We start from the raw sequence: 121,397 nt of genomic DNA on the forward strand, positions 1-121,397 counted from the left end.
AAAGTTGGCAGAGGGTTCTGCAGACGGGGTTTTCAAGAGCTTGGCTGGTATATTCAAAGATATGAATATATTAGTCTTAACTGAACCTCAGAAGGGATGAAACTGCTGGGAAAATCATCAATAATCTATAATCGATACATTCAGTATGAGCGTCTCTGCTGGCATTAAAAACTCATTTCCTACAGAAGTGTTTAAATGTCAGTTATTAATGAAATCGGGTTCAGTGTACAACTGCCACAGTCCCTCTGATACCGGTGTGTGTGTGTGTTGGGTCTAATTGATATCTGAAACAGTAATGAGCTGTAATTGTAGCTGTAGGGAAACCTGCTGCAGTCAGAGGAGCTGCTGTTTAATGCAGAGCACATCTGAGGCAGGGTGTTTGGCACGAAGCTGTAATTAAACTGTTTTTTCTCACAGCTGAGACGTGAAGCTGCTGCACCGCGGCGGAAAATCAGAAGTTTAAAGTTACTTTGTGATTCAGGCAGCAGCTTCACACCACGCTCTCTGTCAGCTTACATTTTCCAGTTTTCCCGCATGTTTCCAAGAACAGACACATGGAACAATAACGCCCTCCCTCTGAAGTTTCTTGAAGTCTTAGAGATAAATGCTGTGCACTCAGGCTGCAGAAACATCAGCACGTGTGATGTTCATCTGTGGATGAAGTTAGGTTTGTGTTCCTTCTCTGAGTCTCTGATGCAGCAGAAGTTTGATGGTTCTAGTTTGAAAAGAAACATTCTCTCTGCGTCATCCCTCGCTGGGTTAGTCTGAGTGCTGACGATCAGCGCGCTGTTACTGATGCCCTCTCATGGCGTCCTGTCGAGCCTGCAGTCGAGTTGCGGTGCCTTTGAGTTTCAGTCCTTTGGGGTTATGACCTATGATCACTTCTGTGTCTTCATGTCTTTAAAGCTTTCCCATCCGTCCATCTTTCTCTCGCTTAGTTCCTTCATCGTCCCTGATTATCATTTCCTGTTTTATTTTGATAAGTGCATTTGTCTTTCTCACTGAGCTGCATCTCCTGATGATCAGTAAGCTCGTCTTCTTCGTCCACTTCATCATGGTCACTCATGAAATCATTTCATGAAGGGCATCCACTTAAAAAAATATTAATAATAGACTGACATTTTAGAATCTGCCAACTGAAACATACAGAGCTTTCCACTGTGGTGACCTCGTGTGAATAACAGAGCAACTAAACAAGCTTTAATGCAGATTCATGAAAACACTGAAGGACGCTGCCTGACTGCATTTCACATGGATTTGTGGCAGTTAGGGTCTTCATCCTCTTCTCAGTCAATGAAATCCTCATTTCCAGTTTTAAAAAAACAACAACAACAATACATAGGATGGGGGTGGGGTGGAGGGGATATCACATGACCCAGAGAGCCACAACATGAACACTAAAGTGAAACAACAGCATCATGCAATCATGTTTGAAATGAAGGAGTCTGTCCTGTCTTAGATGTGCATGAGTGTCTGTGTGTGTGCGTGTGGGTAAACAGGAAACAGTCATACAGCTGTTGAGTGCTCCTCTTCAGGCGTTTGGTTGGGTTGTTGTGGTAAATAAATTTCTGTGCAGGAGGGAAAAAAAGGTGACTGACCTTTGACCTGCAAATCCCTGGCAGCCAATTAGCTCGAAGTGTTGAGGGCAGCATGTTGATCAGAGCGATGGATTATTTGTGTGTCTCTGTTTAATGATAATCACTGAAATAAAGCAAGTCAGGTCTGTGTGAGCAGTTCTGACCTCTGAGAGGCTCGAGGAGAGTCAAAGCAGACAGATTCTAAGGCAGTGCCTGGTCTGTGTGTTTCCCTGCTTTCTCCAAGGGTTTGTGGAGCTACATTCTGATGGACCGCAGACACAACCTCGGCCCGGTGCAGCCAATCACAAATCATTAAACTCACCGTGTCTGCAGATGTCCTGAGAAGAAACGCACACCTCAGAGCGCTGGGCCTGTAACGGCCCTGACCATGATGTTTACCCCACAGTCGATAATGATGGAGAGTGGCGAGATTTTCACAAACTCATAACGAGAAAAACAAAGACGGGAACACACACACAGACTCCCTGTTAGTTCTGCAGGGAGCCATCAATCAAAGATTCTGAATGACAGCACACACACACTGGCAGCATTGATTTGAGCTGCTCTGGCTTCGTTGTGTTCTGTGATTTAGGAGCAGTGTGAGACCTCCTGCCTCCTGCCTGCACCTCCTCTGACTGCTGATGCTGGAGCTCAGCACAGCTCTAACTCACTCAATGGATCAACCTGCTCTGTGTGTAGGTTTCATGGACATCCATCTCTTCGGAGCGTCTCTAAGAGCCCGTCATGTGACTTCTTGTGTGATGAAGACTGCGCTCTTTGGGCTGCTCATGTCTGTGCTCTTTTTGGTACTCTTCCTGATGTCTGCCACGTCTATTCAGCTCTGCGCAGTTTTAAATGAGCTCCACATGCTGGTTAACTCTTCCTCATCTCACATGCTCTCTGGCCTGAAGTTAGTCTGTGTGCTTCTTCCTGTTAGCAATGGCTGACAGGAAGAAGCGATCCGGTGCTTATAATGTTGTTTAGAGGGTCTGCGAACTGCCGAGCACCTACTCTTCTCTGACTTCACTTGATTTCAGTGGGGCTCACTCAGACTGACAAACGAACATCTGGCTACTGATGTTTCGGAGCTGTTCAGCTGCCATCTTCTGTGAGAGGAAATCCCAAAGTTAAGCAGGCTGGCTGAGAGTAACAGGTGTCAGACAGAAAGCAACTTCTTTAAAAAAGTCTGGAGATACACATGACTCTGCTATGATGTCACAGCACTCCATAAACAGAAAACTGGTTAGCAGCCAGAGTTTATGAAAAATGAGGAGACTCCAGATGTGTCGACTCCTCTGACCTCCTGCAGTGAGAGTGTGGAGCTGCAGTAAAACAGGCCCAGGCACTTTGGCAAACACTGGATCAGGTCCATTAGACTAATGAGTCTAATGGACCTGACGATGCCAGGCAATCCGGCTGGAGACCAGGTCCAGGATCTCTGCTTCCTTCTCTCTAAGGCTGGATCCACTTGAGCTCCTCTCCAAATGAAGCATTTGTTAAGTTGTGTCTGTAGGATGACCAGCTGGCCTTCAGACTATTAGAGCGCTGCTGCCTGAACATTTTGGTCGAATCAGTGCGTTTCAGGATGACATACTTTATTTCACAGCTCAGTGATTTTCGGACAGTTTCTCAAAACTAAGTGAGAATTTCCTTTAACTTCAACCATCTACAGCGCTTTACACGGATCCCTGAAAGCATTAGAGACCACAGTTAAGATGTTATACTGACCGTGTGCTGGTTTCAGATTCAGATCCACACAAGAACAAACACACAAGGATACAGCAGAGCTCTTTCTCATAAATTTTGGAAATGTTTGATATTACACACACACACGCACACGCACACACACACACACACACACACACACACACACACACACACACACACACACACACACACACAGCTTTCATCTCTCTCTCGCTCTCTCTCTCACACACACACACAGTATTTTTTTCTCTCGCGTTAATGATGGGACCGCTGAGATTCACCTGCTGAGCCACAGCTCTCCCTCATACAGGCAACTTTTGTAATAAGTACATGAAGCTCCTCCTCCTCGGACTTCTGCTGCCTGAGGAAAAAACAAAGAGACGTCCTGCGCGCTCCCTGTGGAGCCTAAAACAATTTGCTCCACCTGACGGGGGGGCGCGTGCCCGCCAGGGCTTACACACGGTCCGCGTGTCTCCATCTGATCCGAGAACTGCTCCATGACACGCCCCCTCAGAGAGAGAGAGAGAGGAGTGTGTGCGCCTCCCTTTCTCTCTCTCTGTGTGTGAGAGCGAGCCTCCTCAGCGCAGCTTCGAGTCTGTCCTCGCTGCTCCTCGCGCTGCTCCTCGCGCTCAGCTCTCGACATCAGAGGGACCGTTGGCGGGCAGAGCCTGGACAGAGCATGCGTGGCGGCCGCGTGTGTGCGCGTGGAGCGGGTCCGAGCGGCGAATCAAAGAGGAGAGCGACGCTCTGAGAGTTTTTCCCACTTTTACGCGTTTCTGTACACGCGCGGCACACGTGGACGTCCGTGACCCCGCCGCGTGGCACTGGTGCGTACGGCCCGTTCTTCGGGCTCCCCGGCTACCCCCTTCCCCCGCATGTCCTCCCGCGGCTCGGCCTGACCCCTCTCTGAGCGCGCGCACGGCTCTGGGAGCAGCATGGCGGCGGGAGTGGCCGCGTGGCTGCCGTTCGCACGCGCGGCGGCCATTGGCTGGATGCCGGTGGCCAGCACGCCCATGCCACTGCCGCCCCAGGAGAAGCGGCGCACGAAGGACGGGCTGCTGGTGCTAAACGTGAGCGGCACGAGGTTCCAGACATGGCGGGACACGCTGGAGCGCTACCCGGACACGCTGCTGGGCAGCACAGAGCGAGACTTCTTCTTCCACGAGGAGACCAACGAGTTCTTCTTTGACCGTGACCCGGACATCTTCCGTCACATCCTCAACTTTTACCGAACTGGGAAGCTGCATTACCCCCGTCAGGAGTGCATTGCGGCGTACGACGAGGAGCTGGCGTTCTTTGGCATCGTTCCAGAGATCATCGGGGACTGCTGCTATGAGGACTACAAGGACCGGCGGCGTGAGAACCAGGAGCGCATCCAGGACGATGAGGACATTGAACAGTCCAACGAGCCAGTGCCCGTTGACATGAGCTTCCGGGAGAGCATGTGGCGCGCCTTTGAGAATCCGCACACATCCACCATGGCTCTGGTTTTCTACTATGTCACCGGGTTCTTCATCGCAGTGTCGGTGCTCGCCAATGTGGTGGAGACGGTCCCGTGCGGTACCGCGCCCAACCGTGTCAAGGTGATGTCATGTGGTGAGCGGTACGAGCTGGCCTTCTTCTGCCTGGACACTGCGTGCGTCATGATCTTCACCGTGGAGTACCTGCTCCGCCTGCTGGTCGCTCCCAGTCGCTACAAGTTTGTGAAGAGCGTGATGAGCATCATCGACGTGGTGGCTATCATGCCGTACTACATCGGCCTGGTCATGACCGACAACGAGGACGTGAGTGGTGCCTTCGTCACACTACGCGTCTTCCGGGTGTTTCGGATTTTCAAGTTCTCGCGGCACTCTGCGGGACTTCGCATCCTGGGCTACACGCTGAAGAGCTGCGCCTCGGAACTCGGCTTCCTGCTCTTCTCGCTCACCATGGCCATCATCATCTTCGCCACTGTCATGTTCTACGCCGAGAAGGGCATGTCCGGGAGCAAGTTCACCAGCATCCCCGCAGCCTTCTGGTACACCATCGTCACCATGACGACCCTGGGGTAGGTGATGCTGACCATGTGTGTATGAAGTGGGTGGAGCTTCTTGTCCAAAAATGGGCGGAGCTAAGAGCGTGTTGGTGTTTGGTTTGAAGACATCAGTTTTCAGTGTTTAAGGGCAGCTGTCCGTGGTGCTGAAAAAGAGCTGCCGCTGTCTCAGTAAAAAGGACACTTGAGTCTCTATGATCACATGCCTCTGCTGCCTCCGTTTCAGAAAAAGAAAGAGTGAAGCTCAGCAGTAGGGTGTGAATCTGCAGGGGTGAGAATGCAGCTCGTTGTTAGCTTGAGTATGTAAACAGAAAGGCTTTGCAGGTTTACGTTAGTTTGGGTTAGTTACAGCTCGGTGATGCACACCTCTGTCAGTAATGGGACTGAGTTGTGGTGAGCACTCTGGAGTAGAAATCTTTCTCCTGTTTGTACCTCACAACCCACGTTTTACTGCTCCATCATGTTTTTCATGTTTTTTTCATAGGGGCCAAAAACTGTGTAGATGTGTTAGCGCCACCTGCAGATGATGTTAAAGCAAAGCATGTTTTAGATCAGCATACAGCTGCAGGAATGGTTCGATCTTCCTGAGAAGTAGTGAACACTGAATATTCAAAATATTAAAATCATGACTCGCCTCGCGGTGTGTCAGAAAACATTTGGAGCTTCAAGTTCTCTCTCTCTCTCACACACACACACACACACACACACAGATCTGTGGTTTTGGAGGCATGTTCAGGTGTAACTGTGTTTTTTCAGGGTTATGAAGGTGGTTCATGTCTTACCAGTTACATCACCATAGTAACAGCAGATCATGAGGCTGAATGTTGATTGTTTGAATCAGCTGGAGAACTGAAAGTAGGACCAGATGCTCACTGTAATCACACACACACACACACACACACACACACACACACACACACACACACACACACACACACACACACACACACACACACACACACACACGAGCACTTGCTGCATTAGGATACTGTTTGACGTGTGAACCTCAGGTGAGGTCAGACCTTCTGATTGAGTTGTGTTCTCTGCTGTGAGAAAACTTCACAAGTTTGTGTCTGCGGAACATTTTTTTAGGTAGCTGCTGGTGCTGCAGGTGTGTTTTCCTGCCTTGTTGAACTCCCTGCAGATGCTCTTAAATCCTGCTCCAGGAACCAAACTGTCCAAGGACCTGCAGCACCATACATGATTTGGGTGTGAGTTTGTGATTTTTCTGTCGGCACAGACACAACACGGCACAAACACACATGTATTATTTAGTCACATGACCTGCTGCTGCTCGTGAACATAAGAGTGGGCTCGGTTCTCGCTGCTTCCCATGCCTCAGTGGAAAACGTAAAAGGCTCATTTTCAGTCTCTGAATTAATAAAAAAATTAAAGGGAATTGTGTAAATGTTGGAAACGTTTCTTCATAAAAGCATAAATGTGGAAAAATGTTCCCTCACTCAGTTGTGTAATTTCTTTAAACCGGTGTAATCTGCGTGATTCACGCGGAATTGCTGACGTCCAGCTTTTTTCACAGTGTCTCAGACGGCATCAAACTTATTAATATTTTCAGGAAATTACAGACAGAGTCTGCTGGGATCAAAACCTCGGCACGCCTCATATTTGAACTGGATTCAGTCAGAGGCTACCTCCTCGTCACATATCATCTCTGGCTGTTCAGGATCGTGTCGTTTAGTGATGAGGACACAGCGCAGCTGGAAGAGGATAGCGGCAGAAAGGCCAGGTTACTCAGTGATGTAACAGACTGTTGTGTGATTGCCTTATAGAATAAACTCTGGAATTAAAGTGTTGTCTGTAGAAACAGCAGAGATTAGAGGAGAGGAGTCACCTGGCTGTCACATAATCACTCTGTGTCCTTTCATATTTACTTTCAGACCCTTAGATTCAGTCTTCACATCCTGAAGACTTCATTTCACCTCCAGCTTCTTAAAGTCACGCTGCCACTGAGCTGATGCTCAGCTCCATTCGGAGAGAAATACTTCCTCCTGCATGATGTTTCACGTGTTTTTCTTGCTTTTGTTCCAGATCTACTTTCAGCCACAAATCATCTGTCAGGACTCATCAAGCTGCTATCAACAGAAACAGGAGAGCCTTCTGCAGCTGTTTATGAACCTGAAGAAGTCATTTTGGATAGATATTAAATAATAATTTATGAAGATTAAAACAGAGCTAGTGAAACAAGAGTGATTGTCATGATGCTAGAATTTCAAACACGTTGACCCCATCCTGCAGACGGTGTCTGTCTGTCTGCTCTCCAGGCCTGAGACCGTCTGATTAGCTGCTCTGCTCCAGGTTTCACTCGTTATTTGCTCCAATTGATTCTCCACCCTCTGGACTCTCTGCTCAGTTCAGCTACGTCCCTGTGCTGCTCTGCACAGCAGCACCCCACGCACATCTCCACATGTTCGTAAACAACTCTGTCCCTGATCAAAGTGCCAGCTGTGATCTGATCAGCTGCTATAATTATTTATCTTTATCTAACTAAAGCTGCTAATTGCTACAGTAATGATAACAGGTGGCAAAATGTAACTGCTAGTAGTTAAACAGCTAATGCTAATGTGCTCTGGCCAGGTTACTATTTATAATGAGTGTAAAGTATTCCACTGTTGTTGAAACAGGAGGTTTACTGACCTCTGACCTTCCTCTTAAAGTGTTCAGTGTTATTAATGTTATCTACTTTAGCTGTTGTTGAGGCAGGATCTGTGTGTGTGTGTCAGAAGGAGGCAAAAACAACTATTGTATCTTCATTCAGCAGTAATTTTAGTATTGATTAATGTCTGAGTATATTCTGTATATATCTATATATATCTATATCTATATATATTTATATTTATATATATATTTTTTTATTTTTAATTTTTGACACTACCGTTTTGGTGTGAGGTGAACCCTCGTTTCCTGGATGAAAGTCTTGAGACTTTCTGAGGTCATTGTTAGAGAGAAACCTTCAAAGGAGGTTGAAAGCAGTTTAGCTGTTTGCTGCAGAAAATCAGGATTCAAGATTCAAGGTCTTTATTGTCAATACAACAATATGCACAGTATACAGCGTACTGAAATGCTGTTTCAGCCCAAGTCCCCCATGGTGCATTTATAAGAATATAAAAAATATATTTTTGAGAGATATAAAAGTAGGAAATACAAATAAATAATAACTCGCTAAATTTGGGTAAAATTAGGAGATAAAAAGCTACTACTAACTATCTATGTATTACTAACTATGTACAATAAACAAAGACAGGACAGAGACAATACAAAGTGGATTGTGCAGTAGCTTAAAATCCAAACTTGCAGTAGAAGGAATTTTACCAGCTCTTCTGCAGAACAACCTCCTCTGTTTGAACTGTTTTTTGCAGTCAGCTGTGGATCAGGGATTCGATTCTGACTCCTCACAGTGCAATAAGTTGATCCCAGAGAGGAGACCTGGATGCAGGTGTGACTGATTGCTGACTGTCCGACTGTCGCTTAGACTCTGACCTCCTTCACGGCTGTTTTTACTGCCACACTTCCATCCCGGCTGTCTCTTCTTCTCCGCTCTCTGTGGGATGATAAGGCGTTAATGCTGCTAATTAAATTAATGCATTAGGCGCTCAGAACACACACACTGTGATTATTCTTAATGGGCTCTGTAATGAAGCCACCTAGAGGAGCAGCCAAGCAGAAAAGATGGTTTGTGTAGTCAGAAGAGAGTTCAGTTCATCCCAAAATGCTGCTCCTGTGTAATCTGGAAATGACCGCTTTAATGACACTCTGAGGCTGGGGGGTGATTATTTTGGATGACAGACAATTAGAGCCGAAAAGAAGAGGAAGCTGATGAAGAGGCTTATTAGGTGAAGTGGTGGGATTTGCATTTTAGTGGTGATGAGGCTTTTCCCAAAAACTGCAGGAGCTGCAGTGAAGAGGAAAAAGCTCCTTTGTTATGACTCTCATGAATTCACTTCCTGTTCTGTTGATCATTAGAGTCATTTAAACGACCTTGTTCCCTCTGGAGGGGGTGGGGCCACGGCTTTTTGAGGCACGTTGTTGGAGTTCATGTGTTTGGGTTTTTTTAGTTAGACTGAAGCAAAAAATAAAAACATCTGTGTGCTGTGGGTTTTTTTCGTTACATATGTTTAAACATTTATTCAGCTTCAGGTGCACATCCAGTCATTCTGAAATATGACAGCAACCCCTCAGATCACAAAAGAGCTTTGGCGGTTACTCCCATTCAGCTTTCACTGTTTACTGCTGCTGCCAGATGACAGCTGGACTTTGGGCTTCACTTGGCTTCCTGGTACCCTGTGAGATCCTGGACATGTGTCAGCTGGACACTTTCCAAATACAACTTCAGACTGCAACAAGAAAGATCAGCAGAGTTACTTCATTAACCATCAAATTCACAGCTTTCTTAAAAACATATTCTCGATTTGCATCAAACTCTGTAGATCTGATGTTTTCTGCAGCAGGTAAAGCACTGCGAGCCGCTGTCCGCTAGATCGTAAACAGGAGGTGTTTTTACCAGCAACAGATCTTTTGATCTTCTGGTTTCACAAATTTGTAGTTTTGAGCTCCTGATGATCTGAATGTGTGTGATGCAGCTCGTTGTTTTAAATGGGAACAAACTGTCCACACATGCAGTCTGACACCATCTGTTCTGCTTTCTGTGCTGGTTGTAACGAACGTGTTTCTCACACAAACTGAGTCACATACTGCGATGAGCGGCGATGATGATGAGATCTGATTCACAGCTGTCTTCACGTAACGTTTCACACGGGAATATTTGCATTTTTGGGGGGGTAACGTGACCCAGGTGGTTACAGCGTGGAGGTTACAGTAGAAATATCCAATGAGAGTAAAATCAGCACCAACAGCTGCATGATGGACATGAAGTCACCTATATAAAATCCTTGACTATAAAGCACTGACTCTCAATCTTAAAGTAAATAAAAAGATATACATTAACACACTTTTCCAAAAATCCTGGTTTTGCCTTGGATGCTTGCGTTATTTTAATTTGCACACAAAAAATTAATTATTCCACCAAAACAAACCTACAGGGTAAATCTACAGGGTCCCTCATGTTAACAGCTGCTTGTCAGTTCATTTTGCTGGATAACAGACTGCAGTTGTATCACCTCCTAAACGGTCCCAGCCCGTTCTTCTTTGGAGAACCTCTCAGGTTCCTCCAGATCTGATGATCTGGTTGTCAGGGCTTTGTGCAGCCTGGTCAGTAATGCTCACTTTGGTTTTCTAGAGGTCATTCTTCAACCCAGTTCTGCTGCTGACTGAGGTTTTCTTCAAATGTCCTTCTCGCTGCGTGATTCTTTTCACCTCAATGAGATTCTCTGTTCCAGACACAAACATGAGCAGCGTCTCTGTGTCCACAGAGCTCTTTTTTCATGTCATCTGATCAAAGGACGCTTCAGTCTGTAGGATCTGTCTCCAGGTCATCCTCAGCATACTTCGGTCTGATGTGAAGGTGTCTCTTCTGCAGAAGTGGAGTTGTTCTCTGCAGCTTCTCTGTCCGTTCCTGTGCTGGGTTCTAGTGACCATCTTCTTAGAGACTATGAGTCCCTCACTCATGCCTCTGCAGTTGCTCTGGGCTCTTCAGACTCTCACTGGTTTCCTTTCAGAGTCTTTGAAATCTTTGCTTACTGCCTCTGCCAGGCCTGTTCGCTACTCTTCTCTTTGAATTGCTGGATAATCCTTCTCACTCTTTTCTTCACACTTATCACAGCATCGTGATAACTTTGTATATCCACCTCCTTTTTCTTTTTCCTCAGATCTAAAGTGATTTCTTTGGTTTAAGGCATGATGCTTTCTCAGCAACAGCTCAAACGTTTACTGGAGTTTAATACTGAGTGTAATCTTTAAGCTAACCCTCTGTTTAACTCGTTTTTACGGCTCTGAGCATTACAGAGTGAAACGTTGGTCTGGTTGTGAAAATATTGTTTAGTTATTGTGTGCTGATATGAATCACTTATACTTTCTAAAGAAAACTGGGATGATTAAAAATGCTGTGTGGATCTGGGAAAATTAGGACAAAAAACATTAAAAGTATTAAAAGTATAAATTTTCTTCCTCATCTGAAATCAAGTAACATTTGTGCCTAAACCAGCAAACACCACGTTACTAACCAGAAGCTCTAGACGTGTGCTGCTCTCTGAGATCTGTAAACTCTGTGAAATAAAGTCAGTGTCCTTCTGTTACACTTAAATCTGCTTTTTCAGAGCAGACGGATAACCTCCGTATTCTACACGTGTTCGTGTTCACGATGGGTAGCAGTGATCTGACTGAACACAAGCTCGGCTCTCCCACCAAATTTTTCCTTCCAAAGGTTCGGCTGCAGGATCAGAGGCTATTTCCTCTTCCTCCTCCATCCTTCACTCCCTCAGGAGGGCCGCTCCCTGCTAGCCTCCTCCTCGCCTCACTCTTTGTGACGAGTCAGCCAAAACCAAATGGAAAACAATTTAGCGGAGTCGTGGCTTTGCCTTTTAGACACCAGAAATGAAATAATAGGCCGAGTGTCGAGGCTCATTGATCTGGAGCTGGCTGTGAATATCAATGACGAAGAGATAAATACACTGCTGCCCAGCTGCACACACACACACACACACACACACGCACACACACACACACACACACACACACACACACACACACACACACACACACACACACACACACACGGTCCTTCAGCTGCAGGAGAAAGCTCCTTTTATTTAAAGAAACAGCAGCTTCAGTCAGAGCAGATGAAAGATAAACACACCCCTGAGATCTCTGCTCAGCACACACACTTCTCCCTCCTCTTCCTTATTTTTCTCTCGAAATTGTGGGATTACAGAGCAGCAAACGTCAGCAGAAAGGTGACATGGACTCTACGAATGAATCATGGCGCGGCAGATAGAAATAAGTGGCCGTTTGATGCCCTGTTTGTTGCGTAAAGATGCCGACAAATCATCAGCGACTGCAGCTTCAGATTTATCAGCCCATCTTAAACTAAAACAAGCAAACCGACATCACTGCTGTCTTTTTACTGGAAATTTAACTGAATCCAACCAGCCAATAATATCCATGCAGATTGATCAGTGATCAGCTGCTGATAATCACTAATTAATTGGAGATCTGTTGGAGCCCTGATCTGGTGGCCCCAAGGTACTAAAAACATCGAGAGAAAACAGAATACTCTTTGGATTCAGGAGACAGATGCTCTTCTGCCGCAGTCATGTGACAGGCTCTGTCACCTCACAGGTCACGTGTCCAGCAGGCACACACAGGTGAGCTGTGATCCTCTGGAGGACAGGAGATGAGATCAGAGAGCAAAGGTGTTGAGAGGAAACTTGACTCTGATCCAGCAGGAGGAGGAAAGTTTTCTTAAAGCTCAAACGTAGCTTCAGAATCAGTGTGTGCTGACACCGAGGCTAAACCCTGTGATTTAAGGGCGTCTGAGATGTATGTCACCTCGTTCATGTCTGAAAGAAAAAAACAGTGCAGAACTTCAGCAGCCTCACTCAGAGACCTTTCTGAACATCACACAATTCTATCATGTCCTGAAATGTGACACCTGAGCAGGGACAGAAGCAGAGTCTGACTGTGGTTGTACAGGGTGGGCCATTTATATGGATACACCGTAATAAAATGGGAATGGTTGGTGATATTAAAGTCCTGTTTGTGGCACATTAGTATATGTGAGGGGGCAAACTCCTCAAGATGGGTGGTGACCATGGTGGCCATTTAGAAGTCGGCCATCTTGGATACAACTTTTGTTTTTTCAATAGGAAGAGGGTCATGTGACACATCAAACTTATTGGTAATGTCACAAGAAAAACAATGGTGTGCCTGGTTTCAACGTAACTTTATTCTTTCATGAGTTATTTCCAAGTTTCTCTTTGTTCACAGCCATTGACATGTCGAAGAGGTTAACACATGAGGAGCGGATCGAAATTGTGTTGATATCTAGTGAACGCAGTAACCGGGTCATTGTAGCAGATACACCCTACGAGACCACCCATTGCCCATGCTACAGTTAGCAAACTGCTTGCTAACTTTCGCCAGACTGGTTCAGTGTTGGATTTGCCAAAATGTGGACGCAAGAAAACTGTCACTAATGAAGAAACATCAGTGGCTGTTCTAGCTTCATTCAGCAAGAGCCCACAGCATAGCACTCGCCGCATGTCACTGAGACTGGCATTAGTCGAACATCCCTTTGGCGGATATTAGCTACTCACAAATGGCACCCTTACAAACTCCAGCTACTGCAGCATCTCAATGAGGATGACCCAGATCGGCGCACAGAATTTGCAGAATGGGCAAAACAAAAATTGGAGCAGGACCCTCAGTTCACGCAGAAGATTTTGTTCAGTGATGAGGCAAACTTTTATGTGAATGGTGAAGTTAACAAACAAAACCACTGCTATTGGACTGACACTAACCCACATTGGATGGATCCCTCCAAGACTGTTGGAACAACAAAAGTGATGGGTTGGTGTGGTATATGGGGTACAACGATAGTGGGTCCATTCTTCATCAATGGAAACCTCAAGGTCACTGGATATTTGAAATTGCTACATGATGATGTGTTTCCCTCTTTATGCACTGAAGCTGGCACGTTCCCTGAGTTTTTCCAGCAAGATGGTGCACCACCACATTATGGGTGCCAGTTTCCTGGAAAGTGGATTGGTCGTCGTGGGCCAGTTGAATGGCCCCCAAGGTCTCCCGATCTGACCCCCTTAGACTTTTATCTTTGGGGTCATCTGAAGGCAATTGTCTATGGTGTGAAGATACGAGATGTGCAGCACCTGAAACTACAGATACCGGATGCCTGTGCTGGCATTTCTCCTGCGGTGTTGCTATCAGTGTGTGAAGAGTGGGAGAAGAGGGTTGCATTGACAATCCAACACAATGGGCAGCACAGTGAACACATTCTATAAGTGGTTAGAAACTTGTAAATAACTCATGAAAGAATAAAATTACGTTGAAACCAGGCACACCATTGTTTTTCTTGTGACATTACCAATAAGTTTGATGTGTCACATGACCCTCTTCCTATTGAAAAAACAAAAGTTGTATCCAAGATGGCCGACTTCTAAATGGCCACCATGGTCACCACCCATCTTGAGGAGTTTGCCCCCTCACATATACTTATGTGCCACAAACAGGACTTTAATATCACCAACCATTCCCATGTTATTACGGTGTATCCATATAAATGGCCCACCCTGTAGTTTAATGTGTCACACTGAGCCTGTGTGAGGGATTTCTAGTCTTATCTATTAATTATGCGTGAGCCATGATGATTTTTCTCTCTTGATTTTGGCTTTAAGATGTTTTTGATTCAACACAGAGTGAGAAGCGCAGTCAGCGCTGAACAGCAGATCAGTTTATCCTTGAACCACTGCCGCTTGCGTGGTCCACTCCGTGTGCGGAAACCACATGTAACTCTGCTTTTCAGAGACATTTTTAAAGTTTGTCGTCCCCGGCAGGAAGCCAGCGCGAGCCATGGTGCTGTGAAGTGAGACTATTGTGAGTCTGGCTGACACTCTGGGTTTGTTCGTGGGATTTGTGGAAGAAACGCCGACTGAGCCGTTAAGAATCCGTCAGCAGCAGAACAAACATAGAGACTTTCTGCTCTGAAGGCTTTACATTAAACTTTCACAGTGCTCCCCTCCACTCTCTCTGTCCGGCTCAGAGCTCACTCTCCTCTGTGTCAACACACCTCTGCCTGGACGCGCTCAGTCTGTTCTCTCACTGTCTCAGGGCCATTAGTCAGAGGTCCTGCAGTTTGTGGTCATCACACAAATGTGCATAACAGAGGTGGGACCAAGTCATTGTTTTGTAAGTCTCAAGTCTTTATCCTCAAGTCTCAAGTCAAGTCTCAAGTAATGTCAGGCAAGTCAGAGTCGAGTCTCAAGTCACTGGTGTAAAAGTCCAAGTAAAGTCACAAGTCTGAAACTTTGAATTTCAAGTCCTTTCGAGTCTTTAAAAAAAACAAAACGAAAAAAATAATGTTGCAGTTATATGCTAAATGTAAATATTAGACCATGTAATTTTAAAATCTGTGTTTTTCTCAACACATGACAAAATAGTGAACTTAGAAAATATACACAAATTGTGAAATTGCACCTCTTTAAAATGCAGCTCAATTAAACTTAGCTCCAAGAATAATTTTCACCGACAGTTCTGAGATAAGCTGCATGTTATTCTTGGATGCGGTTGTAGGACCAGCTTTAAAATCGCATGACAAAAATATCATACACATTAAAAAAAACTGTATCACCAACGTAGCCTGGACAACATTTGCTAGTTAGATGAAGTCAGCTATCTCATCGTAGCATATTTATATGCATATTTATAATTATACGCTTCTTGGAGTGAGTGCACACACTCATGAAGTTTAGTAACTTCAGGTCACTGCAACAAGCCCAGGTACAGTTTACCGACGGATGGGTACAGGACCTTGAAATGCACCGTGTAGAACGAAAGACCATCGTACGTATCATAAGTTTACCAGTCTCACAAATTGTCGTCATAAATACACATTCCTTAACCGTTTATTAATAGGACCTTTGAGCTCAACGGTAATTAATTAGTAGTGGAAATAATTTCTGGTACCCATCACAGAAATGTAGCAGTGACAATAATATTGTATGCTGTAATCGTACTGTGCAATTAGTGATACAAAAAAACTGTTTTATCCTGTGAATAAAAGTATGTTTTTGTCAATGTACCATAATAACAGAAGCGAAACGCAATATTGTGTCAGGACAATTCACTATTTATGCACAATAAATAAAGGAGCATAGCGCGACAATTTCTGTTCAGCACCAGACTTGCTTGTAACCTATATCACTTATTATGTTATGAAAATGACGTATTAACTACTAAAAAACACTGACCTTCGTGTAAATGCTTGGAGCAGACTAACCTGTGAGCTGGAGTGTTCTGGGACGTTATATTTGATCTTTGAATGGCTGCAATCCAGGCCACCCGTCGCCGTTTGTTACTTCGGAAACATGGCTCGAACAATTTCTCTTCAACGACGTAATCCGATAACAACCGATCTCTACCCGTCGACTTCCCGTGGCTGTCATGCGACCGGCTATTGCAGTTAATAATACAACAGCTTCTTGACATTTTTGTGTTTCTTTTTATCGCTGTATAACGGATTTTAATTGAAAGCCTGCGTGCGCTAGTACCGCTTGCCACGAGTTCCCAGAATCCTTTGCGGTTCTACCCGTGAATGACGTCACATTTTCAATCTCTATATAATATGCATGTTAAATTTTATATTTGGGGTAAAATATCAAGTCTTTTCAAGTGAACCGGTTCAAGTCCAATTCAAGTCCCAAGTCATTGGTGTAAAAGTCCAAGTCAAGTCACAAGTCTTAGAACATTTTTTCAAGTCAAGTCTAAAGTCATAAAATTAATGACTCGAGTCTGACTCGAGTCCAAGTCATGTGACTCGAGTCCACACCTCTGGTGCATAATGCGTTTCACTTCCTCTTTCAATGATGGAGTCCACAGTTCACTGCTGTGCAGTCAAATGGCTTCTACTGTCCCTTTATGGGTTAAATCACTGCCTCATAGGTCCTGCCAAGGAGCCTAGAGTCCGTGGCAGAGAGTCAGTTTGAAACCACCAGGAACTGCAACACAGAAATGAGAAAAGAACCGGAAAAGATGTAAAATGAGCACAAAGAGGTGCAGCACAACCAATAACAAAAAGAGAAGTGGAACAAAGTGGTGCTTTTATGTTTCTTACACCATGACAGCTTTATTGGTCAGACAAATCAGAGTGTTATAGATGTCTGAAATCATTCACCCGTAGAATCAATGCGACTGGTTTTCTTGTTTTGTTTCCCTCATGTACACCCTGTGATCAAATGTTTATCTGTGAAAGGATCTGATGAGACAAACAGGGTCATCAGGAGATGATTTGAGCTGCGAGTGGAACCACAGCTCAGGCGTGGGTTAATTTTTTGTTTTTGTCCTGTGACGAGCGGCGCTGTGGGAAAGGCAGAGAAAAGGATTTAAAAAGGTGAAATTAAATGAAAAAGCCACAGCAGGAGAATACAAATCACAGCACGGAGCAGGATATGAATAAATGCTCTCAAATTTAATTTCACAAGCACAGCAGCTAACAGAGAAGTTCAGATTTAAAGAGGCTGGAGCAGAGCTGCAGGTCTGTGAGTCTGACTCACCCACAGGAAGTCCATCATGTCACTGCTTTCTTGGACAGACTGAATCTCGAGGAAGCGTTAAAGTTTCTCCCTGTGGGCCAAAACTACGATAATGCCAGTGGAAACAAGAAAAACAACCCAACCATCGATGTCCAGCAGGGGCAGCAGTGAGTCAGTCCCCATAGACACTCATGTTAAAGCAGAAATAAACATGTTTACATAGGGGTGGGTTTAAAAAATAGTTTTTCAGATTTAAATCAATTTTAGCTTGAAAAAAGTGATATTGTTTCATTAAATCCTGAATTGATTTTTAAATATGAATGTATTTTGCTTGAAACACCAGAATCTCAGGTTAAAGCTCACAAAACTATTTCAACAACCACTATACAACTAAACCAGCAAATGAGTGCAGGTAAATGGATTCCGTACAAAGATTTAAACACAAAGCATGGATCGTTCAGCCGATGGCACATACACAGACACGCCGTCGGGGCTGAAACCCGACATCTCACAGATTCTGAAGCTGCAGGTTTTGTCACTCTCTTACCAAAATTCACTGAACCAGCAGCAAAAGAAGATCAAAATTACGCTTCACGTTTGATAAACATCATTATTGATTACCTCTTACTTTTGCTGTTTTGCTTCCACCATGATAAAATCACACTTCTTGCACAGCTTTTTCTCTCAGTGTCCTTCAAGAACAGTTTCCCATCTCAAATCTAAGTTTTCTGCATAATACATTTGCTTATTACGCACTGGTCTACTGTTGTGTACAGTGTTGTCGGGAGCTGGTTTGTCGACCTCCGACAAAGCCTAATTTCTGCTGTTCAATACTGAGGAAATTTTAACTTTTTTAAATTATGCAAAATTGCAAAACGCTTAGCTCTGTCTCTAATAAAACTGCTGTAACTTTGCTCAGCTTCGGGTAATGTTCTTCAGCCCTATGTTGATTCATGGTTTTCTTCAGATTTTGATAGATATATAAATATGGACGTGTACTGATGCATGATAAGAATTGTAATATTTCTGACTGAGTCAAAATTTGATTGAATCGAATCGAATAGTTTATAGAAATCAGTGACGACACACAGCCCTACCCAAACAGCCTCTGTCACCATGATATCAACATTACAGTAGACCGCTCTCCATCCAGTACGGTGCTGTGTTGCTGACGTGAGTGGGGGTAGGCATTACACAGCAGAGACACAGCACTGCTTTGCCCACATTGCAAAAACATGTCCCCCTTCAGAACAACCTTTCATGACTCGCCTGTTTAAATCAGATAAAGTTAAAAGTTCCAGTCGATGCAAACCTAAACTGAGCCCTCCCACATCACACAAGCTCCTCTCCCTACCTCTGTAAGAGTGCTGCCTGTTACCAGACCAGAAACCTGTGTGGTTGTGACATTGCAGCAGACAATCCCCAGAACACTCTACATGATGTTTCCGGACCAGTGTGTGTCCATTCTTTATTTACAGTCCGACTTATTCCCCCCCCCCCCAAAGACCCAAAGACTAGACAACCTCTCAAGAAGACTTGAATCTCTTAAGGACGACAGGATGGACTCTGAAGCTGTTTCTGTGCTTCACTGCTCTCAGTGACTCATGACTCATGGGCTCTCAGTTCAGGGGTTTTACACTTTTATTGGTTCCTATCTATCTATTAGACTTGTAGTGAAGACCGCCTAAACCGAGACCAAGACCAGAGGGTATCGAGACCAAGACAAGACCAAGACCAAGTCGAGACGAGACCAAGACCGAGACAAAAAAGTATTTAAACTGCAGCCAGATGCTGCTTCGTTTACGGGTGTCTCACTTCAGACTCTGACTAAAAATTATCCTTCTTTATGTGTGCTCATGCTTGTGTGTGTGTATGTTCGCATGTGTTTGTGTCAAAGTTGCTATAAGGTGATTTTTAGCTGTGGTCCTCACACAGGTAAGAATAAAGGTGGAAATCTAAATCAGGCTCATAAAAGCAGAAGAACAATCTGCCTCACATCAGAAATGTTTGATTACCTTTGATTCATGGATTTGCTGTAAAAAATAAGAACTTTAGTGTCTGATCACGCAAATCGCTTGGCCCGTGGTTGATTAGAAGCAAAAAAAGTGAGAAAAGTGCTGAACACTGTAAGAAAAAGCAGCAGAAGACAAAGCAGAGGAGGAGGAGGAGCAGTGCACTGATAACGTGAAGAAGAAGAAACTTTGTGTCCGTGATGAGCAGAAGAACAGAAATTGGCTGCTCTGATGCCTGCAGAAACACAAACAGGCGTTGAAGACGTCTGTTATCAGACTTAACAAGCTCAGGGCCGCCGGCCGGCCATCTCCACAGCAACTATTTTACCTGTGGCCTCAGCCTCGCTCTCTCTGTTCAGAGCAGCTCTAAGACTGAAGCTTTTTCATTCATTTGGTTATCTCCTCGTCGTTTTACTCAGAGATTTAGCTGTGTGACCCAAGGTCAACACAGGGAACCAAACCTGAACGAAAGCCCCCAAAAGTCAGTGTTACAGAAGTGAACCACACACCCACATGCAGTTTCAATGGTCTGGACCAGGAGTTAAAATCAAGTGCTCTTGTCTGAACACTGCGAGGCTCATTCGAAAGAGTAACACACACACAAACAGAATCATAGATACACACTTGGTTTCTAAAGTGTGTCCCGACCTCCCACAAACACACTGAACCCGTTGGTAAGAAGAAAGCGAGCAGCAGGAGCCGTGATGTGCTCGACAACAGGACAGACATAATGGAGGCGCAGAGTAAAACACATATTTATGAGCTGATTTACAGCGTTAATGTGTTTCCTGCGTCTGTGACGAGGGTGGTAATGGATTTACAGTTGTGTTTGTGTGTCAGGGGAGTTTGACTTCTAATGAGAAAAACATCATAAAGAAGCGAGAACAGGCTGTTTCTCTTCTCCGCTATCAATCAAACACAGAGTTTGTCCTCAAACGGCCCATTTATGGAGCTTTATTGAGTTTTATTGAGATGTTCAGACCTCTGGGAGGAACTGAAGCTGTTTTTAATCTCAGAAAGGCAAACAAAGAAATGCTCGGTGGATTTAACTTTGTAGCAGTAGGGCTGTTCTGTGCTGATGGATCACAGAGTTGGTGCCTGAAGTTAAAAACAACCAGACACGTTTCAAATGTCACTTTGATCGAGAAAATCACAGTCTGTATATAACAGATTGTCATGTCACCCAGTGGCTTATGGAGCACTGGGTGGAGCACCAACGCTGCTGCTTGTAATCAGTAACATCCAATCATAATTAGGGATGGGTATCGTTTAGGTTTTATCTGATACCAGTGCCAAACTGGTATTTTTGAAATGGTGCCGTTGCTTAAATGGTGCTCGCCTACTATACTTGGAAAGGTAAAATGATTGGCTAGAATCCAAAGTGTATGACATCTCAGGGGAAATAAAGCACCGAAATGTGCGCTGCTTTTTGGTCTGGTTACTACCGTTTATGTCAGAACCATACCGGTACCCATCCCTAATCATAATCCTCAAATTTCACTCACCAAAACTGGAGCTGAGATTATTTGGACGGTCTGTTGGTACAGTAACCTCATAGCAGCCATATAATTGGTCACATGATGCTATTATGCTCCAAAAGGCTCCAACAGCACAAAAACAGTTCAGAGGTCCAGTTCAGGGACTTCAGTTAGCTGAGGTAAAGCTGGGCAGACAGCTAGCAGCTAAAGCCGCCTGTGTCACCATCCACCTGTCAGTTAAAGAGGCCATGCCCTTAATAAGGCAAATTCAAAGCCTTAATACAATTTAAACAGGTGAGTTATAAAACATTCTCTCCTTGTACAGTTGCTATATTTGTCTCTGACTCCTGATATGAACCTCAGATAAACTGTTACAGTCTCCTTTTTTTCCTGTATATAAAACTGTGTCATCTGCATATAGAGATATTGTTCTTCTTCTCATTCTTCTCTTTTACTTCCTGTTATCGTTCTGCTGTAACAGAAGTTTAATACAGTTAGGAATATTATCCATAGAGCCCAGAACAGTTTGTGTGTCAGGCTGTAAACATGTTTTTTTCTGCTGTAAAGTTTAAACATGGGAGTCTGTGGGGACCGACTCACTCCTGGAGCCTCTCGTGGATGCTATATGAACTGCAGCTTTTAACAAGTTGATCTGCAAACTATTTTAGGAAACATTTAGTCAGAAATCCATTGGGAAAACAGAAATAATTCTTTGTTGCAGATAAAAGTTGATGGAAACATTCAGGGCAGAGAATGGCTGTGCTGATATAATGCTCAGTCTGCTCCTCAGGCCGATTACTTATTAATGCTCAGTCGTGGCACTGCTGCTGATGGAATTACAAACACATGAATGTGAGGAAGAACAGCAGGACACTAAACATTCCCATCAGTAAATTATTAAGGAGCCCAAAGCGTTTGAAAACCCCGAGCCGAATGGTCGCTTCGTTTGGAGCCAAACAGAAAATTAAAGGAGGAGCTGACAGCGGCTTTGTCGACATGTTTACCTCCCACCATTTCTGTCACAATAGAACCCAAAATAGAAGTGCCACTGTTAGTTCTACTTCTGCCACATACACAGTGTCCAAAGAAAACAATTCAAACAATGTGCAATGATTCACAGCAGGAGTGCACGACTTCATGCCTGAGAAGAAAACAGGAACACGAGCAAGAGAACTTGCTCAGGTGCCTCCAACATGGCAGTTGTGCTGATCATGGTTAACTGACAAAATCCAGCATGACTTCATGTTTGTGGTCAGGTGACCCGGTTTTGTTATGTAATGGCCCTGTAACCCTGGAAACGGCAGCCTTCAGTGGACATGGCTTCTGTTTGGAAAGAATAAAATGTATCTCTGTTAGAGTGAAACACATAGCATTGGGAAGAGCTTCAGTGAAAGGAAACTGACTTAGAGAAAACCCAGCTGCCAAACATCTGGCCCGTCACAGCGCGGCCGTCTGCTGTGGCTCTACTTCTATTTTTAGGTTTTTAATTTTTCCTTCTTCTGCAGCCGGGCTGGAATCTCAATAAAAACAAGATTACACTCGCTCATTTCCACTGAGAGCAGCAACAGATGATGCAGGCACTGAGGTCGCGGTGAGAGGACTGTGCTTACCGCCAATCAGTGTGTACGTGTGTGCACATGTGTGTGTGTGCGCATGTGTGTGTGTGTGTGTGTGTGTGTTGCAGTCAGTAAGAAGAAAAGAAGAAGCTTCAGCAGCAGCTGCTTTTGTATTTTTAGCCTCATTCAGACTCTGGCACCTCTTCAGATAAACATCACACACACACTCAGACACACGTGTGCGCGCACACACACACTGCTGCAGGCTCTGTTTTTAGTAGAATGGAGGTTTGATTTAACCTGTTTTCAGGTACCTGTGGGGTCAGAGGTCACACAGCTCTGATCTCAGAGATCTCATCATCATGGTGGCATTTCTTCTGCTGTCTCTGAAGTGCCTGTGAGCAGGTCTTTAGAAGCTGCTGTAGAGATCGATGGGACATAAAATCTCCATCAAATCTGATGAAAATCTTATAAAGGTTTAAAAATCCACTGCACGCGCTCACAACTTCATGATGTTACTGCTTCATTACTGAAGCCTGAGCTTGGACGTGATCAGGCTCGGGCTCCAGAGAAAACAGCGACCAGTACATTTCCCTACATCTTTACTGTGATAACGAGCGGCATGAGAAAAAACAGAGTATCCAAAATAAAGTGAAGCATTTGAAGACAGGTTTGGATGCTGAGCGGCAGATTTCTGATCTTGATTGTCATTGTGCTCTGGGAACATGATGTCCGATCCATCTTTACTTTATTCATTCTCATCACAGAACATACATACCAAGGGTCAGCCTCGGCGCACATCACCCAAAAAAAATTAAGGAAAAGAAATGAAAACATGTAGTAACGAGTCATTCGTGTCCCGATGAATTGGGGTGGCTGTGGCTCAGGTGGTAGAGCAGATCAGCTACTGATCGGAAGGTTGGTGGTTCAGTCCTTGGCTTCCCCAGTCTGCATGTAGAGTATCCTTGAGCAAGATACTAACTCCAAATTGCCCTCCGATGCGTTCATCGGAGTGTGAATGCAGGTTAGTTTGCACTTGTGTATAGAAGTGAATGGGCGAATGAGGCATGTTGTATACAGCGCTTTGAGTATTCCGGGAGAGTAGAAAAGCGCTATATAAGAATCAGTCGATTTACCAATGGAAATACAATTTCTATATAAAGGTTTACACTGTGCAGTAATGCTTCTCCATCTTATATTCATTTGCTCTCAACCTAAAATATGCAGACAGATGTTTCTGTCTTTGAACTTCAAATAACTCAAATGATCAACATCTGACATCACAAAGGCCCACAGCTAAACCACCTACACCAGATACAATCATCTGAACTACACCAGCATTCTTCCCTGCTTAAATATTCTATAAGTCATACACAGGTTTCTGTTAAACATGTCACAGTTAAAGGATTTCAGCTGACTTGCCGAGCCTCACACCAAACCACCTTCAGTTCAAACAGAAGTGATTGCTTAGCTAAGCATGAACTGAAATAATTCAGGTGTTAAAACCACAAACTGATTTTATTCAGGACCAAAAGTAAACCTGGAGCTTTTTGTCTGGTTGGTGTTTGACAGATCCATGTTTTCATGTGGAGCTCAACATGCTGAAGAACTTTCACTGTGATCCATCTGTTAGAGCTGGACTCGGTTATTTCCTCTGCAGATGTGGAAACTGAAACTGAGGATGAAGAGGAGGCTGCGTGAAAACAGCTGAAGGTGTGGAAATTTCAGGCTGTAAATTTATGTATCTCTGCATATGCAGCGAATGATAAGATCTGTGGAGTGGCAGGGGGAAACTCAGGAGCTTCACAGCAGTCCACATGAGGCTGGAAGCTCTGCTCCTGCGTTTGCTCCTGCTGTGGTTCACTGTTGATTTTTCCTCCTGATTAATTCAGACCTTCAACCTCATCATCCATCAGTGTTAACAGGTCATTATATCACTCCAACAGCTGTGTGTGTGTGTGTGTGTGTGTGTGTGTGTGTGTGTGTGTGTGTGTGTGTGTGTGTGTGTGTGTGTGTGTGTGTGTGTGTGTGTGTTCGTGTTATATAATCCATTTGGCCCGGAGGGTAATTACAGCAGCAGGTGTGGATCTGAGAGGAGAGGCTCACCTTGTTTCTACATAATACCAGGATACAGTAACACACACACACACACTGATTGGTGTTCAGTATGTTTTTTGTTTTTTTTTGTGTTCAGTATGTTGCCCGAGGATATTTGAGTAAGAGACTTTTTTCCTTTAGACCTTTGAGGCTGTTTTAGGGTTATTGAAGAGAATGTAGGTGGTTTCTAGACACTTTCAGGTGGTTTGTAGTATTGACTGATGAAGATCTTGGTGTTCTTTTACAGGACGTTCTTGTGGTCCTGGAGGAGATTCTTGTGATTTTGATAATAGGCCTGTTCGTCTTCAGACTTAAGGGTCACCTACTGATCGGAAGGTTGGTTGTTCGGTCCTTGGTTCTTCCAGTCTGCATACCAAGTATCCTTGGGCAAGATACTAACCCTATTGGAATGTGAATGTCATTAGAAAGCACTCATTTTAGAGAAAGTGATAGGGTGAATGTGGCATGTTGTATAGAGCACTTTGAGTACTCTGGGAAAGTAGAACAGCGCTATATAAGTAATCAGTCCATTTACCATTCTGAGAGGGACTCCGTGGTGTTATACTCATTCAGTTAGCTTTACATCTATTTGTCACTGAAGAGGAAATGTAAACACACAGCAAGCTGCTTTAAAATTGAGGAGAGCAGTTAGTCCAAAGGTAAGGAGAGAGGAGGAAGCAGGAGGTGTGCGGTGATGATGAAAAAAGCATGGCACCTCCTCATGTTCCCTCCTTCAGTTGAGTAGTAAGCGGCAGAGACAGCACCCATCACTGGATTTAGGTTAGGTAATGATGTGATCAGCTGAGAGGAGCTGATTGGAGTGGTGGTGTTGATCAAACAGCTCAGCAGAAGCATCTCTGCACAGTTTCATGTTTACTCATGCAGCTGCTGTTTGTTCTGAGCGGGTGGGTGATGGACGGTGTGCTAACTGCCGCCGCCTGTTTTCCATTGTTTCTCTGGGCTTTGTATCGACCACTCTCGTGTAACCCACTAATCTGTTTCATGTGCCGCAGCAGCTACTGTTTGTTTCTACAGCAACAAGAAAGGAGCGCAGGTTCGAATCCCACAGTGATACTCAGTCTGCAGCCACACATTTCACCTCCTGTGGATTCTTCGAGTCGTCCTGCTGTTTTTACTTAATTTAATACTCAAATAACAGATGACAACTCGGAGCTCGCCGCTAATCCGTTTAGAGTTAAAGTCTGCATAACAGCCACTGTTCTAAATGTCAGGAAGGTGATCTCAGTTCTCCTTATGAACCTCCTCACAGTCAGTCAGGGCCTCAGACATGTCACACTCGCACAGTAACGTTTCCCTTTGACAAAATTATTTAAGTTTAATTTCACAGAGATTCTTTGTGACTAAATCTGAGCCACATTATTTGGTCTGTGGTTGTTCTTGGATTTCATGAGTCAGAAAAAATCTGTCTTTCGAGCGACGGCTGGCAGAGACAGCAGCTTAAATGTGCCTGTGACACACAGAAACAGAAACACAAATAAAACTCTCAAATGAGCTGAAACACGATTCAAGTGGGAAAAAAAAGTAGGTCGGGTGAAAAAAAAATCGTGACCCTGGTCTTTCAAAACATCTGGATGACATGAGAAAAATACACAAAAAGCAAAAAACACAAAGAACTATGTGCTCTCCTTCTTCTGAGAATGGAGAATAGGTGTTTTAAAGAATGGGATCCTTTTGGAGATTCTAGAGGTCCTGATGAGGTTAACAAGGTTGTAGGGGTTTTGAGAAGGTCCTGTCGATGTAATGGGCCGTTCTGCTGGTCTTTAGAAGTTCTAGTGTGTATTTATGTGATTCCAGGAGATTCTAGCGGTCCAGAAGAGTTTTTTTGCTCCTTTAAGTATGACTTAACCATCTTTCAGAGGTAATTTATTAGGCTTTAAAATTCTTCAGGAGATTCAGATGATCCTGAAGTGGATTTTGTCACCAGGTTGTTGAGGATTTTTTATCCGGCTATGTTGGTCGGCACCACAGAGAAGGACTGTGGTGGTGGTGACGGGTTTATATAGATTTATGTGGTAGGACCTGAAGGTGTTCAGTTTACTTCCTGTTTAAGTGGCGCTGCTGGTGTGCAGTCGGACTTGCTATGACTGTTCACCGCTACACTTCTGTCAGCAAGACACCAGATGAGTTGACGCTATCAGGAAGAGAGGTGTTATTTCTCAAATATTTCAAATATTTCCATTGTCAGTGTGTTGCATGTTCCCAGCTTCATATTTACTGGTTGCTGTCTCGTTGCTGGTTGCTGTGTGAGTATTGCCAGTCTGTTTGCTGTGATTGTTGAGTTTCTTCACGCACTGTGTAATTGTTGGATATGTGTTTTGTTGCCGTGGATGATGGCAGGTGGCTTTGTCCTGCAGCCTCACAGCTGACTCGGAGTGTTGGATCATAATCTCTCTCCCTGGCCTTGTAAAACCAGGTGTCACATGTTTGGTGTTGTTGCACCTGTTAGTGAGTGTGCACAGAGCAGCCGAGCGTGAACTGTAAATGTGTCAGCGTGGAGGCCAGATGGTGCTGCTCGGAGATCGCCACCAAGGTGACCTGTGAGCTGCCGGGGCGCTCACCTGACAGCATCCATATTCATCAAACATACAGGAGCTGTCAGACTTGTGAGGAGGCCTGCTGACCGTCACTGGGACCTGTGAAACCCTTGACCCCTCAACCTTTGACCCTCTCAGGACTCGAACTGTCCCTACTGTCCAGAAATGTGTTTGAAAACAGCTTCTTGCTAGGAGAGATTTTGGGTGAGTGTGTTTGTCTGTTTGACGATTAAAAATAGATGGTAACCTCACAGCAGAAGCTAAAGTCATAAAAGATTAAATCATAAAAACACCTGAAGGCCTTTTTCCACTGAGCTCGTCCAGCAGACACAAACCAGCACAAAGACCAAACAAAGCTGCGAGTTACCGAGAGAAACCGTATGTTCAAGGCTTCTTTAGAAACGCTCCTCATTTTATAGTTTGATAAGGAAGTTGTTCCATTGTACAGCAGCTCAGTGCAGAGACGTTTTCAGGGCTAAAGTTCTACTTTGATTGTTGCTCTTCAAATACTCTCTTACAACTTGACTTCTGCTGGATGGTTGCAAACATACGTACAGATATCTTCACTATATCAGTGAACACCTGAGTCATCAGGTAACAGGTTTTTGGGTATCCAACTCCCAGCAGCATGAATAGTAAAAAACATATTTAATACAAACTTGAAGTTAACAAAAACCACAGAAACCAAACAGAAAAACTGTCACGGATTGCCGGGGCAAGCCGTGTGGAATGTAGGAAGGACCCAAAAGGCAGCAGCTCTGGTGCAGGTGAGTGTTTATTAACAGGGGTGGGTAAGTACAAACAGCGGTGGCGACAAAACATGAAACTGGAAACCTAAACTGGGTAAACTAATAAGACAAACCAGAACGAGGATGCAGGGAGGTCCGGAGAAATACATATGGGAAGACGCAGGGAGACCAAGGGGAAACAACACAGACGAACCAGCAATTACTAAGACAGAAAATACAACTTAAATACACTCAGAGAACACAGGGAGATTACACACAGGTGGGAAACACAGCTGGGAGTGATTAACATAACGAGACTAGGGAGGCAAACTGAAAACACTCACATAAGACGCAGACCTTCACAATAAAACAGGAACACACGGGCAGAACAGAGTAAACACTAAACAAAGGAAGAACAGAACCAAAATCGAAGAGAAAACACAAAATGCTGGGTCAAAAGGACCCAGGATCATGACATAAACCAACGACAGGAAGTCAACAAGAGAAACATGCAGGAATGAGACGGGGCAAAAGTGGTGAGGATAGGAAGGGACATAAAAAGACATTTTCCATCCAGGTCAAAGAAACGTGGTTAAAGACTGAGGAGAGAGTTAATGACATCTCAACAGCAGCCAGAAGAGAATCGAACCTTCAAAATAGAACAGGAAGTAAGACAGATTGTTACACCGTGCCCGTTTCTCAATACTCAACTACACAAGTGTGCACTTGCTTTCTTGCTAGTCTGTATTTTGTTCACGCGGAAGTCCGGACTTCCCGAGAACGCGAGAGAGCAGCTCGATCATTCTACAGTTGGAACAGCAGTGTACTTGATGACATCTCTGCTTCAGAGTTTTTAGGGCCATCTCCCTTAATTTAACTGATTATTTTTCCACCTAAGTCACCACAGATGATGCATGCTTGGTAGAACACCCCCGGGAATTTTTTTTTTTTTTTTTTTTTTTGGCCTGTCCCGTTTGGCTCTTTTGCCATCAGAATTGTTGTCTAAAGGCAAAGAAAGATGCCCAACGGATTTACTTTACCAAACTGACCATCCCAGCCTTGCCGTAATGGTCCATTTGATTCACCTTTTATTGTTTATTTTATTTTCACTTACTGAATACGGGACAGACTTGACTGGGGGAAAGAAGGGGAGAAAGAAAGAGGGAAAGAGAAACAGCTGAGAAGAGGGACGGGGGAGAAGGGCAAAAGACAAAAGCCAACAGAACGGGCAGAGAAAAAAAAATGCATATATCAATCACATGGATCACCTGCTGAGAAAGAAAAAAGAAAGCAAGCAGAAGAGAACAAGAGTAATAGAATAAACAACATCACAATGATATATGGGAATATGACAGTAAATACTAAATGTTAAACATTATTGTGCAGCACATAAGATCAACAGAACACAGTGTGCTTTGAGGTAGGAGCCAAAAAGGGTGTAGTTTGTGGGTGTGATCACCCGTGTGTACACCTGTGAGCATGGACGCGCTTGTTTTTTGTTTTTTAAAAGGTTCCTTCATGTAATAATCTGCTAGAGGGTGTGGGGGGGGCCACAGCCCCGTCCTCCAGGGCGTGAAGCAGGTGTGGAGGAGATCAAAACTCCAGACATCCAGAGGCCCCCAGAACACAAGAGACCAAGGAAGACCAACAGAGGGGCAGCCGCGCCACTGTCCCGGAAAGAGCTGAGGAGAGTCCCAGATGAGGGCTCACTCAGCAGCCGCGGAGCAGAAGCCAGGGGGAGTTGCAGTGACGCGCCCGTGAGCTCCGCCGGCAGCCAGCTGCGCCTGAGTGACCGAGCCCCAGGCCGAGAGGCCGGGGGCACCCCACCTCCGAAGTGGCCCGAGCGAGCCCCAGGCTCCAGGCCCCGATAAGCGGCCGCCAAGGAGTGAGCCGGTGTGTACCTGGACGCCCATCCCCGGACACAAAGAACCACCAATGCACCGATGTCTGAGGGGGTCCGCCACTGGCAGGGGAAGTGGTGGTAGGGGGAGATAGGCCTCCAAACCTTGGAGGGCCTGAGATGTCCCCAGAGAGGTGGCGCCTGACACCCAACCTGACATATAGACACAGACATACAGGCACACACAGATACAAACATCCATTCCCACCCTCATGCTCTCATATGCACTTACTCCACACTCAACCAACATGGAGACAGACATAAAGAGACGTTGTACACACGATCACACTCCCCAAGCGTACTCTACAAACCGGGTCTAGGTGCCCCCGCCCCTGGAGGGGGGAACTGCACCCAGACCCAGGTGGTGTTTCCCTTTTCCCTGCGGTGGGGGGAGGCAGACCGCCCCGACTCCGCAGCAGCAGGAAGGCTCCACACTCCAGACCGCAGTCGGACGGCCAACTCCTCCTAGTCCTAGCCTCCCTGCTCCAGCAGGTCGCAGAGAATGGGGGAGAGAGAAGACTCCAAACCTCCCTCCACCCGCTCATTGTAGTGTTGATGCATGTGTGTTCTAAGGTGCATTTAAAACCCAGGAGGGCTGGAACCCCGGGAATTTTAGCGTACTTGGCTTGATGCGTACTTTGAATTGGAACAGTACTTGGTTTACAACTGATGACGTATCACAAGTCCACGAGAACGCAAGTACACACAAGTACGTGTAGTGAGAAACAGCCAGTGAGAGGAAAGAGAAACAGGACAACCCTGAGCGCTGCTCAGTTAGCGTCTAAATTTTGGCAGCATATGAAGTGCATCTTTTCCTCTTCGTCTTTAATGTTTGAAGAATCTTGGCTGAGCTGCACAGAGACTCACTAAAACACTGAAAAACCATCATCAGTGTTCAATAAAATAAACCATGGACCCAAAACAGCACCCTGAGGAACTCCAACCCCCATGTTTGTGTCGTTTTTTCTGAGAAATCTCTTTAAGGACAGATCTTCACTTTACAAGTGTCGTCTGTCCGAATATGCAGTGAGTCTTCACAAAGACAGTGCTGCCAGCACTCTCTCTCACACACAGTAACACTGAATATTACGCACACGACCTCCTGCACAGAGTCATTAACACTTGCATGGACACCTGACAGATGGCAGATCTGAGTCTGTCTAATCTTTAGAACAAACAGTGATGTGTGTGTTTGTTTCCAGCTGCCTTTGTGTTCACATTGTGCAGGTTTGTGTATTGAACCGAACTCTTTTCATTGGAATTTGTTCCATATTTAGATCATTTTAACATCTGGGCGATGTGCAGCTGTGCAGCGCTGACCCAACAGACAGATACTCTGACAGGTTTCAAAGCTGTCACAAGGTCATGTGCCACTGAGGGCTGCCAACACCGAGGACAATTCACCTTAAACCTTCACCCTGATAATCTGATTTCATGAACATGTAGTGACCCACCACTCACAAACATCCAGGTTTACTGGATAGGTTTGTACTGAATGGGTCAATTATCTGATTGAAAATATTTACCCGTAAATCACAGCTTCTATACTAACTCTGGACTGCTCATCACTTACCAAAACTGAAATTGTTGCATGCAATTTTGGATAATTAATGATAGCAAGAAATGAAACATAATGTTAACTATGATTTTGATATGCAAATGCATATTTACTGTAGTTAAGATATGAAGCCAAGTGGCATAAACTGCAGTTTTTAAATGTTCTTGTTGAGAAAGAAAACAGGGAAACAAAGAAAAAGAGAGTTTGTTGCTCCACAAAGAGCCAAGATAAAACTAATCTGAGCCGCAGAGTTTGTTTCCTGTGGTCCTGTAATAACTGATTCCTGTTTTTATGTTCCTGCTTTATTTCCCTTGCTCCCGCAGTAAAAATCAGGTCGACGGCATGAAAACATTCATTTATCTGCAGATTCACACATGAACACAGAGAGAGTAGAAGAAACGAAGCTTCTGCTTTCACCCTGCTCTCAAATTATTATATGAGTCTCTGATGTCAGCGGAGTTTTGATGAGCACCCCGACTTCATCGCCTCCAATATTTTTACATCCCACAAACTAGGAGAAGGAGGAGCTCCTTTATTCTCAGCTCGTAGGATTTAAAAAACAAAAGGATGGAGGAAATTAAACGGGACGTGAAATGACAGAAATTACTTTACTGTGTGACACAGACTTAATAAAAACAAGAAGACTGTGCATGAAATATTAACAATGGTTAAAACAAATGACAGCAGTCAGAAGTGATAGCCCTATCCTGAAAGCTGTATCGTCATCACGTCACATCATGTCATAACATGCTGAACATGTAGCATTTTCAGAGGAAAATCAATCCAAACAAAGCTGCTGGTCACAGTCCTAAAACACAAAGTGAGGTTCGGGGATAATGACTTCAAGAAAACTGTTAAACTGTTACTCATACAGGACATTGTGGGCTAAAGTGCTTGAGCTGAAGGCAACTGAACTTTGTAAGTTCATGAAGGTGTGTCACTGTTCATCAGAGAGGCTTCTTCAGGTCATGTGAGCCTAATCACCCACATGATTGCAGGAACTGCCTCGCTTATGGGTCGATACCTGGGAATCTTCACCAGCTTCTAGAACTGAAGAAGTTTTCTGGATGAACCTGCAGTACAGTTACCTTCAAGTCAAGCACTTCTGATAAGTGTGCTGTTTGTCTTTTCATCACTGACCTCACGCTGAGGCTCAGTTTGGTCATGTTCTTCATTTACCTCTACCTTCAACTGCATGTGGTTCGCGTTGTCATCAGTTTCACACCCAGTGTTGTTGACCTTACATCCATACTGCATGCATCACACTCACGATATTTAGTCATACCTGAGCAGAACCTGTAACACCCATGAAACAGGATTCACTTTCCCACTTTACCCATCCATCCATACTAATCCCTTCTCAGTCCTCCTATAGAGCAAAATCATGTGACTCCAGTGTTGAGTACTGACAGGCAAACATGCAGCACTGACAGGTAAACCTTCATTAGAGTGCGTGCTGAAGGTCACAGGTTGAAGCATGTTTGATGAAATTCCCAGAATAAAGTGGTGAAGCTGAGATTTGTCAGCTTTCCCTGGAAGTTTTGTGCTTTTCAGAGTAGATATGGATGAATTTGGTTTCATGTCGTTTGCTGTTTTCACTTTTATCTTTCAGTGGAAGCTTTTTCTGAGTTCACCTTAACTGTGACAGCTTGTTTCTTGCCAATCAGGGTCCAGTATGAAGTTTCAAGGAGGAGACAGGAAACACAGTGAGAGTTATTATTGTCGGGATATTTTTATTGCTTAAACCCGTCTGAAGTGTTTTATTATCTAAACTTAGCAGTAGGTTAGAGCTTCTTTTAGAAATCTGTCAAAGCGTTTAATGTTGTCTCAGTGTTTCTGGTGCTCAGGGACCAGAACTCTTTGGTCTGTGATGAGTCTGATGACGTGGCCTGAAGCAGGGCTGGGCAGATTATCTGTGTTTTTGTTTACGTGACAGGGACAGCTTTTATTCTGAAAATCACTGAATGTATCTGACAACTGATGACAAAATCAAAACTATAAGTCTGTATGTTGGAGATTAGCTCATACCTGCCTCTGCGGCACCTCCAACTCTGACCTTTGACCCTCATCAATGTGAGAACAAATTGTCCCTGAGGCGGATTTAATGTTCGATAACCTTAGCGGGCTTTCCGGCAGCAGTCAACAGAGTCTGGGTGTAGCAGGACTTAAAGGATTGAGAGGAGGAGATGGAGGAGGAGGAAGGATCAAAGGTTTCACAGTTGAGCTGAAGCACAGACAGAGGCAGGAAAAAAGAGGATTAAAAAACGCTCCTCAACTCCTTGATCAGCTTTTAGTTTCTGCTTCCACATCTTCATCTGACTGACTCAGACTGAAAAAATGCTTTCACAGTGTAAATCTGCCGGCCGCCTGACCTCATGTCACGCCCTCAGCAGGACGTCGCCGTGGTGCACAGATGGTCCCGATTTAAAGAAGGTCTGTATAACACCATGACAAGGCTCGTTCTTACTCATTAGCCTGAAATTAAATAGATGTTTTCTCCATTTAGTCTCAGAAGAAACACGAGTCCGCTGAGCTGTGAATGCTGAGACTTCATCAGATCATTACATCCAGTTTAAAGGAAGCAGAGCTGCAGCCGTGACATAAACCTGCTGTGAGGGTTTAATATGCACCGAATGAAGTCCAGAATAATGAAACACGACGAAGGTCACAGCTGGATTCAGTCCTCAATACTTTTCATTTATCACGTTCATTTAAAAACACTCAGACAGAGGAGCTGTGTGAGCGCTGCTCACATCCACTCGAACACAAATATGTAATGAAATCTAATATTTCAGAGTTAGTTTCTTATTGCAGAAGGTCAAAGAAACACAGAGAGTTCAGTCATACAAGTAGAAAACAGATCAGAACTGAAGGCACTCAAACCGTGACCTTCACCACAAAACAGCATAGATTGTGAACACGGTGCAAAAATCAAGCCAAGCACAGGAAAAAAGCCCTCCTCAAAAAATCTGAGAGTAAATCCAAATGAATAACCCATTTCCCAGAATTTAAACTAATGATCAAGGGGTTCAAAAATAATTTTTTACTTATCTTTTATTTTAGAAAACCAGAATACTCAGGATGCCATAAATACACAGCCAGTAATCGTTCTTTAACCAGCACACAGTCTCCTTTTCCCAGAAGACAGACAGAGGCTCTCTGTGGGCTCCGGGTCCTCATCACTGCATGTGTCATTCAGAAAACAAGAGAAAATGACCATGCTTTATAATAACCATCTCATCTAAACCATGAGCAATTGAATGTTATGTAACAGTGATCATTAATGATGTCTATAAATTGGTCTAAATGCAGTTTGAGGGGCTGGAAATGTCTTGATTCACTCTTTAGTTTTAAAGCTGGTGAGCTAATGCTGACATCTGATTCGTTATTTCCCCCTGAGAATGAAGATGGACTTGTATGAAAGTCATTACCATAAAACAGAACACAGTCCTAATATTATCAGAATGGAACTGTTAGCAGCTATGATCAAATATTACTACATATAATAAAATATTTTCTAACAAGGGTAGAAATGATTAGAATTTTAGACAAAATATAATTTTAATCATCGTCAGGGGTAAAATTGCTATAAATTAGGTCAATTAACATCTGTTTACAACCTTGTTTTTAATCCTGAGAATGTAAAATAGAAGATCATTTTGAAAAAGTCATAACAGAAACTAAGACATGATTAATCCCACAGAAAACACAAGAAAAACAAAAGCACTCGCAGGTTTTTTAAAGGAGCTACAACAGATGTTCAACACAAGAGCAAACCGTCCACCAAACGGAGGTCTAGGTTCACGGCTGTGTATTCTACAGCCTCTCTGATGACTTCCTTTAAAAATATGTCATAAATAAAACCTGAGTGTGATGAAGACAAGGCTCTGACTGTGAGGCCAATCTATCGATTACCTCTGCGGACTGATCGGTGTGTTTGTGAGATTAATGAAGCCATGGTGGGACCCGGGTGGGCATCACCCACTATCACTTTCCTCCTTCGATCAGAGCTCGATCGGCGCTGATTGGTTTTGTCCTGCAGGTAAAGACGAGAGAATTGCTGATATGATCGTCTAACAGAAAAATATTTCTTCCAGTTTTATTGATGCGTTCACTGAAAGGCTGGAAAACACAACAGCACCTTCACGCTTTCTGTCAGCATGATCAGCTTCCACTGAATTATTGATCCTTTCTCAGGGACGCAGCAATATTCAGGGTTTTTCTGTTTACTCATTGAGCTTCTATCGTGTGGGGCTGCTGGTCCACGCAAAGAAACCGGCTTTATAAAAGCAGAATGAGCTGTTCCAGCATTTCACCGCCACACTGAGTCACAGATGTTTGTGGGTCTGTGAGTGTTGTCTGAGAGCTTGGACTGAGTGGGTCTGTGTCTGTGTGCACTTACTGTCACAATAAGCACTCCTTTAATCTGACTTCATGCTGGGAGAATGTGACTGAAGCTAACGCTGCTTCATGTCAGGTAAAAAAGGTTTAGCGCCTGCTGGTCAATGTCTTTAATTAGAAAGGTGAAAATGATATCCGTTGCTCTGCGACATCTCAGTCTGTGCGACTGATCTAAACAGACTGAGGCCCGTGGTCGCCACAGGGAAATGTGTGGTTGGAGAGCGGTTGCTGAAGGTTGCAGGCAATTAGGGGCAACCGTTTGCCCAAAGCTGCACTTAAATTGCTTTGGTTGCCTGTATGTTGCATGAAGATGCTGACACTGCAAGTGTTCGCCTTCAGTGTAAAACCTCTGCCGTATCACTGCAGCCAGCACGCTTCACAGGGCACAGCTTCAGACTTTGGAAGCAGCGGTCTCTGGTTCATGTTGTACTTGATCACGCTTCACTACCACTCAGTGACGGCAGCCACCTGCTAATGACTGCAATCACAGGGAGGTTTGTGGTGCAGTGGCTGGGAACGGGCGCTCCTGACGGGCCTCCTGGCTTTGCTCAGAAACACTGATGAAGCCTAAACGAGTTCAGCTAAACGTGGATTACATTTTTCAACAGGCAGCTGCTGAAGATCAGCTCAGTGTAGAAGAATATACCCCGACCCCTCATGTGCTAAGCTCCCCACCCTCTCTCTCTCTTGCCTCAGTCGGACCTCCTGGTTTCAGTTCTGTGAGAAACTTCTGGAGTTTTTCGCTGAGGGGATCCAAACTTTAACTGACTGAGCACAAAGAGTTTGAGCGCATGAATAAATCATTGTGTGGAGCAAGTTTGCAGGTGCTTTTACAGAAACTTTCAAAAACACACAAAAACTTCTTGTTGTGTTCAGAGTGGAGAAGAATTCCAGCCAGCGGCTCATTTTTAAAATCAATTATGTCTGCTGTGATGCTGCAACATGTGTTTCATGTTCTTCACGTCACGCAGCGGTCGATACAAACGTCTGCTGAGATAATGAGAGATAAACTTTTACTGTAGTGCTCTTTGAGAGGAGCTCGGCTCGCCTCACAGCTGCATGAAAAACACAACAAAAGACGCAGAAATGCAGAAATAGTAGACACAGATCAAATCCACGCCTCAGAGCGCTCAGAGGTTTTCCTCCCAGCTGAAATAGATTACACATCATCGGTCGACAGTGACTCTGGGTCAGTGTTCCAGTTTCTCTTATGGACATGCAAAGAAAAGCTCACACTCTGATGTCATGAGCGTGAGTGCAGACAGATGTTCACGTTCTAACGTCACAAGACCTCAAAGTCGGTTTTAACCAAATGCGCTTTTTGTGACTGGATGGATACCCACAGCCAGGCTATCAGTGTGTATCCAGAGTGCGTGTGGGGACGTCACACAGACTCAGCTGGTAATTAGTGCTGAGCAGGTGAAAGAAGGGCGTCTGTGAAGGGCCCACAGGAGGATCTTTGAGAGGTTCTTGTCTTCTCGGGAGCTTTTGTAATAAAAAAGGTCACTCTCTATGTGAAGTCACATTTTTCTGTCAGTAAGAGTTTCTGTCTGGGAGCAAAGTTACTTCAGTGTTTACAGCATTTTATATGTAGAAATAAAACATGAAAACACAGAGGCCCAACAGAGGACTCAGGCTATATAATAAACTGCTGTGTGTGTGTGTCTGTTGTTCTTCAGTCTCGTCTCTGATGAGTTGTTATGAAGAGGAAATATTACAGAGACCAGAGCAGTGTTGGTTTTGGCCCACTCTTACTCTGTGTGTGAATTTTGGATGATCAGAGGCGTCCTGATGTTACGGAGTACAAATCTTTACAGGTAAATTTAAGGCACACTCACTCGAACATGAGATATGTCCAGCTGTTACAGAGAGACCAAAGCAATACATAGAGGATGGAAAACAAAACAACATTACAAATTAGATATGAAAAATATTAGTAATATAATATAGTAGTAATAATAGTAATTCAGGTGTACTTCATATATTTTGTATAACAGGTCTGCTGCGACAGGCAGCAGAGTGCAGGACACACTGATGAAAGGAGAACCTTTAATGTACTGATGGAGTCCAAGGGCAGGAATAACACAACCCATTAATGGAGAACAGGACACACACACACACACAATCAGGAGGCACATAAGGTGGAAGTAAAATGAACCTGTGAAGGGAAACAAAGAACCAGAAGATGATGATTAAACTGAAAAACATGAAGAAACAACAAACGCAACACAAACCAAACACCTGTCCAAACTTAAACCGTGACACCTGAGCTGATCCAGAACTCAGGATTACCACAGATTACAAGATAAACTCAGGATCAGTGTTGGTCAAGTTACTTGAAAAAAGTAATCAGTAACTAATTACTGATTACTTCCCCAAAAAGTAATCCCGTTACTTTACTGATTACTTATTTTCAAAAGTAATTAATTACTTAGTTACTTTTTAAAAACACAATTTACAACCTGAAGAGGTGATAAAGCGATAGATCTTTCAGCCCAATTCTACTTTTTCTACATAATCCATCATACAAAATGTAATCAAATGGAAAAGTATCTTTTTTTTAACTTGTTTTATCAGTTTTAATCTTTTAACTTTATGCATCAAGCAAAAATTTAATTATATGCAACATTCTCTGACATTTAAACCTATTTTCTACACATTCCAGCACATAAAATAAAATATTTTTTGTGTTTACACTCACTCTTTCAAACAGATGCAAGTAAAACACAGCAGAAAAAAAATTAAGTCAAAGACTAGCGGTCCTTTTGCTCTATTTTCACCTGTAAAGCAGGAGTGGTGCAGGCAGAGGTTTACCCTGGTGCAGGTGTGCCGCGGTCAGTTAAAGAATCCGCGACTTTCTCTGTGAGTTTCCCATTACGTGGTTGCGCACTCGGTGCTTGCTTGGAAGTTTAGGGGTGTTTTTCGCTGTAAAAAGAAGTTTTCTTCCCACGCACGATGGACGCTAATGTTTTTGTCACTTTTTATGGAATCAAACTTAAAGTAAGGTCAGTACTTCCATGCTTTAAACGCTGCACGCTCATACTCTCTCCCACAATCGATATGTGATCCATTGTTGATCTGCACACAGCTGTTGTCACTAACGGCGCACTCGCTTACGTCACTGTCACGAGACATTCTCGCAAAGAATCACGGTTTTAGTAACGCAGTAACGCAGCGTTCCTACGGGAAAGTAACGGTAATCTAATTACCGTTTTTGCAATAGTAATCTCTTACTTTACTCGTTACTTGAAAAAAGTAATCAGATACTGCCCATCTCTGCTCAGGATTACTCAAATTTTAACCAGGAGAATCATTTGTCTATCTAAAATAACGTTTCATTTATTTTGAGCTACAAAAAAAACAAAACTGAAAGAACAGCCTGAACAGAAGGATCTGATATTACCAGAAACACATGAAATCAATTATAAATAATACAAATGTTCATAAGTAACATGGATCAAAACTCAAACAGGAACCTGGAACTCGAGCAGAACCAGAATCAGGGACGGAAACCCTAAATAGCCCCAGGCCCGGGGACCATGTACAGAGTTTTCTGTGAAGTGTTTGTTAGAAAGTGTTTTTAACCCCACTCAGACTGAGGTAAATATTACTGGAGTGATGAGAGACTGAGCGTCGGATGTTTTTTATGTGTTCGAGCTCCTCAGAGCGTAGACTGGCGCGCTAAATGAGTGTCAGCCTACGGGTGTGTGTCTCTGCCGTCTGACAGCAGCTAAACAAACAGTGTTCAGCTCCACACACACCAACAACCTGTTTCATCTGCTGTCACAGCTCAAATGTTTGCTCACCGCCGCAGCTCCGGAGCGCAGGGAGCGTGCTCGGTGGCTCCCCTTTGTTTTCCTTCTTTGCTGCTTTCGGAGGAGACACAAAGAGGAGTGTTTCAGTGCGAGTGCAGGAGCAACAAGAGAGCAACAAGAGCTTCTGAGCTTTGGTTAATATGAATCCTGTGCCTGTACAGGTGGACTGGACCCTCATCCCATCAGTAGTAGTGTTAGATTAAGTTCATCGGCTTTTCTCTTTATAAACATTTCAGTCATTAACTGAAGACTGAAACTGTGTGGGATAGGATAAGTAAGGCTAAGGTAGACTATGTTTAGATTAAGTCTGACTACATTCAGGTTCACTTAATTTAGATAATGATAGGTAGGTATTAAGGTAGGTATCTCTGGGAAGATTCAGGGCTGAGTTGTGTTAGGTTAATATTATATTAAGCTGGGGTCCGTTCTTCGTACCTCGCTAAGTAAGTTAGCTGGATTTGATTGTTGACGATTTCGCGTGATCTTGGATCGTTCGGTTCTCCGAAGCTCATCAGGGACTTGCTGTCATAGCAACAGATCCGTAAGCGTAAACCTGCTCGGGAGCAGGCTTACTTTATGTAAACAAGATTAGATCGCGGCTACTCAGGTATGTCCGCTTCATTTATACGAAAGCAACAGCGATATTTTACCACTGTTATTCCATAAATAAATATTATCAATGTAACTAAAGATAATGCAGTACTTGATCCTTTCATTGATTTCATACAGATACATACAGGTCATTTCCTAAAAAAAAGGGAAATGTACTATTAATCATTCTATTTCATGTATTTGATTATTACAGATGTAATTCATATTTCAGAGTAGTAATTGTAAATTACTTCGTGTAATCAAGATGAGAGACCACGGCTATAAAAGCGAAGGTGGATTTGGGAAGTCTGTCGCAGCCATGTCCTGTCCGTATACGCGAGCCACCCATTGCGGAAGGTGCAAGATTGATAAGGAGAGTTTTCAGAATCCAGCGTATATTGCGGGATAGTCAGGATCCTTTTGCTCAGCGCGACAGTGTGCTCATAGAGAGAGATCGATTTTCCCGTGAGGGTATTATTCACTTAACCAACTTGTTGACGAGGGGGTGCAGGACCACCACCTGTCTTCTTTTGCTCTGCCCTTTTCCTGGTTGCTGTTATAAACAAACAAACAGATTATTTCAGGGTCTCTTTTCAAGAGACTAAAAGCAATATAAGTGATAAATATTACCATTCTGTAGAATATTCTTGTATTCCACTTTTACTTGTTCCCATGTTCTAGTGGGTCCTGTTGTGGCTCTAATGTGAAAGAGGATATAATGTAATATAATATAATAAATTTACCCTACCGCCTACTGGTGTTGGCCAGAGGGGCCGATGGCGCAATATGGCAGCCTGGCTTCTGTCAGTCTGCCCCAGGGCAGCTGTGGCTACAACCGTAGCTTGCCTCCACCAGTGTGTGAATGCGAGAGTGAATGAATAGTGGCATTGTAAAGCGCTTTGGGTGCCTTGAAAAGCGCTATATAAATCCACTCCATTATTATTATTATTATTATTAAATTACTTACGAGTTTAATTTGTCAGCAACTTTCTGCCAGCCCTCTCTCCTTGCTTTTGCAGCCTTTGCAGTGTTCCCTTGCGTTTTAATTAAACTCTGAAACTCCTGGAATCCCTCAATCGAGTTCTTGCTCTGCTGCCGAAAAATACTGAGCGCGCTCCTTCGACATTTTCGCCGACCAATCAAAGGGTTGCCGATCAATGTTTCTACTTTCGATGCGTAGCCCCTTTTAAGCCAGCCAGTGATCTCACATTACTTCATCCAGCTATACTAATCGTCAACAACAGGTGTGTTCAGAGAACCGGAATAGCGAGCTCAAAGTTAGCGCAATGATTTGATCTTGGATGTGTCATTTGATCTTGGATGTAGTAAGCGAGGTTCGAAAAACGGACCCCTGATCTATGTTTAGGAATATGTTTAACTTTATATCAAGTAGGACATAGTTTCTTGATTGATTTATATAGTAGGTTTTAAGATAACCTAAATTTGACTTAAGCAGAGCTCAGGTTAAAGCCGTATTACAGTTTAGTAACTTTACAGGACACAAATGAAGTTAGTCTGACTTAAATTAAGTGTTTATGTGTTTGACTTAAGATGTACTTAACCTAAATTAACCAAGGCTTAAATTAAGTAGGATTGTTCTAAATTAACACTGTAACTAGGGGTGGGCGATATAAACGATATACGATAGAAACGATATACGATAGAAACGATATAAATTTGGCCAACGATAGAGATTTTGACTATACCGCTCTATCGCGATAGCGCATGTTGATGATGTCATCAAGCTGCGCCTGTTTTGGTCGAAAGCATGGCAGCGGCTACAACCATTATCATCTGCAAATTATGCCAGGCGACAGTCATAGCAAGAGAGATGAAGCACTTTTGAAATATGGGGAAAGCCAAAAACTGCGCTTCCTCCACTTCCGTAACATTGATTCATTAATGTTGAATTCTCTCGCAGCTGTTCTGTTCCCATGTTGTTGCAGTATTGATTGATTGATTGATTGATTGGTAATTTATTTCAACATGTGAACAATATACAAGTACATTTAGAAAAGAAAATAAGAGAGAAAAAAAATACTATACAAATTACATATAAAAAAAACGTTCTGATTAATTTACATGTTGAAAGGGAGTGGGAAGAAGTATATATTAAAACTAACCTCGTATTGTGGATGAATGATCTCAGTTGTTCTCCTGACTGAAGTTTGGCCCATGTATAGCATCCTGCTATGTGATTGCATTTGTCCCTGACCACCAGAATCCCTCACGTTAACTTTTATCGAGTGGAAAAAAGTTGGCGTTCATCCTCCAGCTTCACTGTGCCAATGTTATGCTAACATAGCAGTGTCGCTAGCAATCACGTAGCACAACATTATATATCAGCTAACCCAACTTCAGTAACCCTACAAATGCCACTGCAGTTTAGTTTTCTGTCTTCATTTATGTTGGAAGTGGTAGCAGAGCTGTACGTTTTAATTAGTTTCAAAAATCTCTCCATCAGAACATGGTATGAAATGTTTAGGTGTAAACTAGCGAGCTAACTTCCTGTTAACTTCTAACTTCTAACTTCCATTAAATTTAATAAATTCTGTTTTCATGGATGCCTGGATGTTAAACTTAATTGTTACACCTGCTAAAGCAGCAACGCTGATGATTTTATTAAAGATGAAAGAATTTAGACCGTTTTTAACTCTCAGTGTTCGTTTGATTTGGGACCTGAAGCGGACAGAGTTTTGGACCCAGATTACTCCATGAAGCTCCTCACTACGGCAGCCCTAATGCTCTGACAATCCATCAAGGTCAGTAAGCACAACCAGAATTCATACATAAGGCACACTCTCGATTTTTGAGAAAATTAAAGGATTTTAAGTGTGCCTTATAGTGTGGAAAATACATTATACAGAAGAAAAGAATATATCGTGATATATATCGTTACCTCACGTGCTTCAAATTATATCGTGATATGGATTTTTGGCCATATCGCCTAGCCCTAAGTGTAACCCAAGAGTATCATATTTGATGCATGAGGTTTTGAGATCTCAACATCATCAGTGCGATTTTATCCCCTGAAGAACTAACATTAAAAAAATGTAACAAAAATAAATGGTCTGCATTTGTATAGCGCTTTTCTAGTCCCTAAGGACCCCAAAGCGCCTCACACTACATTCAGACATTCACCCATTCACACACACATTCACACACTGGCGATGGCAAGCTACATTGTAGCCACAGCTGCCCTGGGGCGCACTGACAGAGGCGCCCCAGGGCATATAGTACATATAGTAAATAGTACTCGAGCATTCAAATGTATAAATTTATAAACACTCCAGTTTTTAAAATTAGAATTATTTCATGGATCAGGCTTCAGAGGATTAGTATACACCTACACGTTGAAGACTGAGTTTGGAGGAAAGTTCAGTTAGGTTATGTCGAGGTTATGTTTAAGTTGTTTAAGTTTAAGTCCTGCTCAGTATAAATAATGTAAAGATGACAAGCGCCAGACTTCCTCACTTTCTGCTGTTTGTGTTTTCAGATTCAGAGGGGAGTGTGTCTGTGTGTGTGTGTGTGTGTGTGTGTGTCTGCGTGTGTGTGTCTGTGTGTGTGTATTTATCTGTGTATGTGTGTGTGTGCCTGTGTGTGTGTGTATTTATGTGTGTGTGTGCCTGTGTGTGTGTATTTGTGTGTGTGTGTGTATGTGTATGGGTGTAGAAGCTGAATCTGCCTCCACAGAGAGCACAGTGAGATGAAGAGGAGAGATAAATGAAGTGGGTCAGTGAGCTGCAGCAGATTGAGATAAAAACCAAACAAACAGGAAAAATGTCCTCGGATTAGTTTAAAGAACACTTGGCCGGTGGCGCACCAATAACGCTCACACATCCAAGGCTTTAACACTTACAGCAGCGTCTGCAGTGCGCCTCCTTCAGCTGTTAAATACAGCCTTCATTTCTGAGCGGGAACAGAGGAACTCTTCACCTCACAATCAGACTGAGATCTTCAGTCCATGCTCGCAGTTTATCACATCACTTGGTACCCCCAAGGCTCCTCGTGGCCGCTTAGTGAGTAACAGAGCGTTCTCACTCCCGAGGCGTAACATGTCGACGTTTTGTCACGTCCCGCGGCGTTCCTGAGGAACGCGAAAGGAGACCTTCGGCGTTCTTATGGTACGCGGCGGGTTATGGCTGGAATCCAGTGCAATGACGCTCCCGCGGTAGTAGACGTTCCAGCCCTGTATTCCAGCCCTAAACCTAACCTTATCCCTAGCCCTGACCATAACCTTATTCCTGACCTTAACCAGGACTTTAATGATGTTAAATAGCGTGTTTCTAAGCGATTTGAAGAAAAAGAGCGAACATGTGTAGGTTCAGTCCAGACGGTTCTCATATTTCCTCTTTTTCCGAGGTCGTCATTTAGGAACGTGGTGGGTAGCCGAAAACGTAATATGGTGACGATTTGTCACCTAGCATAAAATGTTACGCTTTGGGAGTGAGAACGGGTTGTGAGTAAATCTACATCAGCGGGAAATTTACCGGCAATCACTTGACAAGAACAGCCAAAAACCCAACAGGAAGCGCTTCAGGTACATGTCCACTCAGAGACAGCTGCTCTAATAGTAGCTCGTCATCCTCAGATCGTCTACAGCCAAATCAGTTCTGATTTTAAAGCCTTTCCTCTGCCATGCTGAGGACCTTAGTTTAATTCTGAGAATACTGGACTTGTAAAAGTCTCACTTAGGCTGAAGTTCGCCATTGGCTCGTTGTATATCACTTCGTAGCTGATGATTGGTCGTTCCAGGGAAGCTTTTGATGTATTTACTGCCCACTTATCAACCACTAGCGTCCTTTCCTGCTCTTATAGTGGCTTTAGTCACTTTAACTCGGTACCCCTCACGTTGTGATGCTGTCATTGCTGCATCGTGACTTTCCTCTGTTCACTCCTCGGATGCTGGCTCTTCCTGTGTGGAGGCCTCTGTTTTAGCCCAACCCCTGATTTTTCAGTATTATAAAGCTAACAGCTAACACCTGCTAACAGCACAGCAGCATGCTGACCAGAAGGATCTTCTCAGGCAAGATGCTGCTGCTGCCTGTGTGAGAGGGTTAACGCTGGAGTTGAGCCTTGAAGTTTTCCAGCATTTTGCCTTTTTTAATGGAGCAGATTTGATTCTGAAACCTAACCAAACATCAAAAGATAAAAGGTGTTTGAAGGCACACAGACTGTGAAACCCACTAAAGCTCATTTGAGAGGCTGAAATGAGATAAAAAAGATTTTGCTAAAGGGTTAGACGGCAGCCTGTGACAGCGAGGCTGCTCTCACTCGTACAAATGGGGTGCTTCTGTGATGCTTCTGCAGATTTTATTGCACTCTGACTGCAGGGAGTCACACGCTGATGAGCAAACCGAACTAAATGAAGTCAAACGGGTAGAAAACCTCCTCGCAGGAGGGGGAAGATGAGGGGGTTTCCACGGCGACAGCAGCATCCCTCAGGCTCACTGTGATTACCCTGCAATGCAATCAGCCTCCACTTCCTCGGCCCAAATTAGGAAGCAAATGCAATAAAGTATGTAGAACATGAAGAAGAAGACGGAGAGTGTGATTAGAAAGCTGCAGATCTGTTTCCTGCCTGGATCTCTCATTTCTGCGGCTGGAGGAGCCTCGAGACATGGCAATCTGTCGGCACAGCAGAAAAAGCTTTATAGCAGGTTTCTGCTGTCAGAGGCGGATCTGAGGACAGTTTATCAGACACACAGCTCTGTGCTTTTATCTGTTTTTATCTGTTCAGGCATGGAGACAAACAACTGCCTGACATGCACTTTCACAAAACAAAGTATTTTAGTGTACCTGTAGGAATTTAACTGCAGTACCTCTGAGGCACTGCCTGTGTACCCGTGACAGAGGATTTATTTGGACTTTTGTGGGTTGGAGCTTACAGATGCCACTCTCTGACTGCTGCTGACAGTATTACACCATGCTGCTTCTACAGTCAAGGGTTTTTATGCATAAGAGTGCTTTATACAACACATCTCATTCATACAAACATTCCTATGTACCATTCACAGCCCTGTGGACACATTGGGACAAACTCAGGGTCTTGCTCAAGGATACTGAGGTACACAGACTAAAGCATCCAAGGATCAAACTACCAACCTTCTGATCAGTAGATGGCCTGCTTGACCTCTTGTGCCACAGCCACCCCACAGTTACAGTGGGGCAAAAAAGTATTTAGTCAGCCACCGATTGTGCAAGTTCCCCCACCTAAAATGATGACAGAGGTCAGTAATTTGCACCAGAGGTACACTTCAACTGTGAGAGACAGAATGTGAAAAAAAAATCCATGAATTCACATGGTAGGATTTGTAAAGAATTTATTCGTAAATTAGGGTGGAAAATAAGTATTTGGTCACCTCAAACAAGGAAAATCTCTGGCTCTCACAGACCTGTAACGTCTTCTGTAAGAAGCTTTTCTGTCCCCCACTCGTTACCTGTATGAATGGCACCTGTTTGAACTCATCATCTGTATAAAAGACACCTGTCCACAGTCTCAAACAGTCAGACTCCAAACTCCGCCATGGCCAAGACCAAAGAGCTTTCGAAGGACACCAGGAAAAGTATTGTAGACCTGCACCAGACTGGGAAGAGTGAATCTACAATAGGCAAGCAGCTTGGTGTGAAAAAATCAACTGTGGGAGCAATCATCAGAAAATGGAAGACATACAAGACCACTGATAATCTCCCTCGATCTGGGGCTCCACGCAAGATCTCATCCCGTGGGGTCAAAATGATCATGAGAACTGTGAGCAAAGATCCCAGAACCACACGGGGGGACCTGGTGAATGACCTGCAGAGAGCTGGGACCAAAGTAACAAAGGTCACCATCAGTAACACACTACAACGGCAGGGAATCAAATCCCGCAGTGCCAGACGTGTTCCTCTGCTGAAGCCAGTGCATGTCCAGGCCCGTCTGAAGTTTGCCAGAGAGCACATGGATGATACAGCAGAGGATTGGGAGAATGTCATGTGGTCAGATGAAACCAAAGTAGAACTTTTTGGTATAAACTCAACTCGTCGTGTTTGGAGGAAGAAGAATACTGAGTTGCATCCCAAGAACACCATACCTACTGTGAAGCATGGGGGTGGAAACATCATGCTATGGGGCTGTTTTTCTGCCAAGGGGACAGGACGACTGATCCGTGTTAAGGACAGAATGAATGGGGCCATGTATCGTGAGATTTTGAGCCAAAACCTCCTTCCATCAGTGAGAACTTTGAAGATGAAACGAGGCTGGGTCTTCCAACATGACAATGATCCAAAACACACCGCCCGGGCAACAAAGGAGTGGCTCCGTAAGAAGCATTTGAAAGTCCTGGAGTGGCCTAGCCAGTCTCCAGACCTCAACCCCATAGAAAATCTGTGGCGGGAGTTGAAAGTCCGTGTTGCTCGGCGACAGCCCCAAAACATCACTGCTCTCGAGAAGATCTGCATGGAGGAATGGGCCAAAATACCAGCTACTGTGTGTGCAAACCTGGTAAAGACCTATAGTAAACGTTTGACCTCTGTTATTGCCAACAAAGGTTATGTTACAAAGTATTGAGTTGTATTTTTGTTATTGACCAAATACTTATTTTCCACCCTGATTTACCAATAAATTCTTTACAAATCCTACCATGTGGATTCATGGATTTTATTTATTTATTTATTTTTCACATTCTGTCTCTCACAGTTGAAGTGTACCTCTGGTGCAAATTACTGACCTCTGTCATCATTTTAAGTGGGGGAACTTGCACAATCGGTGGCTGACTAAATACTTTTTTGCCCCACTGTAAGTGTGTCCAGATTAAAGGTTGTTGCACACAGCTCCATGTTTTTATGAATTATTAGAGGTTTATCTTGAATGATGTTTTAATAAATGGATTGCTGTCAGTTTGACGTGGAGATTTTGACAGAGCGCTTTGTTTCTGCTGTTCCCAGCGTCCTGTCCCTCCTTCTGTAACCCTGTTAATGACTTTTTGATTTTACATGCTGCTTTGTTGTCACTTCATTAATTTTCAACAGTTTTCATGTTCCATTTTTTTTCTCTCAACTCTTTTCCTTTTCAAATTAATCAAATCTGAGCATAACTAGTTGAACCCTGCAGAATGGTAATTTCAGCATGACCTGGGCATCCAGCTCTTATTTATTTCCCTCCAAAAATTCATATGCAGGTAAAAACTGATCAATATAACATGCACGTATTACATAATTAGTCAATATAACATGTCAGATCCTGTAGGATCAGCTGAAGGCTGGGTCAGGGGTCATTGCTGTGGAGATCTGCTCTAATCGCAGAGAGACGACTGCTGGTTTGAGAGGAAGCTGTGAATGATGGAGATGTTGGACCGTGTGAAGACCGTACATGTTCAGTTTATTTGAAAGAGATTGACAGAGAGAGCACACATGAAGCAGCATAATATCAGCCATATAAAGACAATAATGAAACTGCAGATGTAAAAAGAGGCATGTTGAGAGTTTTTCCTCGTCAATCAGCAACCTCTCAGATTTTGGTATTTTCTGTTGGTATTTGCAGAAGTAATCCTGAAAAATCCTGTTCAGTTCAGCTTTATTTATACAGCACCAATTCATACCATGAGTCATTGGGAGGCGCTTTAATGAAGTGAAAGCAGAATTCGAGCCAAACTCTACAGACACATGTTAATGGAGCTCCCTTCAGGAGTCTCTTTGTTTCCATCTGCTCTCCATAAAAACCCCACAGTGAAGCTGAAACATTCGAATCTGTTCGCCTTCCTGCTGAGCCTCCTCCACAGCTCGCAGCTTATTGCTCATGTCAGACTGTCACATTCATGGTTTTCAGACCCTGAATCAGCTCTGGCTCTCAACCACCCAGAGATGAGCAGAACCATGTTTCACTCACCTGTTCACCTGAGCTCATACCTCTTCTGCTCTCACAGTGCTGCTCCTGGCCTCAGCCCTCTCTCAGACATGAATCCTGTTTCACAGTCTGGACTCCCGTCAGAAACCACAGTCTAATAGACACGGATGTGTTGGAAATTTGCACCACTTATGTGGAAATTCAGCTGACCCCACATCCTCCATAATAACAGTGGTCCGAATCCCGGACGAGCCCCTGGTGGTTACCCCCGGTTCATTTAGGCCCGGGCCGTAACAAAGCAGTAAGATCCAGGATTCACAGAGCGATGGATCATTTTCACTCATTAGCATAACTTCCTGTAGGTTATGGGGTTTGCTGTTCTCTCTCACTAAAGGTTTGTTTGTTTTATTCCACCTTATGCTGATGTACCCACCCTCACTCTCTTCTGGATGGAGTGTACGTGTGTCCCTGCTGTGGGTGTTTCTTTACCTGTGCTCTGGTAAATGTGGTTTTCTATTTTTTCAGAGCAATACTTTCTGTTTTTACAAAGGGCTAAAATTAAAGATCTCTCAGATTTCTTTTTGTCTGCTGACCTCAGCGCTCATGAACTTTCCCTCGAACGTGACAGCTAATTAGCCTCTCTGTCTCGGATTGTTGCAGTTTGGTTGCCAGCAGTACACCAGTCAGTTCCACTCTTTTCATCTCTGCAGCAGATTTGTCTCCTGGTTTCAGGCTGTCGAATCTTCACAAGATCCAGTATATTTATTGGAAAAAGCTTACTCACCAAGAACTACCCCCTGTTAACTGATACCCTGATGATGACAGTTGAAGATGATTGGCTCTGTGTATTTACTGGAAAGACCTAAAACAACATGTGCACTTTTGTATATGAAACATTTAATTTCACACTAAATCCACATCCTAACACAGTAGCACGGTCCAGTTTATTTTGTGGAAACACTGAAAGAAAACCATTCCCTGGGCTCTGGGTATTTGTTGGAAACACCTGCGTGTCAGCAACTCTTAAGCCTCCAGACTGTCCACAGTTTAGTGGAAATGATCACGTTTCCTGTGGCTCAAACAATACAGTGTGCTTCTGTTTATTTCCTGGGAACAGTGCATCATCGTGGGGAGAGGGGCAGGCCTTCAAAGACTGCGACTGAAGCATGTTTCCATCTGCACGTATCAGGCTAAAGCAGTTTTTATGTGTGCTGTGTCGTTTGCAGTGCAGTATGGAGCGTGCTCTGAGGGAACAGGGGGAAAAGGTTTATTTGCTAAGAGCAGAAAGCGACAGACATCTCACTGTGATTTTCTCCTCCAGCAGTTTGTATATGTCGCTGTTCTGACAGTTTAATGAGTGCAGAGCAGCTGATGCTGCACTCTCAGCAGCTCTCACTTCGTCTTTGTTCTGTTACGGAACAAAAAGAGCTCCAAGTTTCCCGATCGCTTCTATCAGACACTTAGATGTTATCACAACACAAAGACATAAAGACTTTATTTTAGTTTCTCCTTGTGTTTTTATGACTCTGACTTTGTGTGTGTAGTGATTGAGTCCCACTGTAGCACTCTTTCACACCAACTCTGAGCTGCTTCCTCATCATCACCGATCCTTAACTCATGTTAATGTATTTAATGTCAGCTGATGAGGTGATGTGGGGTTGACACACGTGCACAAAACTTGTCTTTGTGAGGCGAGCTGCTACAGCAAGCCCCTGCAAACAATGAGGGAGATGAAGATTTAAAAGTAATATCACAGAAATGTTGTTAGCATGAGAATCACTTGCTGCTCTATGTTCCGCTGCTGGTTTTACCTGTCTGGGTGCTCACCTGTAGTTATACCTGTCAGTGAGACTTTCGTTAGATCAGGAAATCATCTGACAGTTTGAGATTTCTTACATAAGGACATAAATAAAACTTCAGTCATGCTGGTTTGTTCATCCCTGCAGACTCGAGGTGGACGTGAGTGAACATTTAAACGTTTTAAAGGTGTAAACGATGTAAATATTGAACTGCAAACATCACCTACTTCAGGCGAGTCTGTGGTCACCTTCACCTGAAGTTATTTCATCTTTTCATGTTAGTAAAACTGAAGCTAACTCACACACTCTGGTTGAATTATGTAATTTTCTTGTTCCTGGGTTTTCTCACTGACATTTCGGGGAAAAATGGGCCATTTTCACTGCTTATGTCATTGCTTCCACATGTGAGGTAGCGGTTGGATGACTGTATTTCCCAGTGGAACAGTCGGCCCATCAGGGGAAGCAGAGGGCTCAACACTGAATCCCCAGGTGGCCGAGAGTATAACACTATGCGTGTGAGGTGTGTTTCCAAATGCTCACTGTTATTGTGGATCTGATGAGATTCAGTGAGTGAGTACAGAGCTGTGCAGGGGTGTGTGAACGTGTTGATGCTGCTGTTGTGAATAGCCGAGCTTATACAGGTGCTGATAGTGTGCTGCCCTGGGGGCCTCTGCATCCTTGGCCCCCTGAAGCTCTAGGCTGTTGTCTGAAAAATAATCTGCAGTTGTAGTCGGCAACGTCGGCAAGCCGAGGTTCAAAGAACCAATGGGGCTGTGCATGTGAGACATTTGGGAGGAATTTGAAATTTAATAAGTCTCCCTTTGCTCGATTGAGATAACGGCCATGAAACAACAAGTCGCTGACAGGGAGGATATTGAAGCTGCGCTTCAAACGTGTTTAATGCAGCAGAAGTGAAGGCTGGGTCAGGTCCAGGCATTCAAACGAATAACCTGCACTTCTGTGAGGTTTTTATATTTCAGCCTTAAAAATAAAACGGTGCTGATGCGTTTCTATTTTATTAACAGGTGAATAAAGTCTGCTGCTGTCGGTTAGGTTCAGTCCAGGTGGGTCGAGTGAGGTGCTGGACTCTCACACTCTTACAGCTGCAGACGCAGGTCTGTGGGTCCTGCTGCACTGTTCTGACTTCTTCTTTGGTTTCCTCTCTGAGTCTCCGATCTCTTACAGAAATGACCGGAACCACAGAGTTAACTCAGCAGGTATAATAAACCAGACTAACTGACACCAGATCTTCTGTCAGTCGATACTTAGTGTCTGTCTGGTATTCTCACGAGACACTAGCTCTTACACTTTACACATGTACATTTCAAATAAAGACATTTCAACACAAACTATATATATATTTAGTCATGAAATTATGCAACTTATTATAAATCAGTCATCTACATCATGAAATCTACACAGAACATTTTTAACATTTCTGCTTTAATACAGGACGAGCCTGTCGTCTGTTTCCACTGAAGCTAAAGTGCGTCTGCAGACGGGAGGCTGGATGTGAGCCAGGACTGTGCAGCTCCTTTCATCTGTCCCAGCTCAGATGTTCAACATCTTATGTTTCCAGAGTCAGAGCACTACCTGGGTTCAGACTGAATTTGCTTGAGCTGCCCTTTGAAAAACTGTAGATGTGCTTATAAAAAATAGGACAGTGTTTTTCATATAACAGCTGAAACACTGTGATCCCCATGGCATAGTCTTGTTTATCCCTTAAACCTTAAAAGGAGCAAACACCTTGAACCTGATTGTAACCCGCTCATCTGATGGTGATGGTCATTTTAAAGGAAAAGCAGAATGAAGCTCCAACGATAGCTGAAGGTTTGATTTTGAATCAGTTCCCTTTTGACCTCAGACTGACCGTTCAGCTGTTTGTCCACAGAAGCACCCGGAAAGATTCAAAAGAAACCAGTGTTTAAAAACTGAGAATAATGTAACAATTCTTTATATAATGTGTAGAAATGTTAGGAGTCTATGTTTGCTGTGATATCTAACTTAGCCTAGACCACCTGATCGGCTCATTCCTTGGGTTTCTTTCTCTGGGACTTGGTCGGTCCCTGGGCAGTAAATACCGGGACGGTGTGTGCATTGCATCAAACTCCTGTCAGACGTCTCTGTGAGAGGCCTGCGATGCTGCAGCAGGCGTCCTGATGTGTGTGATGTATGGCGCTGCAGCAGCTTCAGAGTCTCTGGCCTGAGCGCTGGTCTCTAAAACTTTCACACGGCCACGGATGCACTTGACATCATGGTCTCCATGAAAACCAGTCTGCTCCACAATGACCGACCCTGCTCATCTGCTTTCTCGCTGCGGCTTTTTCAGCTTTAACATGCAGGTATCATGTGACCCGCCCGCCTCTGTCGGTTCATTTAACGACGCTACACCTGAACTATTTATCACGCTAACTGAGCCGAGGCTCTGCTCTCATTACTCGTTCACTTTACTAGAGACAGATGAGTCCCATCGGGTCGTTTTTTTACTGCCGCTTGTTCAGCCCCTTTAATGAAACTCTCCTCTTATTGCTCCTCGGCTTCCCTTCCTTCCTGCCTCCCGTTTCGTCTCTGGCTTCTGAAACCAGCACCGGACCTCCCGGCTCTAACAGCTGATCTCTGCAGCACATCCCGGTGTCTGAGGGCTGTTTGAGGCTTTTACAGCTTCTGCTCTAAACGCAGCTGCCTGCTGCTGCGAGAATGCTGAAAGCTTTAACAGACTTGGGAACAATGGGCCTCTTTGCACACACCTGTAAAGGTCCCTCTCTGCTCGCCTGCATACACAAAACAAAACAAAAAACCCAGTGACTAAACAGCATGGCCTGTTTGTGCCTCTGAGGTCAGGTTTTGTCTCCTCTGAGTACTTTCTCGGTCTAGCTTTTTACTGCACTGCAGTTTAAATACACAATCAATATGATAACCATGATTAATTTGTGGTAAACTGCTAGTTGACTACACTTTTGGACATTATTATTTACTACAGTTAAAATAGTGTAATTATGATCAATCATGTGCACTCCTGGGCTGGTGGTTGGAAGTTATATTGGTGGTTCTGTCACAGCTGGGCTTTGGAAAAAGTGACAAAAACTGTGCCGTGCATCTAATTTATAACCGTGATGTTGATCTGAAATCCAGTCTGATGAAATTCATTTTCATAAGTGAATAAACAGGCAGCGCGATATAAATACCTGTCCGCTCATGAAGACGTCCCGTGGGCATCCCTGACTCTCCCGCAGCTTCATCTAATCGATCAGTGAGAAAAGGCTCACTGATCAGGAAAAACGGCAACATCTGGCAATAAATCCATAGTAACGCTGATAAAATTACAGAATTAAACTAAATGTAATGCTGGTTCCTTATCATCTGTGATACAGCATGTAATATAATATATGATTTGATTAACTTTTAATTTGGAATTTGTAAGCAATTATTCTCTGGCAGTCACACTGAGCTGCTTCATCCTGTGGAGTCTGCACTGCAGAGAGGAAACCCAACCATCAGAGCATGCCTGCGAGCAGCAGCTGGTGACAGCAGCAAGTTAGAACTCCTTCTGAACAGGAAGAACCCTCTAAGATCCAAGATGAGGGAGGGGCAACTGTGACCGACTGGGGGCTGAAGGGAAGGATTCTGTCATACACAACCTTTATGTGTTTCATTAATGATTTATTAGTCTGATTCATTCTAGTTTTGATCGCCCCTTCCTCACCTGAGCAGGTGGGTCGATGAGTTACCCGCACCTCCACCTCAGCAGGCTGTCGTATTCCAGAATGGTTATAAAGATGCTTTTAAATTAATCTTTCAGATATGAGACAGATGTTTAAGTTACAGAGAGACGGTGCTATGAGCTGCGTGGAAACGGGCGCCGCTCTCATGACAATTGAGTGGCTGCACTGATATCAGTCAGAACGAAAGGTGAGAAGTTTCATCAGCGTCGCGCACGGGTGAGGTCACGTTCAGATTTCGCAGGAGATTTCTGGATTCGGTTCCCGCCCTTCATGTTTGCCTGAAGGTTGAGACGTTCTCTTGTTAAGGTTTGCCTGCTGGTCTCGTTATTTTTGAAGGTGTTGTGTGAAACAGGCAGCTCTGATTGGCTGTCAGGTTATGGATGGTCAGCATCTCCTTTGAGCCTCTGCAGAAACATGCAGAATGTTAGATGCTCTGATAGTGAGCTGTCACATTAACAGAGACCTCTCAGCACATCACAGCTAATCTCCTTGCTCTCTAATAGCTCTGTGATGAGGCGGCGCGCTGTCATTGGCTGACTTAAGTCCTGATAAATAGCAGAGTAGCTGCGGAGCGCAGAGACGTTAATCTGGTGCAGCTGAAAGCTTCATCGTCCCCGCATCTCTGCCTCCGTACTCCTCTACTCTTCCTGATTGCAGGCTAATTTGTGGCAGGGGTCAGAGCCGGGTTCAGAAAATAAGAATAACGAGCGCAGAGATTGCACGTCGTCGCGATGAAATCTGCTCACAGATCACCGTTTGTGATTCACAGAGCTAATGAGAACCCAGCAACAGCTTCACGGTTCAAACCTGACACAGACTCACAGTAATAACGCGGAAATTATGCAAATCCACTTCACTTTCCTCAGAGTTTCAGCACACAGCCGAAGTAGGAAGATAAGCTTTTCCCTGTGTTAGGAAAAAAAAAGATTTATTGTATCCGTCCAGTTTTCCCTGCTAGCCCTGCCGGCTTCCACTTTGATAAACAGTGTTGTGACAGATCTGGGATGAATCAGGCTGAGCGTGGCTGGTCATCAAACTAGTCCTGACTCTGCGCGTTAACGGAAGAAATCTGTTTTTTTTTATGTGCTGATGTTTTTACTCAGGAGTTTCCACAGGTGCAGATCATCTGTGATTTAAAGCTGCAACAGGTTAAAGGAGGAGCGCGAGCGCCCGCTCGTAGCTGTCAGCCCGCTCACAAACACCCTAAACCTCCTGAAACCGACCCGGCCTTTCTGAAGGTGGCTCTCACTGTAGCATTGTTGGTAAACTGGGAACTCCTTCAGCCAGTGAGTTGCTGCCAGCTGGACACACCTCAGAGCACCAAAGACTGTTTGAAGCAGAGCCTGTCTGCAATGGGTGGAATCAGGACTTTTAATTAAAAGGAGAACATAAAGAGGCAGAATTTTCTCGAAGATTTCTCAATTTACCAAATTAAACAAAAAACATTTTAACTGTTTAACGGACTGAAGTAATCAAACAGTCAGCTGTGTAAATGAATCTATGACAGTCTACGTCAGGACTTTCTCCCAGGAGGCTGTCCAGCATCTCCTCCACACAATGAACGGGGTTTAACCCACACCGAGGTCGTTCTGTGACACTAACACAATAGTTTTAGTGCATGAACCCCACCATTGTCTGTCCGACTCACCCTGAGAACACACCTGCAGTGTGTCGGAACTGACAGCACCCTTTATAGGCAAGTACTGGGATTCAACCAGCTGTGTTGCAGACATCTCTCTCTGCTCCATGTGTCTAAAAAATACTTTAATACAAAAAATACTTAAAACATAAAACACAATCAAAAGGCTGAGGCGTGATTTGATGATTTGAAGTAGAGGACCAAACTGCACAGACAACTCCAACTCCATCTTTCTGCAAACACTCGTCAGCAGTTATGAGGATGCGGTGCTTTTACTTGAATTATCATCACCTTCTGCTTTCTGACATGCTTCAGACTGTCGATGGGCCTGTTTTGGGTTTTTTCAGTTTTGTTCGTCGTCACTCGTGCAGTCAGATCAGACCCGTTTTTTTAAGGAGTCAAGTGAACTCTAAGAAGTTACGGAGAAGTCATGCACACCATGCTGAGAGCAGTGACTGGCATCAAAAAGAATGTGTGCATTTTTATTAGGAGCTGTGGCTCCTGTCCTCCTGCTCCCCTTTACTCCTCCGTCTTTTATTCTCTCTGAAATGCACACAAGGTCCCAGCCTAGTGTAAAACAAACACTGCACTCAGGTTGAGTGAAATCTGCAGCAGTGCGAAGCACCGAGAGACGAACACAGATAAACACTCCGAATTAAAGCGGCTCCTGTCCTGACAGCGTCAGACTGCGGAGTTCATTACAGCCGCAGTATGAATGAGTCAGAGCAGACTACCATCACATAGAGGAGGATCAGGATCTGGAGTGTTTGTCCAGCAGCTGCTCGTCCTCCACAGAGATCACACATCCTGCTGACACATCCTCAGGTGTGCACAGGTGTGCAGGTGTACCTTTTCGCTCGGTTAGAGATGTGAACTTACAAACGATCAGCAATGCAGCCAGAACCAGGAAACCAGTCTCTGTGTTTCTACTTGAGCGATTCTTTTCAGTTCCAGATTTTTAAAGCTATTTTTATTGAATTAGGAGAAATAAAACATCTGAAGTGGACACGCGATGAATGCAGACCACCATCATGAATAGTATTTCAAACATCTGTGCCTGAATATTTCTCCAGAAGGCTCTAAACCTGCAGATCTGTTGTGAAAGGCTTTACCCACGCCCAGTCTCTCCTCCAAGGCCGATGACATGTGACCTGCTGGTCTTTGCGTCATCTTGCTGATTTCATAGTGCTGAAAACATTTCTCTGCTTCCACTCTCGCTTTGTTAGAGGAATAAATAATAAAACAGCTGCTTGTATGGAAGCTTATGGGACAGCTTTGGGATGAACATACAGATGCTTGGTCAGGATTTGGAGCCTCCAGCTTCACTTTAGTGTGCACTATTAAAGTGAAACAGGCAGTTTCAGTGATTGAAAATTACACTTGCTTTATTAAATAATAGAAACCAAAGTCCAACTTGCTGTGACTCTGAGTAATCTGTCCCGCCTACCTCCTAACTCTCTGCTGCTTTCTCAAACAGAAAACACCTGTTATCACATTCGCCATAGCCACTCCCACCTAAAAATATCGCATGCATATCACAGTGACATGAGCATTTTTCAGGGAAGGAGCACTCTGAGGATGACAAAGGGTTAAATGACTGCAGGTTATGTAGATGAATACACAATGAATAACAGCACGTTTGCGGCATTCCCCACCCTGCTTCTCTGAAGGAGCTCCACAGATCTTCAGGTGTTTTAGCCACGTATAAAGATGATACTGCTTTGGTTACAGAGTGGTCCCTGTTCACAGGAGATTCTGGCACCAGTTGAGGATGTGTTATTACTGCAGCCATCAGTTCATAACAAGTGCATTCTGTTTGCAGGAGTTCAGAAAGTATGAAAGTGTCCTGTTTCTGCTCTTACAGCAGTGTTCATGCTGTTTTTCTAACATAATAAGGTTAAATCTGTGCTTAAGAGCACTGCAAGTCGCTTAGAGACAGAAGCAACATAACATGGAAGCCTCCCAGGATGATTTGCGGTAAGCACAGCAGCAGATTTCAAACTGGAGTCTCCCGGCAGCTAATTAAGAAGCTGAATATTCACCTGCAAAGATCCTCCAACAGCTTCTCCTGAGAGGGAGCAGGATGGGCTGTAAGTGAAATCTTTCAGGCCCCTCATGATGAAAATAAAGACTTCTGGAGGGTAAAGAAGTCCAGCGTCAGCAGCATCAGATGATAACGCTGCGCTTCCACTGAGCTACAGCGCTGATGCTGGATCAGTTTAATAAGAGCCCCCCGACGCTCATCTGAGAGTCACATCGTCACTACAAACCGTCGCACAATGAAACCACATCTCCCAGAAGGCCATGCCATTATCTGATTAAAGACAGCCGTGGCCGTGCCAGCTGATTCTTTATTCACAGCTCTGTGGTAATGTAGCCCGCAGCGCTGATTGAATTATTCAGCTTGTCAGAGCCACAGGCTGACATCACATTGCTCACACAGGTTAAAGGCCTCATGAAAGACTGCAGCTCCACCATCATACGTGTTTTATACTACTACAAACACCGACAGTGTGAAAAATGTCCGAGTCTCAGGCACTCAGAAGTGGATGTTTGGATGCCTTAACATCTGATTCTGGTTCAGATCCAGGAACGATGCTGGCTTCAGCTCAGCTCCAGTCTGCAAACACAAAGGCTTCCATCCTCCCCGCATGGATCCAAACCCCATCGCATGCATTCTTTTAACATGTTCTCATTAGACAGGCAAATAAATAGACATCATGCTGGCAGCTTTACACGCCTTTCAGAAGACATGTGCCATGCATTAGCAGTACACAGCATCATCACAGGGACTCGAAGGGCCGGTGAAAAATAGATCAAAGTGTGGCTCGGTCGGCGAGTGAGTCTGAAGGATGTTAGAAGCCTTTGATAAAGAGAAAGTTATAGCCTTATAATGATAGAGACATTTGTTTATACAGTTTCTGTATTAGCTGTTGTTCATCTGTCATTACGCACAACTCTGTTTTTTTAATGTTTCTCAGGAGAAGAATGCAGTAGAAGGAAAAGTGAGATATTGTGCTTGGATAGGGTCAGGGTGAGGGCTTGGGTATCACTTCCAATTAAAGACAAAATGTTGTGCACAGATCTATTCATAGTTAATAACACAAAATTAAGCAGCAGCCAGTGAAATCCAGAAACAACAGCAGAAGCACTGAAACAGATCAGACTAAAAGGTCTCCTTCAGATACCCCACAGTCATTAAAAAACTGAGAATCTGAGTGGAATAAAAGAAGATTGAGATTCTTTTTTTTTAAATCACACCATCGACATGTTTTGGCCAGGTCATTACAGACAGATGCAGACTGTGTGATCATAGTTGATGCTGTAAAGATGCTCTCTTTTATAAGCCATGTTTGGACGTACAGTTTTGGATCACTGAACGGGTCGTTTTGTAACACCAGGCGATGTGTTTCTTTTCTACGCCTACTGAACTTCTAGTATTCACATCCGTAGGACCTCTGCGTACGTCTCATGTTTCCAGAGGGTGGCGCCTCCAAGATGGGATGGGCTCCTGAGCTAAAACAAAAGTGAGCAGCTGTTTGGTGGATTTAGAGCAGAAATGTTCCCAGTTTCTCGCAAACAGTTTCAAAATGTGAGCATTGACAAAGGACGGCGAGCAGATAGTCCGGTTCATAGACTGACACAAACGTCTCTCAGTCTGGCTCACAAACACAACCACTTCCTCTTTCACAGCTCTTCACAATAAAACAGTGATACTTTTAAAATTAACCCTGTATAATGCAGTCGTTAAACACATTGTGCTCCTTTTAAAAGGAATTCCAGATTTTTTCTAAATACTTTGACCATTATTATTTTACATTTTAACATTTTTGATATTTCAAAATATTTGTTTTAACCTAGTTACAAGAAATAAGATAAAAAACAGGAAACTGTAAATATTAAACGACAAAAAAGCCTAATTTCTGCTGTTCTATACAGAAGAAATTTAAACTTAAAAATGATGCAAAATTGCAAAACGCTTAGCTGTGTCTCTAATAAAACCTCTGTAACTTTGCTCTGCTTCAGTTCAGTAGGATCAGGTAATGTTCATATGTTGATTCATGGTTTTCTTCCATTTTTGATCTACTCTGATGAAGTCTCACAAATGTCAGTTGTTTTTATACATGGATATAAAAATATGGATATGTACTGATAAGCGATCAGAATTATAGAATTAATTATAGAATTGTTATAGAATTTGAAATTGATGCCCAGGCCTAATTCATATGTATCGTGTTGACAACAATGTTGATATTTGTAAATAAAAAAATATTAAATGCATTAATCATGCAGATTTCCTGCTCCTGTCATAGATGTCCACATGACCCAGCCCAAAGATCAAACGTTGAATGTTATACTGATGTCCAGGCTGGCTCATGGTTGGACTTCTAAATTGTGGAAGCAGTTTGGACGTCGTGTAGATGTCCAGAATTGGTCGTGGATCATGATAGACATGATCTGCACGTCCATCCGACATCTAGTGTTAAGTGCAACTTTGCAAGGCTACAACTTTGCTTTGATATATGAACACAACCAGCTGAATCCGGCCCCACATTGTAGACGAGCTGCGCTCTTTGGCGCAGTGAGACTCAGACTGATTGTTGGCAATGTTGGAAATTTGTCTGTTCATAAATTTGACAGAGGTTAGTTAGTTAGTCAGTCACACTGTGACTGGTTGGAGACACGTTGCCTCCCACTAGGCGACCTGTGCGAATACCTTGTCCAGCTGATCACCACGACTATCTGCCATCTCTTTTCTCGATGCAAATAAAATCAGTGCGATCACCAGGAAACTGCAGATTTTTCCAGGAAGGTCACTGTCCTGTTTTTACTGTATTGTGACTGAACCGTCACCAAGCACAAGTCAAGAAGCTTTTCTTCATCTGGATATTTCATTTTAAGTGAAATCATTTCTTTTTGTTGGGTTTTTGATTGGAAGTCTCAAACCTGGTCCAGCCCTCCTCTCTCCATCTTCGTCTGATTGTTCTGAACAAAACACTGACTTCACACGGCGTAAAAAACCTCCTCGTGTGACGCTCAGTGAACATCTCAGCTGAGAATCTCTGCTACTTACTGCAAACACAATTACAGCAGGAGTTTCTCTGAAATGGCCTTAAATTACTTCATTTTTCAGTTGATTGGTGGAGCTGCTGGTGATTTGGAAAAGAGTTTCAGCCTAAACTCCTCGGGAGAAAGATAAATGAATCGATTTAAAGTGCGGAGAGGATGATTAACACAGTGCAGATAAAAATGCTGCATGTGTGTGCGAGCTTGTGTTCGTGATGTTTGCTTGTTTGTTGTCAAGATTTCTTCTTTCTGTAAGGAGCACGAGCCTTTTCTTCTTTTCTTCAACACAATACATGTGAACACGCATGCAAATAGAGCCAGATATAGATTGGATGTGGGACGGAGGGAATGCAGTCAGTGTGTGTGTGTGTGTGTGTGTGTGTGTGTGTGTGTGTGTGTGTGTGTGTGTGTGTGTGTGTGTGTGTGTGTGAGTGAGTGTGCGCGCAGCAGAGGGATGAGTAGAAATCCTTGGGGGCGACAAAGTTAATTAAACAGAACACACAAACACAGAATTATCATCAGCTTCCCTTTTCTTATAAATAATATAAATTTTTTGCTTTATTATAAATAAAGCTCGCTGCCTCCAAACTGCTATTGTATAACATAGACATAGTACATATGTACACAGTACACACTAGTACAAACATGTGTGTGTACTCCTGTCCAGACTCCTCTCACTTCAGACTAGATTTGATTTCTGAGCGTCTGTGTTTAGTTTCATTGTAGCTTTTAGGGACGAATAAGAGGACCGTCAGAAAGTGCAGCTCTGCTGATCATCATGAGATGGAGGAGAAGGAGGAGGAGAGAATGGGTGACAAAGAGAAACAAGAAAATGTCTTTGTTGGTTTTTCATGAGCCAACACAATGCAGAGAACAACAGGATGAGATACAGCAGAGACAAGAATGATTATTTTTTAAAAATTTATAATACAATACAAGAAAATACATGACACTTTATTAGGTACACCTGCTAGTACACCACATTCTTCCTTCAGAGCTGCTTTTTTCTTGATCAGATTCAATAAGGTACCTCTGAGGTTTTGGCATGTTGACATGACTGCATCACACAGTTTCTGTAGATGTGCCAGCTGCATCAGTGTTGAGAATCTCCCATTTCCCCACATCCCAAAGGTGCTCTGTTGAAGGCCGTCTGAGTACAGTGAACGCATCGTCATGTTCAGGCAACCAGGCTGTGATGATCTGAAGGCAAAAGGCGTGGAGTTTCACTGAGGGGCCCAAAGTGTGCCAAGAAAATCTCCTCCACACCAGCCAGAACATTAATACAAGGCAGGATCCATGATTTCATGAAGTTTACTCTAAACTCTGACCGACTCTGATTTATCAGAGCAGAGCATTTCTCCATCTCCTGGTGTTCAGTTTTGTGAGTTTGTGGAGTGGCATCAGTGTGCTCTTCTGCTGCTGGAGCCCTGCGTGTGCTTCTGCTGCTCTAGCCTATTGCCTTTAAGGTACAGAGATACTCCTCTGCAGACTGGTTGTAATGAGTGGTTATCTGAGGTCTCTTCTCCTCTGTGAGGTATTTTGTCGCAGAGAGCTGCTGCTCGCTGGATATTTTCTCTGTTTCAGACCATTCTCTGAACTGGAAAGTAGACCACCCATCATCTGCTGTTGTTTCAGCAATGAATGCTTGAAGTCATCAAATATAATTCACTTCCTGTGTTCTCTGGTCACCACGCCACTGTAACTCACTCCCTGTGTGGATGTAGCTTCACTGTAAAACATAGCAGTGGTGTGCTAATGGAATATAAATGTTTGGGTATAATACTGTCACCTTTCTGCTGCTGTGGAAACATTCCTGCTCCATAAACAGTTTGTTACCGTCTTTAGCCTTTTACCCTAACTTCACATTTTTATTACTTAAATTATACAGCTCCCATCCCCTCACACACTTACCTGATGGTCACCTGACGGTAGCGCTCAGGGTCAGAGGTGAACGGTAACCTATGTCCTGCACCATGATCATGTTCTTTCATCACACTTCAGACTTAACCCGGTCGCAGGTTTGTAAAGTGTCTCTTCCGCAGTTCGCTGCAGTGGACAGTAAAGTAGTCTGAAACAAGTTATAAATAATTTCAAATGAAGACTTGTGACATTTAGAGAAATAATTATGAAGCAAAGGAAAAATGAAATGTCATACGCTATAATCGGCTCCTTCAGATTTGATTACACAGCTGCCATCAGAGTTCATCTTCATCCCCCATCACACCGCAGGCTTTTCTAAAAATTCAAACTTTATTCTCATCGCTGTTTGGACTTTATTACTTTATTACTTTATTACTGACTCTTTGAGCTTTTTCATCAGCTGAGTGAGGGCTGTAAATGATTTGCACATCAGTTGTTTTTGCTATTATCATCCTCCACTTTAACCTGTGTGCTAATAATAAATGCAGTTCTTAGTGAAAAACAGCAGCCTTGTTGTAACTTTAAAGCGCTGTTAGTTTTGCAGGATTGGCTGCGTCCTTTCTTTGATCACCTAGGATAAAAAGGAGTTCACTTTTTTCTCTCTGCCACTGTGACAACCTATCGTTGGCGTTCTGTCTGTAAAAGGCTGATTTACCGTCTCCTCGGCAGATCGTAACCTGAGTGTTTTACAGCTCCACCAGCTGATGATAAGCTCTCTGCTTTATGGACGTCCCTCCTCTTCTTCTGATGTGCTTTACTCTCTTATTCAGACTAACATCTCGGCCGTTTCAAGGCTACACTTTTACTCTGGCTCAACATAAATCTGCTGTGCAGCTGATTGAAGAGAAAAGAGAGCAGTAAAAGGAAAAAAAGGCACACAGGGGAATAAACTGACCTGCTTTCTTTTCCCTTTTGCATTCAGAGAGAGCAGTTATGCGCTATCTGGGTTTTATACGTCTTGTATCCTTTTCTCTCACTGATTGTTGCTGGCGGTTGGCTGATTTTCTCGACCTTGGGCTCCTCGGCTTTTACCACGCCGAGGCTTTCTTTTTATCTTCCTTTAAAGCTTTAGAAGAAGAGGAAGCAGAGGACGGGGTCAGCGTATAAAACCATCTTTATCTCGATATTCAAGTACATCTCCTCTCGCTGCCTTGTGTCTCTCCTTCTCCTACACCGCTGAGCTCTGATGCTAATGGGCTGTCACGCTCAGCCCGAGGATGTTCGCTGTAGGGAGGCCATCAGGTCTCAGGGGACCAAAAGATCCTGCTCCTCTCATATATAACCCTGCTCATTTATACGCAGCAGCGTGTTTTTAGGGAGGCGTTCCCTGACTTTGTCCACATACAGCTCAGAATCAGCCGGCACCCTCTGACCCGGCACCTCGTCAGTGTCCCACAGTTCAGTTCAGACATGTTCTTCATCTCCTTCATGGCCACTGCATCAGGTCCCATTAGCAGATGGTCATGGTGTCATCGATGAAGGTGCTGGTGCTCAGTGAACAGCTGAGCACACTCTTTATTCTTTAGTTCTGTCCTATGCTGTGGATGGCTGTGTAAATAAAAGCTCTCCTGTTCTGTGCGAGGTGACCTCAGTTTGTGTTAGATTCCTCCAGAGTCCATCAGCTTGTCATAGTCGAGGTTTAAAACAGCGTGACACTTGGTGGTTTCATTCCAGGTCCTCACTCTGCACTGAGAGCAGAACAGCCACAAATGTCCGGCCGTGTCATCAGTTTACTCCCAGTAGAGCCATTACATCACAGCAGGGTCTTTAGCTTTGTCACCGTTACAGAGATGCTGCTGATTACGGTCTTACCACCGACCCTCCAAAAATACAAAATTGCTCATCTAATGTATGTTTGTATGTTCAATTGTTGCTGCGAATCCAGTGGAACTGACAAATTCTCCTGAAGTTCATCACATCAGATGTCTCTCTATCACCTGAGTGGAATATTTGAGCACCATGTCTCTGGTGAGATATTCATAGTAAAACAGCAAATGTTTTTATGCTGTAAACAAACCCAGGTGGGTATCTTAAAGTCGTCACAAAACGGCCGGAGTACCAAAAATCAAACCCATGTGGTGACCTGTACAGCGTTCAGCTGTTTCACTGCTGCGCCACCTTTCCTATGATAACATAATGTACATGTGAGAACACACTGTATATCGATATTGATTCAGTATTTGGTTAAATAGCTGGAAACATGCTGGAGTGTGTGGTGGTCCATTTTCCTTGTCCTGGTGACCTCTAACCTTTGAGCTGTGGTTCGTTGCTGTGGTTGAGTTGGTAGATTTTGAGTTTTGCACTGTGTTTGGTTGTCACTGCAGCGTCTCATAGCTGATCTGACTGTATAAAACCCATTTACAGTCATTAGCAGCCCTGGAAGAGCCGAGCTCATTAGGAGGATTTTCACGCTTTGAAACCCAGCGGCCGCCTGCAGGGGTCAAAGGTCAGCGCTGTGGCACAGGGCAGACACATAATCTGGCTTTTCAATTAGTCACATTTGAAGTGAATCACAGCCTCTGAGGTCGAGACACCAAATTAGATTTATTATCCTGCGGGGTGAGACTGAGCTCCACACTCCTCCTTCTCCCCTCAGGACTCCATCTAATCTCCTCCTCCTCCTCTGACAGGAGGATGAATAAGATGACAGATCAATGAAGAAGGAAAACAGCTCTGATATTTTCAGATGCTGTGTCTCCATCAGTCTCTTTATGAAATCCTCTCAGATCCACAATCACGTTGCCTGCCCTCAGAAACTGGAACCATTACAAAGCAGTGCACTTCATTTCCTTTAGCGAGGAGTGAGATGTCTCAGCCACTGATGGTCACATTTCCTTTTTTTTTTCTTTTTTTTTTGCCTGTCCCATTTGGTTCTTTAGCCATCAGAATTGTTGTCTGAAGACCAACAAGGATACCCAATGGATTTACTTTGCCAAATGGATCATCGTGGCATTGCCGTATTGGTCCATTTGATCGACCTTTGTTTTTATTATTTATTATATTTTATTTTCAGATGTTACAGACGGGACAGACATGAGTGAGAGATAGGAAAGGGAGAAAGAAAGAGGAAGGAAAGGAAAAACAGAAGGGGAGAGGGACAGTGAGAAAGGGGGGGAGAAAAAAAAATCTCCTGGATCACCTGTTGAGAGAAGAAGAATAGAAAACAAGCAAAAAAAACAAAACAAAGCAACATACTAAACACAACACCATCGCATTAATCTAGCTAAGTGTAAACAGCAGTAAATACTAAATATTCAATGTTGTTGTGCAGCACGCAGGACAGACAGCGCACAATGTGCTTTGAAGTAGCAGCCAAGAAAGGTGTAATTTAAGTCTATGAGCAGTGAACACCCGTGTGCACACCTGTGTGGATCAGCGCGCTTGTATTCAAATGGTTTCCACATGTAATGGTCTGCAAGAGGATGTAGCGAGCCATAGCCCTGTCCCCCAGGGCATGAAGCAGGCATGGAGGAGATCCAGGCCCCAGACATCCAGAGGCCTCAGAGTGTGAGAGCCCAAGGAGGACCACCGGAGGGGCATCCGTGCCACCCTCATGGGAAGGGCTGAGGATCCCCAGACGAGGCGTCACCCAGTAGCCACCGAGCAGAAGCTAGAGGGGGCTGCACGGGCGTGCCCGCCGGCTCTGCCGGCAGGCAGCTGTGCCAGAGTGAACCGAGCCGCAGGCCCAGAGGCCGGAGGCCCGAGGGCTCCCCGCACCCCGGAGGAGGCCTGACCGAGCAACAGGCGCCAGGCCCCGCCAGGTAGCCACCGGGAGTGAGCCGGTACATACCTGAGTGCCCAGCCCCGGACACCAAGAACCACCAATGCACCGACCCCTGAGGGCATCAGTCACCGGCAGGGAGTGTGGTGAGGGGAGATAGGCCTTGGAGGGCCTGGGAGTTCCCAGAGAGGTGGAGTCTAAGACCCGACCTGACATATAGACACAGACAAACAGGCACACACAGACACAAACATGCATTCCCACCCTCATGCACACATATACAAACACTCAGTACTCACCCAACGTAAGGATTGACATAAATGGACATGTACACACAATCACACTCCCCAAACATACTCTATACCCCGGGTCCAGGTACCCTCGCCCCCAGAGGGGGAAACAGAACCCAGACCCAAGTGATGTTACCCTTCCCCCCGGGGTGGAGGCAAGCAGACCGTCCCAGGCTCCGCAGCAGCAGGGAGGCCAATCGGACAGCTAACATCTCCTCCCAGCCCCCTCGCCCCAATGGCTAGCAGAGAACGGGGGTGTGTGAAGACCCCATACCTCCCTCCTCCCGCTCATGTGTAGTGTTGCTGCGTGTTGTTCTAAAGTGTATTTAAAACAAGGGAGAGCATGGTGCTGCTGCCAGAGAGCAGCAGGTGTTAGCATGGCCCCTCCCGAGAACCCTCAATGTCTACATGGATTTAAAATTGAGAGGTGGGCACCGGCGCCAGAGGTAGGTTTGAATACACAGACCGTCCACTGGACGCCGTTAACGTGCCCACCCTCAAGGCCCTATATATATGTGTGTGTTATGAGAGTGTAAGTAATGTGGATGTCTAAGTTGTGAGATAAAATTGAGGCACAGGTGGCCAGAAGGGGACAGAGGGGGGGGGGGGGGGGGGGGGGGGGGATGTCTCCCCTGCACCCTTGTGACACACCCGCACCCCAAGGCCCTACCTGTGTGGGTGAGTGTGGTGGAGCGGGAAGAGGGAGGTAGCCGGGGATGGGGAAGAAAAGGAGGCCAGCTAGGGCCAGCTCCCCCGCTGACCCCATGATGGTCACATTTCCATCCTGTTACTGTGGATCTTCATGGCCCCTGTGGTCCCTCGTCTTTTTATAGCAACATTATTACACAAGTGCTGACAGACTGACACTGACACAGGATGTGTGTATTAATTTAAAAAAAAATGTTGGATCCATAAGCATCTGGATTTGAAGATGTTTTTGTCAGACCTCAATCATGAAGCATGTTTTAGATCCATGCTGGTTGTGCTCAAAGGCAGCATGATACTGTAATCACTTTGACTGACAGGTGGTGGTACCTGTCTGCTAGCTTCACCTGAACTGGACCTCTGGACATGTATGTGCTGTATTTTTAATGACATCATCTGACCAATAACATGTCCGCTGTGAGGTTCCTGTAGTAACAGAGCATCCAATAGGGCGGAGCTTCAGTTTCAGGATTTCATTTGGAATCATGAAGTAATAAAGAGCAGGTATCTGTGTCTGAGTGATGCTCTGATACAGTTGGTGATGCAGGCTGACAACCAGGCTAGCTAAAACCAGCAGATGACTAAGAGCTCCAGCCTCTCATCCAAATATGGGTCCTTCTGTTCAGTGCTTAATGCAACACTTCAGAAGTCCAAACCAGAGACGGCAAATCTGGAAATCCGTTCATTCAGTTTCATGACTCGCACACATTATTTTAAAATGCTGATCACAGCGTTCCATAGGAAAACAGAGGCATGAAGAAGTTTCCTGTGGATCATCATGTTTTCATGTTTTTTCATCGTTTCACTCGCTCGAACTGCACCTGAGTTTCACAGCTACAGGAATCTGTTATTTGCTCTGTTTCGGTCTTCAAGACATATTTTTCTCTTCCCTCAAAATCATAACTGAACGTGGGACGTGATAATCTGATCAGTGTCTCACATCTCTCATATTTAACTGAACATCATTGTGAGATGAGTGCAGACAGCAGCCTGAATATTGACGCTGCAGCACAGCCCGTGTCCAGATGTTCCCCCAGAGAACAGATACTCAGGCCTGCACCGAGGCTGCGGCGTGCAGGGTCTCCATATCACCCACCATCAGCCCCACATCGCCACTCCAATGCGAGAATATCCAAATGTAAGCGACAAATTTGTGGTGAATTTGCAGCGCGCTCTCACACTGACTGAGACGCCTGTGACAGGATGTAATTTACTGCAAATTAAACCCTGAAAATCATTCTGGCTGCTCCTAGCACCACTCGAACGCACCGCAGATGGCTGCTGGCTGAGGCTCCGTCTTCTTCTGCTTCTTCTCCTGCTCAGCTCTCAGATAAACAGACTGCACATCTGAGGCGAGCATTCAGACATGACCACAGGAGGAGGCTCTGAGGTATTTGCAGCTCGTTCGTGTCCGTTTACGGTAAAACAGTTGCAATGAGGGAGCCGCGCTCAGCTGCCATCACTCACAAATCCACGGTGTGAATGAAACGCAAACCATAACACTCCCAGTGATGTAAGGAAATCAATGTGTTGTCCATGGCTGTATTTTATGATTGTGTGTCGACAGGGTGACCAATTTCCATCAAGCACTCGTAAAACCCAAAATATTACCAAACGTCAGAGTGGGGCTTAAAACCTCACCATCCCTGCCCTCAGCGGCAGGCTGGGAGGCAGGATGGCCTCACACACTGCTGAATGCCTGTGCTCTGTCTAACCTCTGACACCATTAGTGTGTGGTCATCAGCATCCGTTTACCTGTATGTGTAAAGTTCCTGTTTATCTGATGGGCGTGTGGGTCTGGTTCAGCTCGTGCCTTTCAGCTCGCTGCTGGTTTGGACTTTTCTGCCTCCTCTTCCAGCTGTGAAAATGTACAGGTTTTATTTTTCTGCAATAATGACTGAATATTATGAGAAAACAAGAAATCTGAGGATGTCAGCTGAGTGTTTATATCTGATCTCACAGTTATTGGTGTCGGCAGCTGAAATGCAAACACAGATCCTTCTTTGACAGTGAATGCATCGTTATGAACATTATAAATCCAGCAGCTATCCAGCTGAAAGCTCCCATAAATCCAGGTTCCCGTCACCTTCCTGTCAGCTGCTATCAGTACGAAGACATAACGCTGTCAGGTGTAATTACCGCCGCTTTCACTCGCTAGGTTTGCAGGCTCTGATTGGCTGCTGAAGCTGAAGGCGAGTCGATCTAAAGTGAGTCACAGCAGATCGCTGGAGTCATGCCTCAACCGGCTGATTGACGCCTGACACTGACCTGATGACAGCTGACACACACGCACACACACTGTGTGTTCTTATTATGGATGTTCAGTTCTGAAGGTTAGAAAAACTACAACACTGAAACCTCCTAACTTTTCCGTGCACGACAACATGTAAAGGTATTTCCAGCTTTCCATCGGAGAAGTCTTGGGTTCTTCGGTTCGACCTTCAACCTCACAGCTTGGCTGCTCGCTGATGTTTTCAGGATTTTAACCGACACTTTTCATTAACATAGTTATGATCTCAGGGTTTGTCCTTTGCAGTGAGTCTGAGGCAAACAGAGCAGGACTCCTGAAAAGAAGAGGAATAAAGTAAGTGTGTTTTAAAGAATATATTCTTCTGGTCTGATCAGACAGTGAACTCACCACAGGCAGTGGGCTCACCCTGCTGGGTCAGATCTGGATGTTTTGGTTGCAGATGTCAGTGGGATTCTGAGAGAGGACCAGAAAATTTAAATCTTCCTTCAGGTCTCTGCTGGCTGATTGATTTTCATCATATCCAATCAGCAGAGCCTCCTGGGAGCCGTAGTTAATTATTAATATCAATGTAGCTTAAAGTATTGATAAAAAAGAAGATCCAGTATGAAACCACTGAAGCAGAGAAAAGGAAGAGGCTCGTCTAATTATCTCCATGTCAGCTTTTATAGTGAATTCTAACCCTCGAATGTGAGGCAGCACTCTCTGCTCCAGATGAGATGTGAATAAACACCATCCTGATGGCTCCTGCAGTCTGACACTCACTGCAACATGAACTGCTTCAGCGAACGCTGCGGAGCAGCGGGTTTCCTCATTCCTCCCAGCGGGCTGACCTCTCTAAAGCTGCACAGACCACATGCAAAAAACAGCCAAAGTTATTATTTTCAATCTGTAATGGAACCTCTGAACCATTTTTCAGCCTGTTCATGCAAAATCCAACATCATTATCTTCTCCCACAAATGGATTTCCACTCCCATTTATCATCATAATTTCCTCTTCGGCACAAAACTTTCCTGCTTCAAGCAAGCATGGAAACTTTTCTGCAATTGGGGGAAAGATTCTTTTCTTCCAATTATTAAATCCAGTTTATTTTTAATTTCATTCATCATTCATGTTGATGAGCTGCTGTGTGTAAGCGCTCATGTCTTCTCCTGACCAGCTTCACCAGAACTGCACAGAGCTGCTCTATATTTAGACTCTGCAGGTGTGTGCATGTGTACCTGTGTGTGCGTGTGTGTGTGTGTCAATGACTGGTAACAGCAGACGTCAGCTCAGAGGATTTTTCTGATTCTGTCGGTGATTAAGTGAATCTTTGCTCTCTGTGTGCTGAAACCATTAATTAGCTTTAATACAATTAATGTAAACCTCATTTACTGCCTACCAACATACTAATTACACACACACACACACAACACACACACACACATTCATATGTAATGAAGTCATGTGACTGATACGATCTCAGAGAAGGTTCTGGAGCTCATCGGTGAGTCTCAGTGAGGAAACAGTGCTGCTGGTCCCAGAGGAGTCGGTTTCTGGAATTCAGGGAGGAATGTTCTGCTGTTCCTGATGTAATGGCACAAACAGTGGAGACTATTCCCCGGCCACAGCTCGTTCAGTCCTGGATGGCCTTGAACACACTGTACAGCAGCTGTACAGATGTTTTTCCACTTCATTTGACTTTTTAGCATACGCCCCTCGTACACGTGTGTGTTTGCTGAGTGCTGATGTATCACCACATAGCCATTAGCCATAGCCATTTTATCCTATAAACACCGGTATTTGCATCCTTCTGTTCCCCCTGCTGACCCTGTTTTGCTGCAGAGCTCTGCTTCTCTGTCTCTATGATTTTTCCCCTTCCAGCATTTGTGGATCACACGGTTAGAAACCCATAGACAAGCTAATCAGACTACCTAAATAGCTTACTCTAAACTTTGTTTAGTTTGGTCTAACTACGTGCATGTGTCGGATGGTCAACTTGAACACCAGGAAGAAGAGACACACCGATAACTGTGTATGAACAGTGATCAGTGCCTCATAGAGAAATGTGAGCGTGATGTTGAGCAGACAGATGTTGTTCTGCCACACTGATGTCTACAGATATGAATCACTCTGCAACACGAGTGAGGCTATGGTCTGAAGAAGTTTACAGCTGAACCTTCACAGTGGAATTAGTGATGAGCACTGATAAGGTGAGCTTTTAGTGAGGGCTGGCAACCAAAATAGTTTGTTTCAGGCAGATGATGAACTGATGGGCTGTGTGAAGCGAACGTATTGGATAGATGGAGAGGTCGTGTTCAGACCTTAAACATAGCAGACAGGTTCACCTTTCACAGTCAGGCCTGTTTCTCTAAATAAGGTGACAGGATCCATCTTTTAAACCTGTGTCCTAAACATCCCCTAAATAAGGTGTTTAATGGCGGTTCATGGCGAGGTGAAGGTAAATATAATAAAGTACTAGGTCTCCATCAAGTACACAAGAATGCTTCTTTTATATACAGAAAGGACAGAATCAGATATATCAGCATTTCTTATTTAATCAGTTTGTCAAATGTTTGAATGAACACTTAGTTCTTGTTTTCTGAGCATCTCAGCCTGCACTGTCTCCTCGTCATAGCAGACCCCTGCACTCGTCATGGTCTGTAAACTATCTGTGGGGATGGGAAGCATTAACAGTAAAAGTGACCGTGATGGTGTCAGTGCCGTGGCGGGAGCGTAAACACGAAGCCCACAGACTAATGGGCGTGGGTTTCTTCTTCTACACCCGTGTGCGTGTTTTAGACGCTACAAAGCCGCCTGCTGTCAGCGTTTTAAATGAAGCAGTGAGCGTGGCAGACTCATGGCTGAGAGTCTGGAGAGCAGTCTGAGGTTGTCACTAGCACCATTCAGATTGGTCACAACAGAGGCGTTAATCCTGACCAAACACTCTCTATTTACAGCTGTTTGTTTGATTTTGGCCTGACTAATTCATTAATTTCAGACTTTAGGAGTGACACGCTCACTTAACACAAACAGAGCTGATGGAGACTGCAGAGGAGCCTCAGAGCTGCTCGCGTGTCATTATATTTACCTCGAAGATAGCAGGTGTTAACCTGAGAGAATCCCTGGCCCTCCCTCCCCATCCTACTGTGCCACTGCCGGCTGCTGAACTCGTTTTCAGAGGGAAAAATATCTGCAGAAATATCAGCAGCAAATTTGAAACGCTCCTATCACTTTCATACTCGGAGCTGTTATCAGCAGAATCACGGAATCGGTCAGTCTTCTGCTGCGCTGAATCCCGGCAGCTTCCTCTGTGCTGCTTCTTTTCTGCTCCAACTTGGACACGTATTAACAGACCGACACATCCAGGTTTCTATCTGCCGACTGCAGCCATTTGGTTGCGGTTCAGAAATTATGTTGGGTTATATTTCTAACTGTGGACTGAAGCTGAACCTAAGTGTGAACAAACAAACAGCAGGTGAATCTCAGAGATGGAGAAGGTAAAGACCATGCCACAGGTCAGCGGAAGCAGTTTCAGTATGAATTTAAGCTAATCTTTATTATCAGTTACCCGAGGCTGGAACGCTGCAATGTGTATATTACATAATGTTGCTAGTCCTCAGAGCTGCACTGGTCAGCTGATCTTAATGAGAAAACAGTGACTCCGTCTGGGAGTCATTTCCTGTTCAACCACTGGGTCTCAGCATCGCCAGTAGTGATGGGTCGTTCGCGAACGAAATGGCTCTTAGAGCCGACTCTTTGACGTGAACGACGCGAGCCGGCTCCTTATCGCGAGCCGTCACGTGTTTTTTTCTTTTTTTCTTTCTCTCACCCTCTCGCTCTCGCACTTTTTTCCGCTTCACTCCGCACGCGAGCCTTGTGCTTTACGCTGGGCGGAGGGGGGAGGGGCAGTAGTCAGAGGTGTGGACTCGAGTCACATGACTTGGACTCGAGTCAGACTCGAGTCATTAATTTTATGACTTTAGACTTGACTTGAAAAAAGGTTGTAAGACTTGTGACTTGACTTGGACTTTTACACCAGTGACTTGGGACTTGAATTGGACTTGAACCTGTTTACTTGAAAAGACTTGATATTTTACCCAAATCTAAAATTTAACATACATATTATATAAAAAGTGTGGACCATTAATTCACTTTATTCATTCATTCATTCTTACCACACTCCGTATGTATGTGAGCGTGAGCTGTAGCACAGCCAATCAAATTAACCAGATTTAAAAAAAAAACAAAAAAAAACGCTCGAGCCAAAAATGCTCCCAAGAGTAATTTCTTTCGGCTACATAAACTACGAAGTAGTCAACAAAAAACGAAATGCAACATGCAAAACATGCAAGAAGAGAATTACAGACGGAGATGGAACAACTTCCAACTTTGTCCGACATTTGAAGTTGCATAAAGAACGGTAAGTGCTGCCTTTTTTTGCTACGATGAGATAGCGACTTAGCTAACTTCATCTTATTAGCAAATGTTCTCCGGGCTACGTTGATGATACTGTTTGGCTTTAACAGGTATGATATGTTTGTCATGCTATTTTAAATCCGGTCCTACAAGCGCATCCAAGAATAATACGCAACTTGTTCGCTCAGAATTGTCGGTGAATGGTGAGCAGGTTCCGTTTCAGAAAGTGGGTTCTGTAGCTGTACTCAAGGAAGACAGTTTCTCTCCGTCTCCTCCTCATCATTAACCCCGTAGAGCTACATGTTTATTTTTGTAAGAAAACCAATTACACCCTTATTTTTTGTTTATTATTGTGACTTATTTTGACATTGTTATGTGTTGCCAGACCATGGTTATATTTCATTATGCCAGTAGATACTACTCTTGCATTGCTGTGGAACTACCAGAGAGACTCTAGCAATAGGCTCTGTGCACGCGCAGCTCAGAAATAAATTAGCTCCGTCCTGAGCAAGACGCTAACTTCGGTGTCCTCTCTATTAATCCACAGTTTGCTCATATTTGGCTACGCAGTGCTCTCTAGCCTGTGTGCTGCTTGCTGCCGGTCCAGATTCCCCTAGGTCTGGTGCCGGTAACATATGGTCGTGTTTAACTTTTGCATGTCTGAGCCAGGGAAAAAAAATTTTGGTTAGAAAATCTGGCCCACCTTAGTGTGTAATTGAGTAGTCCTGCTATATAAGGCCTTTTTCTTCTGTCATTTATGTCAATACATCAAATAAAATACTTTGATCTTATGTTATTAGCTGTTGTTTATTTGCAAAGGTCAGTTATTCTTAACAGGGATGCTAAACATTGCTTATTGGAACTGTATGCAGAGTTTTGAGAAAAGTGTTTTAATAAATATTGTTTATATATTTTTCATTTATATTTTTTATTGTCTGAAAACTATGAGAGTTTAAGTGTTAATAGTTATTTAGGATTATTAGGATCAACTTAAAGTAAAATGCAATTCATGAATGGCTGAAATGGAATTTCTGACATGAGTCTAATATGCTTACCTCTATCAGATTTGAAGAATACCAGATGAAAAAGAGGATCACAAATGAACCTCAACAGCCTTCCATATCACAGTTTATGGACACTTGTGCCGGACAGTACAGCATGACTCATCCACAGCAGAAAGCTATCACGAATGCATTATTAAGTGACTTGATTATTGGTTGCAACCTGCCCCTTTCTATTGTGGAAAACAAGAATTTTCGGCACTTTCTGACGGTAGTTGACAGAAAATACAGCCCGGTATGTCGCAGAACAATTATATCAAAAACGGAGAACCTTGCTGCTGAGAAACGTTCAATGTTAAAAACTCAGTTGAGCGAGACTGATCATGTTTCAGTCACTGTGGACATTTGGTCAGACCGAAGGATGAGGGGTTTCCTTGGTATCACTGTGCACTGGATACAGAAAGAGACAGAGAGGATGCAGCTAAAATCCAAACTGCTGGCCTTTGACCGCTTCAAAGGATTACACACTGGTGAAAGAATCTGTGAGAAATTTGAAGCTATATGTGACGAATACAACATTAAAGATAAACTAGACTATATTATTAGTGACAATGCTGCCAATATGCGAAAAGCATTCACTGTGTGCTTCCCCACTGAGCAAGCTGAGGAACATGATGATGGTGATCATCTTGACGACCCAGAGCTCTGGCATGACTTAACCTTGGAAGATCAGGAAACAGTAGGTGCTGCTATGGCAAAGACACAGCGCCTGCAGTGTTTTGCGCACACACTTCAGCTGGTGGTGAAAGATGGTTTGTCAGAGACCAAAGTGGCATCTCCTTCACTTTCAAAGTTATCTAAGCTCAGCTCTCTACTGCACACAAGCACAACATTCAAAGATGTGTTTGAAGCTGAATTTGGTGAACAGAAAGCGATCCCTGCTGCTGTAATCACAAGATGGAATTCAACACTGAGACAAGTGAAGGCAGTTATCCAATGTGATCATCTAAAACTCTGTGCTGTTCTTGAAATGACTGGGCACAAGGAGTTATTATTCACAACACGAGAGTGGAACCTTTTGAAGGAGATGGTGGACATCTTGAAGCCTTTTGGAGAAGCAACAGATTTGACACAAGGTGAGAAAATAGTCACGATTAGTGCTGTTGTTCCATCCGTGCTGTCCCTCAATCACCACCTTGAGAAACTGAAGCCTCAAGTCTGTTTCCTGAATGGTCTGGTCAGGAGCCTCCAAGCATCTTTGAACAAAAGATTTCTTGGAATCTTTATCAGTGTGCGAATGTCTAGAGCAGAAGATGGGATCACTGCCCCCTTTTCAGATCCAGTGTACCTTAAAGCAGCTGCTTTGGATCCAGCATTTTCTCTGTTGTGGGTGGAACACCATGTGTTGGGCAGTTGTGACATAAAGACAGAGGTGACACAAAAAGTTAAAGGTAAAGATTGAATATAGTTTATATTTTTTCTGTATTTTTTTTTGTCTAAAATTGTAATAAAGGCTCTTTTGCTGTTGTTAATTTGTTTTGCCAGATCTGATCCTGCAAGATGCGGCAGATCCTGCAAAGTCAGAGCAACTTGTGACTCCTGGTGAGGAACATCAAGAGGACTGTGAAGATGGAGGACTCTTTGCTGCTTACTGTAAGAGGCAGAAGAAGGATGTGGGGAAGAGTCCAGCTCTACAGCTAAGTCACTACCTGGATATTGCTGATGGACAGAACGCCCTCTTGTTCTGGGCAATGAACATGCAGACTCTTCCTTCTCTGTTTCATGTGGCCACCAGAGTTTTGGCAGTACCTGCATGTAGTGCTCCTGTGGAGCGAGTTTTCAGCTATGGTGGCATCATTCTACGGCCTCATCGTGCACAAATGACTGACAGACTTTTGGCCAATTTGGTCTTTTGCAAATGCAATGCAGAATAGTTAATAGTGAACTGAAATAAGTTAAAGTGCACATTCTTGTTCATTGTTTATTTATATATATATATATATATATATATATATATATATATATATATATATATATATATATATATATATATATATAATCATTCATTGTTTTGTACATACGGAAATCTCAGCACTTTTTGTTTCAACAGGAAGTTCTGCTTTTGCATTTTTTCACTGAATGTTTATTCTGTGAATTTGTAATTTAGAGGAAGACTATTCTTGCAGCAAAGTTTAATTGAGCTGTGCAAGGTGCAATTTCAGAATTAGTTTGTTCATATTTTGTAAGTTACTTGTTTCATCAGGTGATGAGATCAATACAGATTTAAAAAAAGAACACATGGTCTATTATTTACACCTAACATATAACTGCAACATTATTTTTTCGTTTTTTTTTTTTTAAAGACTCGAAAGGACTTGAAATTCAAAGTTTCAGACTTGTGACTTGACTCGGACTTTGAAGGATATAAAAAAAACAACAACAGCAATAGAATAATATTAAACACAAAGTGAACCCGTCTTCCTTCATTAAATAGGTTCTTTTAGATGTTAAGGAGGAATTGACTTAACCAGGCTGGCGGAGAATGAAGACAACCGGACACCTGCTGCAGATGGGGGAATCAGTGAACTTTTATTGAGACAGAGACAACCTCTCAACACAGCTCACATCAGGAGATTCCTCATATTTGCTGTGAGGATGGGTATATATTCTCTAAAACTTACAGGAGGGGGTTGTGAGGAAAGTGCTGCATTAGCAGAAAAACAACTCCATAAAAGGAAAGCGGCCTTGGGTGTTCTAGTCTCTTCGCTTGCAGATATCTTGCACCTGCAGGATGAGGCGATCGCTTCTTATCGCTCTCAAGGCCAAAGTCGTGAGCGCATATTTTTATTACACAGTTGCACAGTAACTTTAAAGCTGAACAATATTTAAAGCTGAATAATGTTTGATCAGATTATATTTTCTTCAAATCCCCCTTTTGACCCATCTTAAATGGGTCAACACACAAACATAAGTAACATTCAAAGGAACACAGAGACGTGTCGAAGCCTGGCTCGAAAAACTCCTCGGGTCTTATCATTTGTCTTTATCTGTCATTGCAGATGAGGAGAAAAGAGTCCAGGCACCACCCTGCCCAGGGGTCGGCTGCAAGCAGTCTCGGTTCCCGACGAAAGCAGTAACAGCTGTCCTGCACACAAGGATACAACGAGTTAGTGCAACCAGGGTAGTGACACAAAATTAACAGTTCCTGTAACTCAGCAACCAAAAAGCATAAGTAATGATAAAAATGTGGAGAGTACAGAGTATACTATAATAATGAGAGATATAAACGTGAAAATGTGAAAGAATAAATCAACCGTAAAATAAACTCAGAACGGTAACTGCTAAGGACATTCAAAAGTGAATATGTTAAAAAGTGAGGAAGGGGTGTGGAATAAAACAATTTATATCCAGTGGTGGGAGTACACATTCGCTCAGGCTTAAGTCCGGAGACCCTGAGAACATCGCTTAACCCTCACAACCCGACCAGACACAGTTCAACCAGATATATCCTTCAAGAGGAAGTGGGTGAGGGAAACAATTAATAACAAGCCTAATACAAAACACCACAGAGAAACAACCATTCTAGAAGAATTTAAACAAGAGAAAGACGATAATGTTCGTCACCCTCACGATCAGAGTTTTCATCATCCGTTGGCGAGGAGGTGGGAAGTTGACTAGCCAATAAAGGCATCTGCCGGGCGAGATCCTTATCCTCAGGAGTGAGAGCTGTAACAATCAGTCTGTGGATGAGGGATCGAATGCATGGAATACAACAGCAACCGCAGGTGACTAGGATAGCAACAAAAACTGAGATGGAAACTAGGATGGAAGCTACAAGGGCCTTATATTTGCCAAACATGTTAAGCCAAGAGTCCCACATGGCAGTATCAACGCCCGAGTGTTCCTTCATTTTAACAGTAAGAGCTGTGAGACCAGTAATAGCTTTAGTGAGGGAACCATCAGGAGCTGTGTTATTGGGGATATAGGTACAGCACTCCTGACCAAAAAGGCTGCAGACTCCGCCTCTTTCTGCGAGGAGAAAATCCGTTGCGACCCTGTTTTGGAAAGCCATTAGGGAAGTGGCAGATAACTGTGCATGCACAGCTTCAAAACCATCTCGAGTGTAATTAGCCAGCAGTTGCACATTAAAGTGAATGTAGTTAATTCTGTCTACATTCGCATTTATTTCAACCATCCAAAGTATCGAGGCCCATCCTGCTTTAACCTGGTCTCGCAGTTTATATTCATCGGGGACCCCACGGGGTATACCTACAGCATCAATATAGGTTGGATTATGAGCTGAACCTGGGATTAGAGAACGTTTAGAGCGGCGTTCAGAGGAGGATGGGAGGCCAACTTCGTGTACTTCTATAGAGAGATCTACTGGAGTGACTAAAACAGGTAAAATAAGAGTTATAAGAGCGCAAAGACCTGACGCATCCCGAGGGAAACCATCATATAACTTGTTATTGCCACACCACCACCACAAATCAGCCCTAGCCGTAGGTCGGAAGTTTGGTTTCATAACCGTCATCTCAGTGCACCAAGAAGAGTTCAAGCTACCTAGTTTTACTGCATTGCCAGTCAGGTTAATACAAGTGAAATTGTTCACAGCTACATCTGAAGAAAAGAAAGGTGGTTTATTAGAGACCGAGCGTTGAGTTTTAGGAAAGTGGTTTTCCAGATATGAGCAATGACCTCGTTTTGTATTGTTCATAAGATGCAGGAGGCATGCACTATTGACTGGCGCCGGTACCACCCGTAAAGTGGGGCGGGCTCCCATACAAACTATGCAGTCGGAAGCCGTCTTGTCAGCAGCTTGTTCAGCTAGTAGTAACCAGTTGTTTGTTGCTCCAGAAATACCGGTTAGAATTTGGAAGAGGTCATCTTTAGACATTTTATTTGTGTCTACAATGCGTATTCGGCCGTTTCTCCCCCCGTTTGTATATGTCACCGGAGGGCCATTAAAGGTGGGGTTATCATCTTTAACTACAGAGCTTGGAGCTGCACCAACGCTAGGGCATATTTCCATTTGCCAATACAGGGCGGTGCGATCAGTCCAAGGGGCAAGTATAAATTGTTGACAGGAGGTCAAGGCCAGATCCTTTAGGGTAAAAATTAAGCCTGAAAGATCCGGTTTTTTTGCTATTCTGAGCATATTTTGGTTTCTCCAGTGCAAAGCCTGACCCCTAGAGTGCTTGGACCAATCGAGGTCCGTTTCTGACACTAAACTGGACCACTTCCACTGATGCCAACCTCCCAGGGTTATATACCACACTGAGGAGGAGAGATGTACTGCAAGGTTAAAAAGATCCCCCCCTTGGTCTTTGGTGACGGGAGTGACTGGGAAGCTCGCGAAATCTATTTCGACTACCCAACTTTTATTGTTGGGGACACAGAGAGTAATCATTCTAGTCGTACTTGGGGTGCAGGAGGTAACCGTGTGTCGTTTTTTTCTAAATGGATCGGGCGTGGGCAAAACTGGAGAGGAAGTGGTGGGCAAGACCCTAGGGGCTGCATTTGTCAGATTGGGACTGTCAGAAGGGGGCGAAGCTTTTGAACTTGAAAGTGTCAGAAGTGTCGGGGGCCCTTCACAGATCAGGATTATGCCAATGGGAATGAGACCCAGGGCCAGGAAGCAAACAAAGACGCAACATCTTTGCCTGCCTGTCATTTCAGGGGGAAAGGGCCAAGACATGTTTACTTAGCTTGGATGTCGTCTAATAGAGGATGATGGGGCACAGAAAGGTGGTCCAGTTCCCCCCACCTCGCCAAGGGCGTGTTCTAGGAGTTAAAGAGCAACAAAAAGTATCAGTGACACAACTTTAAATGAGCTTTCAGCGGTTAAAACTATTGCAATGTAAAATGTAAATCTTAAAAACTCAAGCCAATATAAAAGCAAAGTCATAAAAGATGTTAAAAATAAAAAAATGTTTAGTTCAGTATGAAGAACACCCCCTTTTTTCTGGAACAGGATACCATTGATATGGGTTCCAGTTCCAGAAACATCAAGATGAAAAGGCAAAGCATAATCTGGCACAGCAAGGTCAGAGGCGACAGAAAGCTGTTGTTTTAACTTTATAAACGCCTGTTCTGTTTCTGTAGTCCATGAGAGGGGAGCAGAGAGGTTTCTCATGCCTTGTTCATTTACCAAAGCGCGCAAAGGGGAAGTAAGGCCAACATAGTCTGGGACATAGGTCCTGCTGTAACCAGTCAGGCCCAAAAATGACAACATGTCTTTTACAGTTAGAGGTTTTGGATGGTGCAAAATGGAGTTCCTGTGTTCTGGGGACAAGGAAATACCGGACTGTGAGACCATGCGGCCTAGAAAAGAAACCTGTTTTCTTGCAATCTGTAGTTTGTTTTTGCTCACTTTAAAACCTGTGTTGGCCAGGTGTTGAAGCACCACTCTGGTGGCCTCCAAACAGATGTCAGCTGTGGGGGCAGACAGCAAAAGGTCATCCACATATTGTATTAACATACAGTCAGATGGTAGTGGGCTGGTTTGTAAAAGTTCTTTCAAACACTGATTAAACAGTCCTGGGGAGAGGGCAAATCCCTGTGGTAAGCGAGTGTAACGCCATTGTCGGCCTCTAAATGTAAATGAGAAAATGTCACGCAGTGACTCACGAAGTGGGAGGCAGAAAAAGGCATTAGCCAAGTCAATGCAGGTGAACCAGGCATGAGATGGTGGGAGGTTGGTCAAGGCAACATAAGGATTAGGCACAGGCAAAGTAGGAGTGCCAAGTAAGGCATTAATCCTTCTCAAATCATGTGCCATTCTGAACTTCCCCGTGCCTTTTTTCTCAACGGGTAGGATGGGCGTGTTCCACTTAGAGCAGGAGGGCTCCAAGACACCGGCAGTGACCAAACCAGAAATTGTTTCTGCAATCCCAGCCTCAGCCTCCGGTCTGTGTGGGTACTGAGGCTGCCACAAAGGGGTAGCAGATGACAGTTGAAAAGAGACTGGCTCCACATCAACTAAACCTACATCTGTGGGTCCAAGGGACCACAAACAATCTGGAAGAGAGTCGAGTAAAGGCGCAGCATCACAGTGGTCTGTGTGTTCTCTGCCATGTGACCCGCTGACCACTCCATGTTGCAGTGTTGAGGAATTAAAGCAATCATTTAAAATTTGGTATGTCTTAGTAGATGGAGAAAACAAAACCTGTGGGAGTTTTGTAGGTGTCCAGTCAGTGGCCGCAAGGGAACGTTTAACCATTCCACCCAGCTCCTTAGCCTGGTGTCCAGGATGTAAGGCCAGTGACACATGGGGAGCTGCCTCATCAGACATCATGTACCACTGTAATTGATCTGTTGTAAAAGTAACCGCTGCTGCCACTCCCTCCGGTGCCGCAAAAATGCACGACATGTTCAGAGACCAAGCCCGCCCCTCACACTGCTCTTGGAACATGTGCTGGTACCAGGTGGTGTCATGCCTGTCATAAAACAGTGTAACATGAGGTGGGTCAGGGGGAGGGACATAAGGATGTAGGAGTGAGAGCCACGGCCGCCATTGCTGAAAAGCAGTACAAACTCCTGGTTCAGCAGGTGTTTCAACTTCCAATAATGCCCAGTAGATGTCAGCAGAGTCCGTCAAACAGGAGGAGGGTTGCAGCAGAAACTGACCACCTCCCTCTGGCCCATTAGAACAGGGAAGCACAACCCCAGTAGGGAGAGTCACAGTTAGGCCTTGTGAAGAGCAGAGTATTGTGGCTCCTAATTTAATCAACAAGTCTCTTCCCAGTAAATTCACAGGCGCCTGTTTTGAACAAACATAGCTGTGTAACAAGGTCTGATCTCCAACCGTTGTGGGGAGGGGCACGGTGTAAGGCAGAGTTTTAGGTTCCCCAGATATGCCCACCACTGTAATCACTGTGTCAGTAAGTCTTTCACGAGCAACATCCTTAATGGTGGAGTACGTAGCTCCAGTGTCCACTAAAAAGCTGCTTCTTCTTCTATCTACAGTTATGGACAGCATAGGGTCCGCCGTTGTCCCTTCACCGTCCTGGGCAGTCTGTGGGGTGTCCTATAGCTGGGGACCACCCTCGTAGTACTCCCACCCCATCACAGGCATCTGTGGGGCCGGGGGCACTTCAACTAAAGCACCACGGGGTCCACCTCTGTGGCCAGGATGCTGATAGGGCCCACCACGGGCTCCCCTGCCTCTTCCAGCAGCCGGGTTCAAAGGGCACGCTTTAGCCCAGTGTCCAGGTTGTCCACACCGAAAACAAACATACATCTGGCCTCCCCTACCACCTCCCATCTGACCCCTTCCCCTGAAACCACCTCTGTTTCCTCCAAATGGGGAACCTCTCTGCCCATAAGGGGCCGGTGAGTGATAAGCACCATACTGGGGGGGCTGTGGATCAGTTGGCCATGGGTTCGGATACAAATCAGGGGCAACTGGACCAGGAGGGGGAGCTGCAGCGGCCACAAGCTGCTTTTTAGGCTTGTCACCTTTTCCACCCAGGTCGTTTTTAGCTTTCTGCAGCTGAACCTTCAACAGTTGCAACTGTAAATCTTCGACGCTCTCCGCTTTATCATCAGACTTAATCTGCACTTTGTTAAGATTAAAAATCAAATGTTTCTTCCAGATTGCAAAGTCACAGTCCTGCAAATCAGGATTATCCTCCATTTTCTGGCTTACTGACTCCGGAATGCCCCTCAGCACCGCCCTTCTAAACCACATGCTCTGTGAACAAGTCCTACTGGGGTGATGACCTGTATGGTTCACCCAGTCTTCAACAGCCTGATTTAGATAATGGGTGGGATTTTGCTTTCCCTCCCATTTAAATTTCTGTAAGGTGCCTTGATTTTTGGGTGGGAATTGTTTGCGCAGGGCCGGTCCAATAAACCTCAAGGCCTGCATTAGTGGCACCTCGTTCTCATGCGTGGTAGTACCCGCATTTTGTTCCAGGTCCGCTGCCTGAGATCGGGATGTGCACCTAGTTATAATAGCTCTAAAATCTCCCAGTGCGAGGTCCTGTCCAGCTGTGTATTTATCCAAACCAGCCAACCAGGCATTCCCTCCCTCCATTATGTCAGGGAGTTTGTCCACTAGGGCCTGGACATCTCCGAATGAATAAGGTTGATACACTGGTCTACGTTGCGCTTTAGTCTGGACCAGGGGAAACATGCCTGGAGGCTGAGGCACAGGGCCCTTAGATCTAGTCTGATATCCTAAACTGGGAGGGGTAGAGGGGGGTGTATGGTTAAGGTCACTGAGTTCATCATCAGTATCCTCAGTTTCTTCCCCGCCTGGTGGGGTATCAGTGTCAGCAAAAACGTGGGCTAAACTCATCTGTGTTTCCGGATCCTGACGGCCCACCAAAGACATGGTAACTGTGACATTTGGTGAAGTGCCAGGCTCAGTTTTTGCAGTAGCGGTCAGATCTCCCTTAACAGCGACAGGAGTGCTGGCAAAGGGGTTGGACCGGGAAAGAGGGGCTGACGCAACACGATTTTTCACCTGGACCACTGACCTATGTTCATTTAAGCAGCTGCGTAATGCTGCTTCTTGATCAGTTAATTGTTGTTCAGTGGGTTCCTGTCTGTTCATTCGAACCGCAAATGGTGCGCTCGCAAATGGGTCAGTTAGGCCCTCAGATCCGGTTCCAAAACAATGGGACATGGAAGAGGGGGCTCTACTACTAGCTGAGGATGTCGCCGACAGAGAGGAGCTTCCTGGGCAAAAATGCTTGGTATCTATGGGAGTTGGAGCTACGGGCGGTTCTTCTCCAATAGTCATTATTCCACCAGAGATATTAAGTACCGGATATATGCCTGCTGAGGGAGGAGTTGAGGCAGAATAGGGAGGTGGCTGAGACCTATTTTTCTTCATGTGTGGTTTTGCAGTTTCCCATAAACACACCCAGTGATTAAATTTAGCTTTGCGGCCTGCGTGCTTATCTGCTTCCTTTCTGTGTCTCACCCCGCTCATCACACCTGCACCTGCTGCTGCTGAGTTGGCTTCTTCCTCTTTCTCTTTTGCCTGCATAGCCTTATTCTGCCAAATTATTCCCCAGTTACCACTACTCCCCTCGTCCTTTCCCTTTTCTTTCATTAACCTTTCAGCTGTTTTCCTCAATGACTCTTTCTGCTTTTTTGCTTCTTTAGGCTGGTGTGTGGAGTTGATGACTGTCTCAACACATGTTAATTGTTCTCCCAATGTGCTAAGAATAACACCGGGACCCCAACCATCATCATTAGTTTCTCGATCTAATTCTCCATCCATTTTACTGTCAATGGAGGAGTGTTCTTTTATTGATTTTAAAGGAGAATTTGGGCCAGCTGGGTTTCTGCCTATGTTAGGCACTAACAGCTGGGGCGCTGCTTTAAAGGTGAGTCAGCACTGAAATATCCCTTCAGGTGTTACCAAGCTTCTACCAAACCGGAGTCTGGCGGGTAACCTTGCCTAGAGCTTCCTGATAGGGGTGCTAGTTGGTTGTCACCTTGTTCACACGTCTCATTCACACTTCATACATTACCTGCAGTCACTCATTACCCTCCTTATGTATGTAATAAATGTGTAAAAAAAATTCTATGTGTGGTGTATTATTTTAACCAAAAGAGGAACCTAGTTCCTTTAATTGTGTAATCTGTGAACAACGGAGAACCAAACTGTCCTGCCCAGTGTTCCACAGCAAGCATTCAGCGTGTATTTATGTGTGTCCAATATCAAACAGAACATCAAAACATTTAAAACACTAAAATCATCGGGGTTTTAAGAAGAGATCCGTTTTCTCCTATTGATCAAAGGGACCCCTCCTTTGGACTCCAACCAGTACTTCTCCTTTTTAAGTTTTAGAGGATCTTTTCTAATAAAGTCCTCTGGGCCTTCCTAACCCTTCTGTAGTTTAGAGAATATTACTAAAAAATATTCTCAAGGCCTTTAACCTTTTAATTTGTTTAGAAAGGCGTTACTAATAAACCCTTTCAAGGTCCCAGACCTGCACTGAGGTATTTATCCGACACCGGAGAGCAACCCGTCGGCTGCAACCGTGGTCAGACCTCAGTTCACTCTTATCTTTATTCACTTATTCACTTATTTCTTATTCACTTATCTCTTATTCACTTGTCTGATTCTCAACAAGCCTTAAGTAAGCCAGACAATTTTGGTTATGAATTACTAGGAGTTTGGACACTAAGTATTTTTATAATGTTCAATATAGCAGAAATAAAAGGTCTGCTTACCTTGTTTTTGTGTGCACACAGCTTTTGTCCAAACTCCGTTCACTCAGACCACTGCCGATGTCCTCCCCTCCGTTCCAGTTGACCTGGAGCGGATCCTGTTCGTGACGCCAATTGAAGGATATAAAAAAAACAACAACAGCAATAGAATAATATTAAACACAAAGTGAACCCGTCTTCCTTCATTAAATAGGTTCTTTTAGATGTTAAGGAGGAATTGACTTAACCAGGCTGGCGGAGAATGAAGACAACCGGACACCTGCTGCAGATGGGGGAATCAGTGAACTTTTATTGAGACAGAGACAACCTCTCAACACAGCTCACATCAGGAGATTCCTCATATTTGCTGTGAGGATGGGTATATATTCTCTAAAACTTACAGGAGGGGGTTGTGAGGAAAGTGCTGCATTAGCAGAAAAACAACTCCATAAAAGGAAAGCGGCCTTGGGTGTTCTAGTCTCTTCGCTTGCAGATATCTTGCACCTGCAGGATGAGGCGATCGCTTCTTATCGCTCTCAAGGCCAAAGTCGTGAGCGCATATTTTTATTACACAGTTGCACAGTAACTTTAAAGCTGAACAATATTTAAAGCTGAATAATGTTTGATCAGATTATATTTTCTTCAACTTTTACACCAGTGACTTGAGACTCGACTCTGACTTGCCTGACATTACTTGAGACTTGACTTGAGACTTGAGGATAAAGACTTGAGACTTACTTGAGACTTGCAAGACAATGACTTGGTCCCACCTCTGGCAGTAGTTACACTGAGTAGCACAGGAACAGAGCCAGAGGGAGAGAGAGAGAAAGAGAGCCAGGGACAACAACATCACATTAGAAAGGTATAGTAATCATCCACAACTATTTTCAGTTGCAGATGATAAAGGATTCAGAAAGTTTATTCATGCAGGCCCATATGACAGAGAATATGCATCTTCTTTTTGTTTTCATATTTTAATTTATATTTAATTGTGTTGTGGTTTGCAGTGTTTTGTGTTGTTTCACTTTAAATTTGTAAAAGGAAAAAGCTGAAAATTTAAATAGTTAAAAGTTGAAATGTGAATAGTTGATTTTTGTATTATATGATTTATTTATTACATTTTATGTGGAGTGAATAAATAAAAGTATATTTACAGTGGCCCCTAGAGACAAAGCACATACAAACCTCAAATCTCGTACAAACTCTGAAGCACGTACAAACTCCAAAACACGTAAAAACACGTACAAACTCCAAAACATGTAAAAACACGTACAAAGTCCGAAGCACGTAAAAACTCAGAAGCACATTAAAAACTCAGAAGCATATAAAAACTCAAAATACGTACAAAAGACAACAGAAGTGCTCCAGGATGCTGGGCGCAGTGTTGAGCTTTTGTTACCTAGTGGCTACACAAGCCAGCAAGTACCAACGACCGGATTTGGTGTGTGGTAGTAACAGGTAAATGAACTTTTTTTTAAAATTATTTGAATATATATGAATGCTTGTGTATAAATACACAAACAACACAAATATGCTTTCAATTGTGTAATTTAAGTGATCTAGTAGCTCTGCTTTGGAAGTTCAGTTCATGCTAGAAATGTGTTTTGGAATTTGTACGTGTTTTGTCTCTAGAATCAGAATCAGAATCAGAATGGGGTTTATTGCCAAATGTTGAGCAGGTTTACAACATTAGGAAATTGCTGCGGTGCTTCAGTGCAAACATAGTGTCATAAATAGCACTTAAATAGACATGAAAAAATAAAAGTAGGGATAAGAATTAAAAGTGCTACGTGGAAAGATATGTGCATGAGCTATACATGAGATATATACATGAGAATAAGAATTAAGAGTGCTACGTTGAAAGATATATACATGAGTGCAGGTGGTGATCAGTGCCAAACATGTAATGATGCAGTGACACAGCGTAGGGTCATGTGTTAGTGGCGGGTACAGTCATATGGTTATTGTTCATGTGTCCAACAGCAGAGGGGAAGAAACTGTTCTTATGGCGAGAGGTTCTGGTGCGAATGGACCGGAGCCTCCTGCCTGAGGGGAGCAGGTCAAACAGACTGTGTCCAGGGTGAGAAGGGTCAGCTGAGATCCGAGCTGCACGCCGCAATGTCCTGGAGGTGTACAGGTCCTGCAAAGATGGGAGTCTGCAGCCAATCACCTTCTCAGCAGAGCGCACAACATGCTGCAGTCTCTGTTTGTCCCTGATAGTGGCTCCAGCGTACCACACGGTGATGGAGGAGGTGAGGATGGACTCGATGATTGCGGTGTAGAACTGCATCATCGTCCGTGTTGGCAGGTTGAATTTCTTCAGCTGCCTCAGGAAGTACATCCTCTGCTGGGCTTTCTTGATGACGGAGGTGATGGTGGGCTCCCACTTCAGGTCCTGGGTGATGGTGGTACCCAGGAAGCGGAATGAGTCCACGGAGGTGATGGGGGTGTCAGTCAGGATGATGGGGGGGAGTGGGGCTGTGTGCTTCCTGAAGTCCACAATAATCTCCACTGTCTTCTGGGCATTCAGCACCAGGTTGTTGTGGCTGCACCAGGACACCAGACGTTCAACCTCCCTCCTGTAGGCAGACTCGTCCCCGTCCGAGATGAGTCCAATAACGGTGGTGTCATCTGCAAACTTGATTAGCTTGACAGACTGGTGGGTGGAGGTGCAGCAGTTGGTGTACAGGGAGAAGAGCAGAGGAGAAAGAACACAGCCCTGAGGGGAGCCGGTGCTGATGGTCCGGGAGTCCGAGACATTCTTTCCCAGCCTCACATGCTGCTTCCTGTCCGTCAGGAAGTCAGTGATCCACCGGCAGATGGGATCAGGCACATTCATCTGGGAAAGCTTGTCTCGGAGATGGTCTGGAAGGATGGTGTTGAAGGCAGAGCTGAAGTCCACAAACAGGATCCTGGCGTAGGTTCCTGGGGAGTCCAGATGCTGCAGGATGAAGTGTAGGGCCATGTTGATGGCGTCATCTACAGACCTGTTGGCTCTATATGCAAACTGCAGGGGGTCCAGGAGGGGGGCCGTGAGGGTCCTGAGATGGGAGAGAACTAGGCGCTCAAAAGACTTCATGACCACAGATGTCAGAGCCACGGGTCTGTAGTCATTTAGTCCAGTGATCCTAGGTTTCTTGGGGACAGGGATTATGGTGGAGGACTTGAAGCAGGCAGGCACATGACATGCCTGCAGTGAGGAGTTGAAAATGCCAGAAAACACTGGGGCCAGCTCGTTTGCACAGTGTCTGAGGGTGGCAGGAGACACACCGTCTGGGCCGGGAGCTTTCCGAGCATTCAGATTCTTAAACTGCTTCCTCACATCTGCTTCATGAATATGAAGAGTTGTGGTGGGAGGAGGTGGTGTGAAATCCTCTTTTGTGTGGGGTGAGGAGGGGGGTGTTGTAGGTGAACGGTTTGAAGGTGGTGATGGCTCTATGTAGGGGGGAGAGGTGGGGGAATTAGTGTCCAAAGTGTCTCTATTGTTGGGGCCGTTGGAGGTGTGAAGGCTGCCTGATGGCTCGTCAAAACGGCAGTAGAAGTCGTTAAGGGTGTTGGCTAAGAGCAAGTCATCAGTGGAGTGGGGGGTTTTAGGCTTGTAGTTTGTGATATTCCTAAAACCTTTCCACACAGAGGCCGAGTCATTCTCTGAGATCTGCTGCTGCATCTTCTCAGAGTGCTGATGTTTAGCAATGTCCACTTCTTTAGTGAACCTGTACTTGGCCTCTCTGTAGCAGTCCCTGTCTCCGCTTCTGAACGCCTTTCTCTTTTCCAGCCACAGCTTTTTGAGTTTAGGAGTAAACCAGGGTTTGTCATTGTTCCTTTTGTGCATAATTTTATATTATTGTTAATAATAAATTAATTAAAGCAACAAAACAACCTGAAGAGCCGGTTTGGAGCCGAAAGAGCCGGATCTCTAAAAAGAGCCGGAAATCCCATCACTAGTCGCCAGTTCTTCAGATATTCCACTTGTAGAACTTCTTTCAAAAGAAGGCTAGCAACCTGTCAATCACATGCTGTTAGCCAATGAGTGAGCAGTTTCACAGTCAACCACACCCCTTGTTGAGGAGATGGCAACCATAGATAGGCTGATCTCGAGACTTGACAAACGATCGTTTAAACCGTATGTGGAGGTGTCACACTGTAGCGCCCCCTGGTTGCAGCAGTCAGATAAAACTACCTCTGAAATCGACAGCTGAACTGAACTGAGCTGCATGAACTGAATAACCTCCGACAGAGTCATGCAGGCGGAGGAGAAAGTAAAACCTCACATAAACATCACATGATGACGAGAGGAGCAGAACAAGTTCCAGTGAAAAATCCACACTGAAATATGAAACTCCACAATACTGGACACAGTTCATCTGTGTCTGCCTCTGTGTGTGTGTGTGTGTGTTAAACTGGATTACCATGTATTGTGTTGGCTTGAGGGATTAGACATGATGATTAAACTGCCTTTTGGCTCTTTAATCTATTGAACAGAGAACAGGATGAACAAGCAGCCAAAACACACACACACACACACACACACACACACACACACACACACACACACACACACACACACACACACACACACACACACACACACACATGTATTATATAGCATTTAATGTGTGTTTGTGTCTGATCTTCATGTTTTCAGAGGTTTGGGGCGACGAGCATTCAGATTAGAGGAAAGTTAATCGTGTCTGTTTCAAAGTTCCTGTGGCCGATTGTGGAGCAGTGACATCACAGCACGCTGTGTGAGTACCTGTGCGAGGCTCGGGGTGTCCTGACTGTCGGGACACTGCACAGCTGTGACCTCGGCCTGACTCGAGTTGTAGTAACCCAGAGGGAGATACTTCCCTGCAGAACATGTTTCTGACAGCTTTGTTTCTACACATACGGATATCACAAAGAGATACGATGAGCTGATTACAAGAGGAAACTTTCTCGAGCACCTCGAGCAGCTCCAGCAGTCACACTCTGCCTCCCCACTAATCCATCCTAATTTAACAGCAGCACTCGCAGGCATCGTGTTCCTGAGTGTCTTCTCGAACACTTACTGGGCTGATCTTTTGTAAGCTGCCTGATTTTGTTTGCATCTGCTGGTGGTTGTGCTCTGGTGTGTTCTTATCTGTGTGACATACTCTTTTGTGTATGTCACACACTAAAGTTTGTGGCACCTTCGTTCAGCTAGTTTCATATTAAAGCCGCTTTACCTTTCACCTGCACAGTCTGGACCTGCTGCAGGACCTGGCCTCCTGTCCTGGTGTGTAAAGAGACCGCCTTAAGCAGTGGCGGTGCAGGGGGAGGTTAGGCTAAAAACAAGCCCGTGCCTTCTCACTCTGACACTAATGATGCTCTGTCTGTCATCCCTGACAGAGTCATGAACCAGGGCATCCGCAGGTGTAAACAATTTACAGCTTTTAAAATGGTTTCAGATTCACTTTAAGACACAAAGCACTCCAGACACAGAGTGACTGAAAATCATCAGCATTTTTCAGACTGAACTTCCATTTTTAAATTTCTGGAAACTGAGAGCGGACTGCTAATGTGCAGTCTGCATCATGCTCAGAGCTCCTGCTGTTGCATTACAAGTACTGACCCTTTGCTGAGCCTAAGCTTAAACCTAAGCTACTACTGTTAAGATGTTTAAAGTATTGTACTGCCCTCTGATTACCATGTGGGATAGACGTGAAGCCAGTGCAGGCGTCTGTAGGTTGGTTTCATCACAGTGACCCTCCTTAGTTACAGTATGAGGAAAGACCAGGAAGACCTTCCAGGTGTCGAAGGTCAGCAGCCAGCTCTCAGCCCCTGCTATGAATAACAAGAGAGAAAATGCAATACAAGGGCGCGTGCACACACACACACACGCACACACACACAGAGGTAGCTTAGGAGCTCAGGTGTGTAGGCGAGGAAGCGAGCTGCGACGGGGTAATTAGCAACAGTCGAGTCCCATAGAGAGACTTCACAGAGAGGGAGGGAGGGGGTTGTTACGGTGACAGGTGAGATAAATCAGGATGGATGGAGGCGGAGTCTCCTCTTATTACCTGTCAGCAGCAAATTAATTGCCACTAAAAACATCCCGGCCCTCTGTGTGTGCTGCAGCTGTTTGTGAAAAGTCACACTGAATTATTCAGTGGGTTTCAGGGAGGTGACGGCGAGCCGGGTGCATCCTAGCATGCCTTGCAGAGCCGAGCACAGCTGCGGGGTTATAGGCTGATGTGTCGTTGATTTTATTCAGGTGTCAGTGCCAACTGAACGTGTTTACTCGCTTTCAGTCCTCATCGACTGCAGTTGCAGGTGTAACCTGAGGTGTGCTCCAGGTGGGTTTTGTGTCCATCACAGGAACTTTACCCAGGAAGGACTTGAGCTTCAGAACCTTTCCAGTGACACTGAGTGCAGTTCTTTTAGGGTGGAACTCAGTAAAGCATCTCACTGTACATTCAGTGGTGATGAAGGAGTGCCTCTGGGCCCTTTCATGAGTACTGATTTGTATCTCACTCAGACCATCTGGTGACAGTTTTGACCTATTAGATCACCTGATCTTCCATGCAAGGATATTCAGTCACACATTTGTACATTTCGGCCCTTGAAAGGAGATCCAAGAATTCACTGTGGTACACAGCAATGGACTTTTACTGTAACCCAGTTTCTGAGAGTACAGGTACTTGTTCCCCTCACTGGTGACGTGAACAGAGCGGTGATCATGTCTGTCAGCCTTTATCGAAACCAATAGACTCTGCATTCCATGATCTGCCGTGAGCAGCAGGAAGCTGAGCCCCTCTGCTGGGCTGTGGTGATGATGTCTGTGTACAGACTGCTACTCATACATCGCATCAAAACTTCATTTATTGTTTATTACTGCTGTCATCACAGAGTTTAACCACCTGACACTTTGGAGTAGAAACTATTTTCTCAGCTGAGAACAGTGTTGGAAGAAGCCACACGTTGACTGATGGTATTGATTCATTTCTTCTCAGTTTGACACCCGTCATTGTCGAAAACCTGCACTTACAGTTTTTAGCTTTGGCAGCGCAGCAGCAGGAAACCAGCAGACGAATTCGCACACAGCTGCACAAGACTTCTCAGGAATTTAAGCTGTGCTCAGCAGCGAGGGGTCCATCTGAGGGTTAAACATTTCCCGATAGATTACATTTGTATTTAAGAGATTTTAGATCATGGTGGAAATAACAAAGCTTTTGTTCCTCTTACCCTGCTAGCACCAGAACCTGGTCGCTCAGTCACCAGTGTTTACCCACTGAGCATTAGAGTGCCAACAGACTTTTAGTAGTCTTTGTTTTTACATGAAGAGAGTCATTACCAAACAGCTAAATGTTCCACAGGCTGGTGTAACTGCACAGCTGATGAACGTTTCCTACAGTTTTACATGTATTCATGTCTGATTATGAGCATCACAAGTTTATCCTCAGAGCAGAGGAAACGGTTCTCTGCATCTGAACCAGTCTGCAGACGGCTGAGGAGGAGAAGACTACCTTTCACCTTTCAGAGCTTAATGTTGTTTAGACAGCTGCCCCATTCATCATTTTCAATAGGAATTTGGGTGGATGTGTTATAGAGGGTTAGAACCAAACTAAACACTGGTGCTGTATATTTACTGGGACAGATCATCTCATGTTGTTTCATCTGCTGGAGTAAAAAGTGAAAGTGTGATTGAATTAAACGGACTCGTGTAAGAGGAAAGTTTCTGGTTTTGACTAGTTGAAGTTTAATGAGACGTTTTGTTGACAAAGTGAAAAATGTTTCATCGTTTAATAAAAATATCAGCAACAATGCGGCCGTCGTTCTTCATCCAAACTCTGTGCTGATTGTGCCGTTAAATAAACACTCCATCATTTTGTCCCTAGTCCCAGGCGGTGGTGGTGTTAGAGTGAACTTCGATCAACAGAATGAGAGATGAAGGGTTCGGTGCTGCGCCCTCCTCCGTGTCAGCTGCTGCAGGACTCACAGTGCACTTAGTTCAGGTCAATAGATCAATGGATCAATAGAGCTCCACCTGTGATGTCATCGATTGTTCAGTGATCCCGCAGAGACGATCAGCAGGACCAATCAGAGGTTAAAGCTGAAGGCAGAGGCTCAGCGGGAGCTCATGGATTAGTTGTCTGTTATTATAAATGGCTGCACATCGGCACGTTGATGCATCTTTCTTCAGATTCACAGCTCCTCTGCGGTGATTGATAGTTTTTATTTTCACATCAATATCTGTTCTCGCACGCTGATGGCTTATCATTTTTAAGTTTTCCCTGAAAATACAGCACATTTTATTTAAGGAGGAGATCAATCTGAGCTGAACTGAACCTGTCTGCCAGTTTCTGCTCTCTCCTCTGTCAGGACTTTAAGCCTACAGCTAAAAACCAGAAGTGTTCTCAGAGCTGATCTTCCACCAGGGTGCTGGATTTTGCCACTTTAAAGAAACTAATCCACATCCAGCATCTTCATTTTCTCATCTCCCCACCAATAAGACAAACTGCACTGATCTTCAACTCCACTCGCCTCAGCAGAGGAATACTTACATCTGATTGGCTGGAAAAATATCAAAAGCAAAACATGAGCAGAGATAACTCACGGATGAAGACAAAAAAACACATGTGATGAAGACTCACACAGGGAGCACTAATGTTGTTTTTTTCACATAGTGCCTCCTGCAGGGTTAACTCTGAAAGTACAGTTTGTTCTTTATCATGTTGCTCCATGTTCTCTGCGGATCTGTTTAGACCAGGGGTCTCGAACTCCAGGCCTCGAGGTCCGGTGTCCTGCAGGTTTTAGATCTCACCCTGGGTCAACACACCTGAATCAAATGATCAGTTCATTACCAGGCCTCTGGAGAACTTCAAGACATGTTGAGGAGATAATTTAGCTATTTTAATCAGCTTTGTTGGAACAAGGACACATCTAAAACCTGCAGGACACCAGCTCTCGAGGCCTGGAGTTCGAGACCTCTGGTTTAGACCTTCCAGTCAGAGGAAGCTGGAGTCAGCATGGTTTGTGTGTTTGTGGTCTTTGTTTCATCTTCTTCTTTTTATAGAGAACAATGGAAACACCCCAAAACATTCAGACCTTCTAATCATTTCGCTGGGAAAAAGGTTTCAGAGGCTCATTAAATTTTTTCCTGCAGACCTGAGCACCAATGAAAGGTTCACATTTTACAGAAATTTAAATGAACTAACAGCTTCTACCTTAAAACTACAGTTCGAGCTTTCGGTTAGTGATTGGTTGGGGGTTTTACGCCCCAGTTGCCTCTGAGTGAGGTCCTGCTGCCTGTGGCCTCTGCCCACAGAGGAAACAAATTCAGTCTGCTGTTGTGTCTCCGTGATAAATAATGCTGTCTTCTTCTTTATAAATGTTCCAAATCTTGCTGCTGCTTGTTCCAATGTAGATGTTCAAGATGCATAATCACTCAACCTGACGGAGGTCGAGAGCCTTACTGTGTCTGAGTGAGGCGAGAGTCTGTAATGAAGCAGAGCTTATCTCTCTGTAGGATGAGGGATTCATAATGTAGCAATGGACGAGGAGGAATCTCTTTAATGAGGTTCTGGAAGGCTGAAACAACTGTTGGACCAATGTTTTTATTGGCATGATTATGTCGATGTCTCTTCAGCAGTCACTTTCTCTATCTTGTTGTATGCTTTCCTGGACTGTCAGGAAGCGGGAAACTTAAAACCTGCAGGAACACGAAGATAAAATACAAAACTAAAATGAAGGATTAAAAAAATGACAAAAAATGTAAAATATTAATACAGAAAAAAATACTTTTGTTTGTTGGAGAAAAACTCCCGTACACAATTTTAGGCAACTGAATAAAGATAATTGTAATGAGACTGTAATCACGTGAGGATCCTGGAGGAGATAATGATTTCATTTTAGAAGGAGGTGCAGATTATTTCCTGTTGTTGATCAGTTCACTTATTAAGGTCTGAAAGCTTAAAAAAAGTAATGTTCTCGCCCAGCGTGTTCCATATCTAATCAGCGGATCATTACTGACAATTATGGCTCTTCAGGTAAACATCAGGATTTAATTCATTGTCGTCCATGTTTTTTTCTTTAATTATCTGATCATTCATGTAATTTCTACTCTCCTCTGTGCTTTGTGTCTGAAGGCTACAGTTAATTGAAGTTTCTCCTTCGTGTGGTTAAATGAGCGTGCTGCTTAAAGTCAGAGAGCTGCTAATGGCTGCTCTTTGAGTCGTCATTAGATCGAGGTCCGCAGCTGCTTTACACACACCAATTATTCCACATTATCAGAGAAGACCACAGAGAGAGGACTAACAGAAACAATCCTGGAGACAGACCGGATGACAAAACGGTGAATACCAAACATCAGACCCAAACAAACATGATAGGTGGACAGGACGTTTGATTCAAACAGTAATAAGATCGTTCAGCTGGTCCCCTGCATCCTTTTGAAGGATCTCGTGGTCTTTTTAACATCCAGTCTGGGCAGTTTGCTTCACAGAGCAACAAAAGCCAACAGCAAACCATCAACCAATCTCACAGCCGTCCCAATGGTAGCATCTGGAGCCATAGTGAAGTTATAGTGCAGAAAGAAACACGTTTTAAATGTCTGATTTTTGTGCTCCTCTAGAGATGCTTTAAGGTTTTAAGCTCTGAGCTAACCTTCTGACCTAAAATACAACCAAGAACCAGGTACAGCAGTAGTAGTTCCAGAAGCACTGGAACTACAGTGGAACCCCGACTTACAAAATTAATTTGTTCTCGAGGGTCTTTCGTAAGTCGAAAATTTTCGTAAGTCGAAGCACCCATCGCGCCTTCTGAGTGAACGATAGGCTATAGGCTAATTGCTAACTGCAACAACAATATGTCGTTCAAGTGGAACAGCGAAGCGCAAGTACGAAAGCCAAGGGGTTGTCACATGATTCGGAAGGCGTTGTGGGAATTGTGGTCATTGTGGGCTCAGCCAATCAGAGCCAGCGGATTTCGTTACACAGGCATTTTGCCGTAACACGGGCAGAAATATTGCCGTTAAGTGCCTTCGTAACTTGAATTTTTCGTTAAATGGGGTATTCGTAAGTCGGGGTTCCACTGTACTACACCTTGGGAAGTGATTTTCTGCGTAACACCAGCACCACGCACACCGGATCTCTAAAGAGACCAGTGCAGGTGATCTCTCTTATATATATATCATAAAGTCTAAGTTCAAATACTGGGATGGTCAAAAGCATGAATAATCAGCAGATGAATGGATGAATAACTTCAAATATTTAACTGTGGGTATTATCTCTCCGCTGTAACTGAACTGTAACTTAATACGATAAAGGGCCGACTCTAATCTTCTCTTGCATCTTTTTTTCACAAGATTCAGGTTTGAACACGTGTGACTAAACTTGGCATTGAGTAAAAAAAGTAGTAAAGGGGCGGCAATTAATTTAAATATGAACATGCATAATAGAGAAAATAAAGGTGTGGAGTACATCAGCAAAACTTCATCTTAAACATTTAAACATTTCATTTTAATTAACAGTTTAACTGTGATGGACTCCCTGTACCTTCATCCAACAGAGTGTCCCTGTCCTGGATGGTGTGGCGGAGCAGGTCCTTATTGACGCTGTTCTGATTCAGGTCAGCAGTCTGAGCTGTTTACAGGAGAATCTGTGTCAGTATTCAGATGTAAAGGGAACTCAGGCTGAGTCACTGCAGGCGAGCGTGAGCCTCAAGAGGAGCTGCTGCTGGTCAAAAGCAGCGTTTCAACAATGTGACAGAGACTGATGGACTCTGCCTGTGGATCTATTTTCAGGGCTTATTAATGCAAAACAGTGACAGCTGGGGAATACATTTGCATCCTCTCTGCCTTCTTCCTCTCTGCATTTGCTCATCCTCCTCGCTTCTTCCTCTGCTCTTCAGACTCCACAGCTGCCACCTAATTGGTGTTTGTGTGTGGATGAAATGTGAGCGGCTGAAATAAAAATCCATCTGAAACCACCGGATCGTTCTGATAATAAAGTAAATGAAGGAGACGGAAAGCCGAGGTCAGGTAAACGTGAAGGACAAACTGCTGTGTGCAAATTAAAACAGCAGCAGAAGAAGAAGAATGATGACGCTGAGGCTGGATGGGTTTCCAGTTGCAGATATGAGTGATGGAGGTGTGTGCCATCATCAGAGCTGAATGATGAGCATTTATTTACTGTAAGGTCCTCACTTCGAACTAACCACACACGTGTGTGTAGGTGTGTGTGTGTGTTGAAGAAGATGGATGTTGACCCTGACAGCTTCGATCTGTCACAGTGACGAGTTTAAAAATAGAGAGATGAATAAAAGTGTCTGCTGCGACCTTTAGCTTCTCTCTTCTTCGCTCTCTCTTTGTTTGGAGCCTGTTTTTCCTCCGCCTTCATCATCTTTCACTCCTCACTCCACAGAAAGCAGCTGCACAACCAACTGAGGAGGTTTTCAGTTGTTTTTGTGCTAGCATTAGTCAAAATGCATAAAAGAGCCTCAGAGGAGGAAAATATTTTCAGACTGAGGTCACATTAGCATGTTTCATCACAAGGTGATGTGAGCTGCTGGTGCAGATGGAGGGGAGAACAATTAAACAGATGAAAGTGATAAGGGGGAAAAATACTGTTAGAGTTAATTGTTAAATGTTGTCATTTTTGTACTTAAATTTGTAAACCTTGTCTTAACCTGAATGTTTAGAGATTTTTCTGTTCCTTCCCTACATCTAGCTGGGGGAGGCAATTAGCTATAGATAATGTTTAACTGCAGGCACATTCTATGTGAAGGTTCTGTTTTCTTATTTAGATGTTTTACTTCCTGCCCTTTATGGCCTCACCTGTGCTTGTGTATGGTGAGACTGTTAAAAAGTGGTTGAGCCATATACAGGGTTAGGGGAGATGACCCTTTGTGATCAGCAGGAAGTCACACAAAAACATCCACACACACTCACACATGCTCGCACATGCATACACAAACACTGAGTGTCTTAGTTCAAAGGGGTTTCACAATGGGTGTTTGTGAAACTGCGTGTCACAGAATAAAAGGCTGCAGGGGAGGCTGGTTTTTTGGAGTCATCTGAGACCGAGGGCAGAGGTACTGCCAAACGCTGTTCCCTTGCTAGCACGTTAAAACCGGTTGAGCTGTTTGTCTTGCTTTCTTCATGAGTGGTAAGTCTTTGAACCAGCAGGGCCTGCAAGGTGCAGACCCAACACATACAGTTATGTAAGTAACCAACGTGAAGGCGTCTCCTGATTGTAGACTTCACAATGATCCTACTGCTTAGAGAGAGACTTCCTGGTTAGATGCTGTGAGGTTGTTCTTTCCATTGTGTTGTGATACTCATGCTTGCAGAGAGCATCTCAGCTGATGTTCTTCTGACAGACCTGCTGTAAATCAAATCACATTAGAGTCAGACTCTGTGCGCTAAACATGAAGCTGCTGGTAATCCTGCTGAATCGGAGTGCTAATGCTGCAGGTGGACAGCCGATCAGTGAGCTGAACATCACTGCAGAGCTGCTTAAGGCTGAGCTGACAGTATGAGAATTCTCTGGAGGTTCATAACTGTTAGCCTGTCAGCTCAGACTCAGGGATCATGGGAACATGTGTGACTGTATTGAAGCCCAGAGGTCCAGGTTCGGGCTGGTCACAGTCCAGCGGTCCTGCCTTGGGTCGATCGGGTCCTGGTCTGTGTGGTTAGCATTACGGTGAAGAAGAATGTGCTGCTGTTAATAAAACCTGTTCAAAGCCTCCATCATGTCACCGCATTAATAACGCACACAGGCGCACAGAGACGTGACAAATAAAATTTGAATTTGAATTTGAATTTGAACGCTCATCCATAATGAAGCAGGCCTCTCATTAAGCCAGAAACATTTTACTCTGACATGAGCAGGAGTGTGTGTGTGGCCTGTTTGTCCTGTTAATGGGAGAGCAGCAGCGAGGCGCCGTTTGTCCAGATAGCAGCATAAATAATTTAGACGTAGCGAGGCGAGAGCAACGTGAATTCACTTTATGAAACGTTAAACATGCTGCCAGCAGCCAGCGTGTTAAAGCTCTCTGCAGGACGCACACACATTTACTTCCTGCACACTAAACTACGTTTTCCAACATCACCTTCTCCCAGTGCAACCGCTCAGTGCCACATTTTAACTTTAGGGTCTACATGCAGGTCGAAAGACTGCCTTACTGCTGTAGAGTCTCATGGAGTCAGGAGGAACTCTAAGCTCTCCTGTGAAGGTGCAGGGGTCCATTTAAGATACGTACGAGCCCAACAAGTGTGAAGAAGTCAAAGCGAACCACAGATTAGAAAAGATCTCTCTGTTAAAGCAGAATCTGTAGCTCACAGTGTACAACACCTCTCAGTGTGATAACACACTAGCAGGAACACGTTTCCTCTCATGTGTGCAGCAGCTCAGGTCCAGACTGGGCCGCACCGGCGCCGTGACCTGAATCTGCAGCTCCTCTCGGGCCTCAGTGTGGTGATGGATCGTTGTTGTTCTGAAACTTTCAGTGTTTCATCTTCTGTTAAAAACTGGACTTCATTACTTAGAAACTGCTCCAGCTGTAGATTCAGGCTCTGCTAGTGGCTCTGGGCTCCAGCTGTGAGAACTCCTCCTTGCCACCGTTGAAGTGCAGCCATATTTTTCTGTCCGCTGTTTCTGCAGCAGAATCTGGGTCAGCCGGTCTGCGGGCAGATTCCTCCTAAGGGAGTTGTGTCTGGTTTCCTGGCTCGCCGTGCTGTGTGATCAACACTTTCTGCTATTGGTTTCATTATTTTACAACCTGCTGCAGATTCCCCCTCCAGGATGTTGATTAACTGATTGATTGGTTGTGGAAGCGTGGCTGATAGCGCTTCCACTGGATGGAGGGATTAATGGTAAACTCTGAGGAGCTCAAATCTGAAGATTTCAGTGGGTCTGACAAAGTGCTGACCGCAGCATCAATATCTGCATTTTGTTATCTCACACACACACACACACACACACACACACACACACACACACACACACACACACACACACACACACACACACACACACACACACAGACACGTGAAGGATGATGATGTGATGCAGTGTGATGGTATGTGATGAAGTTCACCTTCTCTCAGCAGCACACATGCTCTGAATGACATTTCACACTAAACTCCCATGAGCCTCGAGTGTTGCAGTGGGCAAGCTGCCAATCAGAGAAGTGAACCTGAATGCTTCATGTCTGCAGAAACTAATATCAACTCGAAGTCTTTCGTTTACATTGAAATAAAATTGGGATATGAGTCTGAGGGAACCTGCTCTGATCTACTCAAATTTATCATGTCGGGTGCTCTGTGCGACTTTAGTCAGAAGATTTTTATTGTTACTGAATGAACCGATTCTAACTTAACCTAAACAAACAGGCCTCCTTGACTCCTTCAGGAGCTGTCAGTGGCTCATGGACTGATTTCTGCTTTCTCTGTGAAGGACTTGGACATCCTAACCCTCCCTGCACCTCCTGCTCTCTCCCCTCACAGCTCGAGACTGTCACAAAATGATAAAGTCAAGAATAAGATGAGAAAAAAAATATAATCGTCCTGTAGATCATCAAATGATATTCCATCATTTTATCATGACCTTCATCGTGATGAGCCTGATGATCGTAATCATTCAGAGACAGGCGGGAAACAGTTTGTGTTGAATCATTAAAGTGTAAGTGCATCAAACTGACTCTCCTCACTGAGCATGCTCCATCATTAAAGCCATCATCTTTATTCATCACTAAAGCCGTTTCATCAGGATCATTATCAAACCCTCAGCTCTCAGCGCTCGGCTCTCACACTGTCTGAAGAGATTATGGTGCTTTTACTCTGAAGGAGCAGACGAGATCCTCTCAGAGCTCTGGGTTACTGAGAGATCAGCAAAGTAAAACCGCCGAAGAAGAGAGTGAGTTTGGGAACGCTCTCAAAGACTTTGCTGTTGATGCAGAAGGAGGTTGATGGAGCAGATATTTTATTGCCTGATTTTCTTGAATTTACCTCTCTACTAAAGTTGAGCTGAGGGTGTTTCCTCCAAATTAAAATATTAATGACGAATGACAGGATGAATGTTGGTGTTCAGCCTACAAATCCTGCTCAACTCTCACTTTCCTTTCAGCTTAGCCGTAAGGATCTCCAACCACCCAGACTCTGAGCATTTGCACTGTTCATATTTGTGACCTCAGTGTGCATCTGAAAGCATATCGATCACGTGGGGAGTCCGGCCATCAGAGGAAACATGGTCATCCACACAGTACCTCAAAGCTGAGGCAGTGACATCACATTAAAGACGCTCAACAGTCAAAACCTTCAGACATCCTGCAGGTTCATGTGCGCATCAGCAACAAAGTTTGATATAAAGTATTTCAGTAGGTTTATGTGGTTTTCTACCATAATAATAATTGTTAATATAACACTCAGAGACCGTCAGTGCTTAAACGTTTTGTCCTTGTTCTCATTGTTTTTAAAAATTTGGTTCAAAAACAGTGCAATATTCCTATTTGTGGAAAAAATATTTGTGCTGCAATGAACCAGTGAACTAAAGGTGGGTGCTGTATCTTATTATCCTCAGCTGATGTCAGTTACTCCACTGAGGTCAAAGTCATTACTGGCGGAACACCTACTAACACCCATATTTGATCAAACACACAAGTTTGTGTGTGTGTGTTTGCTATAAAGAGGTGAATACACAGCAGAGTCAACACACACACCCTCCTTGATGAAGGACGTAGTCACATGACTGACACAACCATACACAGCCACACACACACACCTGTACTCTGAGTGTGTTTCTAATTGGGTGAAACACACTGAGACAAGGTCGCGGCCTCTGATTGGCTGCCTGTGAGACACGGTGGCTCGAGCTTTGAAGGTTTGCAGGAGGAGACGAGGCGATCCGTCACTGACTCAAACTTCACCTTGAGCGAAACATGAAACTCGACAGGAAGACAAAGAGGACAGAAGTTTACAGAAGTGACTTCCTCTTGGAACCCGAAGAATGGAACCTGAACCGCTTGATGTGGATCATGTTTATGAGGGTGATATTAATCAGTGCTGCATTTAGCAGCTGACATTTAGTCAGCAGCTGACACACCAGTTGTCGATATCTGAACTGCTTGGTTTATATCTTCATGCTGATATTTTGAAGTCTGAGTATTTGTTAGTCTGATTAATGTTTTCTCCACTCCAGACTTCAAATGAGTTTTTTCTGAAGGTCTTTACAGACCAGGTATTAGTTTGAAATATTTTAGGATTCCACATCCAGCCACTCACACTTTGGGGTATGTTTTTTTTTTCTTCTGAACCAAGCTGGACTTTTCAGATTTTTCACATGCAAATAAACAGATCTGACCAATCAGAACACTGCATTTGGCAACTAGTGCGCTGTAGCTCAAAATGCAGCACTGAATATACAACAATATGGAAATGATAAAGTAATCCTGTTTAACGTCAGACCAAAGGAGACCCAGATTTCTCTGCCTCCTCTGATGTGGTCCCAGTATTTTTTAGTTTTTATTATGTTGTTTTTATCGCTACTGTAGATGATTATACAAAAGCCGTGCCATCTTCCTTTGATTGTTGTCTACAGATCAGTTTGAGCTAGAAAAAATATCATTTCCACATGTGAAAATATTTGTTTTATATCTTACATTTTGAGATTTCTGTTGGTGTAAACTTAATCAGAGCGACCGATTTATTACTGAAAGCAATGATAATAGAAACTAAACATCTCCTTTGAAAAATCAGTAATTAGAAACCGAACAGTTACTGACATGTTCTGAGTGTTTTTGAGCCTCAGGGTGAATAAAGCTCATGACTTTAGCCTGATAGATACACTCTCCTCTGTCCTAGCGTCTGAGCACTGAGCATGCTGGGAATGCCGCTGCTGTCTTACTGTTTGAAAGTGGGGCAGAATTATTTGGGTGTTTTAAAGTTTTGATGAATGTGTTGACGTGTGGTGGTGGTGGTAATGCAGAGCTTTAGCGCCTCCACGTGGATGCTGACTGAACTGCAGTTTCATTCATGAAACTGAAGGTAAAACGCTGCATCAGCTCCATTTTCTGCAGAGTCTTTGAAAAAGCTGCATTTAGTTTAGTCATTGAGTATCTGTCACACCAAACCGACTGATCATAAATGAAGAGGAAACTGTTGAGTGTGGTGTTCAGCTTACAGGAAAACAGATGTTTAACAACAGCTCGATGATCACACAGGATTACTGATTCCGTCTGACTGTTTGAGAGCTTCACCTTAAACCTAGCTCTTACCATTGTAGTCAAACAGCTCAATCTCTGTCTTTCTGATCATCAGACTTGTGTTTGGTTTGTTCAGGTGGGCAGCTTCAAATTTCAGACAAGCTTGAAGGTGTCAGTTTTGGATCAGGGTCTTCTTTCTTTATCACCACCTCTCAGTCCTCTCAGCTGTATTCAACCCTGGACCTTCTTACTGTAAGGGGACAGAGCTAGCAGTTCACTGCTACACCACCTGGAGTCAGAACCAAAGGAGTCAAGCTAGTTTATAAAGTGGGTCCACATCAGAAATGCTCCAACTTCAGTCACAGACTGTTCTGTCTGCTCTTTATGCTCTGTGTTGTAACAGCACATATCAGGCAACATTTTATTCTCACTTGAATCACAGTAATGCAAACATTTTGTGAAATAATCGTTGCACTGCATGAAGACCAAAGATCTTAACACCATCTACCATCATGTTCGCTTCTTTACTGCCGTGCAAAGAAAAGAGACCCAGCATGCTTTTCCTTTTGTATGACATCACAGAGATGTTTGGGAAAATGACCTATCAGAGGCTGAAATACATCAACAGAGGTGCACTCATTTCACTGTAGCTTATGCTCAGCATAGGTCATGATTGTCTCCTCCAGTATAAATGACTCAAAACACAGTGTATATACTGTGTCCCAGTCTTTCATTTACAATCAGGTTAACTTTGGTATCTTCATCATAAACACACTGAAGTTCTTCTTCTTTACACCTTTACAGGAATAAGCTTCATAGTGTGTCTGTGGGATCTTTGGTGTATTCAAATTTATTTGTCTTCAGGTTTTTCTAAGTGGGCGAAATCTGAAGAATCCATGATGCTCCACGTTGCTGTGCGAAAGAACAAAAACCCAGATATACCTGCTGTTGTTCAGACCCTCTGAAAATGGCAAATCTCAGTTTACACAAACTGCTGCTGACCTCACAGCCGGGCTGACCTCTGACTCTCTGCTCTCTTAGATATGGTGACATGGTGCCAAAGACCATTATGGGGAAGATCTTTGGTTCCATCTGCTCTTTGAGTGGCGTGTTGGTCATCGCTCTGCCGGTCCCCGTCATCGTGTCCAACTTCAGCCGAATCTACCACCAGAGCCAGCGAGCCGAGAAGAGAAGAGCGCAAAAGGTGAGGACTCCATATTATCCATTCATCCATCCACTGACACAAACTGTCTTCAGAGTGTAATGGGAGGACAGCAGTGACCTGGGATTTAGATGCAGGACATCAGTGTTTTTATGAAGAACTTTTTGTTTCTAATGAGTTTAAAACTTTAACAGAAATTAACAGAATGTGAAGAAATAGTTATGACGTTATGTTCATTAATCAGTGCGGGCAGCTCTCAAGTAATCCCACACTGAACCACACGACTGTGCTGTGACTCTGGAAGCCTCCAGCCTGCCCTGAGGCACGCTAACATTATTGTTATATTAGTGTTAGATGAACATCTGTACAGACATGATGTTCCTGGAATACATACCTGATTAATTTTAGCAGTTGAAAGCGCTCAGACTGCAGCTTTAAAAACTAACACAGAAACTTTAGAAGTCTGCAGTCATTTCAGATCTACAGACCAGAATGTAATGCTGGTCATCACACTGAACCTTTCTGGTAAGACGCTGCCACCGTGTGGTGAACGTATTCGTTGCATATTTGCAGAGGTGTTTACAGAGAGCAACTGTGGATGTGGGTGTGTTTACAGTGTGTTTACAGCTGTGAGTGTTCAGAGAGAAATCCAGAGTATCTCTGAGAGGAAGCAGGGCACTTCTGAAGTAAGAAGGCCGGCTGCTGCAGAAGGTCACTCACACATCAGTGTGGTGACAGTAGTTTGTTCTAATTTTGAAATCTGAGTTTGTGCACAACCCACAGGAGAAAAGAGAGGAAGACACAGAGAGCAGGAAGCTGTCCAGGCTTTACTTCCTCCCAGCATCAACAAATGAGTTTTCTGGTTGTGCTGGAGACCTTTGTTTACCCCACTGGGAGTCAGAGAGAAACACCATGTTGGAAAGTTACAGAGAAGCAGCTGAATCATGTTTCTGTCTGCAGCCTGAAACCTGCAGAAGATCTCTGAAGAATAAATATTATCAGATTCATACAACACATCTTCTACTGAGCAAAGCTTTTATGTTCTCTCATGCACATCATCAGTCACTCAGCTTCTGTCTGCAGAAACCATCAGCATCACATACATGAACTTATTATCTGTGCAAATTAGAGTTGATGCTTCAAACTGAACCTGAAGAAACTTTGGGAAAGCTCATTTTACACCTACATATTCACACCACTTGTGCTCACTTACCTTTAACCGGTAAATAAAACACCCTTGGCTCAATTTATGTTGGGATAATCTGTCAGAGATCATGAAAATCCTGCTGACCACATCAGTGTCAGCTGTGAGGATGCAGTTCAAATTTGACATTTACACAAAGTTTGGATAGATTTTGATTGATTGGGAAATGAGTGGCTGCAGACACCCTGACGTTCTTCCACAGATTCTTGAAGGATTTAAAGACACTTGTTGCTGCACAGATGTGTCATCTAAATGGAGGTGATGCTCAAAGTGTTCATCCAAATTTTTAAAGGTTCACACAGCTCACGGAGCTCAGCTGGCTGCTCACCGGGTCATATTGCCCTTTGGTGGTGTTCTTCTCCAATACAGCGTTCCCCACCCCCGGGTGTGAAATTGATGGTTTTCAGGGCTTTATCTGTAACTCAGTTTTCCTGCATCTTTTCCCGCTTTGTAGTTGTGTCTAATTTTTGAAAGAAATATTTAATATTTTACCAGAGAGCATTAAGGGGCAGAGAGGAGGATATTACTCTCAATGTTGTTGTCGCATTTCAGGAGGACGCTGCTAATAAAGTTACACAATTACACAGTGAATTCGCGTTTATTATGATATTTACAAAATACCACAGTTTTTGTCTTGGTTTTTTCCATTTTATTTTGTTGTTCTTATCCGCGACACCTTAAAGGTCGGTCCATGAAAATATTGTCTGACATTAAACCGCTCCGTGGCACAAAAAATGTTGGGGACCGCTGTCAATCTGAAAATCATGTTATCCGGATAAATTAATATGATTATTCTTCCCCAAACCCACAAACCTAATTTAGTGTTGGTGTCTGTCTTGCAGTTTCTGTGTAATAGTTCCTGAGACTGACATTAATCAGGATTACATTACAATGTAAACATGGACAAACCAGGCCAAGAGGCAAGTGATCAGTCAAGTGATCTTGCATTTAGCCAGTAGGGGTGCTATTTTTGTAACTTACGTTGAAGCTTGCCACACGCCTTTTTCACTTTTTGCTGTTTATGTGCACTGCTTCATCAGCTGCTCATCACACAAGCCAACACTTTGTTTGCAAGCAGAAGTTATTAAAAAGGACAGCTTGTGTCCAGATATTGACATCTTTGATATTTTGATATTTTCTTCACTGAAGTGACTTTCTGAATGCAGAAGATATGATTTGCTCACATTAGTTACCTTGTTAGTTTGGTTCTGGGTGTTTTGTTGGATTATCAGACTCAGTTTTCGTGGACGTCAAAGGCTGAGATAAACATGAGCAGATGAAGGACGGCAGCAAATGGGATCTGAATCTTTGCAGCTTCTGTTTTCATGTTCACATCTAATCCTCCTGCAAGTTTGTTTTAGTGACCATGGTGGTGAGCCTGTGTTTGTGTTCCCACTTACAGTTGATCGCTCACAAACCTATGTGTGTTCACAAACAAAAAACCAGGCTTGCTAGAATTCGAGCAGTGAAGAGTGGAGGCGCTAACGCTTATTTGCAGTACAAACGCAGCCGGCTGATTATTGACCCTGAGGAGGAGGTAACCGTGGACATGCAGTGGTGGTGCTGTTGTTTGTTCTCTTGGTTTCTCATCTTTTCTGTCTCATATCCAGCTGTGAGGAGCATGCTGAGGGCTGCTTTCATTGTGCTTTCATCTGTGTGTGTGTGTGTGCGCTTCAGCAGTGACATGTTTTTGGATCAATGTAATGATAAAGCTGTGCTCTCATTTCAAAACTCCAGCCTTTTACATTAGTTTCTCTTTACCTGCCAAACAAGAGCGCTGAAGGTTCAGGTGGTTCCAGCTCCCAGATACCTGACAAACAGCAAACTCTGATGGACCCTTTCTTCTTCGCTGTTAAAGTGATCCATCTCTAAGTTCACAGCTCAGCACAGATATGGTAGAAGACCTGACTGACTATGGCTACATCCTGATATCCCCACAACATGTCCACAAGACTCTGGAGGGTCTAGAATCTAAAGCGGAGTAACATAGGCAGATACACCGTGACTCTTTGCAAAGCAAAAACCTACATTTCTTTGGTTTATTTTTGTGATCAATGAGGCCAAATTACAAGCAAAATTCGGATGACAGAAGCATCATTTTCTTTGTGGGGTTTTATACAGCACCACATATCAGTAGAATTAAAATAAAAAATAAAGATAAGAATCTAAGTCCAAGGACATTAAAACTGTACTTCAGTGAAGTACATAAGTAACTCTGCTGAGTTACAGCTCACTGGTTCCATCCCTGCTGTTGGAATATAAGAGGGCTCTAGGCCATTGGCAGTGGTGGGAGGGGAACAAGCTATAACCTTCTAATTCCTCAAAACTCCAAACTTCCTCAACACAAGCAGAAAGTGACAGCCTTGTTACTTACCCTACATTTACCCTGCAAAGTCTGGACTTTCTCTGTAAAACAGTCTCATATCAGCACTAAATAGAGTAAAGGTAATATGATCTTTGGCTTTAGACCGGATGTTTGGAGATCATTTCTGATCCAGTGTCTGGACAGAGTTTGCTCTTCTTTTTTAAATGAAAGTGTTTTATTGTGAATTTAGCCTGTGTTAGCTGGTCCTCATCTGGTCCTTGCTCATGTGTTTAGCTGACTGAAATGTTGATGCTGAAGTGTCCATGATGAATTCATCTTCATCCTGTTTCTATCACTGTCTGTCTGTAGCCTGTCTGTAGTGTTCTGTCTTTTCACATCCTTCTTAGCTTTGCTCACAGTCTGAAAAACAAAATACCCGTCAGTCACTAACTAACTCACATGTGCATGATCTGATCCTTTGCTGTGTGGGGGTGCCTTACCTGACCAACAGGAAGTTCTCTACACCTCCACCTCTCAGTGTCTCTCCTACTCTCTGCTCTGTCTTCTTCCTCTTTTGTTTTGTTCCTTTGACTTGAGCCCTACCATGCAGCTCTGCTGTTATGAGATGATTACCTGCGCGATTCATGACATCATCAGTAATAGTGTTGGACTTCATTGACTTGTGGAGGAATGAAATTGGGCTGAACTGCATGTCAATCGCCCAGCCAATCCGCATGCAACTGGGCAGAGTCAATGTAAAGCAAAACTTTGGAATGAAGTCTTGTTAATATTTCAAAAGCTGTGTTGCTTCTGCCCAGCATAGGGGCTCATGATTTTGACTCTTCCTTTGGCAGCAGCTGAGCTTCTGAGCTCCACGTGATTGGTTACTCTTCTGCCCACCTGGGTCACATTCAGTCTGAACTCCAGAGTTATACAAGCTCTGGAGGCTCTCTTGGGTTAAATGAGGCTGGAGTCAAACCACAGAAGTAAAACAAAAGCTGCTGAATGGCTGCTGTTGGTAGCCTTGGTTTGATCCAGTGAGTGATCCATCATTTTCACACTAACTTGAGAACAGGAAGGAATTGTGGCTAAGATGGAAATGCTGAGGTTTGGCAGATTTTGGTGGAAATATTAGCCTTGCTCAGGTGTTTCTCTGTAAATGATGGGGTCGCTGAGGTCATGTGTTTTGTGTTTATGTCTTGAAGGCATCCAAAGAAGCAGGACAGGCGCTGGTGTGTAAGGCCAACCCTAACTTCGAGGTGCATCATCATCATCTCTTGAACTGCCTGGAAAAGACCACGGTGAGGAGGCAGGCGCACACACACACACACACACACTTTATTTGACCAACTGATTAACAGTTTACTCCTTTACATGTTTTCCCAGATTTTATAGATTTAACACATTAAAAAAATTCTCAATAACTTCAAAGAGCCTAAATTGAATCTAAATCATTATATTTTTAATTAATGAGAATGACTATCATTTACCTTACCTGGAGATTAATTTTTTTCCAATTTTTCAGCAGTAAACAAAAAATATTCAGTTTGATTGTTTACTGTTTGAATTTGGACATCTATCTAGTTCAGGGGTGCCCAATCCCGGTCCTCGAGAGCTACTATCCTGCAGCTTTTAGATGCATCCCTACTCCAACACAGCTGAATCAAATGGTTTGATCTCTTCAGCATGCCATCATGTTTGGCAAAGGCCTGATAACAAGCCATTCATTTGATTCAGGTGTGTGGGAACAAGGATGCATCTAAAAGCTGCAGGACGGTAGCTCTCGAGGACCGGGATTGGGCACCCCTGATCTAGTTCATAGCAGATTCTCCTTTACCTGCCATCCTGTAAAACTGCAGCTTTGCTTTTTCTCAGAATCACGAGTTTGTAGATGAGAAGACGTATGAGGCGACCTGCAAGGATGTTACACTGCTGAAGCAGGTTTCTTGCTCTTCCTCCATCTCATCCTCTTCAACTCATGGCCTAAGCTCCTGCTGTGGCCGCAGGAAGAGGAAGACCTTCAACGTCCCAAACTCCAACATGTCTGTGGGTCTGCAGGGCAGTCTCCAGGAGCTGAGCACCATCCAGATCAGGGAGCGACCACTAACCAACAGGTATGTTAGACAGCACTGCAACTCTGTTTTTTACAGTCATACGGTTACATCCAACATTTACATCTCTTTGTTTACTTCTAGTCATATTTGATCTCCATAAAGAAATAAAATCACCCAGAAGACATGACTGTGAAAATTGCAGGGGGTCCTACTGACTTTAAGGATATTCCAGAAGGTTACAAAGGTTCTTCTGAAGGGTCTTAAGTTCCTGATGAGCTTCCAGTATCTACGTGGACTTTGCAAAAGTCATTAAGAAAAAAAGAAAAATTCTTAAGAACATTTACAGCGCATGATCCTTGAAGAAAGCTCTACCAGGAGCTACCAGAGATTTCACAAGCCCTTTAACCTGATCGGCTCCGGGTACCGGGGGCAAAAGGAACGAGTTCACGTATAATTGGTTATAACACGGGGTCAGAAATATAAGTCCTGACGTGTGATATCCACAGAAACCTCTGAATCTCAGCTAAACTCTCATATAAACCATTTCTACAACCACCAAACACAACTAAAACAAGCCATGATTAAAAGAGCAGCTAGGTAAATGCCAAATGTCCGCTAAACAAACAAAACCAGAGATTCTTCAGACTTCATGTAACTATAACACCATGTAACACCAAGTTTCACCACACTCTGACCAAAATTCACTGAATGAGCCGCAAAAGAAGACCACAAAAACGCATAGCGGCGCAAATGCGCTAAGAAAGAAATTGGCTTACCGTCCCGATTTCCTCCGTTACTTTCACCAGTAGCTGGTAGCCTCATGTTTATCAGCAGTTTCCACGGCTAACTAGCCAGATCAGAGCCATTTTCTGTCAACAACCTCCATTTTAGACCCACCTACAGACACGTGACTAGACAGACGCCACATGCAGTAAATTTGGGACCATGTGGGGTTTGGCCTTGTAACTTCTGAGTGGTTGAAGTAACATGAGTGTGGCATCATTACTGTGATCCTATTGGCTCAAACGATTAAAAAGAGGTGTCAATTATGCAAATTGGCCAAAAGAAACCAAAGTTACAGCCCCATCAGAGTTTAAAGGGCCAGAGACGCTCCATGCCCACGGCAGAAAAGCGCCATTGCCATGTAAATGTGTGGTTAAAAAAAATATTCAAAAACACGCATTTTTAGGCCTGTTAATAAAATTAAATAATTTCTGCTCTTTAATACCTACAAAATTCAACTAACATAGTGTCCAATGTGTGCCAAAATTGGACATTTTTGTACAATGTCTAGATATTTATGTATTGACAGTGCTGTAATTTTTCACTTTTTCACTTTTCTTTCTTTTTTTTTTTTCTTTTTTGTTTGTGTGTCCCGTTTGGATCTTTAGCCATCAGAATTGTTGTCTTAAGGCCAAGAAAGATGCCAAGCGGATTTATTTTACCAAGTGGATCATCATGGCCTTGCCATATTGGTCCATTTGATTGACCTTTATTTTAATTATGAATTTATTTTATTTTCAGTTGCTACAAACGGGACAGACATGACTGGGGGATAGGACAGGGAGAAAGAATGAAAGAAAGAGAGGGAGAGAAAGAAAACCAAAGGGGAGAAGAGACGGTGAGAAGGGGGGGAAGAAAGAAAAAAAAAACACCTGGGTCATCTGTATGGAGAAAAAAAACAGAAGAGAAAGCAAACAACAAAGAGCAACATAATAAAAAAACAGCACCATCACAATAAACTAGCTAGCAGTAGATAACAGTAGATATTAAATAATAAACGATATTGTGCAGCACGCAAGATAGACAGCGCACAATGTGCTTTAAGGCAGCAGCCAAGAAAGCTTTAGTCCGCGTCTGTGAACACCCGTGTGTACACCTGTGTGCATACCTGTGTGGATCAGCATGCTTGTATTCCATTTCACTGTTTCACTTTAGAAACATAAATCTTTGCACATATGATGTTTATATGTTGGTTACTGAATTTCTGGAATGAAATATGAACGGAGTCACATTTTAAAATGGTTATATGCTACAAAATAAATAAAAAAAATTCGGTGAGGATAAAATCTACTTACATTTTCTGTGTTCCAGTCTCAGTAACTTTGACACAGTAATATCTGCTGCAATATTTACACCTCTGATGAAATTTTGATACCAAGATTGTATACACAGAGTTTGTAATTGCAGAGAAATACTCAATTGTTGGCATTTTATTTTCGAACAGGAAACTCAGAAAACCCTTTGGGGTCCATCAGGTTAAAGGAAAAAAAACAGACACTCTTGCAAAGGTTCTAGATGTATGGAAGTGGATTTAATTGGAGATAAAGCATCGGAATTTCAGGAGCAGGACCACGCCTCCAAACACGCTCCTTCGGATTCTTATCTATATATGTTCCCCCAGTTCTACAAGCTGTTCATTCTCTATTTTTATGCTTAAGGACAACAGATGGAAATTAGCCCTTGGCTATAATCTGGTATGTTTACATTCATGTAATTTTTTTTTTACATTTATGTTCATTAACATGCACTGTCCTAAATAAATAAATAAATAAATTTACATGCCCCAGCCTCCTCCCTCCCCTTTTATATTCTTTAACTTCACTTCTATTTAGTACATGGGGACCCGCTAGGCCTGGAAGCCGCCGTCCCCTTCGAGGCCTTCCCCAAACCGCAACTCAATTCACGTCCAAGCCATTCACCTTTATCTACTAAAACACTGTCACACCTAAAATAAGGACGTGGGCTCAGCTAGTGACATTATTTTTAGAGGATTTGATCCTGCTAGAGATACCAAAAGTACTTTTAGAAAAGGTCATTTTAGTTAAATGTTTTTATAGATTTTAAAGTGGTCTTTATGCAAGTTTCAGGATTCCAAGTATTAGAGGTTGAGTTTATTTTGGAAATTTTGGTGCGTTTGAGGAGTTTTCAGGAATGAGGGCATTTTAGAGCTGTCAGTACAGGCATGTGAGCTATCTTTACTGGAAGCATTGGATGATGTAGAGGAGGCTCTATCCTTTCTTTTAGAGCTTCTGGAATTAGGTTTACATGATCTGCACTTTTACACAAAGGTCGTGTTCATCAATCAATCTGAGTAAAACTTCAAGTATTAAAATTCAGTACTGACAAATCCAAACCTTTTTGTATACCTCAGTTGTAAAATTAGTATAAATGACTTAAAATTGGTGCAGAAAAAAAGAACTGAGCAAGAGATGTAATTCTTTAACCTTGATTTAGATAAAAAAAAATATAATTCAGATGATAAAATATAATTTGAATTTTAATGTAAAATCATTTACATTTACATTCTTATAAACCTAAATTTTCTTCACAACAGAACATAAAAAACATATTAAATGTTTAAACTGAGACTGAGAAGCATGGGATGGGCCAACATAGGAGTGGAGAAGTCAGCAGTACTAAAAGGGAACTGAGATGAATTGATGTGTTTACAACTGAAACACATGACAGGAAGTTGAACTAAAGTCCATTTGAACTGCTCAAAATTCACCTTTGCTTGTGAAGACTAAGTACTAAGTATCTCTCCTTTGCCTCTCTCTAGTCGTTCCAGTCGATCCAGTCTCAATGCCAAATTTCAGGAGACAGTTCCTTTAAACTGTGACCAACCCTACATCACCTCCGCTATCATCAGCATGCCCACGCCACCTGGCACCACCCCTGAAGGTGATGAATCTACCAGCTCCACTGACTACTCCCAGGCCAACATTGTGCGGGTGTCTGCACTTTAGGCCCCAAAAAGACCCTCCCACACTACCACCCACTGCGCTGGAAGACGGCAGGCGTTGGCGGTCTACAGCTTGAACCACACCAGACTCAGAGTAGGCTTTGGTAGCTGCATCATGTGTCCACAATGGAAGTGATGGGTTAGCTTAAATGCTTCAGACCTGCCGTGGAGAAGCAGGTCTACAGGTCACACTAAAACTGACTCTGATTTGGACTGTAGTTGTTTATTGTTCTCTCTTTTTCTTCTGGGAGGATTTTTCCGCTCGCAAAATAGCAGCCGCCTGACTGAAGGTGGATCTCTGCTTCTTGCTGAGAGGACATCACCACCACCAACGTATCTTTGTCCTGAATGGTGGCTTAGCGAGCCAGCACTAAGACACCATTGGATCATTCTGAAATATGTTTAGCACAGAGACTGGCAGCTGGGGTCAACGCTTCACATTCATTATATGTTGAATCCTCTTAGTCAGTTACTAGTCCATTTAGCTGAATTTGACTGTCTGGAGGTGGACTTTAGAGCCAGAAGCTTAATCTGAGCTAACCAGACTTGTGTTTTAATCAAGTTTTAACCTTTTAAATTACCTGCATTACTTTCATATTAGGTCTACCGTACTCCTTTGAAAGATAATGTAGAAAATACATAAAGCATCAGACACAGCGTTTAGTTTAGGCTCAGAGGTCCTCAGCTGATTTGAACTTTATCTCCAATCACTGGAATTCAGTTAGCTGGGCTTGCAGTCTTTGTGCTAAGTTAGACTAAACCTGTCCCAGTAGAAACCAGGATGAGACGGATGGTGACGGAGGGTTTATCATCACACTGTCACACTTCTGAACCTGACAGACCCTCTGTGTTTGTAGAAAATGTTCTGAGGACATGTTGAAGGTTGGGACTCGCCATTTGTTTTGCAGTCTTCTGAGTCTCTTTTATAAGTACATATTTGTCCTGGGTGGAGGCTGTTTGTCGCTAAAGACTTCAGCGTTTGTCCTATCATGGGTGGGACAGCAGATATTTACAGCCTGCACCCAGTGATGAAATATATCATGTAATGCATTATTATTATTATTACTGTTATTATTATTATTATTATTATTATTATTATTATTATTATTTTCACGTTATTTTCTTTCAGTCATCATATTTTTTGTTATTATTATTTATTAGTGTTGGTGAATGGGAAAGTTTATCTTGAGGTGTACGTGCTACAACAGCGAAATTATCTTTTTTTTTTTTAATTTCATTTCATGGATTTTATTTGTTCGATTTTTAATTATCTTTTTATTCTTGTTTTCATTTTTTGAAATAATGATATATTTCCTTTTACCCCACATCAGTAGTTTGTGATCTGCTGGCTACAGCCCTGAACATGTGTTAGCCACAGACAGTGGGCGGGGCTTTTCTTCTGAAAAGATGTGAACGATTTATATTTGCAGCTGTCATGAAGAAGAAGAGGATGAGGAAAACAGTGAGCATGCTCAGTATCTGTGCGTTCCTGTCCACGGACCCGTGTGTTTCCATGTAAGCCAGGACGCTCCTCTGCATGCACATCTGGCTGGTGGTGTGAGCAGTTCGGGTTCTAGTACTTATTCTGTAAATATGAGTTTTCTAGCTGACCTTTCTGACTGCCTTCCTCTCTGCTGTACAGAAACACCAAACCGCCATCGTGCAAATGTTGATGTCAATTTGTGATAAGAGAATCTTTCTGTTGTTGCACTGGGTCTGGCAGTGATGTGTATTGTAAATCTTGCAGACTGATTTGATGCACTTGTTGCCTGATGTTTTTTTTCTCATTGTTCACCTGAGTGTTGGGTTAGGTGACGGGAAACAGATTTACAGCTCTGACTCTGAGCTGACAGCTGAAACCACAGTTTAAACAGAAAATGGGCAAACCACCAGTTACCCACAAAAACAACCACAACAGCAAAAAAAGTGCTTTTTTTTTGCTGTTGGTGTTTCCATCAACAACCTCTGTTTTACTTTTTGGTTAAAGATTTTAACAAATATTATTTATCTAAACTACAAATTAACAGATCCCATTGTTTGATGTAAAAATGACCAAAAAAGTGATTTTGTAGTATGGAAAGAAGAGCAATGAGTATAAAATCCAGTGTTAGCTGCCTGTGTAGCTTTCACATGCTTATCTCACAGAGACACGTGAAATGATCGAGCTTCTTCAACTCAGCCAAGTAAATTTGTTGCCTGAATCACATTAAATGGAGACTGAAGTAAAAAATTCAACCAAACATCCAGAAGTAATCTATGATCAGTCTTTTGGTCTCCCTCTTCTGAGTGCGGGCATGGTCACACTGACAGCCTGAAAGCTGCATTTCCTGAAATGTCCAGCAGGCAGCAGTGAGTCAGTACCCACAGACTCGCATGTTAAAACTTTACAGCAGAAATAAACATGTTTACAGCCTGATACGCAAACTGTTTGTCTCTGTAGATATTTCCCCCTTCATTATACCTGTATGTGGGGAAAATGTTTTTATAACTTACCTGATTAAAAACTGTATTAAACAGGTGAGTTATAGACTGTATAATTAGGGGTGTGGTCTCTCTCACTGACATGCAGATGGCCACACACATGTATACTAGGTTTCACCTCAGCTAACTGGAGTCCCTGAACTGGACCTCTGGACAGTGTTTGTGCTGTTGGAGCCTTTTGGAGCATTTTTAATGACATCTTGTGATGAATAACAGGGCTTCTATGAGGTTACTGTACTAACAGACGGTCCAGGAAGGTGGAGCTCCAGTTCTGGTGAAATTCTAGGATTTTATTTGGAATGTTCTGAGAACTACTTAACAGGTATCCGTGTCTGTGTAATGCTCCTCTACTGTCTGTGGATGCAGACTTATCATTAGTTGATAACTTAGAACCAACATAGTAGCCAAATACAATCACTTCTGGAACCAAAAAACAACAACAACATGACAGCAGCTAAAATGCTAACATGATATGTCAGTCCACTGATGGATGATCTCATACTTTCATGGCAGTCTTTGGGTTTTCTTGTATCGTCACATCAGCAACATCAAAGCTCACATGTGCTGTCAACATAGTTGCAACATCTTTAAGCTTTTAGAAAATTATTTTCACATGTTTCTGTGAGGTGAAGTTGGATTAAGTTTATTTCTCAAAAATGCTGAATCAATAAGAAAAAAAAGGGAGAATAAGAAAACATTTCCTGTCTTATGGAATATTTTTAGAGCACTCCAGATTTTTTTATTTGTCTGTCTCTGTCAATAATAATTTATTGTTATTATCTACTCCAAAAACCTTCAATGTGTGGTTTTAAAGGTTTAAAAAGGGTTTAGGGTTCATTTCATTAATGAGTTCTTAGGTTCAGAGTGGTGTTGATGCTGTCTGCTGGGACCCTGATGAATGTTGAATATCTGCTTGTAGATTTTGGTATACAAAAAAAGTTCTTTGAATCTGTGTGACTCATCATGATGTGCCGTACACACCAAGTCTTAAAGCCTCATCATTGCAGAGGTGAAACACCATCAGTTTGTTCCCGTTTTGATACAAAGAAAACAATTTTCTTACGAAACAAACTGAAACCTCTCATTCTTCTTTGGGGAAATATTTCTCTCTCTGGCTGAATTTTAGGGATGTGTTGAAATGTTGGATTTTTCATTTCTACGCCATGTATGGAATAAAAAAAAAATATGGAAGTAAGAGCACAGAAGACAACATTTTTCTCTTGCTCCAGAAGTAAAGAGCAGCTGGTATTGGGTTCTTACTGTCAAAGCTTGACTTGTTTGACTTGTCAGAATGAGGATCCAAATGGCCAACCCTGCTTGCAGCACCTTTACAACTTCAGTCATCCATGTCTGCGCAAGTTTAATGTGACTTATGCAAGTGACTTCTCTATGCTTTCCTTTGTTTTATAAGGACAACCTCTGCTTTGTATTTAGGGTGCAGGGGACGGGCTGAGGGGGAAAGGATGAACATATTTTTGAGGAATTTATTATTATAAGTGTTAATAGTGCACATGTGTTGTAATTGTTCTGTAATTTCTTATTTTTAAAATTATTTCCATGAGAGTTTGTAGTGTTGTATGTTCAATTAACATCCCATGATATTTTTCTAAAGTCGTTAGAACATGCATGCATTTGGAGCAGAGATGAAGTGATAAAAGAAAGTGTAAAAATTAGAGACATTTATGACAACTATCACTTTTGTTTGTTACAGCTTGTGTTCATCGAAGATAATATCTAAAAGAAAAAGAAGCTCATGGTTTTAGTCCGGTGCCGTGTCTGAGTAAACAGAATAAAAACATTGTCCTATTCAAACACTTCCCAGAGTTTGTACGTCTCTTTTCAGAGGTGGGATTGAGAGATCGAAGTCACCCAAGCTCTCATTATTAAAGAACTTGACATTCAGCCTGTTATGATTAAAGTGATACAGAGTGCTACCTTGATGTGTCTGTGCTAATAGTAAAGCTTTTTTAGGTGACACTTTATAATACAACTCGAAACTAAGGGCAAAAGTACCCTGTAATTACATGTAATTTCAACATATTTTTATCTGAAATTTAGAGGAAACAATGAAAAAATTTACACTAAGTAATTTCACATACTTTGTAATTACCTGGTAATTATCCAGAAGAACATACAATATTTACCCTTTTAACACTGTACCTTGTGCGTTCCAAGGTTGGGCCATTTTATGAAGTCATTTAACATTGCCTTACTTCCTGATATTTTACAGGGAATGAAATGCAGACTTTATTTAAAATAATTTTAAATATTATCTAATTAATTTTAAGTACTGTGCAATTCCATGGTAATTTTCTAGAAAAAAAAAATTCCATGTATTTTTCAGGGTATTTTTCATGATAATGATAGACCCAAGTTTATTTTTATCTGTTTTTCCTTCACAGACAATGTTCACCAGAAACCATTCAAACTTACTGCCACCTATGCGGACCAAGCTCTTGCAATGCTTGTAGCCCTGATACGGGCTACCACAGCAATCGGCTAGAAACCAAAACAATCACAAGGTTTTCAGTGCAGATTTTCAGTGTCTTCCAGTAGTTGTATAAGGATGGCATACCTGGCTGCTTGGGACAATCTGCCAGGGGAAAACTAATGGCCTATGCTACCTTTGGCTACACTGGCTACAGGGGCCTGGCTAGCTATGTGTTTTTCAAGGGTGCGAAGCCGAGGGTCTAATTCAATGATTTTGGCCTCCAGAGCTGCAAACAAGCTACATTTATTACACGTATAATTACTGCTAAAGGAGGCCAAGGAGTAAGTAAACATCTGACACAATACGATGGAAAGTGCTGGAGGGCCAGGTAAAGAGGCCGTGCTGCTAGCGAGTCGGCTACAAACTAAGCAAGCTGGCAAATCCCTAAAGGCAGTGCATGAAAATAACCAATGATCTTCTTATGGCAGCTGACTCCAATTTACTTTCCATTCTTATTCTCCTCAATCTGAGTGCTGCTTTCGACACTATCTCTTACTCCATTGTCCTTAGTAGGTTAATCTCCATTGGTCTCTCTCATACTCCACTAGCCTGGTTTAAATCATACTTATCTGATCGCAAAGTATTATTATTCGACTTAAATCCTTTACTTTTAAACCCTTTCCTGGGGTCCATTGTTTTCATTATCTACCTTCTTTGTGTGGACACATTTTTCATAAATATAATATTCAGATTCACTGTCATGCTGATGTCACCCAGCTTATCGGTCCACTAAACCTGATTCTGCTCTTCCCCCATCCTCCCTCACCCTCTGTTTAAATGAACTCAACTCATGGTTCTCTTCTTTCTTAACAGTAACAAATCAGAGCTTCTTCTGGTAGGCTCTAAATCAACCTTATCTAGAACTAATAGCTTTTCTATTACTATCAATAACTCACCGGTCTCCGTTTCTCCATGTGTGAAAAGTTTTAGTGTTATCCTCGACAGTACTTTACCTTTTAATTCGCATATCAATAATGTCACTCGGTCTGCATATTTCTAATTGTGTAACATTAATTGTCTCTGAACTTTTCTCACTCCACATGCTACTGCCATTCTTGTTCATAACCTTGTTACTTCTCAGATTGATTACCACAATTCACTCCTTTTCC

At 43.7% G+C, this 121,397-nt stretch overlaps 1 protein-coding gene and 2 long non-coding RNA genes across 3 annotated transcripts; 2 read left to right on the forward strand and 1 right to left on the reverse strand.

Annotated features, from left to right (window-relative positions):
* The first annotated feature begins 3,776 nt into the window (after window positions 1–3,776).
* On the forward strand, window positions 3,777–119,611 carry LOC113008751 (A-type voltage-gated potassium channel KCND2-like). Its single transcript, XM_026146444.2, has 5 exons — window positions 3,777–5,331; window positions 105,888–106,050; window positions 110,723–110,818; window positions 111,393–111,631; window positions 115,134–119,611. Exons 1-5 carry the CDS (start codon window positions 4,220–4,222, stop codon window positions 115,318–115,320), a joined length of 1,797 nt encoding a protein of 598 aa, XP_026002229.2. The 5' UTR covers window positions 3,777–4,219; the 3' UTR covers window positions 115,321–119,611.
* On the forward strand, window positions 77,933–81,207 carry LOC145421553 (uncharacterized). The gene is made up of 2 exons (XR_013902939.1): window positions 77,933–79,177; window positions 80,606–81,207. It is a non-coding gene; the product is annotated as an uncharacterized LOC145421553 (long non-coding RNA).
* Window positions 109,219–110,819, reverse strand: LOC145421557 (uncharacterized). The gene is made up of 2 exons (XR_013902943.1): window positions 110,018–110,819; window positions 109,219–109,937 (listed from the first exon to the last, which is right to left on the reverse strand). It is a non-coding gene; the product is annotated as an uncharacterized LOC145421557 (long non-coding RNA).
* Window positions 119,612–121,397: the final 1,786 nt, after the last annotated feature.

The sequence above is a fragment of the Astatotilapia calliptera genome, chromosome 17 (genome assembly GCF_964374335.1).
Source record: "Astatotilapia calliptera chromosome 17, fAstCal68.1, whole genome shotgun sequence".
Lineage (NCBI taxonomy): Eukaryota > Metazoa > Chordata > Actinopteri > Cichliformes > Cichlidae > Astatotilapia > Astatotilapia calliptera.

Bases quoted from the DNA above. Each gene is read 5' to 3' on its own strand.
- LOC113008751 (XM_026146444.2), top strand. From the start codon at position 4,220: ATGGCGGCGGGAGTGGCCGCGTGGCTGCCGTTCGCACGCGCGGCGGCC. The intron at 5,332-105,887 runs GTAGGTGATGCT...CTGCTCTCTTAG, and splicing joins GTCACCATGACGACCCTGGG to ATATGGTGACATGGTGCCAA. The intron at 111,632-115,133 runs GTATGTTAGACA...GCCTCTCTCTAG, and splicing joins GAGCGACCACTAACCAACAG to TCGTTCCAGTCGATCCAGTC.